This window comes from Castor canadensis, chromosome 15, assembly GCF_047511655.1.
Source record: "Castor canadensis chromosome 15, mCasCan1.hap1v2, whole genome shotgun sequence".
NCBI lineage: Eukaryota > Metazoa > Chordata > Mammalia > Rodentia > Castoridae > Castor > Castor canadensis.
In genome coordinates this window covers 59,225,547-59,349,107 of record NC_133400.1, presented here as the reverse complement: position 1 = coordinate 59,349,107, position 123,561 = coordinate 59,225,547, and the positions used below count along the sequence as shown (strand labels likewise).

At 35.5% G+C, this 123,561-nt stretch overlaps 1 protein-coding gene and 1 long non-coding RNA gene across 3 annotated transcripts; both read right to left on the bottom strand.

The window, feature by feature from the left end:
- Positions 1–14,392: 14,392 nt before the first annotated feature.
- On the bottom strand, positions 14,393–39,776 carry LOC141417292 (uncharacterized). Of its 2 annotated transcripts, XR_012441815.1 has the most exons (5): positions 39,690–39,776; positions 30,377–30,533; positions 28,324–28,886; positions 26,840–26,932; positions 14,393–14,739 (listed from the first exon to the last, which is right to left on the bottom strand). It is a non-coding gene; the product is annotated as an uncharacterized lncRNA (long non-coding RNA). The 2 variants fall into 2 exon arrangements; XR_012441814.1 differs by lacking the exon at positions 39,690–39,776 and having other exon boundaries at positions 30,377–31,603.
- Positions 39,777–53,540: 13,764 nt separating this feature from the next.
- On the bottom strand, positions 53,541–120,637 carry LOC109678222 (ankyrin repeat domain-containing protein 26-like). Its single transcript, XM_074055410.1, has 13 exons — positions 120,425–120,637; positions 102,286–102,444; positions 101,532–101,673; positions 91,288–91,480; positions 89,560–89,743; positions 88,697–88,834; positions 85,425–85,495; positions 84,934–85,027; positions 82,226–82,516; positions 81,341–81,555; positions 77,620–77,857; positions 68,646–68,696; positions 53,541–53,714 (listed from the first exon to the last, which is right to left on the bottom strand). Exons 1-13 carry the CDS (start codon positions 120,635–120,637, stop codon positions 53,541–53,543), a joined length of 2,163 nt encoding a protein of 720 aa, XP_073911511.1.
- Positions 120,638–123,561: the final 2,924 nt, after the last annotated feature.

Here is a 123,561-nt window from a genome sequence, read left to right as displayed (position 1 = left end):
TATAAGGATAGAAAATGGTAGGTAACTGAGGCAAGGGGTTAATGTGGAAAAGCATGATATATACAGACCTGAAGTACGAAGGCAAAACACCTTTGGATTATAAATATATGCTTAATTTTTTTTAAATGAAGGGCAGGAGGGAAAAATAAATCTTTTGTGGTGATGGATACCAGTGGGAGGGTGCTTGGCACCAGTGGGAGAAGAATGAGGGTGTATATGGTGGATCTGTTTTGTATCCATATATTAAAATAGAAGAATGAAACCTGTTGTAATTGTTCTAAGGAGAGGAAGGGGAAAGAAGGAGAATGATGGAGGGGGTAAATCTAAGATATATTTTAACACAAATGCAAATATCATAACATATTCCCCTGTACAACTATTGTATGCTAATAATATAATAAATTAAAAATAAATAAAAAGATTTCAAGACAGGCTGTGTGTGGTGGTACATACTTTTACTCTCAGCTACTTGGGAGGCAGAAACAAGGAGGATCCTGAGTTTTAGGCCAGTCTAGTCCAGGCATAGGAGGTGAGATACTATATCAAAAACAAAGTATGCACAGAAGAGCTAGGGGTGTGTCTCAAGAGGTAGAGTACTTGTCTAGCATGCTGGTGACCAAGGGTCACCCCTCCCCCCCACGCAACACAGCAAGGCTTTCTGGTTTCCCTCTTACCATGATGGTGTCTCATGCTTGTATTTGCTCAATCTGTGTTTCAAATGAGAAGTGAAAACACATCAGCTGAAGATGAAAAAGACAAGAAAGAAATAACAAGAGAATTGTGGAAGCCACGTGATCAATGTCTATATATGTTTACCCTGAGACAGTACACCATACATTAAAGAAACCAAGTGAAACCTCACCAAGACAAAGTGGTAAAGACATGGTGAGGGAAGAGAATAGATCACACCTAATTTGAAGACCATCTTTCCTGGTTTCATGAGATAAGATGGCATGGCAAAGAAGCCCTGCATGGACAAGAACTGTGAACAGCCTCAGGATTGTTAGCAGCCTCTAGGACCTGAAGGTTTCTCCAGCCAACTGTCAGCAAATACTTTGGAACCTCAAACATAGAGTCACAAGGAAATAGTTCTGCCAGCAAACACACAGTTGCAAAGAAACAGTTCTTCAACTAGAACTCAGAATTAGGTTTGTGACATTCCAGCTGAAATGTCTTAACCTGTATTCATTCATGAGCAAACATCACATGAACCAAAACTGAAGAAAAGAATCTACAAATAACTGACATACACTATACAATAATACAAACATCATGTCAATCAAAGACTCTGAAATTATACCAGATTAGAGAAGACCAATACACAGGACAACTGGACACAGTGAATCATGGGTTGAGAAAATTCCTCTTTTTGGATTTTATTTTTGAATATAATGGACATTATTGAGATACTGTCAAAATCTGAGAAAGTCTAGAGATTAGGTATTAATGTGGAAGCAATTTTAATTGCATGCTTTTCATCATTTTACTATAGTTATGTTAGATAATGCCTTACATTCCTAAATGAAATACAAGCATTTAAGAATAAAGATTCCTCATGTCTTCAAGTCACAAATAGTTCAGAAAATAAAATCCTTTGATCTATACTTATATCTTTCTAAAAAGTGATACTGAGAAAAGGTATAAAGCAAATGTAACAAAATGTTGACATGTGGATACATACCAGCATGTCATGAACATATATATTCATGCATCCAAGAATATTTTTAGAAAAGTCTAAAATTTTCAATATAGAACTTTCCCAAAGAAAATAAATTTTAAAAGGGCTGAGGATGTATCTCAGTGATACAATGCTGGCTTACCATATGTAATACCTTGGATTCAATCCCCACCAACATACCCTACTAAATAAAATAGACCATGGATCCAGATAGATAAATTTCCTCCCAACAAAAACCACAAAGTAATTAGAATGTGAAGGAAAAATATTACAAGAGAGAAACCAGCAGACACCACCTGTAGTAATGACTCATAATAGGGAAAATCATGTTACGAGAAAATCATAATAATTTCTGTGATACTTGTACCAAGAAAGTGTGTGGATGCTCTGAGTTCGTCATAATGAAACTGCAGAAAAATCCAATGGAGGAACATGCAACATAAACTCTGTCTTAAAATTTCCTTGACATAAAGCTCAAGGAAAGGCTGAAGGATGTTCCAGACTGAAAGATTCTAACGTACAAATGGCTAAATGCAATCCATGGATCTCAATGGGATTTTCTTGCTATAAGGGACACTACAGACAAGTAGCAAGACACGAAAAGAATGTGAGGTTTGAATGATTTCATGTCTGAATGTCTACTTTCTGATTATGAAGGTTGTACTTTAGTTATGTAAAATGTGATGCCTTGTAGGAAGTACACACTAAAGTAAACAGGGATGGTGCCACAAGTCACCATATTGTTTGCAAATGGTTCCAGGGAAAATGTTCATTGTTCTAGAGGTTGGAACTTTTTTGTAACTTTAAGACTATTTCAAATGTTAACCAAAGATAAATTAACAAACAATTAGAAAAGATCCAAACCCTTGTGCAAATGCTCTTTTCACAAGGGAAGAACTGTAAGTCAATCAGTACTGAAAATTTAAAGTAAAAACTTACAAGTATGTTAGCACCACAATGATTATAATACATTAAAAGACTGACAATAGCTACAGTATGAATACTCAAAATGTTATTTGTCTAAATGGCTATGTCCACAGAGAAAAGAATTCGAAAATACAGTTTACCCTTTAGTTAACTGACATTTAGTTCCATCAACATATTAATGACTGCTTGATTGTTTGGGAGCTGTGTTAACAGATGACATTTGAGCATTTAGAGTGCACAGAAGTCCATAATACCAAATTTCACTTATATCTTACATTTAGTTATTGATGCCCAGAACAGTTCAAAGTATATGATTTTCCTTATATATAAGTGATAGATTTTTTTATATCATATGCTAATGAGAGACTATTGAAATGTTGTACATAAATAGTCCAACAAATAAAATGTTAACTTTTAGAAAGATATTTTTTCTTTAAAATCCCACCATATCTTGTAATTCTTTCTAAGATCTTGGTTGGACTCTTTAGTTGATTCTGAAGGAGACTTTCCAATGGGCCAAGAATCAACTTCAGCATAAACTGGAAAAAGAAACCAACAATTCTAATCTTTATCTCAAAAAATTCTTAGTTATTTTGAAGGGGAAGATAGCCTTGAAACAGGGTTGTAAAACATGGTAAACTGTCAATTAAAAGCTGTAACCTTGGACGGAACTGTGAGGAATTGCCCATTAGAGCCATACAAAAGTTTGGGACCAAGATGAAAGGCACTATGCAGAGATAAGCACCCATTCCTGCCTTCCTTTGTCTCCACTTGTAAATAAACTTTCCAAAGCAGGACTCCCCTGCTGTTTTTATCTAAACTTTAGGTCTCTAACCCACTACTAGCCCTACTTTATGGGAGAGCACATTCCTTGTAACCTGATACCCTGCACTGCCTTTTAAATATCCTGTGAATCCTTTGTTCAGGGCTCAGACACAGGTATACGTCTGGGCCCGCTAGTGTAAAATTAAAATCTGAGTTCTCCACTCCTCTGAGTGTCGCTTGGTTTCTCCTCTGACTATATTGCCACAACATATGGAGGCCCCAGCAAGATTCCAACCGACTGGCCCCTTGTGTCACCAGCTGACAGCTGGGCTGCATCGGAGTAGGGAGGGACACGGGACTGAACGAGGTGATGTGCCACTCGATGGTATTCTGGGTCCTTCTTTGCCCTGGTGCCCCAATTCTCTGAGCAGTCTTGACCCGGCTTGGACTCCATGGAGAAGTGGACCAACTCATCTGGCAGTCTCGTCTGGACTCGGTAAGCACCACCCCTGGGAAATCAGTCCAAGTTAGGTCCTGTCCCACTGGATGGAAGGGGAGCTTGATCCACTCCCAGGAACCTCCAAGAAGAGTTCCACAGGTCTTCAGTCAGGTCCTGTCTCACTGGACGAAGGGGAGCTTAATCCACTCCCAAGAACCTCTGAGAGGAGTTCCACAGGTCAGGCACTTCTCCCACAGGGGGGGAAGGAAGGTGTTATAACTTTGGTGTGAATGTGTATATGTGTGTGTGTGTGTGTGTGTGTGTGTGTGTGTGAATTTGTTTAAAGCATGGGCAAAATTTAATCTGCTCCTGGAATTCCAGCTCATTTTATGCGTGCTTAAATTGACAGTTTTTCTGGCATGCTTAATTTATAAAACTTTTTGTGTGTGCATGTAAACATCTTAAAAATGGTTCTTAAATTGATACTATAAGGTTAATATGATATTCAAGGAAAAAAACAGGGTATTTGTTTTAAAGATCTTTGCTATAAACTGCTTAGACTTTTACATTTAAATATGTAAACACCTTAAAGACGATTCTTATTATAGAGTAAATGTAGAAGTTATTACTCTGTTCTACTGCTACCTTAAACAACAACAACAACAAAAAACAAGTTTTCAAACTTATTTTAGTCAGGTCTCACTGGGATGCAGACACTCAGGGGTTAACACTCTGGCTTAGCCAGGAAGGAAAAAAAAGGAGGCTACAGTCTGCAACAAAGTCTTGGAATTTAGGTAGTTAAAATGACCTTAGCCTGTTTCATTCTGTCATAAATAAAATCTGGGATTTAATTCTCTCTTATAATATATGCGTCTATTAACAAATGCATTTTCTATAAATTGCTTTTATACAAAAAATAATTTCAGGGTTGCTTTCTTTCTTGTTTTTTTTTCATGCAAATGTAAGGCTCTAAGTTAAAAGATTTTATGAGTTATTTTCAACAAGTAACAAAATATATAAAAGGTATTAAGGATATGGTTTTTTCAAAATAAATAAAGGGTTAAAAGAATACTTTTAGATAAAGAAGAGGATAAAGACCAACTCCCCAGAGGATATGAAATAAATTGTCACAAAAGTACAGAGTAAATTGTCATAAAATGATATAGCTTATAGATGGTATATAACTGGTTAAAGTTAACTAAAATCCAGTTACATTAAAGGTTTTATAACTTCAAAATTTAATGTACTGATGTTTAAACTAAAACTTAAGTCTCTAAGCTCATAACAACAAGGCTACCTTAAAAATATTATATTGGTCTAGATAACATTTACAAAAATTGTCTTATAATTGTTTTGTTTTGTCAAGATAACTCAGAGAAATTTTTGATACTACAGGTTAATCCATAAATTTGTCAAGATAACAAGAGTTTATTAAAACACAGAGAGACAAGAGGCAGCTGAACACAGGGAGTACTGCTGCACTGATATGAGGGTTAAGACAGATTTACTCATGTAAAGCCAAAGTGCACCCTCCAGATAGGATAAAAGTAAATAAATACATAAATAAAAACTCCAAAAGGAGCACTACACTGGAAGTCAAGATCTCCAGTTTTTATTAGACATAACAGAGTGGAGGTGTTAGTCCTACTCTTTCCACATGGCAGGTGGAGGGAATTTTTCCCTGAGATGACCAGATTGGGGCTGTTATTTTAGGGGGAGTTCCATTGACTGCAGGTTGATGGGATTCTGCTATATGTCAAGAGCCATCTGTTAATGTCAACAATCTGAGATAGGATTTCTTATCAACATCTGAGCCATGATTCTTGGCCACTATGTTTCCTAACTCCACACTTAGTCTCCATAAATATTTGCCTGTGTTCTTTGGTGATTTTTGTCAGGGTTTTAACTACTAAGGTAAATAAGTCATGTTCATTTAAGAGTTGGTTTATGTTGGGGTTAACAATGAAGACAGCCATGTTAGGACTAGACCCGCCCCCTTGCAGAAGGCTCACCTTTGTCATCCTGGATATATGCAGGGACAGCTGGGCAGACAGTGACTTTCCTGGTACTTTTCCACTAGCCCCCTATGTCTGGCCCAAGCCTGTATATGCTGTCTTGCTGGGGTCTCCCTCCACAGGGCTCCTGCCTAAATAATAAACCCTGTACCAGTGTTTCAGCTGTCTCTGTGCCTATTCCATGCCTCTTATTTTCTAACAGTTATGTAAAACTTTCTAGATGACCTCATGGTTAAACAACTGTTGTCTTGGATGAGTCTAATACAGTTTGTACCCTATGCTAGTTTGTGACTGGGCTGTTTGGGTTTGCTAAAACTGTTCTTTCCCCTACAACTGATAAAAATCTAAAGTTTTACTTCAAGAGCAACAACTAAATTAATATGTGTATTAGCCTCTACAGAGTTGTGATGCTATTGCTGGTTCCTGTGTATTAAATATATTTGTATTTTTTTTTAGTATATCAAGCCTTCTACAATACAAAATTTAGATAAATATGGTAACATGAAGTTAATGGTACTGATGTACTCCTCTGCTAGTTGCTAAATTGTACATCAAAATTTTAACCATGACTCTTTTAAGTTTTGTCATTTCAGTTCTGATCCTCCTGGGACATTTATAATCAAGTCCATAAAAATGACTCCAATAAGTGCTTATGTGTCAACCAAGGTAACTACTTAGACATCTGCTTTTGTTAGATTTTGTTTTGTATTGTCCTTGTCTAAAAGACCACTGCCTAAGAGCCACTCCTTCTATGCCTCTTTGTTGCTTAAATTTGGCCAAAAGGGTCTAGTTGGCACTGACTCCCACCTGATCTGCTTGTTATTCCCTCCCAACGTGGGACCAAAACCAAACAAACAGAATCCAGGAAAAAGTAGCCAATCAAGAAATATCTTCAGTCTACAGCCATACCACCCTGAACACGCCCGATCTCGTCTGATCTTGGAAGCTAAACAGGGTCAGGCCTGGTTAGTACTTGGATGGAAGACAGATCTTCAGAAGAGAGTGTTCAGAGACTAACAATTTGGAGACAAAGGGGGAATGCCATCAAAGTTCCAATGGAGTCATTAGTGCCAGACCTCTCAAAGATAACCAAGGCCAAGAGGATTAAAGAAATGGTTCTTATGCATGTGTGGCTGACATTAAAGCTTTTCCAGACACAAACTCATATTTTTAGACAGGGTCTTCTACTTAAATAGAGACAAAATAACTATTTTTACTGGATCTAAACATGTCCTTTAATACTTAACGATGGTGTTTTTAACTTTTTAAAAAAAAATAAGTTTTCTTAGATATATATACTGACAGTATATTATTGCCAAGGTAATTCTACTCAGTTAAAAAAAGAGAGAGAGAGAGAGAGAGAGATGATACATAAAAGATTAAAAAGAAACTACTGCAACCCAGTTGGACGGGTCCCCATCTAGTAATGTTAGCAGCTCTTAGGGCTGTTAAAGTTACAGGTGTCACTCCCGGGACTCATCACTCCTGGATAAAAGGACAGGTGCCCCTGCAGAGCCCAAAGTCTGACAGGCTGTCCGTGACTCAACTAACACCCCTCAGATTAAGGTTCCAGAGAACTTCAAGACAGCATGCCATCACTGGAGAGATCTTCAGCCCTGCCCCAGCCACATCCCGGAAACTGGTTAGTCAATGCATGGCAGAAGCTTGAGGATTCATTCACCAGAACAAAAATGTATCCTCTTCTCTGTCACCCATACCTTATCCTGCTGATTAGCATTGTGCAATCTGTTTGCCCTAAGACTGGCTGTCACTGCTCCCCAAGATTGGAATGTAAGCCAGAGGTTACTGCTGGCCTTCTGTTATCTCCTCACAGTAGGAAGCCTTACTGCTGTTTGGTGTCATCTGTAGCCCAGACCCCAGTCTCAGGCATGAGGTCTCTGATATGTTATTGCCCTCTGACTCTGCTACATTTTGAGGTTGTCCAATTGGGAGGCTGGGATGACTGCTCGGCCTGCCTAAGGCCGCTTTCCTTCCAGGGAAAGCTGAGGTATGCCTTCACATTTTATCAGTATCTGTCACTCGTGTGCAGCATATCAATCTCTGAATGCACCAGGAGAGGGATGATTTACTATAAAGAAAGCTGATAACCTAACTGGGTTACAAAAACAAAGATGTTATAGGGTGTATGGGTTGTTAGGAGAAAGACAGGGACCCCTTAAAGTCATAAAACAGTGGAGGAAATAAACCTCCTTGTGTCACCCTACCCTTCTACCCCACTCCCATATCAGTTTACTAAAGGGAGAGCCACAGATCTAGAGAGGCCACCCAGAGGTGATTACCTAGGTGGACCTGGGCCAGTAAAAGACATTGATCTGCCACTACCATGACCCCCCATTAAGGCTTCCTTCTAGGACAGGAAAACTTAACTTGGAATCTCAACTGTACAGCTACCGCCATTCGATGTACAGTTGACAGGCTATGGTGCACCAGCCTGGGATTCTTCCTTGTCTGAGGGACCCTTGCTTACCAGTACTTGCATTTGCACATTAGCATTCCTCACCCCCGATAAACATAGTGCCTAACAATCAGACCCCCCCACCTTTAATGGCTCATGTGCAGTCGAAGAGAGCTATCCAATTCATACCTTTATTAATCAGACTGGGTACAATGACTGGGAAAGGAACAGGCATAGGAGGGACTGCCTCATCAGTCGCCTACTATAATCAATTATCTGTGGACCTAACAAATGACATAGAACAAGTGGCTAGGTCTATAGTGACCATGCAGGACCAGCTAAACTCTCTAGCATCAGTGATCCTCCAAAACGAGAGTGGGTTGGATTTACTCATTGCCAAGAAGAAGGGCTTTGACTTTTCTTAAACACAAAGTGTTGTTTTATGTAAAGCAGATAGAAAGTCAGAGACACAGCTGACTCCATTATCTGGCCCTCTCCTTATGCTTCCATTGGCACTTATGTTTGGTATGTGCCTTCTTAACGCCATAACTAACTTCATTAGCTCGCAATTGGAGGTGATAAAGTTACAGCTCCTGGTAACACAATATAGGCCTTTGGGACAACAAGAATCCTATGAAATTTCTAAAGTCTAGTGTTGATGCTTATCCAAAAGTGGAAAAAGCATCAAAAGGGGGGAATGAAAAAGAAGATAGCCTTGAAACAGGGTTGTAAAACATGGTAAACTGTCAATTAAAAGCTGTAACCTCGGACAGAGCTATGAGGAATTGCCCATTAGAGCCATGCAAAAGTTTGGGACCAAGATGAAAGGCACCATGCAGAGATAAGCACCCATTCCTGCCTTCCTTTGTCTCCACTTGTAAATAAACTTTCCAAAGCAGGACTCCCCTGCTGTTCTTATCTAAACCTTAGGTCTCTAACCCACTACTAGCCCTACTTTATGGGAGAGCACATTCCTTGTAACCTGATACCCTGCACTTGGTTTCTCCTCTGACTATATTGCCATAACAATTTAACATAAGTAAGTAAAAATATTGAGTTCTTTATTACTGTTGATAGGAATGAAGAATATTTATGTGCCACTTTTTTACAATATGGGATTAAGTATAGTTTGACTAGAGGACAACACTGAATTCATTATCAGCATGGCCAAGTGCCAAAGCTTCCAGCTTTCCAGAAATTCACTTATTTAACACCCATGTGCTAAGGTGCTACAGCAAGCACTGTAAGGACAAGGTGAAGATGCTACAGCCCATTCCTTAGCAATCATATACTATAACACTCCTCCCCCTCCCCATAATGAGAAATAAGCAATGTCTTGACAGCATCATAAATCCTATGACAGGTCTAATACAGGACACTACTGAACCACATAGTGGGCCCTATGTGTCAATGTTGTGTCAACATTCTAAGCTTTCTGGTGGAGGTGACAAGTAAGATGATACTGAGAAATAAGGATAAAATATACCATAAAATGGAAGCAAACAGCTAGAGGTGAATGAGTACACTTGTGGAATTTTAAGTAGCTCAGGCTGGGTAGAAGCTAGAGGAAAGGGTCAGAGGTTGAACAAAACAACAGCAGTCAAGTTGATTTGGGTATTTTAAATCTATGTTAAGGAATTTGGGAGTTTTCTGAGGGCTATAGGTAAACTGATGACCTAGTAAAAGACACAACATTTCAAGTGGCAGTTAACAAGAGAGTTTATGAAATATAATTGCTTGACTAACAGTTACTAGATGAAACTGTTTCTTTTGTAATAAACCTGACTGAGAAATTTATGATGCTTTTGATTTCTAAGAATAGTTTCAGTGTACAGACTGACAGATTCATAAGGATGGCAGAAATGAAGAAAGTGTTGAGCCAGGAAAAAAGAGACACATAGAGTTTTTGAGATTCTACAACCTACAGAAAAGGAACAAATGAGGAGTTAATATGTTCTTCATTAGGAATGTCTATGTTTACATCTTTCATTTGATCTGTGAATGACAGACATTTAATGTAAAATCTATTTACCAAAGGACAAGGATTTCATTTGCTAATTATACTTATTTCATAATCAATTGATATAAATTTAATTCATAAGTTTGACAACATACCTAGTCCTTAATTTTGCCAACTTCTTCTGCTTCTGAGTTAAGTCAAATAATATTTATAATGTTTACATTAAACAAGATACATTAACAGGAAATGATAGATCACTTAGAAAATGTGGCCTTCAAATAAGATTGAAGAGATTAGATATAACTGGAGGATTGCTTCAAAAAAATCACATAAATGAAATAAAAATCCTACTTATTTTAAGTTTATATCATAGAGAATATATCTTTGCAATTTTGTTTACATTAAAGTGGTATAAAGGTATAATAAATATTTATCAATTAAATGGATAGCATTCAGAAGTACGTTTTGTCTCAGAGCAAAGGTTGAGTAAATCAGCTAGCATACTAGATATATTACTTTGTGATTCTTAACAAAACTCTACGGCTTATAAAAATTTAATCAGTTTTTTCATATTGAGGGTTTTTTCTTTAAAATTAAACTTCTCTTGTCTATGTTTTTAAAGTTTAAAACTGGAGCCGAGTGAGGTGACACACACCAGTAGTCAGTGCTACTTGAGAGGATGAGATACACATATGTGGGTTTGAGTACAGCCTTTACAACATTTCAAAGACCTTATCTCAAGAAAACAAGCTGGGCTTCATGGTCTGTGACTGCAATCCCACTTACTTGGGTGGAAGAGGTGGGAGGAAACTGGTCGAAGTTTAGCCTGGACAAAAACTGCAAAACAAATTTTTAAAAAAGTGGTTGAAACTGTGGGTCAAGTGGTAGGGCACTTGCCTAACAAGCACAAAACATAGAGTTCAATCACCAGTAGAGGAAAAAAAAAAAGAAGTAGAAGGGTGAACATATATTCTATACTACTAATTTCTAGTGTCATAATGACGTGTGAAAACTCTACTGAGAAAAGATTCAAAACATTATGCTATCTATATTACAAGCATCAAAATCATTATTAATATTGACACAAAGATTTCAGAACATATGATTGAATAAAGTAGAAATGTAGGTTTATAGCTGGTTTTTAAACTTAAGATTCTTTTGCACATAACTTTCAAGAACTGGAAATAAGAAAACTATAGAACCATTTGTTTGTAACTCTGATGTCTTTGGAGAAATAAGGACCAACTTGCAAATAATTATACTTATCTGCTGAATTACAAAATGCATGGGAATATTTCATACTATTGCACATGTACCCTCATCCAGCAGGTTGTCACTTAAATCTCTTTCTAATGCCACAAACAAAATTTAGCACAGTATACAGAGCATACTAGTACTTTGTGATGATAATGATAATGTGACTTCAAAGGTCTGCAAATTTTAGCTGGAAAATAAGATTTCTTTCACTGAAAAATTTCTCAAAATTTTGTTTGATTCTTTCCCATAACATTTCTGTGACAATGGTAATGCAGACATGATGAAACTATCACCTATTTGTTTATATTTTATTCAAATAAACATTTTGCAACTTTCATGCAGAATTAGTCCAAAAACATTTAAATATTACTGAAATACCTTGAACTGGACCAAGCATCATTGAACTTTTTTCCCCTTAATTCTACACTGAACAGAGCTTGTCATTGTTGGAACCAGTTCTGCTATGAAAGAAATCACATGTGGGACTAGAATTTTCTGGTTATGTCTAAAGGGAGATGGTGATGTGGGCAGTGTGCAGCTGTACATCAGATTCTGGATAGGAAATATACAATTGATCCTGTCTGATGCTAGCTTCTATTTAGAGTTTCTTGATATTGCTGCAACCTTTGTTAACAATCATTCAAGTGAAGGGATTATAGACAGACAAAAGTGAACTACATTACAAAAATTCAAATATTCGAGCAACAAAACAATGCTGGAGAAATCATGCTAGCTGATTCAAAGTATACTGCAGAGCCATAGTAACAAAAAAGCAAGGCACTGATACAAAAAGAGACTTGCAGACCAACGGAATGTTAGACCCCAAAATAACCACAAGCTACCGCCCAGTTACCTGATTTTCAAGAAATGTGTGTGAAATATGTCTTGGGGCATGACAGCCTCTTTGCTGTTTTTGCTGGGAAAACTAGACAATCCCATGTAGAAGACTGAAACTAGAAACATTGAACAAAAATCAGCTCAAAAGGGATCAAAAGCCTTACTATAAGGCCTGAAACACTGCAACATAAGGTTAATACTTCAGGATATATGCATAATTTCTAAATAGGATTCCAATAACTTAAGAATTAATAGCAAGTATATACTAATGCATTGCATCAGATTGAAGTGCTTCTGCATATCTAAGGAAGCAATTAGCAGAGTGAAGAGAGAGCCTATAAAATGGGAAAACTCTATGCCAGATATTTGTCTAATAGGAGATAAACATCCAGCATATATAAAGAATTCAAAAATTAAATACCAAGTAGCATGTAATTAAATCAATAAATAGACAAATGAACTTTTCTTCAAATGAAGACATAGAAGTTTCAATAAATAAAAGAAAGGGTTTAACATTTATAGCCCTCAGGGAAATGCACATCAGAACTACGTTGACATGCTGTCTCAGCCAACTCATAATGGCTATCATCAAGAATGTGAAGCCAAACAAACCAAGGAAAAAAGTGTTGGCAAGGTTGTGGTGAAAAAGAAATTCTTGTAAAATGTTGGTGGGAAGGTGGATTAGCACAGTTGCTATGCAAATCAGAAATTTGTCAAAACATTAAATAGAACTATCATATAATCCAACTATGCCACTTCTTGGTATATACTCGCCAAATTAAAGTCAAATTACAGTAGTGGTATCCACATAACCATGTTTATTGTGGCACCATTCACAATAGTCAAGATATGGAATCAACCTAGGTGCCCATGAAGGCATGGATAGATTAAGAAAATGTGATGTAAGTATATATATATATACTTATACTTATATACACACACAATATATATATATGTATCTATATGTACCATATATAAAAATATTCTATAGAAAAAATATATATTAAGAAAATGTTATATATATTTATATATACATATATATACATATATACACATATATAGGTATACACATATGTATATATGCAATGGAGTATTAGTCACCTAAAAAGAAGAAGGAAATGTCATTTTCAGAAAAATGCATGAGACTGGAGATTATTCCATTAAGAAAAATAACTCAAACTTCCAAAAACAAGCATCACATGTTTTCACTCATGCGGAATTTAGGAGAAAAAGGACATGAAAGTAAAAGAAAGAGTATTAGGGATGTGGCAGGGGAAAGGGGAAGGTGGCAAGTGTGGTGAATGTTACCAAAATATGTTACATGAATGTATGATGTGTCATGATGATACACATTACTTTGTACAATAAATATGTTAATAAATTCAGATATCTGCTAAATTTTACAGTTCAAAAACTACTTTAAGAAAAACAAATGGTCCACTAATAAATATTTTTACAAAAATTAAGATAAAATTTCTGTAAGTAAACTAGCAATTAAGGATATATTTGTACTTAAGAAAATGGCAAGAGGTCAGATGCAGTTGTCTATGCTTTTACTTCTAGCTATGCATTAGGCATAGGTAGGAGGATTTTGGTTCAAAGCCAGCCCTGAGAAAAATGAGACCCTATATGAAAAAATTAAAGCAAAAAGACATGTGTGAGGCCCTGAGTTCAAAAATCTCACTACTGACAAAACAAAACACAAAGAAAAGAAAATGGCAAAATTTCTAACTTGAAAACTGATAATAACCTAGTGTCACAGTTTTTTTTTAATTCATAAAATAACATTCATCTCAGATTCCTTTAAAATAATGAATATTCTTATGTGGTTAATGTTAGGATGCCATTCATATATTTTTGATTAGTGCTGTCAACTCTGGGATTGTGCAAGAAAATTATAAAAGTGTTATAAATGCAGCCATGCTAAATCAGCTAATAAAAAAGTCAAAGCATCTCTAAGTACACCTGCAGTTTTAGATTGTCATCTTCATTTTCTGAAATTATTTTTAGTATAGCTTTAAGAAAAGTTAAAATGTATCGCTTAGATACATTTATTGAATATATTTCAGAATCAATTAATATTTGAATGAGAGCCCAGTGAATTTTCAAAAACAATAAGCTTTCTGTTTTCTTTTTTTATGAGCACGGATTATTGGACCTTACTTAACATGTACAAGTGCACTAATCAACTTGATATTTCACCAAACTAAAAACTAAAAATATATCAGGAATTGGAAATTCAAAGGAAAAATGATTACACAACTTGCCTTGAACAGATGCTTCTGCAGGCCCTCACACTGCTAAGTTATCCTTTGGAAAAATTCCAGGGTACACTTCCAAACTATCATTATGATTTGAAGTACAAGAGTGCTCTAGGGCTGACTGTACTAAGAAGGTTGTGCAGTTTCATTTCTCTTTTGCTCTAGCAGTAGTGTTTCATCAATCCTGTGAAGAATCAAAAAGGTAAATATTATTTTATGGTTCCCTAAAAACTCCTAAATCACTTGTATTCCTTTTTTTTTTTAAATCTCTGAAGGCAGAGATCAGGAGGATCTTGGTTCCAAGCCAGCCCAAGGCAAACAGTTCATGAGATCTTATCTCAAAAAATCCCAATAAGAAATGACCCAAACACTGCATGCACATATAATAAAAGAAAAAAAATTCAAAAAAAAACCCAAAAAGAAACATGGCTGATTGAGTGGCTCAAGTGGTACAGTGCCTGCCTAGCAAGCCTAGCAAGCCTAGCAAGCATGAGGCCCTAGTTCAATCCCTAGTACTTTCAAAATAATAATAATAATAATAATAATAATAATGAGAAGAAGAAGAAGAAGAAGAAGAAGAAGAAGAAAAAGAAGGAGAAGATTAAAGTGTCTTAAAGGTGAAAATGTGTCAGAACGTTCCTACTGTACCCACTTGTAGGTTAAAAATTGTTGTAAAGAACTGCGGCAGTTTCCAGAAGGATTCAGAATTAATGATATTTAAAGCAGGAGGGCTAAAAATAGCAATCAATGGCACATGGCTTGTCATCAATACTACTCCTTCCAAATATGATTTCTGAGGGTGCAGTAGAAATATTGTATATAAAGGGTAACACTGCATGAGGTGATGAATATACTAATTTCCTTAACCTTAATACCCATTTTCATATGTAAAGATGTTAAATCATCTTGTTGTGTTACTTAAATATTTACAGTTTAAAATAAAACTGGAAATATAAGCTAGAAATGTTTGCATTTAACAAACCAGTTGTAGATTTAAGTAACCATCCCTCGAGCACATTTTCAAGTACTTGCTTTTCCCATAGTCTAGGTTAAATTAATCATAGTGCTCAGGAATAATTCCAACTGCAGTCTCTGAAGGAAAGGAGGTTGCTGATTTGGTGCACAGATAGAACTCATGCAGCTCCCAAGACAATTATCTCATCACCTCCATGACCAAGGCATCAGAGGTGGGCCTTGCCCTTTCTGTCTTCCACACAAGTCTCACAAAATAATTAGGTGTTTTACCACTTTGTACAATAAGCTTCCTTTCACTCTACATTAATCTTTCCCTGGGTTACAGTATGCCTTTATGAAGAACAGAAAATCTTTTTCTCCAGGCACCCTCACATGTAACCCCAAAGATTACAATAAAGGAATATTAATTCTCAATGTGCCCAAAAATCATTGTTAGAAGTACTTGCCTCTTTGCATTGACATTGTAATCTTCCAAACCAAAGCTATGTTTGCTGATATTTCTATTTGAGAAATTGCTAACAACTTTATAATAATATAGCCATCTAAATTAGAAACCTTTGAAAACTTGGATCAGATTAACTATATAAAATTAAAAAAAGAAATACAAACTCTCCTGGACTAACATTTTGAGTACAAGTTCATTCCCAAGCACTATTTTCCAAAATTATATTGTAAACTACCTTTAATATTCTACTAATCTCATTACCTCATTTCAATAAAATTTCTGCTTTAAAGACAAATTAGTTTAACTACTTTCTATGATTCTGTATTGTCTTACTGGCTCAGCTTATTTGACAATGATTTTACAATTTTCACCTTATTCTACATATTGTCACTTATATATTTTCCATTTGTATATTAATATACTATGCTTGAGCTTTTATTTTAGAGTGACAATATTTCCATAAACTCAGTTGCAATAACTTATAACCTAATTATAATTTATATAATTTTATATATATTTTATAATGCAAATTCTTACAATGTAATCTGCTGAATTACTCTGAAACTCATCAAAATTAGAACCAATAGTAATCACAAAATCATACTGTTTGTATTTATCATCCATGTCGCAAAGCATCTGCATTTGACTTTAGGCTTTCCTCTTGCTATGGTTGTTTCATGTTGCTCCTTTATTAAATGGCACTAAACCATTTCTTAGTTGAATGCCTTTTATCCCTTCCCCTCATTTTCAATATCCATAAATATCTCAAATGTTTTAGGGACACAGTTTTGAGTTATTTAGGACTGCATCAACAAATACTTCCCAGAATAGGACTATGAAATTAAAATTCTAATGAATTTTTAAAAAACATTTCATCAAAATATATTAGTTGTATAATGCAGCTTCATTACAATATTTCCATATGCAATTACAATGCATTTATTTAGATTCATCCTCCTCACTTTCTTAAAAAAGTTCAATCAGTTTCATTGTTCTGTTTTCCTACAAGTACATAAAGTACATTGACAAATGGATTCTGAAATCATAAGAGATTTTGTGAACTGCAAATATCTGATATTATGTTGAATTGCCCTCTAAGAAGTAATGATGTTCAGTAAGGTGTAATGAAAGCTCTCACTGTAAGTGCTTAGTGACATGTTCTATTCACTTTTTAAAGCATGACTTTATTCAAGAGCATCATCTTATAATTTTCTAATTGTGTTCACTTTAGAAACTTTCCTTTCTTTGTGAACATACTAAGGAACAGTAACAGCAGTAATTGGGTTGGATTTCTCTGGTACTGAATTAGGATCAATGACTTTCATTTAGACATAATGCCCTCTTAGTGATTTTAACACAGGTCTATACACTCTTTGACATTTCTCCACAAAATTTCCTCTCCAGACTATGAACTGGCCTTAAAAACTGGTTTTTAGTGCACAGAATGTCAGACATGCCGTGTGACTTTTTAAGACAATATTAAAAAATGTGATATAGCTTCCACTTGAATTTCTCTAGGGAAACTCTGTCTTAGAATGCAGCCACAATATTGTGAGGAAATCTAAACCATACAAACTCAAGGGCCTATGGAGCAAATGGAAACTTGCCTGGCACAGAGGCTACAAAAGGCTCCTTGTGAATACTGATTTCTGGTTCACAAAGAAGGTGAACTTCTAAAGTGAATGCAGTCCTAAATCTGACTACAACCCTTAACCAGCTCCACTTTCAACCCACATTAGTACCCTATGTATCTGGGAATACCTTTGGCTACTGACCTACAAACCCAATCTAACGTGAGAAACTGCACTTCAACCTTGTTACCAACCAGTACAGCCAAAACATTGAGTAGAGCTCAACCAAAAGAATACAGGTGAATAAAACCTCCAAATTGCAACTTGATTCCAGATGCATGAATCCCTTCACAGAAACACCAGAAACGTGAGGAATAAAAGCCAACATGACTCCTCTAGAAGGTCATAAGTCCAGGAAAATGGACTCAAATGATAGTGAGGTAGGTGAAATACCAGACAAGGACTTTTTTTGAAAAAGTATCATAATGATAATCAGTGAAATTATAGTGGACATAAATGAACTCTTGAATAAAATCAGTTGGATAAAATAAGAAAAACAATGCAGTACATGAAACAGGAATTTAATAAAGACATATAAGTACTGAAAAGAACAAAACTGAAAAATTTGCAAACTCAAAGTAAAATAAAATGAAACTCAGTCAAAAGCCTCACCACATTATTTGATCAAGTTGGAGACACAATAGCAGGGCCTGAAGACGAGGTGGATAAATTAGAGCATTCAGACAGTGATAAAGAAAACAGTATGAAATGATGAGCTGACCATGGAAGACTTCTCAGGTATCATGAAAACCCATGAGTCATGGGCATAGAAGAAGGAGATGAGTTATAAGCTAAAAGTCTATAAAATACACTCAACAAAAATAATAGCATAACATTTCCCAAATATTGGGAGAAAGACAGTCATCTAGCTAGAATTCTCAACAGGAAAGACCAGAAAAGCACTTCTCCATATCATATTGTACATAAGACATTAAGTGTACATAATGAAGGAAGAATAATAACAGCTTCAAGAAAGTGATACCACATCACATATAATGTCAAACCCCTCAGAATATCAGCATAATTTGCAACAGAAATGGTAAAAACCAGGAGGGAACTGAATGATGTTTCAAGTCCTGAAAGAATACACTGTCAGCCTAGATTATTGTATTCAGGAAACTATCCATTATAATTGAATGAGGAAAAAAAACTTTCTGTGATAAATAAAAGAATTCATTAGCACTAAGCAATGCAGAAGATAATAAAGGAATCCTGTACACAGAAGGGAAGATAAAAAAAACCATGAGAATATAGGAAAGAATAAATTCCACTAGTTGAGTGGACAAGCAAATAAGGATTAGGAAAGAATCAAACATTACAAAACCAACAAAATGACAGGTGTTACTATGTACTTTCATTAATAAATAACTATGAATGATAATGGTCTTAATTCTCCAAATAAAACTGGCAGACTGGATTAAAAAAAAACAAGATAAAACTATTTGTTGTGTATAAGAAACATACCTCAGTGACAAAGACAAACATAGACTTAAAATGAAGGGATGGAAAAATATATTCCAAGCAAATGGTATGCTGTAGCAAGCTTGAGTAGCCATGCTTATTTCTGACAAAGAAGAATTCAAACAAAAATTAGTCATAGAGACAAAGGAGGCCCCTTAATATTGATAAAAGGAATAATCCATGAAAAGGGTACAACAATTTTAAGCATATATACAGAGCAAAGTTTGATATACAATATTTAATATAACAAATACTATTGGACATAGCAGCATAATAATAGCGAATGATTCAATACTCCAGTCTCATAAACAGATAATCTGAACAAAACATCATGAAGACAATTCAGATTTAACAGCACTATAGAGCACATGGACTTAAGATACATCTACTGAATGTTCTACTAAGCTGCCACCAAAAACACATCACATATACTTCAGCGACCCATGGAACTTTCTTCAGGAAAGATATTTAGGTCATAAGGCAAGTCTTAGGAAAGACAAGAAAACTGAAATAACTTGTATTTCACCCACCAATGATGAAATAAAACCAAAAGTCAGCAGGAAGAGAAACTACAGAAAATATACAAACATATACACACTGAGCAATTCACTTTAGAATGATTGATGAGTCATTGAAGAAATAATGGTGGGTATTCAAATTATTCCCAGAAGCAGATGAAAGTGAAACACATCCAAAGAGATTCTGTGGGATACAATGAGAGTGATTATAAGAGGGTCAATTATATCTGTGAGTGCTTAAACAGAGAGGTCTAATGTAAATAACCTAACCTAATGATACATTTCAAGTTCTTAGGAAAACAAGGAAAAGCTAATTCCAAAATTAGTAGAAATAAAGAAATATAAAGATCAGAACTGAAATTAATGAAATGGAAACTAAAAGAACAATACAAAGTATCAATGAAACAAAGAGTTGGTTCTTTAAAGGAGCAAAGACAATTATTAATCCTTAGAAAACCCAAATTAATAAAATTAGACACAAAAAGGTGACAATGTAACTGATACCATTAAAATTATGAAGACCATTAGGAAATGCTTTGAAAATGTATTCTACAATAAATTTCAAAATCTGGAATAAATGGACAAGTTTCTGGACACATATTGCCTACCAAAATAAGATACAAGCAATACAAACAGATTAATAGCAAGCAATGATATTGGAATGGTAATCAAAAACTTCTTAACAAAGAAAAACCTAGGACCAGACAGATTCAGCACTGAATTATATCAGACCTTCTAAAGAAGAACTAATACCAAAGCTTAAACTATTCCACAAAATGCAAAAGGAAACAAACCCAAACTCACTTGATGAAGACAGGGTTAACAAAACTGGATAAGGATACAACAACAACAAAAAAATCCCCTACAGGCTAACATCTTTTATGAAGATAGTTTCAAAAGCCCTTAAGAAAATACTTGCAAATAGTGATTAAAGCACATTAAAAACATCATTCACCTTCAAGTTGACTTTATGCCAGGAAAGGAAAGATAACACCACCCACACAAATCAAATCAATAAACATAATTCAACATACGAATAGAGCCAAGAATAAGAATCACATGATCATCTCAATAGGTGCAGGTAAAGCCCTTGGAAATATCCAACATCACTTCCTGGTAAAAGCCTTGAAAAAACTAGTAGTATATTATTTATATCTTAACATAATAATGGCTATATATGAGAGACCCATAGCCAACAGTATTCTGAATGGGGAAAAACTGAAACATTTCCTATAAAACCAGGAATATATCAATGGTGTCCAGTATCTCCATTTTTATTCAATGTAGTGTTTGATTTCTTAGCCATACCAGTAAGTCAAGAAAAAGAAATAAAAGGGATACAACTAGGAAAGAAAGAAGTCAAACCATTCTGATGGAAGATAAGATTAAAGATTCTAAAGACATTGTTAGATGACACTTATATCTGACTTATATCTTATATCTGACATGACCCTTTCAGCAATGAACATGATATGAAATCAATATACAAGCTCACTGAAAAAGAAGACTGGAAAGTAATCTCATTCACAATTATGTACCCATGTGCATAAATAGAAAATGAGACCTGTTGAAACTATTCCAGAAATGGGGAGAGTGGGGATAAAGGTGAATAATGGAGGTTGTAAGATCAATTGTGACATATTGTAAGAACTTTTGTAAATGTCACAATATAAAACAAGTACAGTGATATGATAATAAAAAACTCAATTGGCATAAAATTAACCAAAAATGTTAAAGACCTCGGTAGTGAAAACTATCAGCACTAAAGAAGAAAATAAAGAAGACATTAGAAAATGGAAATACCTGCCCTGTTCATGGTCGGGGGAATAAACATTGACAAAAAGGTCATGATACCAAAAGTGAAATACAAATCCAGTGCAATGCTTATCACAATTCAATTAACATTTTCACAGATAGAGGAAAAATAATGCTAAAATTCTTATGGAAACACAAAAGATCATAAATATCTAAAGAAATCTTAGGCATAAAGAGCAGTGCTGGACATGATTGTCTATGCCTGCAATCCTAGCTACTCAGAAGACAGAGATAAGCAGGATAATGGTTCCAGGCCACCCTGGGCAAAATGTTAGTGAGACCACATCTTCATCAATAAACAGGGCATGATGGCTCTTGCTTGTGATCCCAACTACATGAGAGGAGTAGTTAGGAAGATTATGGTCTAAGGCCTGCCCTAGACAACCATGTGAGACCCTATCTGACAAATAATTACAGCAAAAAAAAAAAGGCTGGACGCATGCCTCAAGATTGCCTGCCTAGCAAGTGGAAGGTCTTGAGTTCAGTGCCACCAAAAACAGAGCAATGCTAGAGGGATCACAGTCTTAAATTCAAATTATATTACAGAGTTATAATAATAAAACCATCATGGTACTGGCACAAAATCAGATACAAAGACTAATTGTAGTAGAATAGAATTTTAGAAAAAAGCCCAAATCAGATATTTCCATTCTATTCTTTTTTTATTTTTATATGCATTTATTTATTAATTATACATAAGAAATAAGTACAATTTGTGTGAATACCTAACTGAATTCCATTCTATTCTTAAGAAAGTTGCCAAAAACATACATTGGGAAAATGTATTTCGTTGTATCTAGCAAGGAAAGCTAGATATCAACATGCAGATGACTGAAATTAGATTCCTATCTCTCATCCTGAAGAAAAAGCAACCCAAAATATTTAAAAGATCTTAATATAAGAAAATAACTAGAGGAAAACAGAGCCTTTTAAGGTAAAGGCACAAGCAAGGACTTCCTGCATAGTACTTTAACAGCTCAGGAAATAAGAGAAATGGAACAATGTGATTGCATCAAATTAAAAAGCTTCTGCACAGCAGAAGAAACAATCAACAGAGTGAAGATATAGTCATCAGAATGAAGGAAAATCCTTGCCAGATACTTAAGCAATAGGGGATTTAGATCCAGAATATATAAAGAACTCAAATTACACATCAAAAATAGCAAACAATCAAATCAGAAAGTGAGAAAATGAAAGGAATAGCTATTTTTCAAATGAAGAATTAAAATAGACTATAAATATATGAAAAACTATCTATCATGCTTAGCCTCCAGGGAAATGCAAGAAAGCAAATAGAACAAATCCCAGCAGGGATGTGGGGGAAAATGAATTCTTAATCATTGGTGGTGGGAATATAAATTAGTTAAGCCTTATTCTTGGAGCTTTCTTATCACCCTATTTCTCCTCTTTCATTGAACTATAATATTTTTAAATGCATAAATCTACTCAGTACCTATAAATCTACTTAGTACTTTTTTGGCATGAAAATGTGATTTTCAATCCTATAACTCCTATAAAAATCTTTGACTGTAATTAAGGACATTTTTAAAGTCCTTATCTTTCTTTACTTCTTTTTAATTAAGAGAAAATTTATTTCTTAGTGAAGAGGATTCAATTTTTAACGTATTAAATAAAGAAAACTAAATGAACAAGGATCACTGGTGATGATTTCCTTCTGAGTTTGGACAGCTCCTTCACCAGACTTTGGCCATTTTGATCTCCTTGAAGTCATTCTCTTTGATGTTGTGCTTGGTATTCAGGAGCATGTGGAACAACCAGTTTGCCCATGCTGATGGAACTTCAAGGTAGACAACATCTCAGCTACATGCTGCAAGGGCTGAAGGAGTTATAACATCTAATGAATGGACGACCACTTGATGTCTTCCAACGTTAGATGGTGGTTGCTGTTATCTTCCTCCAGAACACTGGCAAGGACAAATTGCTGCTACCAGAGGTACTGAAGCATGACCAAGGACATTTTCCACTGGCTTGCTCATTGTCATGTGATGGGCTACTTGTGGCATTTTTTCTTCTCATAGAGCATGTACATGTGCACAGAAGACTATCAGAAGTATCCACCAGTTTGCAGCAGTGGAAGATCAGGCAGCCAGCCTGAGGAGCTGAAAAGTCTGCTAGATGTCCTTCTTGAAGGTCTCTCCCAGGCAGGGCACCTTCATGGGGATATCCAGCAAGTAGCAAACCTTCACAATATCCTTCTCATAGTCCATGGTGGCATATAAGGCCTTGGTGCTTATGCACTATCATTTCTACTGTGTTCTACTGGAGTCCCTATAACATCTTCAGGCAGCTTGAACTCATGGACAGATAGGGAAGTTGAAACCCAGGAAGTGAGGAACCAACATCACATAGACTGAACTCTCCATATCCCTGGAACTTCTACACCATGAGGTGTTGGTCATTTCCTTCAAGATTACCTCCAAGATCACTCCATACTTCTCAGGCATCTTTAGCAGTGCAATATTTCCTGCTCAAGAGCTCATGCTTAGGGCAGCCCTCTTTAGCAGGACTTTGAAAGTGGGGTCAATCTCAATGGAGACAAGGTACAGCCTTTAGCAGATGAGACTCAAGACCATGACTACGAGTTCCTATTGTGTCTTGCTCTTGTAGCCTTAGAGAGATAGCATGGTGAGTTCCTACTGTATGGGCTGCTGAGATGATGGAGACTCAGGCTTGAACGTGGAGGAAGTTGTGGTCAAGGCTTCTTGTTTCTGCTTCATGTTATACTTGATAAATTCACAGAAGTTCACAGTGTGATTCTTTTCCAATGACAGGAGAGGTTGTTGGTATTTCCAAAAGAGAGAATAGGGACAGCATGTGGCAGCAGATTTGCTTCACTGCAGAATGCGTCCTTAGGCCTTGGTATTGAAGGAAAGTACTTCCACACCTTGCTGTTTGCATGGGGTTAGACACTCCTTTCATGTCTGTTGGGGAGCTATGCAGGCCTTTTTACTCTATTGCTTCTCTTCTTGGACTTGGCTGGTGGATATCCACTTATTTGTGGAGAACTGCCTAGGCTTGGAGACAAAGTCTCTCAGAGGGCACCTTCTTCCCCTCAAGTGTGAAATGGGGCAGAATATTAGGCATGAGGCAAATCAAGACTTCCAGAGGTAAAGATGGGCAGAGCCTGAGGTATGGGGTTCAACACATGCGTCCCCAGAGAGATAGCTACCTCTCCACATGTGGGCTTCTGAAAATCAGACACAGGCCTATTTTGCCCTCTCATGAGAAACTTCTAACAGAGGCCACCTCATCTCCTGTTGTTCTTGTAGCCCTGCTTTATTTCTAAATGCAGAAATCCCTGATGCTTTTAGCCCTCCCCCCTTTCAAATTCCCTTGTAAAATTCCTTCAAAGTTCCTTAAAACTCAAAGTTTCAATTCAGACTGTCTAATTGCATTACCCCAGCCCTGATCTCTTTATTGAGGTCTTTTGTACCTTTCTTTCTTTCTTACAGTTCACTTCTCATAGACGATAACCTAGCATGCATTACTTGGTATGGATACTTCTACAACAGCTGATCTCATACATTTTATGTTGATTCTGATTGACTTCACTTGGAAAATAATATTTTTCTGACATATTTTCTAATATTTGGGAATGGGGATGCCCACTATTACCATGTTAGGAAGCATATTTTGTCTTGTTTTTATTTGATAATGCTAGACTTTCCTATGAGCAAGAGGTAATCCATTGGTTCCTTTTCTTTTCTTTTGAATGATTTCCGTTTCTAAGCAGGCATGATCTTCTGGATTTCTTGTTCTGAAGTTCCTTTCAGATGTACAGTCAGTGATGTGGTTCAGAGGCTTGAGTCATCAAGAGCTATCACTCCTCTACAAATATTTTAACCCAAGTAGTCTGTGCTTTAGGGACCCATAACAGAGAGCTGTCTTGGAACATTACAGGCTTCTGATTGAATTAGTTGAAAGAAATCTGTCTCTTATTAAACTAGAATCACAGCGTAGATTTCATAGTGACCTATGATTCTAGGCCACATTTCTAATTTATTCGCTTGTGAAATCTACAGAAAATTCCTCAATAATAATCTTAATAGGTTTTGGTTATGATTATAAAATTTTCATTTCTGTATAACATTTTGGTAAAAAGATGTCTCCTGGCAGTGCCATTCACAGAAGATCCTTTATTAACATTTTTATATTATGTTTTAAAAGTCTAATAATAAAATGGGACTGATTTACATGTAGAGATCTTATTTTTTTTTAAGGCTTCTTCAGCAGTGAAGAAGACCAGTTAGCATAAATTTTCTAGTTCCCGTTATGTATGCATTATAGTAGAACTGCAAACATATAGGTATTGTGACTTAAAGAAACAAGTTAGTGAGAGGAATTACTTCATTGTTCTAATTTAGGGGTGATAGTACAATCCTGTTATATCAGTTTCTATTAAGAAAAATGTAAGTAACTAGAATTATTTTGTTTGGTAAATGGTAATGTAGATTTTATCTTACATGAATATAGTGGCATCTTTAATTATGCATCAGTCTATTCAGAGATTTAGTTTTATGTCTTTTAAAGGCTAATGAACATAGATAAGAAGAAAAAAACAGTTTCCAAACCTGCAATGCAAAGAGCACTACTAGTTCCCTCTGTAAAGTCCCATTCAAGCAAGTGACCATTTCTATTTACTCAGTGGCATCTCCATTTTTTTTGAAATCCCAAAAGAAAACCATTCATTTGAAAAAAATATTTATGTAATGGCCAAGTAACTATGCTTGATGAGGACTGCAAAATACAATGATTCATTCTCAAAACCTTGCTGAAAAGCTCAAATTACAAGATTGAGAATTCTAGATCAAGTACCTGTTTAAATTTCTTTTTGTATTTTTTTTTGAGTTTGAGAAATTTACTTTTTGCCAGGTTTGTATGTCAATAGAGAAGGCAGCATTACTTATGTGCACTTTTTAAAATTCATTTATTCACATGTGCATACATTGTTTGGGTCATTTCTCCACCCTCCCCCCCTCCCCCACCCTTTCTCCCCCTCAGTTCCAGGTAGGTCCTGTTCTGCCCTTACTGAGACATTGTTAGTCTAATATATAAGAGGAGATTCAAACAGAGAGCTATATAGCATTGTCCAGAGCAGCACTGTTCACAATAGACAAAGGGTGAAAAAAACCTAGATATCTATAAGTGGTAAAAGAAAAAAACAAAATGTTGTCTGTATAAAACATTCAATTTAGACTACTGAAAAGTTCTCTGATAACAATATTACTAACAAAACCAGCACAGGGAAGTTCTTCTATGAAATCAATAGTGCTTGCATTAGTAGTAGCACATATTCTCAATTATGAGTACAACATATATTTTGATCATTGAGATGTATCCCATTGGTCTAATTATTCCTATTATACTAAAGAAAAAGTTCTTTTCAGGATGAAAGTCATGAATTGTACACTGACTTACCAATTTTTTAAGTAACTGATTTTTCTGCAGATGTTGAAGTTTCCATGCTTGATTTTCATTCCAACTTTTAACATGGAATATCCATCTTCAAGTCTGAAATGTATTTTGTTAAATAATTATTACCAAGATAAATACTTAAAATACAACATTTCAGAACAAATATCTGGAAGAATAATTCAATAAATTCTTAAAAATTTGATTATTTGGAATATTTCATTTTTGTAGCTATCTTTTATGGTTAATGTGTAGAATTTAAGGATAATGTGAAATAATTATGTATTTCTAGTCAGAATTCTGTGGATTGGACTCGGTCTTACACACGCAAAGCATGCACTCTACCACAGAGCCACATCCCCAGTCCTAAATTACTCATTTCATATAATATAAGCCTGAAATGTATACCTGGCTTCACATACAAGTACTTATTATCATATCTGATGTAATTTTCACACTACACCGCTTATTTATTCTGTAAATAGTAAGGTTATTTTTAAGCACTTTTCTTTATTGTAGAACTTCTTAGTCTTTTTTTCCTCTTTATTGTTGTGCTATGTTGGGTACTTTGTATCATTATGAAGGTTCTTACAATGTATCAAATATATCATATTTGAATTCACCCCCTTCTCTGGTCTCCATCTCCCTCTCCACAATTCCTGTAACAGTTTCAATAGGTACCATTTTTACATTTACATACATGTGTACACATTATTTGCACCTTATTAATCCTCCTACCCCTTTCCCTGCCACCTCCACCCTCCCAAGAGTGCAAGCCACCCCCCTTTTTCAATTCTGTAGAAGAAAAAACATAAAAGAAAAAAAGAGAAACATGATATTTTTTATAGTTTGAGATAAAGATAGCTACACAGGGAGTTTCCTTGTGTTATTTTCATGCATATATATATTACAACCCCAATTGGTTCATCTCTATTAGTCCTCTTCACTCATACATAGATCCCTTCCTGTGGTGGACTGGCCAGTTTAAGATTTCTATATTCATTCTTGTACAGTGAATACATCAACCACATTCAAGGTTTTAGTTTTCTTCTCTTGCTTTATGGCTCCCATGTGTCCTCTTCTTAGTGTGACTCACATTCCATGATACTGCTGCATTTGTCTTATGTCTATAACCCCATATATGATGGAGGACATGTGCCTTTGGCTATCTGAACCTCACTAATTTCACTTAAGATTATGTTCTCCAGTTCCATCAATTTACCTGCAAATGGCAAAATTTCATTCTTCTTGTGGCTGAATAAAACTCCATTGTGTATAAACACATTTTCTTAATCCATTCATCACTATTAGGGCATATTGGATATTTCCATAGCTTAGCTATATGGGAGTGCAGGTGCTTTTGTTGTAAGCTGACTCACATTCCTTTGGGTATATCTCTAGGAATTAAATTGCTTTATTATATAACTGATCTATTTTTAGTTTTTTAAGGAGCCTCCATACTGTTTTCCATAGTGGTTGTACTAGCTTACCTTCCAACCAGCAGTGTATGAGGGTTCCTTTTTCCCTGTTTCTTCACCAACATTTATTGTTGTTTGTGTTCATGATGGTAGCTATTCTAACAGGACTGAGGTGGAATCTTAAAGTGATTTTGATTTGCATTTTCTTTATAGTCAGGGATGGTGAGCCTTTCTTCATGTGTTTTTTAGCCATTTGGACTTCATCCATTGAAAAGTTTCAGTTCAGTTCATTTGTCCATTTCTTTATTGGGTCATTGATTTTGGGGGAGTTTAGTTTTTTGAGCTCCCTGTACATTCTGAATATCAGTCCCTTGTCTGATGTATAGCTGGCAAAGATTTTCTGCCATTCTGTGCCTGGGATCTTCAGTTTAGAGACCATTTCTTTTGTTGTGCAGAAGTTTTTTTTTCATGTAGTGCCATTTGTTGATCCTTTCTCTTAGTTGTGAGCCACTTGAGTGTTACTGAGGTAGTAATAAGGTTATTTTAGGCTGTTTTAAATTACACCTTTCAAGGTGTTCTTGCATCTTCTCAGAACTCTGTACCCCCTCTGTGTGTTGATTCTGCAGTTCTTGCAACTGAAATAAAGAAAAAGAAACCTTTACTAATTATCTAGTACAAATCTGCTGATCACTGATTTTTATGGCAAACTTTCATTAGAGCACAGTGATATCCCCTTGTCTCTATACTGCTTTTGGGAACTCTTGTGCTCTTCTCTTAGTATTAACACCTGTTGCAACTGGGATTTCACCACCAATAGTCCTAAAATAATAATGCCTGGCCCATTAAAGAAAAGTAGATTGACCTCTGCTCTAAGATGGAAGCACATTATTTTATCAGGTACTCAAATGGAGAAAATTGGGGAAAGTGGAAATTCCCTCATGCTCAGAATTCATATGTTTGTATTCAAAATGCCACATAAATAACTACAATTTGAAAAACTCATACATAGAAATGACTACCATTCATCACACTATTCCAGTGATGGTAAAGTTTAGCATGATCCTATGTATTTCATAAAATACCTTGAGAGGTAGCATCAACATGGATGTCCCAATACCTGGGTCTGAATCCCACTTACACCAGCTAATAGCTGTGTTATCTTTAGCAAATTAATTTTCTGTACTTCTGGTTCTTCTGTAAAATGGAGATAATATCTCACAAAGTAACTGTTGGAAAGATTACCTTAAGAATTATATGTAAAGTACTTAGAAATATATGTGAAACATAGTAAGCTCTGCATGAAATTTGGTACCAGCATTTGAATTTTGATTATATTTTGTGTTCTAATAAAATCTGATATTTTAGACAGGTGGCAGGCCAATGGAAGTGGTCTTCTACACAAGGTGGAAGAAATCATTTTTTATACCATTGAAAGTTGGCAGCCAGTAAGGAGGATGAGACACAGTATATATTAGTATTTCATGAAAATTTTATGATTGCACTAGTCACAGTACATTTTTCCACTTATAATAATTTATAGCTCACTTTCTCACTGTATTTCTCAGTGGACAATGAACATGTAGTATAGTGCAAAACAGCACCTCCAGAATTACATACTCTATAACTGCCATGACTGTCAGAGGGAAGCTAATGCCACTGACCTGAAAATGCTGACTCTATTGTGAAATCAAGGCTCCCTAATCAATTCATGCTTACCAAGTATTCATGGTGTGCTACTTTGGTCAGAACTCTGATGAGATGAAGGTTATTTGGAATAGCATATCAGAAAATCTGTAGTCACTGCTTTTCCACTGGTAAGTTGCATCAAATCTGTAAATAATGAACTCTCACTTTTTTCCATAATCAGGAAAATATGAGCCTTTGATAGAACAATTCTCCCCTATTAGATTAAATGCTTTGAATTTATATTTAATTCCTTTAACAAATATTTCAATTCACAGCCTTATTATATCAGTATCTCACTGAAGAAATTATTGGTGTTATTGTAACAAAGTATTTTCAATTTATTAAAGGGTAGGTGACATGCACATCAAGTATTATTACTCCCTCAGTAAACTTATAGACAAATGAGATTATTTCCATGCAAAAAATTTAAAAATCTTACCTTCTTTATCTCGTTTGATCAATGTAGGTTTGAAGTCTACTTTGTCAGAGATAAGTATTGCTACTCCTGCCTGTTTTCGGGGGCCATTGGCTTGGTAAATCTTCTTCCAGCCTTTCATCCTAAGCCTATGCTTATTTCTGTCAGTGAGATGGGTCTCCTGTAAGCAACAAATTGTTGGATCTTCCTTTTTAATCCATTTTGTCAAACGGTGTCTTTTGATGGGTGAATTAAGTCCGTTAACATTAAGCGTTAGTACTGATAGGTATGTGGTGATTCCTGCCATTTAGTTGTCTTAGTTGTTTGAAGGTTTGATTGTGTGTTCCTAAGTTGATGTTACTCTCTACTGTCTTGCTTTTTCTTCTAAAAATCAGTAAAAAGAATGTAAAACTAAGGGAGCAATTCTCAGCAAAGAATGACAAGAGTAAAACCAATGAGAATCACAGAATTCAGAGAATGTTTCACGAAAAGTAAATTGTGAGTCTGATCGAATGAATGAGGCCAACTGAATAAAAGCTGAAAAGACAGAAAGGTCAGCATGAATAAAGATATATAGGTGAAGAAATCAGCCCAATTAACTCAATGAATAAAATCTCATATTAAGGAAATAAAATCATGTCCACAAAACATAGCAAGTCCCCCTTTCACAGATTTATTACACAGGTTTTGAACAAGTACAGTCCAAAAAATAAATAACAATCAAAAGAAATTTCAATAACAAACACTTTAAATTCTCGCATGTGCATTATGCAACTCAGGTGATGCAGAGAAGCTCTGTCAGCACTGTGTTACTGTCAACTGAGTGTAAATCATTGTGTGATCTACTCAGTGTGTCCCTGCTCTTTGCTGTTTGAAAACATGCCTCCCCAAAAGCAAATGTTGCCCAAAAACAATGTAAGAGTGAATTGCTTAAATTTATTGATAAAGCGAAAATCTTAAATTTGTGGAAAGGCAGCATGTTAACAGTATTACAGGAAAAATGAATCCCTATTACAGTGTTGAACTTTACAGTGTTGAACTAAGTATTCATTGTTGTTCCTTCGGAATTTTGTACTCACAGATACAAAGGGTCAATGCTACATAGTAAATAAATGTTCATAGATGTGGAAGCAACTTAAGTTCCCTCAACTGATGAATGAATATGTGATATAGCCACACAATAGAACATTACTGAGTGGAAAGAAACAAAGTACTGCCACTTGCTGCAATACGGATGAACTCCCAAAAATATTATGCTAAGCAAAAGGAGGAAGTCATGAAAAATTAAATGTAGTATGATTCCTTTTATATAAATTGTCCAAATCAGGGAAATTACATATAGAAAACTATTTTCTATAAGTAGAAGAGGGTTTCTACGCCTGTGGGAGATGAATATCTTGCAGGATGACAGTTAAGGGATTTGGGATTTCTCTTCAGGGTGATGAAAGTTTCTGAAATTGACAATGTGATAGTTATACAGTCTGAGCATATACTAAAAATCAGAAAATTCTGTTCTTTAAATGCATGGACTTGATAGTATCTCTGTTATAGCCCAATAAATTAGCTTTTTAAAAATACAATGGCAAAATATAAATATTTCTCATTTCTCTATTTTGGACATACATATTATAAAACTGTGACCATTTCTGTGCTTGTGTAATATATCTAAAATGAAAATAAATGGTCTAACTTTTCAAATATTTATAAAATATCATAAAACAATTGCATTTTTAAGAAAACTATAATAACTTTTCTGTTTATATTATCTTAAAATCTATACAGTGAGTATGAACGATCTAAGGCTGGGATGTGGCTCAGTTGTAGAGCACTTGCCTAAATATTATGGCTTGTCATTGTTTTCAAAATGTCTTTGTACTGAAATGTGGGATAAGTCTTCTCAAAAGGAAGGAATGGCATTAAAAATTGGTCTCTTCTGGTTATACTCTTCCTCCTTGCTTGATAGTGGAAGTAGTAACATAGAACATAAATCTCCATATAAACATATAGAGGAGGTGACATCACTTCCCCAAAATGGAAAATTTATTGTAATAAGGGTTTTGATCTTTGAAAAGTCAATGACTGTTACAGAAAATAGGAAAAGACTTTTCTCTGGAGGAGGTTATTGTGACTATCACTACTTCATTTCAACACACAAATGGAGTTGAATTAGGAATATTAATTAATTCAATTGGTCAACATACCAGTAACAGCTCCCCAATGTATGTGTATCATGTATATATAAAAATGGTTTTAAAATTTTCCATGTATTTTATGATGCATATAGTTAGTATTAAAAATATCGACATGATCAAATACACACATAAACATATTTGAAAATGACTAAATATTTGAGAACTCATTTTACTTGTGAAACTAGTATCTCCTTTTGTTTGCAAAGCTGCCTTGCCAAAATTTCATTTTTAAGAATCTATCATTCTGTCCTTGAGAAAGTTGTTCTTCAGAAACCTAGATATGCATTTCATTAAGGTTTTTGTCACATATTTTTGGTGGGTAGAACACTAACAACGTAATTAAGAATAAAATTTTCAGTATCACTTTTAAAAGAAAATAGCCTAAGGACCATTTATTCTACATGAATTACTCAAAATTTAATTGCATATAAAAGACAACTAAGTTTGGTAATGGCAAAAGCAGTTCTTAACTGCAGACTGAGATTGTATTATGAAGTAAAATTTCTTTACAAAACATTTATAAGTTTCATTCTAGCTGTAAAGCTGGGTAGCCTATATTTTACCATAGAAATGCCTAAGTTGATACTTACATTAGTGAATAAACTCTGTCTACCTTCATTCCTAGACTCAGCAAACATACACTGAGCACCTAGTAGATGCCAACATTTACAGTAACTAATTCTATCTACAAATGTCATAACTTAATTTTAGGGTAGCATAACATTTTGTCGAAGACCTAAGTAAAATACTTATGCAATGCATCACAAAAGTTTTGGTCAACAATGCCCTGTATATACAACTGTGGTCCCCCCTAGTGATGAGGTAAATGTCGTATGTTTGTGTAGGTACACATGGATGATGTTTTCACAGTGATCAAATGACCAAGCACATATTTTCTCGGAATGTATCTCCACTGCCAAGGGATATGGACTAAATATACATATTAAAATAAAGGGATGTTATAAATAATGTTGATGAAATAAAGTTATTTTCACCAATATTTACTTTACCTATTTCACAGTATTTGCATGGAGCTTGCTAAGATAGGCTTTGCATTGTTGAAATCTCAGTTCTGAATGGAATGTTCTAAGAGAGCTTTCTAGTTGTCCATTCATTCCAACTGCTTCATTATATTGCTTTTCTTTTTCTACTAACTTTACCTTAAATTTTCAATAACACATTCACCCTTTCCTTACTTTTTAAGTGAAAATCTGCTGTTTTAAGTGAAATCTGCTGTCAAACATGTATAATTTATAATTCATATTTTAGAAAAGAAAAAGTTTATTTTGTGATCTGGATTTTCACTATATTAATAAATCAACATTCAAATTTATTATCCTAATAAAATTCCTCTGTTCTCAATATTTCTCCTTTGCAGTTCCCATGTGTTTAATTTCTTACTTCAATCTCTTCCAGAGGTCATATTTGTTTTAAACATACTAATAGAAGAACATTTTGTTGATTGGCAAGTTTCTGTGCAGAGTAACACTGGTAAGTATTATTGAAAAGGCATTTTTAATTTTCCAGCAATGTTACAAGTTGAAAATTGTATTTATGTGATGTATGAGAGGTAATAACCCAAGACTGGACTAAGGAGTCTCTTGTCTCTTTTCCTACTTCCCAGATTTCCTTTTTCCTAAAATTTCACTTATCTTGTTTATTATTCTGTATTACATGAGAATTGTGAAAATCTATCTTTGGAACAATGCAGAATCTTATAATTACTTCAATAATAAGAAATACTATGCTCTTTTGACAGAGAAATTTGAATTAATTTTATCAATGTATGAGAGGCATTGAGTAAGCTAGTCAGTATTCTTTTTTGCCTTCACTTTTGATTTCATGGATGTTTAAGGATGAAATTTTATCTCTGGGTCTAGCTCTGCAGAAGCAAGCATACCTAGCAAAAGCAATGTCATTCGTTGGACCCACAACAATGAAAACAAATGAATAAATAAAAATGCACAACTGCATATATTCTTCAATTTAAGGGCATGATAAAATGATACTATCATACTCTTGTTTTAAAACTGTAAATTAGTGAAAGATTTCTTGAAAATAATGTACATATATTGATGAAAGTTCTTTGTAAAACTTCCTATACTTTAAGCAAATAATTCTATATTGAAAAACTTATTCAAAATAATTAGAAATATAGAAGTTTTATATAAATTTTGTCCTTTGCAGCATTAATTATAACACAAATATATGAAAAATAATCCCAAATTCTCATTGTTAGTAAACAGAAGGACTCCTATATATTGTGCCTCAGCATAGCCAGTGAAATCATAATTTTGAGGAATATGCATTGAGTTACAACAGGTACTCATGGGTTAAAACCTGAGATATTATTGCCAGTTTCCAAGAATGTCACACTTCACAGGCTTAAGAAGTTTTCTACCCTGTAAGACCCCAAAAGGCAAATCAGCAATTTCAACCCCCACATCATATTTATAGTATTAAGTATTAGTTCAAAAACTTCTTTAAAATATCTCCAACTGCAGATTTCCTACAAATCCATTTTTTCATTCTCCAGCTGTTCCTGTGCTTTATTAAAACAAAAATTTCTGAGAGCTTTTATTTTGTGGGCTTGTGGTCTTATTTTCCATTTTTAAAATTTTTTCATCTAAATAGCTCACATTGACTTTTTAAAAAATCTATTAGTCTCTCACATGAACAAACTGAATCTTTGAGATTCGCTGGGCCACCAGAACCTGTATCAGGGAGAAGACAAACCGGAACTAAAAAATGAGCAGATTTTGTATGCATAGTAGTGTGTATTTTCAGATTCACTCATTTATCACTGGACAAATATAGAGTGAGTGCCTACAACAGAACACACTGTAGTAAACTCTGCAGATAAAACAGATGGGACCCTGTTCTTCTTTAACTTAAAGTGTAGTAGAGAAGACAAAGACCAATATAAATTCAGATATTTATTTAAGCAAATGATGTTCTATGATCACTAAATGAATTTGAACTACAATGAACCCATAAGGATTGCTTTGAGGAAAACACAGCCACTCTGAGAAATGAAGGGTGAACAGGAATTAACAAGGCAGAGGTTGAAGAGCATTCTATTAATATACAGAATTTTGAGGTTCTTTTGCTTGTGATTCGATCCAAGTTGTAGTAACAGTGCATTCCTACCTAAAAAATCCAAAACCAAAACCTACAAAAATATATGAAACAAAAAATTTTAAGATAATGGACTTCAGGCAATGGAGACAATGATCCCTGCTTTATGGGAAATTAGTGAAGTATGAAACCCCAAATATTGAGAGTGTCCATACTGTGACACAGGAGAAGGAAGTGAGTCAAAGTCTGCTAGACTCACAGAGATGAGAGCATGAACAGTCTGGTAAAACCATGGGAGGTAGAGGTCACAGGACAGAGAAGTGGAGAGAGGACAGCAGTGTAGAAAAAGAACCCTGGAGGTAAGCAGACGGCCCCTTTTGAATATTTAGCAGTGTAACAATCAACATGTGTTTACAAGAAAAGCATCTGAAGCTAAGGTAAAATAATATTCAAAAAGTTGAGAGGAAACTTAGAGTAGTGCTCACACAGTGTCATCATTCAGGCTGGACCAACTCATAATGCAAAGTAAAATGGATAGAGAAACAGAAAGTTCTCATCTCAGTAGTAGGTAAGGAGCCCAAAGCTGAGCACTGTCCTTAATCACCTATCGAATCATAAGAAAAAGTCCAGGAAAAACTGAGCTGCTTATAAGTAACTTAAATGTATCCTAAAATATAATTCCACAGAAAAATGGAAGCACGGAAGATATTTCTTAAAAACCAAATTGCACTTCTGGGGATGCAAACTGGCAGAAATCAAGCAACACAGTGAAGAAGAACATAGGTTTGAGATGAGTCATAAATTTGATGAAGATTTTGAAAAATTTTTGGAATTTTGAAATAAACCAAAATTTTACAGAAAAGCTATATAGCATAGGAATATTTTTAAAAGGTTAAGAAAAGTGTGTCATGAGTATGTACAGCATATGAAAAAAATAGTCTGTAATTTGTTAACATAAAATAAACACTAATCTGTTATAAAAGGTTAAAATGGAGGACACACACACACACACACACACACACACAATGTTCGTGTGTCATTTGAAGATAAGAAAAATATAAACAAACCTGAAGATTTCAAATTATGTCACTGCAATACCGGAACAATGTAATTACCTCCTTCTGTTTCTACTAAGGTGAGCTCAAGCTTTATAATCACCCACTCAAGGCCATATAATGCAAACCATATCCATGGGAGCAGTTCATCACACCAGTATTGTCTATTTTGATTAAAGGCGTTTTCATGGTTCAAGTGCATTTTCACCATATATTGCACATTTAGCATGCTAGGGGTTTTGTAACACTTAACCCCTCACACTGTACCCACAAATATGTACAATTACTATATGTCAACTAAAAGAAAATGTGTAAAACCAGAAACACAAACACTATTTACAACAGTATAAAGGTATTTGAACTACAAACAAGCCTTATAAGATATGGAAGGATTTATAATATACTTATTTTTGGTGGTAAAGGGGTGAGAACTCAGGGATTCACTCTTGCTGAGTAGGTTCTCTACTACTTGAGCCATGTCTCCAGCCTGCAAAGATTTATCCACTAAAACTACAAAATATTACTGAGAAAATTAAATGCAACTCTATAACTGCAGATAAACTTTGTTTAGGACCAAAAAGATTTATTATTTAGATGTTAATTCTCCACAGTCTAATATCTAATTCTCTGAAAAAAAAAAGGCTAGAAGGCTTGTTTTTAATTTAAAATCAGGTTCTAAAATTGATATGGAAGCCTGGAGTTGTAGCTCAGTTTTACAGTACTTGCCTAGCATGCACAGGCCATGTATTTAATTTCCAGCACTATTAAAAATAACTAAAGTGAAAAGTAAAATATCTGTAATCGCCAAAATAACAGTGAAAAACCAACAATAAGGTGTGATGAGAAGATATATTTTACACATTACAAATATGTAAATAAAACCATGTGATGATGGTGTTAAGAAAGCCATATAAATAAGAGAAATACAATTGAAAGTACAGAAAAAGATCTACAGATCTACATTGCTATCTTATTTTTGAGATACACACAATTACAGTGGGGAAAATGTCACCTTTTCAACAGATAACCATATCCACAAAATGAACTTGGATCCATACCTCAGGGTATATGCAAAAATTAACTCAAAGTGGATCATAGATCAGAATGTAAGACTGGAAAATGTAAAATGTCAAGAGGAAATTTTAGATATTATCTTTGTGTAGTCTCTGGGTGTACTTATTATTGCAATACACAATAAAAGGCCTTATGTTTATCTAATGTCCTAACTTTACACTCCACTCTAAGTTACTCAGTGAGCAGAAAAATGTATTCATAATTCAGGTGCATCAACTTACCATCTTCTGAATCTGAGTTATCAAGGCCTTCCATGTTTTTTATATGCTTTCTGACTTGTAAAATAAACGATGCTATTTCAAAGTGTTCACAAAATATTCATACCATATACTAAAGATCCAACAGTGATAGGTCCATATTTTATTTAAAAAAAAACAAATAAACTAAAGCAGATACCTTAAAGCAACTGAGGCCAATAGGAAAAGGGGACCAGGAACTAGAGAAAAGGTTAGATTAAAAAGAATTAACCTAGAAGGTAACACCCATGCACAGGAAATCAATGTGAGTCAATGCCCTGTATAGCTATCCTTATCTCAACCAGCAAAACCCCTTGTTCCTTCCTATTATTGCTTATACTCTCTCTACAACAAAATTAGAGATAAGGGCAAAATAGTTTCTGCTGGGTATTGAGGGGGGGAGCGGGAGGGGGTGGAGTGGGTGGTAAGGGAGGGGGTGGGGGCAGGGGGGAGAAATAAACCAAGCCTTGTATGCACATATGAATAAAAAAAGAAAAATGAAAAAAAAAAATAAAAAATAAAAAAAACAAATAAGCAGGAGCCCAAATACTTCAGAAAAGAACAGGTTTTCATCAAAAGAATACCTTTATCAATGGCTAAGTAAATATCTTTACATAACAAATGATTGCATTTTTTACTTTACCTTCTCTAATGTATTTTAACTTATATTTTATAATGAATCACATCAGTTTTTAAACTGTATTTTTCCAGTAAAAGAGTATTTTGTTATTGCTTACACTTAAAGTCCTATAATTACAGTTTCTTGCAGTATGTTTCATTTTTGAAAAAAAATCAAGCTGTAAAATTTTTTAAATTAAAACTTGAAGTTCTTAAAAATCCCCACTTGCAGATGTTGTGTGGTGGCTCACACATGTAATCCCAATTATTTGAGTGGTAGAAGTCTTGAGACCTCTACAGTTTGAGACCAAATTAGGCAAAGTGTTAGGGAGACCTAATCTAAACAAACAAGCTGAGTGTGGTGGTCCTTATCTGTAACACCATCTCTTTGGCAGGTGTAGGCGGGAGTATAGCAGACCTAGGTCATCCAGAGAAAAAACAAAAGACACTTTCTAAAATTTAACTAAAGCAGAAAGGAATGGAGGTGCAGCTCAAGTGATAGATCACCTACCTAACAAACTTGTGGCTGAGTTCAAAAACCCTAGTACTGTCAAAAAAGATCTCGACTAGATTGAAGCTTTTTAAAAACTTTAAAGTTGCACTGAAGAAAAACAAGGTTAAACACTTTTAATTGCAAATATAGGTGTATTAGGGAAAAAGAAAAAAAGAATCTCTGGTTAGTGGGGGAAAAAGCCACCACCTAAGGTCTTAAAGCACAATATTTGTTTCATTTGTTACTGCTGAGATTTCATATTACCTACTTCTGTTGGCTGAATAGGAAGGATGATGACAGGGATGGTGGCCTGCATATACTCATACTCCTCCCCGACATGAGCTTGGGATTCTGAGTAATTATCAGCTGGTGAAACTGCTGCTTTAGTCCCTTGCCCTCTCCACCAGGATCTGTACAATTTGCTGCCTCCACACCCTTTTCTCCTTGAACAACATCAGCCCCACAGTCTCTGCATCTCCTACAGGATGCACTGATATCCTGAAGTTTATTCTTATTGGCAGCTCTATATCTTCCTTGGCATCATTTCTTTTGAGGAATCCATATTCATTTTTTTGCATTAAATAGTATTACCATTTCCCAAACCTTCCTTGCTATGACCTCCTTGTCCCTCCGTCAGTCACAAATCTCCACTCCAGGAAGGATGACCGTGGTGCTGGGCTTCCACTGGTCAGCACAGAGGATGAGGCAGTGGGTGGCTGGGTCTCAGCCTCAGTGCTCAGGGCTGTGGTGCTGATGTCAGCTGCTGCAGCTGAGGTTCTTCCCAGTGTGTGATGGTCAATAGGCCTGCAGTGCAGTGCAGCTGCTCAGGGCTCTAGGGTTCACTCTGCTTCTGCTAACAATCTAACTACGGTTTTTATTTAGAATTTTAAAAAACAATGTCTTGCACTTTTCTTTAGATTTTTTTTCTTGGTCTAAAAAAACCATAAAGTCTTTTCAGGCAAGAATTAAATATATAAATCACAAATAATATTTTCTTTTTATGCAAAATGTCTGAAGTTGAAATTTACTTCTATTCACAAGGTTTACAGGCTACATAAAGTACAATAAATTTTCACAAAATAGGTTCAAATATAAGCAAAAATTAAAGTTAAGAGACAAAGGGTAACATTCCTAACTATATCCAAGAATGAATTTTTAACTTATCTTTCCATAGTCAAAGCAAAGGAAAACACATGATGATATTTGCATTATTTGACAGAAAGAAATATGCCAGTGTTTTTGTTATTGTCACATAAACAACAAAAACCCCACAATCATTTAAGGACAGCAAATTCCATTTGGAAAATATTACATAATCCCTCATATGAGGGAGACCCACTTTTAATTTTGTTAGCAGTTAGCATTCTCAGAACCTTTTGTGCAATTATTATGTTCAATCTAAACAGGTGTTCAGATTCATTTTAATCCTCACAACAATTATGTGAGGTATATAACATATTAACTATAGGTAGGATCTAGGCAAAGAAAGAACAAGTAACTTGTCCAAGTCATAGAGTAGGTCAGTGGCAGAAACACATTTCAAACCGAAGTGTTCTGTTTCCACAACCTATGTTTTAAAATGTCCTGCAAAACAATATTTATCTTCAAATAGTTTCAAGTGAAAAACAAATGAACCTTCATATTATTCAAATTCTGGTTATATTTATAAATAGCAATTTGTGATTCTTATAAATATATTTCAAAAATAAAAAGAATTTTCTTAAGACTTTTTGGAACCCTACTTTCAATAAACTAAAATTCAATTTTTAAGGAAATTTATCAATAGGCAGTATTCCTCCTTTCAATTGTCTGCTGAAACATTCAACAAGTAATTACTCAGCACACAATGCATGCTAATGACACCATTGCTAAAGTGAAACAAGATTTCTAAACATTAGAATATTTTGTCCAAATGTAATAATTTCTCCTAGATAGCAACAGGTTACTTCTCTATCGTAGGTAAACAAAGTCTCCCCACTTTTCCCCAGTAACTATATAACTATTAAATTGACACAATGGATAATTTAGAGCACCTTACAAAATCACAAGTGCTAGTGATGCTCCTGGAAAGGCACAAAGAAACTAAATTCTCTGCAGTATGGTCATGGCATTTGAATGTAATTTTCACAAAATTAAAAAAATTCTGTGCCTAATAATTCAGTTTTAGATCAGCATTGAAATGTTCAGTTACATTATGATATTCCACTTCTAATCCAATTCAGAAGTAACAACTTGCTTTATATTTGTACATTCTGTATATACATACACATAAGGAAATATTCCAAGCACAATTAGTGTAGTATAAATCCTTAAAGAGGATGTAGCAGACCTCCTAGCACTTGAACATAAGTAAATTTGAAAAGAATATACATGTCTTTCTCTACTGGATCACTCCCTCAGCATGCAAACATATACTAAAAGCTTCATTTTAAAAGGAAAACTCTTTCTTAGCTCTTACATTCTTCCTCAGTAATTACCCACTGTTAGGAAAACGCAGCACATCACACACAAAGGAGGCTCATGAGAGGTATCTCATGTCCAAAAGTTTAATAAGCAGGCTGGCTGGCTGAGAAAAAATGGCGCAGCAGCTTCTCTTGGTGAGTCTGGCCTTAAGTAGCATTTGGGAGAAAACAAGGGCTAGGGACAGGCAAAGAGAGGTGGCAGGAGATAAGGGAGAGTGGGGCTTTGTTCTGCAAGGGATGAGACCAGCTCCTGAAGCAAGGGCTAGGGGCGGGCAAAGGGAGGTGGTGGGAGTTAAGGGACAGTGGGCTTTGTTCTTCAAGGGATGAGACCAGGTGCAGCTCAGGCTGCAGAATGGTGGCAAGGACCAGTTCTTATCATTCCCCCATTTTTTGTTTCTTAAAGAGAGAGGGAGATGAAAAGGGTTGGTTATTGGGGCACAGTTTGATCCTCTGGCTGCTTCTGGCTGGTGGGGGGCGATGTATGTTCTCAGGTGGGGTCATTAGGGTTTGGTGTCCTCATAGGGGTTAGCATGGGGGGTCCCTTTGGTGGTCCCAGAGAGTTTGATATCCTTGGAGAAGGAGTTGATTGAATCTTTGGTTGGTGGCTGCAGATATGTGATCTAGTAAAAAATTTTGTAAAGTTTTCATAATGCATGAGAGAAAGCTCAGGAGGATAAAGACAACAATAAGGAGTGCAAGGAAAGGCAGTAGCCAAGAGAGCAGAAGGAATTGAATCCAGTCTAGGACAGGGGAGTTTTTAGTCCTGCGAAGTTAGATTTCTTTGCTTAAGTGAGACAGGGTATCAATATTTTTTTCCACTAGGCCTGAGTCATTAATGTAGTAACAACATTCATCTTAGAGGAAAAGGCAAGTGCCTCCTTTCTCAGTGGTTAAAAGATCTAGGGCCCTGTGGTTTTGTAAGGCAACCTGAGCTAATGATGTAAGTTGTCATTGATGGGAGGCTAGAGAAAGTGAGGTTGATTCAAGAGTGACTTGTAGGCAATTCTCAAAGTCACTGGCTGAGATTAGGCTGTGGCCCAAAGCTCTTCCTGCTAGCCCTGATGCAGCAATAGCAGAGGCTAGGCTAATCCTGACCATGACAGGCAAGAAAGCAGTCCTTCTTTGTCTTAGTGAAAGGAGCCAGGTGAGCATAGCCTTTCTGTAAAGGGTGAGCTGAGGGACAATTACCACCAAAAGGCAGGAACCTGGGGTGGTGGTATTCACACAGGCATATATAGTATCATTGTACCAGAAGGATATTCCAGAGGTAGGTAAAATCTGTGATGTCACAGATATTAAAGTGGCAGAGGCCATGTAGTGCCGCCTTGAGGGTGGAATGTTGAGTGAAGTAACAAGTATGAAGGAAGTGGGTGTTGGTCTGGCTCAGGTTCCCAGAGAGGTATAGAGGGCAGTGGGGTATAGCATGTTGGGGTATCTGGTATAGAGGTGAGAGTAGGTTTGAAGAAGTTGATGGGGACTGGTGCTAGTAAGGGGCATTGGAGGGAGGCACATAGAAAGCAGTGGGTATCATTGATAGGGCTGGTGGAGTTAAGAACCTGTATCGAGGCTTGTATGATTTGGATCCAGGATGAGAGGGTAGTGGTCTTGGAGCCTTCTGGAAGTTGATTTTGGAGGGTCTGCTCTGCCTCTAAGATGTTTAAGGAAATTTGTACTTGTGAGTGGGGGGGGCATGACTAACTCCCTAAATATCCAGATATGTCCAACTGGAGACTTACTGTACCCATGGAGGTAGGCTGTTCCCTTTATCACTGTAACCCATCTCAAGTCCTAAGGGTCACTTATTTTGATATAGAACTTGTTGTCTTAGGCATAAAATGTGCTCCTGCCATTGTGGGCTAAATGAATGTGGCAATACCAAAAGGGACACCCACCATAGAAGGGGTCACCATTTTTACAATAGTCTCTACTTGGTCATATTGAAAACAAAGGAGTTGTAAGTGTGGGATATAGACTGCAGGTCAACAGAAATAGTGATCATAGAGGAACATTCCCATATGGGGCAATCAGTGGTTCCTGCAATGTCAGAGACTGAGGCCTGGTTGTGTGTGTAGGTTTCTCAGACCTTGAATCTCCAGAGATATAATGGAGACAGGGAACCAACTGGAAGGATAGTAAAGATCCAGGTCATCACAATGAGGAGAGTATAGGGAGTAAGGCGCATAGGGCAAGGTACCTGAGGCAGAGAGCTCTGTGATGGGGCCATCTCCATTCAGGGGGAGAAGTTGCTCATAGGCCAGCACTCAGGAGAATGGGGACGAAGATAAGAATTACCCACAGGAAGGGATGGAGTGAAAGCATAGGTGGCGTGATTTACTTTAAGGTGAAGAGTATGTTGGAAAATGAGTAGATTTCTTCAGGAGTAAAGTCTGAGAGTGTACCCTAAAGATGGAGATCAGATATCCAATTTATAAAACAAGGGTAGAGAAGGTATGAGAAGGGAGGAAGACTAATCTGTTAGGAGGTGGGAAATCTAAAGTCTCAGAGTAGAGAGTATATAGGAAGGAGTAAAAGTGTGGGCAGGCGCTGACAAGAAAGAATGGGAGAAGAGAAATATAGAGAGTAAGTAGGCGGGATGTTAGATCCCTGGACATATGGTTTTACTTTATTTTCCAGGACTCTCAGTGGGTGTGTCTACATCTTCTGAGACGTTGGGGAGGCAGGAGATCTTCACTTTTGTTTGTCCTGTAAGGAGAGATTGGTAGATCTTTTGTGGGGTTGTCAATTTTAGATTTTGGATGTGTACCCAGGAAGGGAATACTGCTAATTTAGCAGCCGTGGGTGTTGTGTGGATGACCTTAAATGGGCCTCTCCACTTCCCTGCAGGTGGCCAGGTGTGGTTGTACTTTTTAAATAAACCAGATCTCCCATTTGGAGGGAGGGAGTTATTTTGGTGGTGTCAGAGGGCTGTGGCAATTGATCATGAGCATGAGACCAAAGGAGAGAGTGAAGAAAGGTAAGGAGAGGATTGAGGAGAGTGGGGGAAATGTTAGGGATATTTGGCTGAACCATAATAGGGAAGAGTGGATGGCCATAGAGGAGCTTGAAGGGGCTGAGCATGAGTGGTCTTTTTGGAAGGGCCTGGAGATAGAAAAGGGCTAGAGGCAAGAGTTTTGTCCAATCTAGATGGAGTTCAAAAGAGAGTTTGGTGAGTGTATTTTTTAATGTGTGATTGACACACTCAACTTTACCTGAAGTTTGGGATGGTAGGGGATGTGGAATTCTCAGTGGATGTTTAAGGATTGTGCCAATTTTTGGGCACTAGAGGAAACAAAATCAAGCCCATCGTCTAATTGCAGGGAAGCCAGGAGGACAAACCATGGGATAATAGTTGTGACCAGAATTGTTTCTGTGGAGGCCTTTTTGTTAGTTGTAGGGAAGGCTTCCACCCATCCTGTGAAGGTGTCTACCAGTACCAAGAGGTATTTAATTTTCCTTAGTGGGGGCATGTGGGTAAAGTCCACCTGCCAGGCCTTGGCAGGGAGGCATCCTCTGGCTTGGTGGGTAGGAAAGGAAGGGGGTCTAACATTGGAGTTAGTGTTTTTACACTGACAGATCGAGCAAGACTGGGTGATCTGCTTAAGGTATTGTATGTCTTCTGGAGATAGGGAAAGGGATTGGCAGAGAAAGGTGTAAAGAGCATGAAGGTTAGGATGAAAAAGTGTATGTAAATAAGAGAGAAGAGTTTTAACTTCAGAAGGGGGGAGAGAGAGTTTAGTGAGGTGGGAGGAAGTTGGGGTAAGGGGGTACATGGTTAGTTGAGGTGTAGATTGGAGGGCTGCTTATTTTGCCTCTGTATCTGCTCAGTTGTTTCCTGTGGTAATGATAGAGGAGTCAGTCAGTTTGGTGAGCTTTACAATGAGTAATGCCTATCTGGGAAGGGAGGTGCAAGGCTTCTAGGACCTGGGTTATTAAGGCAGCATTAATTATGGGGGCTCCTTTTGTAGTTAAGAGTCCTCTTTCCTTCCAGATTGTAGAGTGGAACAACAAAGTCTGAAAGGCATATTTAGAGTTGGTGTAAATGTTAATGGTTTTGTTTTTTGCCAGGGTTAGAGCTTTGGCCAGGGGGATTAGTTTGGCCTTTTGGGAAGTTGTGCCTAAAGGGAGAGGGTGTGCCTTAGTGACAGTGGAATTACAGACAATACCATATCCTGCCTTTCATTGTCCATCACGAATGAAGGAGCTGCCATCAATAAACCAAGTATAGTCAGCCTGGGGAAAAGCATCCTCTTGTATATGATCTGGGCAAGGGAGGAACTTTTCCAGGGTTTTGGGGCAGGAGTCAATCAGGGGTGTTGAAGAGAGAGGAAGAAGAACAGCTGGGTTAAGCAGAGAATATGAAATGAAAGATAGTGTGGAGTCCTCAACCAAGGCTACCTGGAGGGACAGGATATGAGAAGGGGGCATGGAATAAAGTCCCTTATATGTAAGGAGCTCCAAGAGGCTATGAGGAGAATAAACAGTAATGGGGGACCCAAAGGTGAGCTTTTTACTTTCTTGAATTAGGACAGAGGCAGCTGCCAGGGCCCTAAGGCATGGAGTCCACCCCCTGGTTGTGGAGTCTAATTGTTTAGAGAGGTATGGTACTGGAGCAAAGGAGGGCCCTATGTTGTGTCCTAAAACTTCTAGGGCAAACCCTTGCCTCTCAGAGACATAAAGGAAAAAAGGACGAATGAGATTTGGCAGGCAAAGTGCCAGGGTTTATAACAGGGCTTGTAAGAGAGACTTGAAATGGCCTGACACAGACCGAGAGGGGTCCAGGGGCTCTTGGATGGGGCTGCTGGATGTCTCATATAGAGGTTTGGCCATTAAACTGAAGTTAGGTACCTAGGCTCTGATGTAGCCTGCCAGGCCAAGAAAGGAAAGAATTTCAGCCATTGTGGTGGGGACAGGGAGAGAGACTAACAAGGCCTTACAATTTGTGGTGATGGTCCTATGTCACCTGGGTGAAAGAGAGTTGAGCCTTGCTAGGGGACATATGGTATCCCTTTTGTCTCAGAAAATTAAGCAGGAGGGCTGTATGTTGTTGCTATCCTTGATTGATTGAGGGGCTGCAGAGCAGGAGATCATCAACATATTGTAGGAGTTTACTTGGGGAGAGATGGAAGGTAAGGAGGTCCTTAGCCAGGGCTTGGCCAAAGAGGTGGGGACTGTCCCGGAACCCCTGAGGCAGAACATTCCAGGTCAATTGTTGGGAAGTATGAGAGTCTGGTCAGTTCAGGTAAAGGCAAAGAGATCTTGGGACCATGGGTGGACTGGGATAGTGAAGAAAACATGCTTTAGGTCTAGGACTGTGAAATGGGTGGTGGTACCAGGGATGAGAGACAGGAGAGTGTAGGGTTTGGGCACCACCAGGTGTATAGGCATCACCGCTGCATTGATCAAGTGGAGGTCCTGCACCAGCCAGTAAGACCCGTTGGGCTTTTTTACAGGTAGAATAGGAATGTTGCAGGGAGAGTGAGTTGGGCAAAGCAGGTCTTTAGCGAGAAGCTCTGAGATAATAGGCTTTAGACCCTGTAGGAGGGTTAGAGAGATGTGATACTGAGATTGGTTTGGGGCAGTAGAAGGATCTTTGACAGTAATGACAATTGGCTCATGATGTGAGGCAACAGAGGGGTTTTTGAGATCCCATACAATGGGGTCTGCCAATGTTGCCGGTAAGAGCAAGGAGATGGGAGAAGCTTGTGGAAGCAAGTCACCTATGAAAGTGAGGAGGGACCGTGAGGATGGAGATGAGGGACTGGTAGGTCATGGCTTTTGTGGGGATGGATGTAAGGTGAGGGTGGCCTGAAACTTTGTTAAAATGTCTCTATCTAAGAGTGGAGTGGGACAATTAGGTAGCAATAAGAAGGAATGGGTAAAGAGGGTATCTCCCAGTATGTAAGTTAAGGGAAAGGTAACTAAGGGCTGGATAGGTGTTCCCTCCACAGTGACTATGGAGGTTGAAGAAGGCTTATAGATCCTCAGAACTCCAGCAAGGCTGAAAAAATGGCACTGGTGTCTATGAGGAGAAAGATAGGCCTACCGTCAATGATGGCCATTACCCTGGGCTCCTCTGAAGTTATGTTCTTTGGGCCTGGGAGTCCTGGGCTCCATCAGTCTTCTGCCATAGTTGCTAGTCCTAGAAAATCAGTTAGGAATGAGGAATGTTGAGGGGGTCTAGACCCCTCGCCTTGAGAGGTGGAGGGGCAGTCCCTCGCCCAGTGGCCCTCTTGTTTGCACTTAGGACATGGTCCTGGTGGGCAGCATATCTTAGGACAGGCATGGGCCCAGTGTCCCTCAAGGCCACACTGAAAACATGGGCTGGGAGGTGTTCGGGATTTTCCCTGGCCTTGTGAGTTGGAAGCTGAGGGGTTTTGTCAAAGGACTTGGGCCAACATCTGGAATTTGGTATTATCTCTCCTCTCCTTATTAGCCTTCTGCTGTTTCTCATGGTAATTATAAACCTTAAAAGCCATTGGGGAGAAAGCAAGTGTAGGGACAGGCAAAGGGAGGTCGCAGAAGATAAAGGACAGTGGGGCTTTGTTCTGCAAGGGATGAGACCAGCTGCAGCTCAGGCTGCAAAATGGTGGCAAGGGGCAATTGCTATCACCCACTATTATTGTTTTCCCCATTCAAAATTCTCTAAGGTGTTGTCTCAACTTGTCCACTACAAACAGGCTTCCGTGACGATTGGTTATTTAAACTGCTCCTTGTCCAATTCCCTTGTCCCCATCTTCTTCAACATTTTAGCAACATTGATATAACTGAGTATTCTCTGCTTCAAACTGCACTATTCTGTTTTATTTCCAAAAATGAGTTACTCTTAGCTTTCCTTCACATAGAAATATAGAATTTATAGTTTTTCCCTTTTTTCCTCTTGGTCTACTTCACTTGAACTCTGTACATCCATCACTTGCAGTAGACATCAATTTACTGAAGTGCACTTCTTAATCATTGGTGTAATCACAGATTCTGTGGAGGTACATTTCTCACTTTCACTTTCCTTTACTTCAACCATATGCAAGGCAGGACCACTCCTTTAAAAAATTAATAAAATCAGTGTTTTCCAATAATTCCACCAACCAAGGTTAAAAAACAGTTTGGTAAAATTCTAACTCTTTTCCAGCTGAATTCACTTATTAATTCAACAAACCAGTTATACATTACCAGATAAATGGAACCCTTTGCAGAAGAAGAAAACATAAAACAAAAAGAGTTCACCAGGCAAAGAAAAGGTGGGAGGGAACTACTCTACTTAGAGAACAGAATGTAAGCACACAGCCATGGTCCAGGAACTTAAAAGGAAATGCTGAAAATGCATGAAAGGAGGTGAGCAGAGGTAAACACCACAGTAATCATGAATTCTGCACTACAAGGCTGGAGCTCACTGCATGCAGGCAAGTACTCAGAAGACTTGGGAATAATAATTAGATTTGTGCTGCATTTTGGATTTTTTTGAAATATAATAATGCCTAAATGAAGTTTACACATAACATGATGCATAAAATATCAAAGAACAAAGTGAGGTTATATATTTTGGGTTAAGCTGTATCTTTCAAATACCCAGATGTTAAGATATATAGTTCAAAAATCTATATAACATGTAGCAATTGTATTATAAAAAGCTGAATTATCAACAGGCCACTGTAATTATAATTCCTTTTTATGAAATATATACATGGAATAGTCATATGATGTGAAAAGGTGAAAGATTTGTATGATCTGAAGAGAAACAGAGTATATAGTCATATGATGTGACTATCACATACATACAATATTTACAAAGACCCTGGAATATGCTATGTTGTGAACCCCTAAAAGTACCAAAAACAAAAATGAAACTAAAATCATTTACAAAAATGTAGATATATCTTTTATCTATGTGGGCATATAAAAGTGGAAGACATTACTGAAAGCAATTATTAAACAATTCCTCTAAAGCCAAATTAAAAAATAACTATAATTCTGTAAGATGAAATATTTTCAAATTGAACAATTGATTGAAAGTAACATAAACAGAAAGCATGTGGTTAAAACTCCCTCAAACATAGGAAAAGGCTGTCTTGTAACCCTGGTAGCACTTAGCCATCCAAGTAAGTTTAAAACCTATTTAACCAATCAATGACGACTAGCCTCACTCACCAATCAATAAATGCCAGCCATTTGCCTCCTGAAAGATAGCTAATCAGAGACAAAGTCACTGCAATAAACATGACTTACATGGCAAATTATGAACAATGTGATCACTTGGATTTCCAAACTGTTAAAGATGTTAACCCTCCTACCTTCTTAAAGTTGGTGTTTCGGAGGTCTGAGATCATCTTTAATTTTTACTCCACCAAGATGTCCACCCACTTACCTTCTGGAAGTTGGCTGATCTTTTTACACCACTTTCCCTGAAACTCTGTACAAGATAAGCAGGATGCAGTATGAGAGTACACCATGCCTGAGCAGTATAGCTCTCTCTAACCATACAAAGCAGTAAATTAAAACTTGGTCTTTTACTTTCAGATGTTGAAGGCTTCAATCTTTTAACAATATTGTAAGTCTCTTAAATTTCCTATACTTACATACTGTTTTCTTCGTAAACTACAAATGAAAGTTCCAATTCCTTTGATCCATGTTACTGCAATTAAAACTATCATATGTAACAGTAAAAGAAGAAATAACAGATAACCACAGTAATTGACTTTTCTGCCTCAGTGGGAAAACATCAATCTAGTGAATGCAGGTAATAAAGAGCCAAAAAATCTGACCTATATATTTGCAAATTTAAACTCAAAATGGACCCATGTCTCTAATTTAAAGTGACAATTTATGTGTTAATCTAATTTTAAGTGATGATTCATGTGCTATTTAAAACTATACCATGGGTAAACTCCTTTCACTTATTTAATAAGTACTTATTGAGTAGCCACTTAATTTTTGCTATTCCATTTTCTACGTATTGATTATATGGTAGTCACTAGGCAAAATGCTAATGAATGTAAAGTATACACATAGGAACAATAAAGACAGACAGGCAAAATGTGTATTATCTAAGAGGAGGAAAACTGAAATATGAAAATGAATTTTATGTATTTGGAGGGGTGGTAGCAATATTAGGATGGCCTGGAAGTGGCTTGTGAGAATATGGTCTTCAAATAATAAACTAAAGGAATAGAAAGAATAAGTCAAGAAGCTATCAGGTAGAAAATTCATGCTGCTGTAGAGTGAAAAGGACAGAAAACTACATGTTCCAGTCAGAGAAAATGTGTCAAATCACATATTGCCTCTAGGCATTAGGACCACTGAGGCAAGTCAGAAGGTTCTAAGAAGAGGGTTGACACAATCTGGTTTATGTTTCAATAATCTGTTATGTTAAAAAGCTAAGTGAAAGAGAATTGAAAGAAGAAAAACAATGATCAACTAGTGGAATTAACTAAATTAAACAGCAGATGGTAGATTGAATAAGGAAGCTATGGTTTGCTTCTGCAAATATTTTAAAGGAAGACTTGACAAGATTTTCTGACATATTATTATGAGGTATGAGAGAGACAGCTGAATCATTAATAATACCAAGGTGTTCTGGGAGAGGAACTGGTGGAATTGCCATGGACTCAAGTAGGAATGAGGATCAGGTAAGAAGAAATATACCAGGAGTTCAAGTTTACAAAATTCTTGAGTTTTAGAAACCCAATACTTAACCAAAGGTAGATTTGGAGTAGGCAATTTGATATATAGGTCTGGGATTATACTTGTACATAATAAGCATATACAAGTAGCAAAAGTCCTGAGAAAATAGATCAAAGACTGAGCCCTGGGAGGCAGAGAACTAAGCAAAACAGTCTAAGATGGGTGGACTCAAAGGATGGGAAAACAACCAGGTGAGTTATGTCCTGAATCCAAGGGAAGAAAGTGTTTCGAGAAGTAAAACACTGCTGTTAGTTCAAGTAAAATGAGGTCTAGATTATTAAAGTGAAAATCAGTGGTAAACTTTTTGAGGGTTGGTGGCAGTGATAATTACTGGAGTGAGTTCAAGAATGAATGGAGACTGGGGTCTAGTTCAATGTGCAAGCACCTGCATTGCACGTGACACAGCACTACACACACACACACACACTCACACACGAATGAATTGGATAGGAATTTTAATTACTGAGTCCAGATTCCAAACCCTTTTTCCAAATGCATCATAGTTTAGTGGAATAATTGAGGATGATCTGATTCTTATCTTGTTTATCTCTGCCTTTCAACTTTCATGTAATGAGTATATAACATATTTGTAACACTTTAAACTTTTTACTTTGACAATACAGAAATACTGGACCATGGTAATTAAAATAAATTCATAAAATTAGACTCTAGTTGAAAAGGCTACTTAAAATTTTCTCAGTTGTATTTATATAAGCTGATTATCATTTTTTGCAAACTTGTAAAAATTACAGGAAAACTAAAAGTTTCAAGGGCAGTATTTGTGTCCTGGTAAAAATCATCTAATTCTATGATATTCTGTGCTGAACAAACATAAAAATTAATTAGTCATAGTAAGATATTGAATTCTGTAATAAGAGTAAAAGTGTAGAAATGCAGAACATATGCTTATTTTATAGCCTGAATTTTTGTAAATTGTATATTAAGTCACTGTGTAATATCATGGTGTAGTCAATATTGAAACATATATTTAAAAAGTAAAGATACGCCACATGGTACCTTTAGAAGGAAGATCTACTGTGTTGACAGCACTTTGATTTATCAAAATAGTCAGCAAATTACTGCTGTGGACCAAATCCAGTCCATTGTTTGTTTAAATAATTTAGTCTTGTTTTGTTTTTAGAGTTTTTCTATTTATTTATTTATTTATTTAGCAATGCTGGGAGTCACACTCAGGGTCTCAATCCTGTTAGGAAAGCACTCCACCTCTGACTTGTTCTCCCCTCCCCCATAAATAAAGGTTTTATTGGACCATAATCACACAATTGATTTATTGTCTAGAGTAGTTTGCAGCTTACAACAACAGAGACCTTATGTCTGAAATACTAACAATAAATATTTCCTATATGGCTATTTGCAAAACATTTTGCCAATTCCTGGTTTCATGTATGAAATATCTTTTATGCAGATTTTAATAAGTTTTACCCAACATACTAAATATTGATAGCACAAGGATCTCCAGTTGCAATGCCTTAGTGATACTCAGATTAATATGAGAGTATAATATTAAAATACCCATCCAATGTGGAAAACAAAAAGAAAATTCATTACTAGCAAGTTTATTGGTAACAAAGTAGAGTGACAGTGAAGCAGTTTGCTTCCTTTTGCAACTCAGCAGATGTTGTAAGTATTAATACAAAAAGTACTAATGTAATTTTTAAATGGTTACACATTATACTATTTTAGAGTATGATAATTTATTTCCTTACTGATGAGTATATAGACTATGTTCAGCCTTATATAGGAGTAATTCTATAAGTATATTTAACATACATATGTATATATTAAAATGTCTATAAATGTCATTAAGCATATATCCTTAATGTATACATTATATACAATAGTTATATATTACGGCCTATTTTATATTATGCATGCATAATACATGCATTTATCAAATGTGTGCATGTAAGTCTTTCCAAGTCATGATTTCCTATCTGAGAAAGATACAATTCTAGAAGTGAAGATGTTTAGCTTAAAAGAATAATATATGGGAAATTTAGTCACACACTACTAAGTTACATACCAAACATTATTTATCCATTTAATTTAACAATAGTGCATAAGAAAAATCTTTTCCTCATATTTGTCAGCTTTTGTTATTATTTTTAAATGAAACATTTGTCAATGCAAATGAAAAATGGCATCTCATTGTAGGTTTCTTTGAGAATGCCACAAGGCCCTAGCAGAAGCATAAGATGGGTTCATCATTACCATTTGCCCAAATATAAATTTGCTGTCTATGACAGTAACAATTATCTATTTTGAAATATTTCCCATTTTCTTACTAATCATCTTTTTCATTCTTCTTACCAGTTTTTCTACTCTCTCTCTGTAGAAGTAATCCATCATCACTGAAGTCAGCAGCAGATGCAGTGGCGGTGGCAGCAGCACCACAATTCAGCTTCTCAGATACTTTCATTTTATTCCTTTTATGCTTCTTCTTTTGCTGTTCTCCCACCTTTAATGAAAGTTTGAGACTAAGGATAATTGTCACTTCTCAATAAAAAGAACTATCCTTGTTTTCATTGACTATCACTTCACTCTTAATTTGTCATGGTCTTTGTCCCTAAAATAATTTTGTACTTGGTGTAATTTTACTATTACAGGTCATTGACCTTTTTTGAAGATTCTGCTTCATTTCTGTTTGAGTAAGGGAATTCATTACAAAATGGGCCCTTTATTTTTTGTCTTCTTCATCAACTCATTGCTATCCAACACTTTAACTTCCTGCTTGACTGGCAGGAAGCCTTCTTCTGTCTTTGCTGTTTGAATTTTTCATTAAGCAGCCAGTTTTAGAGAAAGTACAGTATATGGTTTCAGAAACAAGAGGAAGATTTCCCCTTCTTCCACTAAGCTATTCTTCCCCTTCTTCCACTGCCTTTCATAAGTCTATTTTTTTCCCTTTGGATCCTGGGATATGGAAAAAATGAGGGTACTAAATTAAATGTATGGACCAAATGGGCTTGAAGACAAGTAACAAGAGTGAGACTGCTGAGCTGCTAGTATGGAATTCTGGAAAAAGAGATGCCCTTCAGTTATCACCATCACTCCCCGTAACATTTTAGACCTGAAGGACATGTAAGGAATTACCTGTTAAGACCATATCTACATACAACAGGAGTGAAACCAAGAAAGATTCAAAGCTTCATTCAAAGCTCTAGAGAGGATTGACTACCATTTTATGGCACTGAAACTTTGAAACAACTCCAAAAAGCAGTAGACACTGGAACAGATAGGTATAGGGAATGACTTCATAAACAGAACTCAAAAGGCTCAGCATCTAAGAGAAACAATGAACAAATGGGACTGCAATAAACTAAAGAGCTTCAGTACAGCAAAGGAAAGAGTTACCAGACATGAGAGACAACCAACAGAATGGGAGAAAATATTTGCCAGCTACTCATCCAATAAGGGACTAATACCCGGAATCTACAGGGAATTAAAAAAACTCAGCCCCCCAAAGAATCAACACCACAATGGGCACATGAATTAAACAGGGAGTTCTCAAAGGAAGAAGTAAAAATGGCCAGTAAATACATGAAGAAGTATTCAATTTCCCTGGTTATAAAAGAGATGCAAAGCAAAACAACACTTAGATTGCATCTCACCCCAGATAGAATGGCTTAATCAAGGGTAATGACAACAACAAATGCAGGCGAGGATGAGGTGAAACAGGATCCCTTATATCCTGCTGGTGGGAATGCAAATTAGTACAACTACTATAGAAAGCAATATGGATATTCCTCAAAAAAACTAGAGATAGAACTGCCATATGATCCGTTGATACTGGTCCTGGGCATCTATCCAAAAGTACATAAAACAGAATATAGTAGAGACACCTGTACACTGATGTTTATTGCAGCACTATTCACAATAGCCAAGGTCTGGAAACAACTCAGATGCCCTACAATAGAATAATAGATCATGAAATCATAGTATTACTCAATGTAGTAATAGACTGAAATAATACAATGGAGTATTACTCAACCACAAGGAATAATGATATAAAAAATTAAATAGCAAATACAATTTTTTTAAAAGTCCAAATTGCTGTAATGTGACTCTAAAGTCAGAATACATAGGAAACATAGAGCGTACTAACTTTAAAAATTTATACTTACTTATGCAAAGACATTTTGTTTGTAGGCCAAAATTTTAAAACCATTTTCATTAGACAATATACTTAAGATTATAAATTTCTAATAAATAATGTCTTAATTAATGCTAAACTCCTAGAATATTAGTAAAGAAATTCACAGAAGATGTATATATACAATATATACTTAAATTCTTTACTCTTTTTAAATCAAAAAAAATTTTAGTCTTACTTTCTTATCTAGGAAAGAACAATGTAAGATAATTCAGTATCAGAAATCTTAGCTGAATTGCCATGTGACAGATTTTTAAGTATCTTTCCTTTATAGTTCAAAAGTATTTTCCTAATGCTACGGATTTAGAATGTGATAAAATACTCTTTTAATATTGATAAGAAAAACATTTATGAAATGATGAATTCTTAAGAGTATTTCAGACAATATCAGTGTTCCTATCAGATCTTCTCCCATATTCTTCAAAATTGTGGGCACTACAAATTTTTGTTGAACTTGTAATTAAAGGAGAAAAAAGAAGGTGAAAATTTCCTGCATAGACAGGCATAGCTCAGCTGGTTAACTAGATTGGTATGACACAGTGGAAAGTCTCCTGAACTCAAAGTAAGTCTTGTCTCTAACAATGAACAAGCATTTGCTCTTGCACAAGTCATTTTTCTTAGCCTGATAATCTTCTAAAAGTAAGGATTTTACAACTTTATTTTGCCATATTGTTATGAAGGGTTAACGAGATATGAAAACATGCACAAAAGAAAATAAAAGGAAAGGAAAATGTTTTGTAAGATGATCTATATTGGAATCCTAATTAGCTTTTTTTTGGAGGGTGTAAGAATGAAATACAGCTTTTTTTAGTAAATGCTGAATTCTTACTTTGGTTATTCTCTGTTCTTTCCTTTATGTATTGTCATCAGAGCAGATCAGCTATTTAATAATTTGTAACTAAATTTTTATCAGTATATTGTACCATTAAATTAGGTAATAAAATTTATTGAGCTTATAAGTCATTTCCAAGCCAGAAAATGAGCAATTATCGAAATGTCAAGGCCTGGTTTGCACTATTACTGTTCCTACATGACCTAATCAAACACAGATCAGTGATAGAATGGTTCTTTTCTGTGTTTATCTCCAGCTGACGTGGAAGACAAACCCTCTTTTATACATAGATACTGGGGTGTTATTGTTAGAGTAAACAGATAGATAGCCTTACATGAGCAGAAAAGAGGATGGGCCCTTTCAAATATAAAAAACACCCTACACTTGTAATTAATGAACATCTCTTAAAGGGGCACATCTCTTTATTTCAGGGATGAGCATGTGTATATTTAAAATAAAAGCCACAGTTGTCCACTAGGACCTTCCAGAAGTGGCACTAGATGAATGTAAAAAAGGATTCACCATGCATATGCCTCGCCTCATTCTCCCCACTGCCCAGGTACTGGCCTTTGCACAACCTGTTTACTTATACCTGATCTGGCCACTTTAAGTGGAGGTAAGAGTGGACCTAAATTCCTACAAATTTCCCCTCTTTGTTATCTAGCTCTTAACAAAAGATACCTAGTGCAATAGCTTCAGGGCATTTGGATTCCCTGTCTTATCTACCCCCACCTGATTTCTACTCACCTTTAAATAAAAGCATCTTTCTCTACTGCTCACCTCTTTGCCTGTTTAGTTTACTTTCTGCCATCCCTACTCCCTCCCCTTCATAATCTAATTTTAGACACTATGCCCAGTGGGCCACTACAATGCCATCACTCCCACCTTATCACTGTCCACTAGTAGCATCAGGCTAGGGCTTAACTTTCTTAAATCCAACCAATCTACTTAGATTCAGAGAATTATGCACAGTGGTTCCTTTTGGAAGCAAAATATGGAAATATTTTGAAAACTTAAGCCAGAAACTCAAGTAGCTGAGGAAAACAGATCATGTAAGGGGAAAAAATTAAGTTGACATCCATATGAGGGAAGGATAATATGGGATTCCCATAACCTCAGAAAAGGTGCTACAGAGGATATAAAGGGAACTTTAGTACAGATCTGGTAGTAAAAAGAAGGGTAACTCTGATCTCCTCCTGCAGCATTATTTGAACATGTTTGAGAGCATATATGAGGGCTGATCTAAAATAACAGAGGCATAACTTCACCTTAGGTACTTCAATACACCTGTTTTTACACATAATTGGCCACATTTTATGAATTTGAAATTGTGCCTTTGTGAGTAAAATATTTGTGAGCTGAGTGACTGCTACCCACTCTAGAACACACTAGGATATTAAAAAGAATAAACAAATATAACTATCCAGCTTATCATCTGCATGTATATTTGCTTGCTTCTTTACTAAAAATTTTACCATACACTGTTTGTTTTTCACCAGACCAAGTAAAACTATTGTGAAGCCATCCTGTGGGGGAAGAAGAAAACAAAAGCAATTTATAGTGCACAAAATGATGCATTTCTCAATTGATTTGAACAATCTTATAAACATAAGCATACAGAGAGTAAATAAACAGTAGTCTCTCTGTCCTCTCACTTTGCTTTACTTTTACATGTGCTGCTTCTTTCCTTTGAAATGCCCCTCCCTTGTCTAGACTTGCCACATGGCCTGCAGTCCTGCCCAAAACTCACATCGAACATTGAAAGAAGCCTTTCTTCTATCACAACATTTATCATGGTATTTGGAGTTTTGTAATTGCTACCACCTGAACCAAAAGCTTATTCAGGGAAAAGCTCTGTATTTAATCTTTGTGGCCACAAACCCCAACATACAGAAGATAAAGATTTTGAGTATTTTATTGAATTGCTTTGTGAAATTTTCATCTCCAGAGCAGGATTTCTCAATCTGTATTCTAAAAAATAGGTACTTTCCTGAATTACCATGACACAAGGAAAGTTCCTATGAACAGCTGTTTAAGAAATTTTACAACAGTATGCATTACAGGTCCAGTATTTAAAAAATTATTCACAGCTTCTTAATCACTATTTGGCAATGTTTTTGTAGCATCACATACATTCAAGGAAGTAAGGTTCAATGTGTACAGTCTTGAGAGCTTTCCAGATGTTTGGACTCTTCTACCAGGTCATGGAAAAAACTCATACTATTCCATTCTATCTATGGTGTTAGAAGCTCATATTCAAATGTCGGGTGTTCCTATGCCAATGTGTTGCTATGGAAGTGGGCTTGGAGTTTAAAGACCTAGGATTCAAATGAGCTTTGATTTCTTTTATAGCATAGAATATTTTTGTCATAGTTGTTAGAAAGCTCAACAAAAATTTTTCTCACTTTTAATGATAATTCAATGAACCTGATGTATATCTACTATTAAAATTGCTTTTCCTTTTAGTTCAATTTTAGCTAGTACTTAAAAATTATTTTTATTTTTAGAGAGATATACATCAGAAATAAAAATAAAGTGGTTTATCAAGAAAAGTTCTAATATTGATGTATGTGAATTTTTTTAATATAATAAGTGAAACTAAGTTAAAGTATAATGCAATTATTATAACTGATTGAACTAATAAGGCATCAGACATTTTAAGAATAATATGACTCTTTATACTTTATTTATTTATTTATTTATTTTTATTTAGGCCAGACAATTACATATTTATTTGAGTATAGATCTTAAGCTAAGTTTTGAATTTTTTTTTTGTTGGTATTGGGTTTGAGCTCAGGGTTTCATGATTGCTGCACAAGCACTTTACAACTTGAACCACTTCACCAGCCCTAAAATCTCAATTTCTAACTTCTCAAATTTGAGTCTATTTCTAAGGTATCAATGTAAAACATGTACCATATTTTTATGTTAATGTAATTTTGAGAACATAGAAATCTTTTTTCACAATGTACTTATTAATGTAGGAATTATAAACTCAAATCCACACAGAGGGAAAATAGGTGACATGAGGAAACACCTAGGTGTGGGGCTTGGGTATACTTAGTATCCTCTGCACAGGCACCAAAAATCATGTGAGCTTCCAGATGACCATATTTACTTGTTGAAGAGTGATTTGGAGTCCAGTTTTCTGCAGGAGTCTCCAGAAGCTTTAAAGTGGACTCAGTTTAAGGATACAAACTTAGTATCTCATCTATGGGCCACATTAAATCCACAGGCCTTGTGATTTTTATCCTTGCCATGGGAGTTTTGAAATGATTGGGTACAAAGCAAGTATTTGCATGTGAAATCTTTTCTTTCTTCAATATCATATTTGATAAAAAAATCAGGTCACAAAATCTATAAATGATGCAGGGGTCTCTGACCTTAACAGACCCTGAGATCTGCTATCACACAACTTCACATGAAAAGAGTTCATGATTTGCTATTGTTCTCAACAAAAGCCTGCTGGTTCTTGACATTTGTTGACTTGATGACCTGAATGATAAAAAGGAGACATGAAATCCTTAAAATGCTAGGGTCTATTCATTAACTACTATCCACAATCAAACTTTCAAAGCAGTTCTGAAAGGCAGTGAATGACTGATTATTGGATGGAAAAGGCTGTTATTCTGTTAGCCAATAGTTATGGCCAATAATACACCTAGTTACTTTCCAACCATGGCAGTAGAGAAAGACAGATGAAAAACATACTAATGTTATTGGAAAGGAGAGATTGGAAGAAAGTAGTACCTAATCAAACTCTAACTTTTCTAGAGATGTTTAAGTTTTTAATTCACATATTACACTTTTCTAATTAGTGGTTCTTGTCTAGGAATTCTGTCACAATATTGAGGAAATATTTTGAAATATCCTTGTTTAGCCTTATTTGATTTCTGAATCAGTCTCTTCAGGGAAAATTTGTGAAATCTTTCATTTGCACAAAATTTGTGCAATCTAGTTGAGACCAGAGAAGCAATTGTTTGTTCTTATATCTCAGCCATATGACCAATTACCTTTGTTATTTGTGGATTTGGCCAAAAGCAGGAAATAGGCAGTCAATACTGACAACTATATTCAATTTAATTTCTGTGGGCAGGAGCAGAAAGGGGATCAGAAACTTCAAAACAACTCTATTTACGTATACAAAAATACAAACAAAAATATCTCCCACTTCTCAGCAAAAGATAATACATTTCACTAAAATTGATCTCTATAAACATGTTTGAAACATGATGACTTTTTATTCCCCAAATTGGAGAGCATCTTTTCTAGGCACATAAACTTTAAAAAGAAGTTTAAAGAAACAAATTTTCTTGGTATTTTTCCTCTATCACTTAAATTCCAAACTGGGTAGCATAGTTGTAATTACTTTCCCTTTCTTATTTTGCTTACTCAGTCTCATGTCTGAGAAGAAATTCTTTGGATATAATTACTTAACAGCAACAAGATTACCATTTGTTGTAAATGGCTGTTTTTTTTTTTTTGAGTTTTATGATAATGCCCACTTCCAAAGCGAATTTTGCTTTCCTATGTTTTCCAACATGAGAAAAAAAATGGTGCAAAACATGTTTGAAGAACAGAAAGTCTTTACCTTTAAGAGCACCAGTGTGTTTTTTTGTATTTGCTATGATTGGGTAAAAGAAATCTTGTACAATTTGAAGCTTCTTTAAAAGTATCAATATTTAAAGTAAAATCATTGAGAAGTTATTCAGAAAGATTTTCATTCAGGGAATGCTTGGCTTTTCTCTGGGGCAGAATCTGAATATATCTGTAGATTATATATTAATATTGAATGAATTTTAATTTCCTGATTTTGATCACTATACTGTAGTCATATAAGATAATTTATTGGTTTTAGGAAATATAAGTTTTTAGTGAAAAAAAAGCAAAATGTCTGCAACTCACAAATTGTTCAAAGAAAAAAATCATTGTTATAAACCTACATTTAGGTTTATCCAGCAATAAGAGGGAAAAGGGAGGGAAAGAGCAGAACTTATATAGTATAATGTCAACATTAGGGAATGTTATTTATACTATTCTTACAAATTTTATATAAGCCTGAAATTGTCAAACTAGAAAATTTCTAAAAGAAAAAGAAATTTTAAAATGATATTAACAAATTATAGCTCATTGCATAAATTTAACTGGATACATATAAATGCAGAAATTAAAAGTTTGATGAGGTACAGATATTTATATTGTCTCAAATTACTTCCTCCAAGACATCAAATACTTATGAAATGAAAAAATAATATCAGAGAGAGGTAACCCAGCAAATACCACTGATGACATCATTAATAATAGGAAAATAAAAATTACAGGTCACATGACAGGATGTCATGAAAAAAATCACAGAATCATTTTTCTGATCCTCTTGTCAAAAATACATGACCTGAGCAAAATTATAATTATGCATCAGAAAAATCCAACAGAGGGACGTTCTACCTCAAAATATTTAAGATCATTAGGGTCGAGGAAAGACGATGGGATGTTCCAGACTGAAGGAGTATGAGGAATACAACTGAGTGAAATCCATGGATCAGCATGGGATCCTCTTGCTATAAAGGACACTGTAGACAAGTGGGGAAACCTGAAAACAGCATGGGGATTAAATGATGCCATGTATCTAGGTAAACTTTCTGATTATGAAGGTTGTATTTTAGTTATGTAGAATGTTCTGACTAGTACAGAATGTGCACTAAATTAGAGATAATTGCATCTGTTAGCAGTTTACTCACAAGTGGTTCATGGGGAAAAATCTTGGTATTAGATCTGAAACTTTTCTCTCATTTTAAGACAGATTTTAAAAATTTAATCAAAGATGAATAGACAAATAAACAGAAAAAAGAAAATCCATGGAGAAATGTTTCCCCATGAGGAAAGAACTATAAATCAGTGCTTAAAGTGGAAATTATTTTAAAAATTAAAAAGTTTGATGACATTATGACAATTATAATACATTAAAACATTGACAATGGCTATAGAACAAATATCCCAAAGTGTGTCTAACTGTTCATATCATTTTAAAGTGATAAAACTAAAAAATACAAATAAATATACCTAAAGTGATAAAGTGATAGTAACTCCATCAAAGTATTAATGGCAGCTTGTTTTTTTGGGCTTTGTAAATTGTTAGCATTTAGTCAGTTTGCACACATAAAGCTGCAATACTGACTTTCATTTGTAGACTCCAGATAAGAGATAACTAAAGATGCCAAGAAACAATTTAAAATATTGCATGAATTTTCCTCATTCATCTACAACACAAAAATATTCTCCTTCAAGAAAGTTTTTCAGAGAACAGGAAGACAAAGAGGTCCTGTTTGAGGATTGGGTACCAGTGGGAAGGGGAAGATATGAGGAAAGGGGGACAGAGGGTGAATATGGTGGAGATATTCTACACATGTGTATGTAAATGGAAAAAATGAGATCTGCTGAAACTATTCCAAAAGTGGGGAAGGGAAGTTAAAGGCAAATGATGGAGGAGGCAAATTCAATTATAATAAATTGTGAAGAAGTTTTCCAAATGACACAATATACCCCTGGTACAAAAATAGTAAAAAAATTTTTAAAAATTTAAAGTTTATTCACTTATAAATGAAAAAAGAAAGTTTTTACATTATATAAATACTAGGAAATAATTAAAATGTTATATGAACAGTCCAAGAACATAAAATATTTTTTTCTTTGAAGTCTCTATGCTCTTTGGAAAGCTTTGACGTCACATATAAAGAAATTGTAGGGGAGATGTTCTAAAGGACCCAGATTCAAATTCAGTGGGACCTGTAAAGAAAAAGATGTCAGAGTTAACTAAGATGAGTTAATTTTAAAATGTGAGGACCATAGCTGTGTTAGTAAGTAGGAAAATTTATGTATGACTATAATAAAAATTACCATTGCACTTAAGTTGCCAGTAGTTGCACACTAAATTCATCATCATGACCAAATATTACGATGGAAGGCTGGTTTTCTGGCCTTCCGTTCATTTGTCTACAGCCATGTGCTAAGTTACCATGATAAGCACTGGCATTAGAAGGTGAAGGTGATATAGTCTACTCTTTAACAATCATACATAATAAAATGAAAAATCAGACACAATTTCCACACTGAGTTTGTATTGACACTATGCCAGGTATAAAACAGGGCTTTACTAGAACATCCAGAAAGGAATTATATCTCAGTTTTATGTCAATACTGTAAGCTTTTGATAGAGATTATTTGAGTCAATATTTGAACAATAAGGAAAAAGCACACCAGAAAGAGGAAAGCAACTCTGAAAATAGCTAAGGGTGAGGCAGGACATTATGAATGGTAGGTAGTTCCAGTGGCCAGATGCTGGTGCAAAGGGGCAGAGAAGGGTGAGTGAAAAGAGATAAAGCTGAATAACTTGATCATAACAGAACTGATTTGGATAATTTTAGGCCATACTTAGGAAAATTAACCTTTTCCTGGGGACAACAAGCAAACCAATGAGAATAAATGACAGGATAATTTAAAAGTCATTTTTCAAGTGACAGTTAATGAACTGTAGTTGCTTGACTAATTATTACCAGAGAAATTTGGAATTGTCTCCAGTAGAATGGCTTAATATGGTGCCTGGAACACTGGTTAGAGTTTGGGTTTTTGGTCAAAAACCAGAGGAGGTCATAATGCCTTTGTTTTCCAAGAACAGTATTGGTGTCTAGGCTGTCAGTTTATAGGGAGACAGAAGTGAAGAAAGTATTGAGTGAGAAAAAGAAACACAGATTTTTTTTTAAAGCTATGGACTGTGAAAAAATGAGGAAGCATGTAATTCTTTAGAAATTGTTATGTTTTCACATCTTTCATTGGAATAGTATATGCAAATAGATTTAATGTAGAAATTATTGAGTAAACAAAGGGAAAGGATGACATTTGCTATGTAAGGCTTATTTCAAGAATCAGTTAATCTAAATTTATTCCATAAATGCTGGTAACATACCTTCATTCAAATCTCTGGTTACTCTTTCATTCAATTCTTGCTGCTCCTGAAACAAATCAAATATTTTTCATTATGTTCAACATCAATAAGAGATCCCATCATAAAATGAAATATCACATATTAAATGTGGCTTTTAAATAAGATTTGAGAGAGTAGGCCTAGATTAAGGATTCCCATAAAAAATTACACAAAATAAAATCTGTACTTATTGCAAGTTTAGATCATGTACATAATCTCATAAAAAGCATCATTAATATTGGTCTATTGAAGATACTCCATTTCAGAAGAGTGATAGTTTGTTTTATTTATAAGAGGTTAAATAATCAATTATTATTTTAGACTGAATGCATCACTTTGCAATTCTTAATGAAATTCTGCCTTCCATAAAACTTAATCCATTTTTCACTTTAAGTATATGTTCTGTAAAATGAAATTTGCAATCTCTATGTTTGGAAAATTAGAAAATAAACATGTTTATTTTTAGCAGAGAATCAACAATACAGAAAAAGGGAAGTAATAATATTATAATGTCATGTAAAAATTATACCAGCAAAAGATTAAAAATATTATGCTAGCTTGATTATAACTAAACATTTCTTTATCAGATCCGAAGATTTCAAAAAGTTTGCTTGATAAAATACATTAGAGCCACTTTTAAAACATTAGTTTCTTTGATCCATGACTTTTCAGAATTGGAATAAAGGAAAACAGTACATTGCCTAATTATGATTTAGATTTCTATTAGAAATTAAGACCAATTATCTGTGAGTGTGTGTGTGTGTGTGTGTGTGTGTGTGTGTGTGTGCGTGTGTGGTTTTTGAGACAGGGTCTTGCTAATTAGCCCAGACTGGCCTTGAACTCCTGAGCACCTGGCCTAAGCTGCCCAAGTTCTGGGAATTATAGGTAAGAACTAACAACATCCAGCATGGAACAATTTTTTAAAAGACTTGACTGTCATTATCCACTTTATTATGAAATATGTGGGAAAGCTTCAAAGTACATTAGAGACTTCCAGGAGACATCCATGATATTATTCTTTCTCCATTAATATGAAAGAAAACCTCAGGTATATGGCTACAAGTGAGGGCAATTTAGAAAGACTGGAGAGGGCACCAGTAAGTAGAAATTACAGACCAGGATAAATTCAGCACAATTGAATTTCAGAGCTACGAAAGAGACAGAGGGAAAGTTTTTCTCCAGTGGATCACAGAACAGTCTTACCCTCTAAGACCCTTTGCCCAGTACTAGCTGCAGGAACAGGCAAATTGTGCAGTGTGTCCTGGCCCACTCCATTCCTAGGCACACCGCAACTTGCTAATTTTCAAATGGAGTTTCAGTCCAGCAGTCTAAACCTTACTGAAGATGAACCACAGCTACCTGGTTCCCCAAGTCTCCTTCTTATGGCAAGATACCAGCCCAGAGTAAGACATGGGAGCAAACAAACTTAGTGGAGTCAAAACCACTCACTAGTTGCACATAGCCGCCTATCCCCTACCCAATACTGCCACACATGGCAGGAGCTGCCATGTAATGGGTTGGAGATGGCCCACTCTCTGAGCTACACTACTGCCTGAATTACTTGATAGGACCTAACTCTTCCCTCTAGCAATTACTTCTCTCCCAGTGCCTCAGCCAACCACCAACAACTGCTTCCCACAGAGGGGAATCACAGGTAATTATCCTTTTCCATTCCCTGACTATATTTTCTTCTCTGCAAAGATTATACTGTATTCTTACACACTATTAATTCTTATGCCTTCATCCCATATACTTCACCCTCTCCCAACACTTCTTCCCTTTTCCTTCCCTGAGAGTGACCTCATTTTACCACTTAATTATTAATTCATATACCTTTATTAATTTTTAAACTCTTAGTGGGTACTGCATAACAACCCTAATTCCTGTCATATATAAAATTATTGGTTTTTGTAGATGATGTCTGCAATTTTTTACTTAATTTAAGTATGTAGTTTGGTTTGAATTGTTGACTTTGTCATTGTCAAGCTATCTTCTAGCCCAGTAGTGAGAAAATAGAATACAGCTCTACTGTATTCAGTCCTGGCTGATCACTAAGAATACTTCAACTGAAAAATTTCAGGTTATTAAAACTTCCAACCAAAGAGTTGACCTCAGATGCATAAATCCCAATCCAGAAATATAAGTAATATAAGAAAAAACAGCAACATGATTCCTCCAAAAGGGAAAAATTCCACAACAATGGACTCTAAAGATAGTAATGTGCATAGACTTTCAGACAAAGAACTCAAAAGAAAAATTAGAAGAATAAACAACAAAATTGTAGAAGACATGAATAAATGCCTGAATTAATTCTGAAAAAACAGACATGAATAGGCAAGTGAAATAGAGAAGAAAATGAAAAGTTTTAAAAAGGAATTCAATATAGGTATAGAAACCTTTTTTAAAAAAAGCCAAATCAATATCCTAGAAATATAATTCTCAAACATCAAGAAGTTCAGGTGAAAGCATCATCAATAGACTAGATCTACTTTAAGATAGAATGTGAGAGCTGGAAGTCAAAGTAGATGAATTAAAACACTCAGATAATGATAATGAAAAAATAAGAAGTACAACTGGAACATGAGAGAACTCTGGAGCACAAATAAAAGACCAAATCTATGAGTTATGGGCAGAAAAGGAGAGGAGGTACAAGTGATATGATAGGAAACATATTCAATAAAAGAATAGCAGAAACTTTCCCAAATCTTGAGAAAGAAATGTTCATCTAATAGAGAGAATTTTGGGAACACAAAACAGAGAAGACTGTAAAAGAACCTCCATACCACATGATATTATAGGTAAACACTAAATACATAGGACAAGGAAAAATTTTTGACAGCTGCAAAAGAGTAACACCAAGTGACAAACTCATCAGAATAACAGCAGTTTTCTCAAAAGGTACTCTAAAAGCAAGGAGAGTATGGAATTATATATTCTAAAACTTAAAGGAAAATAACTAGCAATCAAGATTACCGAATCCATAAAAGTTATCTTTCATAATTGAAACAGAAATAAAAACCTTCCACAACAAAACTAAAGACTGCACACAGCCTTGCACACAGATAAAGACAACTGTGAAAATACACGAAAAAAAAACTTCACAAGATGAGTAGATAAGAAAATGAAATAAGAAATAATTAAACACAACAAAATAATAGGAATTACTATACACCTTTTGATGATAATTGTGAATGCTAATGGTTTCAATTTTCAAATCAAAAGACACCCATGGAGTGCATTAAAAAACAAGACTCAATCATTAGCTTCTTACAAGAAACTCATTGGTAAAGAAAAATTTAGGCTTAACCAGAAAATATAGAGAAAGGTATTCTAAGAATAGAGTCCAAAAGCAAGCAATAGTTACTATACTCATACTTGACTTCCAAACTAAATTAGTCAGAAGCAATAAAGAAGGTCACGTTATATTGATAAAGGGAACAATCCATCAAGAGCATGTAACAATTGCAAGCATATATGAACCAAACATTGATACACCTGGTCTCATCAAACAAACACTATTGGACATAAAATCAAAGGGAGATACCAAAACAATGATAGTGTGTGACTTCAATAGATAGGCAATCTGAGAAAAATATTGACAAAGAAACATAAGAATCAAATTATACCATAGATCACATGGACTTAACAAATCTATAGAATTTTGGACTAAGCAGCCACAGAATAAACTTTTTCAAGAAATTTACTTTAAGATATCACACATTTTGTCACATAAAATATGATATAAAGAATACTAAAATTTGAAAAAAACTTCCTGTATTATATCAGACCAGAGTGGAATGCAGCAAATTGAATGGCAATAGAATCTATGTGAAATATACAAACACATGAAGACTAAATGATTGCTTTTGAATGTCTAGTGTCTCACTAAAAAAATAAGGAGTGAAATAAGTGAGGAAATCCTTAAAAAATGAAAATTCAACTTACCAGCACTCTTGGAGACACATCAAAGTCAGTGCTAAGAGGGAGGGGTGAGGATAGGTAAGACACCTAAAAAATTGGCTAGCATTTGTTGCCCTTAATGCAGAGAAACTAAAGCAGATACCTTGGAAGCAACTGAGGCCAATAGAAAAAGGGGACCAGGAACTAGAGAAAAGTTTAGATCAAAAAGAATTAACCTAGAAGGTAACACACACGCACAGGAAATTAATGTGAGTCAACTCCCTGTGTAGCTATCCTTGTCTCAACCAGCAAAAACCCTTGTTCCTTCCTATTATTGCTTATACTCTCTCTACAACAAAATTAGAAATAAGGGCAAAATAGTTTCTGCTGGGTATTGAGGAGGTGGGGGAAGAGGGAGAGGGCAAAGTGGGTGGTAAGGGAGGGGGTGGGGAAGGGGGGAGAAATGAACCAAGCCTTGTATGCACATATGAATAATAAAATAATTTAAAAAAATGAAAATTCAACTTACCAGCACTCTTGGGGACACATCAAAGTCATTTTTCAGAGTAAACTGGAAAACCTAGAAGTGGATAAATTTCTGGATTCATATGATGTACCAAATTGAAAGAAGAAGATATAAACAACTTAAATAGACACAAACAGGTGATGGGATTGATGTAGTAATAGAGTCTCACAAGAAAGAATATCCCAGAACCAGAAAGATTCCCTGCTGAATTCTGCCAGACCTATAAAGAAGTAACACCAGAGTTTCTGAAACTCATTCTACAAAGCCAGTATAACTCTGCTGCCAAAACTCAAAAAGGACACAACAGAAAAGTCAATTACAGACTAATTTTATTTTTTAAATACATACAAAAATTCTCGAGAAGATAATTGCAATCTAAATTCATAACACATCAAAAAGATCATACACCATGTCCACTTGGGTTTCATTCAAGTGATGCAAGTACAGTTTGACATATGTACATAAACAGTAGCAAGGAAAACAAATCACATAATCATTTAAATAGATGCAAAACAAGCACTTAACAAAATTCAACATACCTTCATGATACAATCCCTGAAGAAATGAGGAATAGATCTAAACAAAGGCTATGTATGACAAACTTATTGCCAACATCATACTAATAGAGGAAAAGCTAAAACCATTTTCTATGAAGTTGGGAATGAGACAAGGTTATTCTCTCTCTCTCTCTCTCTCTCTCTCTCTCTCTCTCTCTCTCTCTCTCTTTCTGTCTTTCTCTGTCTCTTTTCCCACCCACCTCTTTCTCTGTGCTAGTACTAGGGATTATACATAGGGACTGGTGCTTTTTAAGCAAGCACTATGCCAGAGAGCTACACTTTTTTTTTTTCAAGTTAGTTTTTAGTAGTTTTGATCTCAGAATTTATGTCCAGGCTAGCCTTGAATTGCAAACCTCCTACCTGTGCCTCTGGTATAGCTGATAGTGGACATGAACCACCATGCTCATCTTGTGCTTTGAAATATGATTTTACTAACTTCCTCCCCTCCCAAGGTTGGCCTCATACCATGATATACCTCATTCTGCCTTCCTCCTCATGCCATGATATACCTCCTTCTCCTTCTGAGATTATGGGTTTAAGCCACCATACTCAGTCCTCTCCAATCTGACTTAGCATAATACTTGATTCTTAGCTGTAGCAATAAGACAAGAGAAATAAAGGGATACAAATTGGGAAGGAAGGAGTAAAATTATCCCTATTTTCAGGAGACAAGATCCTATACTGAAAAGATCCTAGGGACTCCACCAAAAGTCTCTTAAATCTGACAAACACTTTCAACAATGTAGAAGGAGATAAAATCAAAATATAAAAATCACTTCATTTTCCATACACCAGTATTGAATAGGCTAAGAAAGAAATTAGTAAAAACAATTCCATTCATAATAGCATCAAAGAAACAAAATATCTAAGAATAAACTAAGGAGGTGATAGATGTCTACAATGAGAGCTATAAAATATCAAAGAAAGATATTGAAGACATTAGCAGATGTCAAGTTCATGGATTTACAGAAATAATATTGTGAACATGCTTGTACAATCAAAAGCAATCTACTATGCTGTGCCTACCAAAATTCCAGTGACATTATTCACAGAAATAGACAAATCATTCCTAAAATTCATATGGATTCATAAAAGATTCCAAATAACTAAAAATCCTGAACAAAAAAAGCAATGCTTGGTTCTGTTTATACATCACTTTAAAGTTTACTACAACGCCATACTAACAAAAACTGCATGGTACTGTCACAAAACATACACATAAACCAGTGGAATAGAAGACCCTGAAATAAACACACACAGTGTCAACCACCTGCCCTTCAAGAAAGGTGCCATAACTATATTGGAATAAACACAGCCTCTTCAACAAGTGGTGGTAGGAAAACTGGATACCCACATGGAGAAAACTTAAACTATTTCTCACTTTAAAATAATTTTTAAAACAATTCAAAATGGATCATAAATCTTAATTTAAGACTTAAAACTTTGAAACTACTATAGGAAAGCATAGATTAAACACTTCATGATGTAGGCAACAACTTTTTAAATAGGACTCCAATTGCTCAGGAAATAAGAGTAAGAATTGCCAAATGGTAGTACATCCTGTTAGAGAGTACATCAATAGATACAATTATCAGAATGAAGAGAAAATCTACAGAATGAGGGAAAAATCTTTGCAGCTATTTACCAGACAAGGAATTAATATCTAGAATACAGAAAGAGCTAAAAAATAAGTAATCAAATTAATAAACCATCAAATGAATTGAACAGACATTTCTCAAAAGAAGTACTAATGACATCTAAATGCATAAATACTCAACATCCTTAGTCATAAAAGAAATTCAAATCATAACATTGAGATTCCATCTCACTCCAGTTAGAATGGCTATCATAAAGAAAACAAGCAAATGATGGCAAAGAGGTAAAACAAAAGGAACTCTTACACTGTTGATGGGAATGTAAACCTGTGCAGCACTATCGAAATCAGTAGGCACATTACTAAAAATAAAAACAGAATGACCATATGATATTCCTGTACCACTCCTGGGCATTTATATGAAGAAAAATAAATCAGCATGCAGTAGAGATACCTGTACACCCACATTTATATGAACACTTTTCATAATAACCAACCTATGGAGTCAGCCTGAACATAACACATACTTTGTGGTGAAAATGATAATGAGACCTCCAGTGCCTTTAAAGATTTTAGGTGTGGAGACAAATTTCTTTGACTGACATCTTTTTCTTGACTGACATTTTGAGAGACTGTTTTCCATAATATTTCTGTGACAACAGCATTCAGACAAATCTTTTAATGTAGCAACTCAATACTAGTGAAGAGATAACTCTTTAATGAAAACATTTTCATTGCCATTAATAAATACTATAAAATGTGACTTGAATGTGCATGAGATTCAAATTAAGGAACTATCAATGTAATATTATGTTTTCCCCAAGACTTTAATCAATTACCACAAGCAAAAGATGCCATTATGTCTTTATACCCTATCCACAAATACTTTCATAGGACATAAATTTTATTCAGATAAAAATGAAGTGCCTGTCTCAAAATATTGCATATTTTTATACTCCAGAAATCCATTTTAGTTACTTTTTTTTTCTTCTTCCTTTTTCTTTCTTTCTTTTTTGTCCTAGGGATTGAATTCAAGGCCTCTTGTCACTGAAATATACCATGAATAGTGTACTGAAGAAATCTTAACTCTCTAGATAGAGAATCCTTATAGCATAACAAATTAAACTCAGGGTAATTTCTCTTCTCCTAAGTCTTAAAGAGCACCTGGTAGAAGTAGTTGCCTTTATTACAACTGTGGTGTGGCCTTCTCTCCCCATAAGTTCTGGTCCAATTGATGTTTGAATATTTTATGGCATAAATGATAGCTGAGGTCAACTGTTTTGGAAATAGATAGCAAAACAGGCACGAAAGCTCAATGGGGAAAAAGGACACTCATAAAACTTGCAGGGTGCTATGGAAAAGGACACCTAAAAATTCTTTGGAGATGTTGAATCATGAAGCCTCCAGTTTTGTCCCAACTGGTGGGAAGCTGGAAAACATGAAATGACTTTCTACAAGTTGCTTTTGCTGAATTCTTACTTTCCCACTCAGTCACGTAATTTCCACATAGTTCTCTTAATAGAAATTCAGAATTGTTTTCCTCATTAAATGGGTTAATACAGTGTTTGGCAGAGATTATGGAGAAAAAATGAGAACAAATGTGTTGGTGACATTCATCACTGTCCTATTTATTAGATAAGGGAGACATCAAAGGAATTTGAAATGTATAAAGCTATAGCTAATGAAAACTGAATTTTGCCAGAAGAAATCAAAATGCCTAGTAAGCTTTTAATATTCAACTTATGGCTGGTACTAAATAAAAAACTAGTTTAGTTCCTTATAGAGTAAAATACATAGTTTTAACAAAGCTTCCCTTTCTTTTCCTGGAGCCATTATGTGTTTTTCTAGTTGGAAATTGCATTTGAGATGGTGGAGGAAGATGACAGTCACACTAAATAAGGGAAGGACATTCAATAATTCAATTGTACTTTCCCATTTCTCAAAAAATATATGAAGGGGAGAAAATTGTCCACAATATAAGAACACACCATGAATTTTATCATATTGGGTGAATTTTCTTGTAGCTGGTAGTTTTAAAGCCATGTTACATAGAAATCTAAGATTCCCCAGAGGACAAAGAAAGCTGCCACAAGAGGCAAGTCACAGATGTAGAGCCACTTCTCTCTTTAGACAAAAAGCTCTACATCTACCTGGTATAAAACAGTTCATCCCTAAAATGGTTTTTATTTTTAAAAAGAAAGGTTCTATTCTTTGGAACACAGTTTAGATTGGCGTGAAATTTACTACTTTTGTGAAAGGGTGAAGAGAGCCTCTGAGAGATTATAACAACATAGCTGAGGTCACACAGCCACATGGTGGCAGACATATGACTTTTGGTCTAAGAACTGAGCCTGCAGTTCTACAAACTACTACTTTCATATTCAGGGAAGGTATACATTTAAATATAGATCATAGAAAATACCTATGAAAGTCTTTGTCAGGGAGCTTAATTATATCTAAGCATGAGACATAAATAATTTGTAAGATCTAAAGCTATGAATAACAATAAAGAAATGAAACTAATGTTATGCCTCCTGTGAGTGGCAGTTAAATGTACTCAATGGCTAATGCAAAGAAGTTTTAAGTCACAGAGGGGGAACTTGAGGAAATTATATTTAATTATATTGAGCAAGCTGAATTTAAGAAAATTCTTCTGTTGGTAATATTTTCTTATGTAGCCAAGACTGGCCTCAATCACACGATCTTTCTGTTTCAGCTTCCCAAGTGCTGGGATTACAAGTGTGTACCACCATATCCACCTTGAAAACAACCAAATTTGAATAAAGGTAGCTGACCTAACTGGACATTTGAGAAGTAGAAAAATGACTTAAATAAGTAATTGGAAGATTTCATGGCAAATCAAAATAAAAATTAATCTTGAGGTGGGGAATGTGGCTCAGATGTAGAGTGCTTGCCTAGTATGTAGAATGCCCAGGGTTCTAGTCCTAACACCATGAACAAGCACAGCCTCATGTTGTAAAATTACTTAGTGACTACTGTGTGTCATTTATTATGTTAGCCACACAACACTCAGACATAGAAAATGTTTGAATGAGATCAGTTCTGTTTTTAATAAAATTCAAGTACACTTTTAAGTTTTGATTTGTCAAGATATTGCATATAGCTTAACATGTACAGTGTGTGCTTCTCATAAACAAGAACTTCATTTCAGTTCAGGTCCCAGCACCAAGAACGTCTTTAGAATATCCCAGTTATCAGAAAGGAATTCTATGTGTAAACCATCTAGCTATCAATGTATCTATTCAGGATATTTTTAATTTTTGCATTTTAAAATAATAAAGGTAAAGAAATGATAACATTATATAATTAGTTCTGATATGTAAAACAAAGCATCCCAGTGTTCAAGGTGTGACTCAAGCAGTGAAGTGCCTGCTTTGTAAGACTGAATCCCTGATATCAAACCCCACACCACCAAAGAACTAAAAAATGACAAGTAACCCCATAATTTAGAATGCAATAACTGAAAGTAAAAGTCTAAATTTCATGGAATGGGAGGAGATGCAATAAGTGCTAAATATTATGAACATGAAGAAAACTCACTTCACTGACAAGTATAATTGAAATCCCAGACTAGAGCAATGGTTTATTATAATAATTTCCCTTAACATTAACAAACATAAACTATAATGCTAGTAGGTTAGAAACTCACAAGAGAAACAGTAAAAAATGATTCAAAACCTTGCAAATAAGGAGATGGATAAACAAATTCAATATTAATGTTTTTTGTTTTTTGGTTTGAACTCAGGTCTTCCTACTTGATGGGTTCTACTGCTTGAGACACCTCCAGCCTTAATGTTAGTTTAAAAATTTTTGCTTTCTGAAATAATAGCTAAAAATAATCAAAAATCTGTCATTTTATAATGCCTCAACCAAAAATGTGTCCTTTTCTGTCATTTTAGAGAGCATATTGTCACCTGTATTAGTGTAATTTGCTTTCCCATTAGAAACAATCAAATATTTACTAACTGCAGATGATACTTTCTTTCTTAAATTTAAGAATTTTATAAATGAAGGGCTACAATAAATCACTGAAGGCATTCTGAAATAACTTTGCAGAAACATCTCTGCATCTTCATAGAAGAGTGATTCTCAGTCTGTCTTAGTAAGTTTACTGGACTTTGAAAATGCATACTCCATCAGAAAACCATTGTATGCCTAGGAACTATTAGAATAAGTTTAAAAATGATTATACTTTCACGTGTCAACTTCTCTAAAAATAACTTTATTCCCCCCAAAAATTTAGCAGTGTTGCTTTGCCCTAAAAAATCTTCCTTTGCATCTTATATAGATTTCCACACTTGTTTATCATTCTCTTGTAAAATGATACATTATTTGGTTATTACCAGTAGGAAATATGAGAACATTTTATATATTCATCATGCTTAACAATTTACAATATTTAAGGTTAATTCTCTCTTTCTACAGAGATTATGACACAGACCATGACCCTCTCATTTTTTCAGAAAAATATGAAAGTAAACTATCATGAAATTTCAGCTATGGTTTTATGATTTATGTATTAAATAGTCATTCAGTTTGCTGACTTTAAAGCTGTTTGACCGCAATGTGGCCTAAGAAATCTTATCTTGCAAGGCTCTTCTATTATTAGGAGAAAAACAAGTAAGAAGATAAGGTTGGAGCTTCATTTAATAGAGGCCTGAATACATTTCTGTGCATTAAAAAGTTCATGAAGCAAGGCATGATGGATCATATCTGTAATTCAGCTATTCTGGAGGAGGAGAAATAAAGATCATGGATCCAAGACAGCCTGGGCAAAGTAAACATGAGAATCTAGCTGAAAAACAAACTAAATGAAAATGGACTAGGGGTATGACTCAAGTGATAGAGTGCTTGCCTAGCATGTGACAGGCCCTGGGTTCAATCCCCAGTACCACAAAAATAAGAAAAAATAAAGATTATGAAAACACCCAATAAGCAAGTGTGCACAGATTGAAATGGTATTTTAGTAACAATGAAAACTAGGTACAATTTATTTATTTGCATTTTGTTAAAACAAATATGTTGTTTTAGTATTTTCTCTGGTACAAAGGCCAAATATTAGACAAATATCATAATGTTAGTAAAGCATAGTTGAAACTTTCTGACCAACTCTACAATGGATAAAAGTTATCATTGTTGGAGCAATTTTTAGATCTCCGGAAATGAGCTCCTGCAATGATCGAAATTGTATGGTTGAATGGGAGTTTTCCTGTTCCATTTTTAGGGGAGTATGGACAGTGCACAGATTTACATAATATTCTGGAAAGGGAGGTTAAAGTTGATTCTGTTTGATGGCAGTTGCTATTTAAAGCCTCTTTTATCACTGCTGCATTACTCACCATTAAGGATAACAGGGCAGAGACATCATTGAAATTCAGATCCAAATATTTGCTTATTTTCATTATTTAAAAAATTACAACAACTATGAAAAGTAATATGGAGATTACTCAAAAAATTAGGACTACCATATGACCCAGCAATTCCACCACAGGGTATTTCTGCAAAGGAGATGAAATATATACCCAAAAGGTAGTGGTACCTCCATGTTTATTACTGCCCTATTCACAGTAGACAAAATATGTAATCAATCCAGATGCCCTTCAGGGGATAAGGTGATAAAGAAAATGCAGCAAATTTGTAAAATGGAATACTGCTCAGCCATAAAAAGAATGAAATCCTGTCACTTTCAGAAGCATGGATGCAAGTGGAGAACACAATGTTGAGTGAAACAAGCTAGACATGGAAAGACAAAGTGCACATGATCTCACTCATTTAACTTTGCAGAAGTGTAGACTAGAGCAGTGGACACTAGAGGTGGGAATAGCATGGAGGAAGGGGACATAAAATAATTAAGGCAGTCAACTGTGGACTGAGAAGCATGTAGGGGGAGTTGTATGTATGGAAATATCACAATGAATCCCACAATTTGTACAACTAATTTTTTAGGTGGTACTGGGGCTTAAATTTAGGGACCCTACACTTGCTAGGCAAGTGCTCTACCACTTGAGTCATTCTGGGAGCCCTGTTTTGTGTTGAGGCTTTTTGAGATAAACTTTCACACATTATTTCTCTAGGAGGCCTGATCTCTGCCTCCTGAGTAGCTGGAATACAGGTGTGAGCCATTGGCGCCCAGATGAGTTAATAATTATAATTAATAACTATTGTTATAACAATAAATACTATGCCACAATAAACATGCTTTAAAAACTGAGATAACAATGATGTGAGTAAAGTGGCATGCATATTCTTATTGAAGAAAAATGGCAAATTTTAACCTTTAAAACAGAAATTAATCTCTTTTAGTATTTCAGGTTTATTTAATTCATAAAGTGTATTCATCTCAGATTATTTAAATTATAAACCTGTAAAGGTGGTTAAGCATTGGATGTCAATCATTCACTTATGTAAGGGATGGAAATCTTGGAATTGTGCAGGAAAGCTCTAAAGGTGTTATGAAACACAGCCAAACTAAAATCACTTAGAAGCTAAGCCAAAGTATGGTAAAGTATACCATTAGTTAGAGCAGTCGTACTCATTTTGTAAAATATAATACTAATGCAGCTTTTAAAGAAAGTGTAAAGTATGTTATCTTAGTTATATTTGCTGAATCAAGTAAAGAAAATGAGTATTCCTTAAAAACAACAGTTTTAGGGACTTTAAAAAAGTTATAAACTTCTATTTTTTCTTTTTATTAACACAGATATTTGTGATTTTACTTAATATGCACAAGTCAACCAGACATCTTAATATTTCACCAAGAACTGCATCAGAAATCTGAAACTCAAATGAAAAAAATATAACTAACCCACTTCTCATAGTTCTGCATGGTCTCAGCTGAAGGCCGTGGGGATGAGGTAGAATCCACTAAGTTTTCTGTTGGAAACTGTCCGGAAGAACTCTTTGGAATAAAAAGTCTGGTGTTAGGACTTCCAACACAACTGCACTCTAGGACAGATCTTGTATTAGGAGAGCTATGTTGTAAAGATGTCTTCTGTTCTTCCAGAAGAATCTTGGTCTTGGCTTCATCTAGTCTCTTATTAGTTCTGTGAAGATTTCAGAAGGCAAATAATTAGTATCTCATCACTCCTATTTTTTTTATAACGTTATTGTTGTGCTATGGATACATTGTGACACATACGAAGGTGCTTACAATATATCTTAGTTAAATTCACTCCCTCCTTCATTCTCCTTTACTCCCCCCATTCTTACAATAGGTTAAACAGGTCTCATTTTTAAATTTTCATGCATGGGTACATAATATTTCTACCATATTCACCCATATACACCCTTTCCTTACATTCTACTTCTTCCAACTGGTACCAAACTCCATGACAGAACCTATATTACCTTACTGTCTTCCATTTTTGGAAAAATACACTTTTGTTTGTTAAAGATAGCAATACAGAGGGTTTCATTATGACATTACCATGTATATATGTATTGTATAATAAGTTGGTTCATCCTCTCCATTTTTCTCTTTTCTACCTTAGTTCTTTCTTTATGGTGATGACAACAGCTTTATAAATTCTATATTCATTCTTATATAGAAAGTATGTCAAAGAAGGTGTTCTTTACTTCCTATTTTTACCCTCCCTGTCCTGTTAGTGCCCTCTCCTTTGCTTAGTATAAACTGTTTTATGATTCTGTCTTTTGTTGTTCAGATGTCTGTTCATTGTTCAGTGGGAATTTTTTGCCTTGGTATTATACATATACATGCATTGTACATAAGTCATATAACCACCTCCACTGTGCTTTCTTGCCCTTTTTCCCTATCCTGTGCTGTTTAACAGTTTCAGCATATTCTTTGTGTCTTGTTCCTACACAGATGTAATGAATTTCATTATTATTTGCTATTTATTTTTCTCCTCCCTTGCTTTCTACTATCACTCCCACTTTTTGATATAAGGTCTGTATATATTTCTACATATATGTAATATTGCTTGTATTTGTATTGGGTATATATTCCACATATGAGAGAAAAAAATGTTGTCTTTGGCTTTCTGAACCTGGTCAACTTCACTTAAGATAATGTTATTCAGTTCCACTCATTTACCTGCAAATGACAAAATTTTATTGTTCTTCTTGGTAAACAAAATGCCAGGGTATATGAATACCACATTTTCTTAATCCATTCATCAGTTGTGCAGGATGTTGGCTGTTTCTATAGCTTGGCTATTGTGAATAATGCTGCAATAAACTTGGGTGTGCAGGTGTCTTTACTGTAACATGACTTACATTCCTTTGGGCATATCCATAGGAGTAGTACTGGTGGGTCACATAGCAGCTCTATTTTTAGTTTTTGGAAGAGCCTCCATTCTGTTTTTCTTAGAGGTTGCACTAATTTGAATTCTCACAAATTAAAATTTCCCCACATCCTTGCCAACATTTGTTGTTTGTGTTCTTGATGATCGCCATTCTAACAGGAGTGAGGGACATCTTAACATTGTTTTGATTTCCATTTCTTTTATGGCCAGGGATGTTGAACATTTCTTTATGTGTTTTTTGACTAGTCAGACTTCTTCAACAAAGCTCTATTCACTTCATTTGTCCAAATCTTCATTGGGTCATTGTGTTTTGGGGAGTTTAGTTTTATGAGCTCCCTGTATATTCTCATGATTAATTAATTCCTCGCCAGATGTACAGCTGCCAAGATTTTCTCCCACTCTGTAGGGTGCCTCTTCAATCTGGTGACAATTTCTTTTGTTGTGCAAAGCTTTTTAGTTTCATGTAGTTCCATTTGTCAATCCTTTCTCGTAGTTGATGAGCCATTGAAGTTCTATTTAGGAAATTAATGCCTATTTGTTCCAGTATATTCCTTATTCTTTCCTGCACTAGCTTCAAAGTACAAGGTGGTAGAAACTAACCAATGTGGGTTGCAATACAGAAGTGCATGGAAGCAATGCTAGGAATCTCTCTATATAGCTATCTTTATCTCAAATTAGCAAAAACGATATGTCTTTCTTACTATCTGTTATGTTTTTCTCTTCAATAAAATCGGAGAAGAAGAGGGCAGAACAGGTTCTGCCTGGAAGTGGGGGAGGGGGACGGTGGCAGAAACAATTTGTACACATGTAAGTAAATGTAAAAACGATAAAATAAAAGGAGGAGAAAAAAGTAAAATCTTTTCTTTCAGTGGCAAAATAAATGATTAAACAATAATAGTGGCTGATATATGGAATAAAAAATGAATATATATTTTCAATTCTGTCGTGGAATGTAATTTCTGGGTCATATGTAATACAATATGCAACGTTATGAGGAGTTACCTGTCGCTTTGCACAGTGGCTGAACCATTTGCCTTCTCACTAGTCACATACGAGGGACCTCTACAGTATCTCATGTTGAAGAGCACCTGCCTACCAAGTGTGAGGCCCTGAATTCAACTCAAATGCTTGCCATGTAGCCTTTACAATGTTGAGGTACATTCCTTCTATTACTAAGTTTTCTTAGTTTTTATCATGAATGGTGTTGAATCTTATCGAAGTTCTGTACCATGCTGTTTTTATTGCTATGTCTCTGTAGTATAGTTTGAAGTCAGTAATTGAAAACTCCTGAGCTGATCTCTTTGCTCAGTATTGCCTTGGTTTGGAGGCTTGCATTTTAAAAAGAAATTGTCATAGCATTAAATGGAACTCTCCTGACACGGTGTCTTAAAATTCAAAATATGTCAGAATATGCCATCTATCCAATTCCTGAGTGTGCCTTAGACATGGTTGTATTTATAGAGTAACTGTGAGATGATGGATTTGCTAATTTGTTTGACTATAGTAGTCATTTCACTATGAAAAACACATTAAAAATCATGTTGTACTCCTGAAGTACATACAATTAAAAATAAGGCATTAAAAAGCTAGTAATATTTTAGTAAGCTAGTTTAGGAATTTAAAAATAATACCACTCAGACAAGTGTTTTCATGATTGTTATATTTTCCTCAGTACGTGGAAGAAATTAAGTATTTGGAACTGAGGAGTAATTCAGAGCAGCAACCTGTAGAGCAAAATGAGATAGCTGAATTTTTGATCAAAATCAGCTAAAACAGCTCCACAGGCAATGATCTCATCACACAGTCACCAGGTATCCAAGGTGGAATAAGCCCTTTCTATCTGTCACATCTCCCCACAATGAACAAAGAATTATTTTTTTTACCACTTTGCAAATTATCCTTTCCTTCATCACTATGGCAGTCTTTTTAGCACAAGCCTGCCTTTATGTAGAAAAACTGAAGGACAGTTTCTGTCCAGGAACCTTCTAGTGGTAACACCAAAGATCATAATCATTGAAAGTAAATTTACCAAATGCTATAGTGTGCCTGAAGGAGGAGGAGAAGTAGCACATGACCCTTTGGGTTTAGGTTGTAATCTTCCAGGCATAGTTAAACTTGTTAATGTTTCTATTTTGGAGAATACTGACCAGTAAGTTAATATCAATATAATTGTCTTGATGATAAAGTTCTAATCATACTTAGCTTAAAAAACTAATAGAAATTAATGATCACAATTTAAGTTCTATGATTGTTTAGACTTACTTGTGTAGTTTGTTTGACAGTGATTTTCTAATTTTGACTTCTTCTAGGTAGAGTTGCTTATAGTTTTCAACCTCCATTTTACTAAAGTCCAGTTGACTTTTCATTGTAGACAGTTCAGATTCTAAATTGCTAATTCTGAGTTCCATGTGACTTCTTGTTGAAGCATTTTGTGTCTCTCTGAATTGCTCTAACTTTTCTTGACATGCTGCCTGTGTCTAAACAAAATAAAAAAGATATATACTTAGAATAATTATAACCCAAATAATTATTGTGTCACACTAAGTCAGTGATTCAGAGAGCAATCTTAAATATGTGAAAATAGATGCTGTCATTTAAAGTATTTATGATGAATGTTAACTGCATTAAATGTGAATTATAAAAAAAATGAATTATTTTACGTTTGTAGTTCTGGGGATCAAACCCAGGCCTCCCACATGCTTAGTGCCTGGTCTCATACTTTGCTGCATCTCCAGTCCCAAGTCATCCTTATGTTAGTACTCATGTCATGTCATAATTAATAAAACAAAAAATCAATTCAAGTTTTTAAAAGCTGAACAATCCATCTAAAGAACAACATTTTAATCTCTGGTATTATTTTAACATCACTATTTTTTATTTTCCTCCTAGTAGTCTCATTTTATCCTAATTAGTCTTAAAAATAATTTTTTTCTCTACTGAAAAGCATCACTCTGAAAGTTCAATTTAAATATAATTATGGAAACTGAAAGACTTAAGAGGAGAATCAGATGTCATCTTCCTTCCAGAAATCTATAAAACAAGGTGCAATAAGGGAAGTAGAGGAGTAGAGGAAACATAAAATCTATACATCCAAATTGTAATTTGCTTTTGGAAGAATTAAAGTATATTATAGGCAAATAAATTAACCTGCAAAAATAGATTGACTTGTCTCAATTTTTTTACTAAATCCCATTTTGCTCCTTCTTCAATATTCTGCTTATATTGTTCTACTTGACCACGTTCTAACATATTGTTTTTCATATAAGTTTTGAGGTTTACCACTTCTTGTTTCAATGTCATTATATTCTTCTCTAGTGTTTCACAATCCTTTTTAGCAGTTGTTTCAGACAGTAACTCCTGATGAAGACGTTGATTTTCTTTTTCTAGATGTAGACATTTTAAAGATGTAATTTCCAGTTTTTCTACAAGTTCATCATCCTGTATGAATAAGTAATATACTTTATAATGAAGAAAGTAGACTAAGAAAAGTCTAATAGAAGACCAGTAACAAATTTTTACATAAATTCCATTGCAATAATATATAACCTATATTAACTTTTAGAATGTGGTCCAATAAACTACTCAGTTAACAAATTAAAATTCATCAAGAGTCTCAAGAAGATGATTAGTCTTGATCTGTCACAAAATATTTGAGCTTAGACTTTCACTTTTTTCTTCTTGTGTTTTAAAATGACACTACATTACCTCTTAGTAGAAAGAACCTTGCCACATTCCCCAAGTGTACCTCCCATGATTCTGAATTAATTTTAGGGACATTATGTGGAGTTACATAGACCTGTATCAATAAATGTCTCTCAAAATAAGACTTTGAAAATAAAACTCTAATTAGTGAATCATATAAATACTGATTCAAAGGTCAATTTCTTTTCCTGGATTTCGAGTTTTTAATATTTGAATTGCATGCTAAGAAGTAATGCTTTCCAGTAAAGATCAATGATATATCCCATTAGACAAATTTAATGATCTGATCCATTATAATCATCTGATTCTTTTCATAAAATAAAGAATAAGAAAATTTGATTTTGGTAGTATAGCCATTTTCACAACGATTAATTTTTCCAATCCACAAACATGGGTGGTCTTTCCACTTTTTAGTGCCTTCTTCAGCTTCTTTCTTTGATGTTTTATAGTTTCAATTATAGAGGTCTTTCGCCTCCTTAGTTAGGTTTATTCCTAGATATTTAACTTTTTGAGGCTCTTGAGAATGGGATTATTTTCTAGGATTTCTTTCTCAGACAGCTCATTATTGTTACATAGAAAATTTGCTGATTTTTAAATGTTGATTCTGCATACTGCTACTTTGCTGGAAGTATTTATCAAATCTAAGGGTTTTTTCATGGTGTCTTTAGTGAACGTTACCATGTCATCTGGCAATGGGGATAATTTGACTCATTTGTGTTCCGTTTGTTTCTTTTCTCTTGCTTTATTGATCTGAATAAGAATTCCTGCACTATATCCAATGAGAGTGGGGAGAGTGGAAACATTTGTCTTGCTCCTGACTTCAGAAAAAGCTGTTTCATTTTCCCCACTTAAGACAATGATGGCTATAGGTTTGTCATGTTTCGTCTTTGCTATGTTGACATATACTCCTTCTATTACAAGTTTCTTCAAGGCTTTTATCATACATGGATGTAGAATTTTTTGAAAGGTTTTTATCTGTATCTACTAATATGATCATGTGATATTTGTCCTTTATTCTGTTTATATTCTATACTATGTCAATTGATTTGCATATATTGAACAATTCTTGCCTCCCTGGAATGAAACCAGTTTGATCATTTTTTTAATGTATTGTTGAATTAATATTGTGAAATGGCTTCTGAATACTATCTACAGAGTTAGTACAATCCCCATTGATATCCAAAGTCATTCCTCAAAGTAAAAAACAATCAGTCTTAAAAGTATTTTTTGTGGTACTGACTGCAACATAGCTAATGCTTGTAATCCTAACCACTCAGAAGGCAGAGGTCAGGAGGATCACATTTTGAGGTCATCCTGAGATAATAGTTCACAAGACTCTATCTCGAAGAAATCTTATTCAAAAAAGGATTGGTGGTGTTCAAACCCCACATCACCCACCAGAAATGTGAATGAGCAAGGCTTAAATGCATCTAGTCCCTTGCTTCAAGTAACCTCTGCTGAGGCCAAGAGGGGATGTAAAGAATCAGCCTCACTGATTCTTGCTAAAGTTGCAGATTGGAAACAAAATAATAAACGTTACTTTGAGACGCTGACTTTTGAGGTGCTTTATGTCAATAACTGGCAGATATTACCACTAACTGTCAGTTTCTGTCATTTAAGAAAAAATAAAACAATTAAAACATTAGGGATGGCTTAGGCAAGAAGGTAGATGGAAGCAGAAATGACTTATAAAAAGAGAAAGTCAAAAGGGATTCAAAGGGAGTGCACATGGAGGCCCAATGTGTCATCTTCACTCTTTGAAAATAGTTTTAAATCAAAATTATTTTTTAACTGTTCTGTTAGCAGAGACTCAAACACATAGTTCTACACTAATGTCCATAGCAGCGTTATTCACAGTAGTTGAAAGAACCTACTTGTACTTCAATGGATGAATGTATAAAAATATTGTACAATGGCTTTTAGACTATCAGAACCTTTTAATTAATATATCAGTACCTATTTCATTAATTTTATGAGTCACCTAAACTTTTATAAAGAGGAAATGCTCTACTAGTAGCAAGTAGAGTCAGCCTGAAAACAACAAATATTTTATCAATGAGATTTTTATGCTGCCTGAAATATTCCTATGTTCTAATTCTAGAACAAGAAAATTTCCACATCACTATGATAGAAATTAATGTGGAAGGACTTACCACACTTTTACTTAACAAATTTTTCTTCAGTTCTTCAATTTTTGTTTTTCCCTTTTGTTTTGTAATATTTAACTTGTAATTTTCAAGTTGAAGCCTAAAATGTATAGTTTAATATAATTATTCTCACATGTCAATTTTAAAATCACCACATAATTTCTGAAAAACATCTGAAACTACTTCAATTCATAACAATTTGAAAAGTAGATGATTTGGTAAATGTATCGTTTCTGTGTTTTGTGCATGCATTTCTTCCTGTCATTTGCTTATTTGTTTGCTTATCTATTATGTGGGGCTGGGATTGAACCTTGGACTTACATATACAAATAACACACTATACCACTGAGGTCCACCCTCAGGCCTAAGGTATGCATTTCAAGTAACATAAAGGTAAATTTTTTCCCAGCCTTCACATAAATGTACATGTTACCATGGATGATATAATTCTCAATCTATATTGACTATATGCTTCGTGAACACTTAAGTATTCATACTTTTTCACACGTTCTTGCATCTGCACAGCATGTTGTCCAGTCTTTGTCTGTAGATCCCATAATTCTTGCAGCTAAAACAAAGAAAAAAACTTTACAAATAGTGGCATAAAATGTGTGCATCCCATCCTGAATTTTGAAGGTAAGATTCAGTGGAACAGAGCCACATCCCTTCTTCTGCAGAATGAAACTGAGAACCATTGTGTTGAAACTGCAGAGTTCACTGATTTGTTGCAACAGGAATCCAACGTTCCACACAGCCTAAAGTAACACTAGCCTAAGGTAACACTTGCAGAAAAGCTTAGTTATCCATGTTCTAAAACTAAAACATATTATTTTTTATTTTTAAATTATATTTTAGCAAATACTCAAATTTATAAAATTGGTAAAATGTGGGCAGAGAGCAAATTCCCTATGGTAAGAATTTTTATTTTGTATTCCAAGCACCATCTTGCCAAATATGATTTGAAAAATTCATATGTATCAATGACCGTAAGTATGATAAGAATGATAATAATTAGCACAGATCTTAAAGCGACAACTGTATGCCTCATTGAACATTGTGACAGTTGGTATTTGCACAAAAGCCAGAATGCTGAATCTGAATCCCAACTCCAACAGTCACCAGCTATGTGATCTTGAGCAAGTAAACATTTCTGTGTCTCAGCTTCTTCACTGGTAAAATGGAGATAGTAATACCATCTACCTCTACTGGATGGTTGGTGAGATAAGATTAGGGAGTATAACCTTATATGAGTATAGGGCACATAGAGACCTATGTATAAAATTGCTACTAGTATTAGTATCATTATTGAATTTTGTATTCTAATACAATTTGATCTTTTAGATATGTGGCATGATAAAGGAAATAATGGGAGCAAATGGAACTGTGTATCCAAGGCTACATATTCAGAACTTCATGGAACTATCATCAATTCCACTAATTAACATTTTTTTGTCAACTCACTATAAGTTATAGCTTACTAGCTCCCAGTACTACTTGTAAACAATCATCATAGAGCTCAGTGCACATGTCACCTCCTGTATTAAGTAGTATGTAACTGACATGACCATCAGTGATAGGCTAAGCCACTGTCCTAAATAGTAGATTACCAAATTCCTTCATTTACAATAAGAGTTCACGTTAAACTGCTTTGTCCAGGCCCTCATGGAGAGATGGAGGTGATTTGGAATGGCACATCAGAAAAGATAGAGCCTGAACTTTTTACTTGGTAAGTTATTAGAAAGATGTAAATCCCTGTTCTGAATACACAATAATGGTATGAAAGACTTTATTTTATTCTAACAAATGTTAAGCAAAAATATTTCCAATTTGTTCAAAAATAGAAGCCATGCATATTAGTATATATTATAGCACTTTAGGTAAATTTATACATAAAAAAACAGAAACAGTAATGTAAGAGCAAAGACAAGGCAACAACCGACAAGAGTAAGGTCAAGAATGATCAGAAGAGTCAGTCAATGCCTTGTGAAAAAGTAAATTGTGAGCCAGTTCTGAATAAATGAGGCCAAAAATAAAAACTGACAATACAGAAAGGACATCATAGTCAAATGCAGAGAGATGGAGAAATCAGCCCAATTAGACAGGAAATCAAAATCCAGTAGATAGGAAATCAAAACATGTTCACAAAATACCTGACAAATTACTAATTATAGCCAGGAAGGAGTATTAATCCAAGACCCAATCCACTGGTGATGGATAAGTGGAATACCCACACAATTGAATACTACTAAACAATAGAAAGAAATAAAGTACTGGTACTTGCTACAACACATGTGATCCCCAAAATATCATGCTGAGTGAAAGTTCCAGTCTAAAATGACTACATATTGTACATTACATTTATATGAAATATCCAGGCTAGGGAAATTATATAGACAAAGAAACAGATGGGTGAGTTTCTAGGACTGGGGAAGATTGAAGGATTTGAGAATTTGTCTTCAAATGATGAATATGTTCCAAAATTGACTGTGGTAATGGTGACATAACTCTGTGAACACATTAAGAAACACTGAGCTATAGGTTTGTCTATTACAGCTCAATAAAGTAGCTTTTTAAAAATCCAATGGCAGAATCTGGAAACTTTTCCTATTTCTTCATTTTGGATATAAATACTATACTTGCTCTACTTCTCTGCTTCTATATTATGTCTAAAATGAAATGGGTCCTGGACCCCATGGCTCATACCTGTATTCTAGCTACTTGGGAAGATGGCAGTCCCAGACCAGACCAGGCAAAATAGTTTGCAAGACCCCATTTCAATGGATAAAAAGACGGGCATGATGGTGCACACCTGTCATTACAAAGTCAGTGGGAAGCATAAAATGAAAGGATCACAGTCTAGGCCAGTCTGGGCAAAATATGAGAGCCTGTCTCCAAAAAAACAAGAGCAAATTCCAGTACTGCTAAAATAATAATAATTAATAATATAATAGTAACAATAATAAAATTGAAAAGGAATTGACTTAAGTTTTCACATACTTTTTAAGATAATCTAAAACATTTGCTCTTATAAGAAGGAATGAGGATCTTTGTTTACAAGCTGTCTGGAAATTTTGAACTCTGTATACATGGATCCTAGGTTATGGACATGTCTCAATGGTAGAGCACTTGCATAGCATCCATAAAGGCATGGGTTCCATCCCCAGTATAGAAAAAGCAAAACATAAAAACAAAGTCTTTGGTCCTGGGATGAAGAATGGTGGTAGCCCATTCTTATACTTATTATCTAAGTATATGTTAGGGAATATCATTATTTTCAGGGGCTCTTTGTACTAAAATAGGAGATAACTAGGAGCAAAATGTAACTCTTCTCAAAAGGAAGGAGATGACAGTCAAATTATTATCTCTGCTATCTACACTTTTGTTTCTTACCTTGAAGGGAAAGTAAGCAAACCTCCACATTAACATATGAAGGATGTGGAGTGATTGTGTCAAACTTGAACATTGATTGTTATTAGCAAGGGTTTTGAGATCCTCAAAAAATCAATTCCTATGGAAAATGTTAAAAGTGTTCTCCTTGGATGAGGCCATTGAGAATGTCCCTAAGTAACTGGTGAAGGCAAGTTGACATGAGTTAAAAGCAGTACGTTCTCCAGTGGGGAAAAACTGTTACCAACCTGAAAGTATGTATAGTATGTATAAGCACACAGGGTTGTAATTCCACAATAACCTCCTTGGAATTTTAATACAAATTGAAAACATGTACACAGAAATGCATATACACATATTTGAAAATGACTAAAGAAAATACCTCAGCACTCATTTTCTCTGTCTCCATTTCTATCTCCTTTTCCTTGCAGAGGTGATTTGCCAGAATCTCATCTTGTAATATTCTGGCATTCTGTTCTTGGGAAAGCTTTCTCTGGGTATCATTTCGTTCCTCTAAAGCCTAGAGATACACTGAATTAAGTTTTTAGACTCACACCATTAGGGGTCCTAGAACTTTATTAAGAGAAGAAAATTTAAAAACAAAAACTGAAATAGAGCACCTTTTAGAAACACAAGAAACTTTTGGTCATAGGTATTAGTCAAACTTTCATCACATAAATGATGACTAAATTTCTCAAAACCAAAAACTGTCCTTGAATACAGAGTATTGTGAATTAAAAGTTCTTTACAAAGCATTTAGCCTGTTTCATTAAAGTTTCAAAGCTAATTAATCTGCATTTTGATATAAAATGCCTAAATTAATAATTGTGCTAGTGATTCAAACCCACTTACTTTCGATTTCTTCATCTATCTGTTACCAAGATTTACAACAAATAATTTTAGCTATAAATGTGCTAATTCATTTTTATAGAGGGTAAATATTTTGATTTAAACCTAATAATACAATGATACACAACATAACAAGGTTCAGTCGACAACAGCCTGCATAAACAGTAGTGGTCTTGTAAGACTGTATTGCCTCCTGTTGAGGGAGATGTCTTAAGTCTGTGTAAGCACACAATTGTGATGTTTGCTCAGTCACAAAATTTTAATACACTTCTCACAATGTATACCCATTATTAACAATGCATTACTATATCTACCTATCTATCTATCTATATGGGATAAGTAATATTGATGAAGTAAGTTGACATAAATTCTGAAATTGTAGAAATATTAATTTACCTTAGTTAAATTATTTCTCACAGTCTTCAGCTCCATATCCAGTGTTCTAACACACATGTCAAGTTGTTGTTTCATTTCAACTTCTTTATTATAGTCCTCTTCTTTTTCTATTAACTGTTCCTTAATTTTTTCACAAAGCCAAACAGCATTTCTTCTTTTCTCCTCTTCGTGTTTTAAGGCAAATCTACAGTTAAATATGCTTGCAATGAAATTCGTTTTATAATAAAATGAAAGGCTCTTTTTGTAATCTAATTTCATATGTTGAATTATTATCCTAATTGAATTTCTATGTTACTTAATATTTACTATTTTTTCTTCCTATTTCTCATGTTTTTAATTTCTCACTCCACTCTCTTCCAAATGACACATATACTTGAAAGGCAATAATGAAAATTAAGTTAATTAGTAAATTTCTGTCATTAGTAACCCAGATACATAGCACAGAAAAGAACTTCAAACTTATGCAGTGAAGTGGCACGTGTAAAATGCATTCCTTATATAATTACATCTCAATGAAAACACATAGTTTAAATTTAACTCATATTTTTAAATTATTTCTTACAAAAAAGTTATAGATTCCATAAGTATAGTGTTATCTTGATGAAATGACAGAAATCCCTGAAAGGAATTTAAAATATGAGATCTCAACCTCAGATATTTTCCATCCAACAAATATCAGTGCATTCCTGTAGTCCAAGCTTAGGCTAAGTGTGCTATCCCACTTTTATAATTCTTTACTTTTACATTGTCAGCACATACTGCATGTTGTTATGCATTTTATAAGCAATAATAATATTTCTTTGGAACAGGACAAGATCCAATAAGTAATTAAATAATAGAGAATTATGGTCCTTTCACCATAGAAATTTGAATTAATTTTATGTATTGCTGAAAAACTAATCGGTAAACTCTTTCTACTCTACTTTTTATCTCATGAATATTAGTATTAAAGATGATAACTATCACTCTTGCTCAGCCCTGGATTTGATCCTTACACACCAAAGAACTGTAAATGTTCTTAAAGTTTTATAGGATGATATAAATGGCCATTTCATACTCTTCTAGTGGAAATGGACATTAATACAAACTTTCCTGACAACAATTTAGAAAAAAGAATTGACAAAAAGATATTTAAAATATTCCTATATTTTAGCCAAACATTTCTATCTGGAAGAATTTATTCAAAGTAAATATAGAAAATAATTATATAACAATGTTCCTTGCACAAAACGTAACAAAAAAAAACTAATACCAGATTGTATTTGGTAAATAAATTACCAGATTTCTATACCATTAAAATTTTGCTTTGGAATGGTATAGTCTGAATTATTGGAAGAATTCACAGTTAACAACTTGTTTAATTAGTCTCAAGATTTCATATTCCATAAGAATAAGAACTTTTCTCCCTGGCTAAACCCCCAAAGCGCAAGTCAGCAATCACAGAAATTCCCCTATGTATTTGTAGTATAAAACATATTCTTTGAATCTTACCTTTTTGTTGTTTTTTGAGACAATGTCTGCTAGGTTGGCCTCAAACTCCTGGTGCTCTCACCTCAGCCTCCTAAGTGCTGGGATTACAGGTGAGCACCACTGTGCCTGATTCAAAACTTAAACTTTGACTTCCACAGCTGGGGAGCAATCCCAGGACGTTACACAGGATAAGCAAGCACCCTACCACTGACTTAAACCCCAGCCCTCACACATTTATTTAAAACTAGGATATCATACCTCAAATTGCAGACTTCTTTTTCTTGTTCTAGTTTTTCTTGCTCAGTTTCTGATAGCTCCTTTTGTAATGCACTAATCATTTTTTCCATTTTTTTAATTTTTCTGTTAAGTACTTCACAGTGACTACTTTTAAGATGTATTAATTTTTTATATGAATGGACTGTATCCTGGATTTTCAATAAACTACCAGAATCTATATCAGGTAGAAAAGAAATAACACATATGAGCACTTTCTTATATGGAGTGCTATACATTTTCACATTCACTCTTTCATATCCCAAACAAATGTACACAAACCTACAATGTGGAACACATCACACTAAGCTCTGCAGACAAAACAGATGTTTAACCTCTAGTGGGGAAGGAAGTGAAATAAAATTTCCATTACAAAGGCAGATAAGTTCAGACAATAGATCTCTGTGATCATCTAAGAGAAAATGACCTAAACTAAGATCAGGAAGGTACCCAGAGGAAGAGAAGGGAACATTAGTAAATGAAGGATTAATTGGAAGCAGTTAGGCAGAGGGTGACAAGGAGCAATCTAGCCAATTTGTAGAATGTGCTGAGGCTCTATTGAAATCTGCTTCTAGCCAAGATCATGTACCTGATTTACCTTCCTACCAGAAACGGACTGAAGAAAACAGACAAAATATATTAAATGACAATTTTCAAGACAATGAATAATCCTTGAAAGACATGGAATCACCCTTCCTATCTCCCAGCTTCCTAATATGTGGCAGGTTCCATGCCACTGACACAAGGAGAGGGAACTGAAGTAGAGCTGATCAGACACCCAGAGCTGAGGTGATAAAACACCACAACATGGCCACTACACAGTCTTAAAAAGTCTTTGAGAATTCCTAAATAAAAGGACACAAAAGACTGAAAATTCCAACCAAAAACTCATCCCCAGATACATAAATCTCAGTTTAGAAACACAAGTTTCATGATAAAACAAGTCAATATGTCTCCTTCAAGCTCAAAAACTATACAGTACTGAAATGATGATAGTGATGAGGAAGAAATTTCAAACAATGAATTAAAACAACAAAACAATAACAAGAATGGTCAATGATATTAAAGAGGATATGTGTATGCAGCTGAATGAATTCAGAGGGGATATATATAAATGACTAACAGAACAGTTGAATGAAATAAAGAAGAAAATGCAGGATATTAAAAAAAGGAATTCAATAAAGATACAGAAATTCTGAAAAAAAAGCAAAACAAATTAAAATCTCAGAAGTGAAAAATTTTATAGCCCAAATAAAGCCCAAAACTATCAGAAGGAAAGAAATAATAAAAATAAGGGCCAAAATCAATGAAAGAGTATCAAAAAAACCAATACAAATAATCAATGAAACAAAAAGCTGGTTCTTCAAAAAAATAGATAAGATTGATAAACTTCTAGCAAATCTGCATAAGATGGTGGAGAAAGACACATATTTATAAAATTAAATTAAAAAGTGGACATTACAACACCACCAAGGAAATTCAGGCCATCATTAAGGATTACTTTGCAAAACTATATTAAATAATTTGAAAATCTAGAAAAAATGGAAAAAATTATAGAAACAAATGACCCTCCAGAATTGAACCTAGAGAATACAAATTAGCTAAATAGATCCATATCAAGGAATGAAATTGAAGCAGCAATGGAGTCTCCCAAAAAAGAAAAGTCAGTACCCTACAGATTCACTACTGAAATTTACCAGATCTTTAAAGAAGAGCTAACATCAATACTTCTCAAATTTTTCCATGAAATAGGAAAGGAAACAGCACAACATTCTATGAAGCCAGGATTACACTCATCTCCAAGCAGGACAAGGGCATTAAAAAAAAAAAGAACTACAGTCCAATCTCTTTAATGAACATAGATGCAAAAATCCTCAATAAAAGAATGCAAGCCAAATCCAACAACATATCAGAAAGATCAAACACCATGACCAAGTTGGCTTCATACCAAGGACACAGGGATGGCTCAACACATGCAAAACATTAAGTGTAATACAGCATATTAACATAAGCAAAGACAAAAACACATGATAAGCCTATGACGAAATTCAACATTCTTTCATGATAAAAGCTCTGATGAAACTTGGAATAAAAGGAATGTACTTCAACATAATAAAAATATGACAAGCCTGTAGCCAGCAATCTTACTAAATGGGAAAAAAATTGAAATCATTAACCCTAAAGTCCAAAACTATTCAACATAGTCTTGGAAATCCTAGCTATAACAAGACAGGAAAGAGAAATAAAAGGAATTCAAATAGGAAAATAAGAAATAATGCTATCCCTATTTGCAGATGATATGATCTTATGCCTATAATACCTGGAAACCCCACCAAAAAACTCCTAGACATCATAAACAGCTTCAGCAAGAAGCAGGATAAAAATGAATTTACAAGAATTAGTTGCCTTTCTATATACCAACAATCAACAGTCTAAAACAGAATATATGAAAATAATTCCATTTATAGTGGCCTCAAAAAATAAAATACCTAGGAATAATCTTAACAAAGGAAGCAAGAAACCTCTACAATTAATACTATAAACCATTAAAGAATAAACTGAAGAAGACTACAGAAGATGGAAAAATCTCCCATGCTCGTGAATTGGCAGAATCAATATTGTGAAAAGGGGTGCACTACCAAAAGCAATCTACATGTTCAATACAATCCCCACCAAAATTCCCTTGACATTCATCACAGAGAATGAAAACTCAACCCTAAATTTCATTTGGAAGCACAAAAGACTGCAGATAGCCAAGACAATACTGAGCAAAAATAACAATACTAGAGGTATCACAATATCCAACTCCAAGCTATATTACAGAGTCATAGAAATAAAAACATCATTGTATTGGTAAGAATAAGAAAAAAAGACATGAAGATCAGTGGAACAGAATGGAAGACCCAGATGTGAATCCACACAGCCACATCCACATGCCCAAAATATACAGTGGGAAAAACAATCTCTTCAGCAAATGCTGCTGGGAAAACTAGATATCTGCATGCAAAAACTGAAACTAGATCCATATCATTTACCCTGTACAAGTATGAACTCAAAGTGGATTAAGGATCTTAATTTAAGACCTGAAACATGGAAGTTAGTGTAGGAGAGAGCAGGGAATGCAGTGGAATTAATAGGCACAGGCAATGACTTCCTCAGTACAACACAAATGGCTCAGCAACTAAGAGAAAGGATTGACAAATAAATGGAACTACATGAAATTAAAAAGCTTCTGCACAGCAATAGAAATGGTTTCTAATTGAAAAGGTTCTCCACAGAATGGGAGAAAATCTCTGATAGCTATATATCTGACAAGAGAATTATAACAAGAATTTACAGGGAGCTCAAAATCTAAACTCTCCTAAAATCAATGACCCAATGAAGGAATGGGCAAATGAACGCCTACTATCAAGAACATAAACAACAACAATAAAAGTTGGCAAAGAAGTGGAGAAAATAGAACCATCATACAGTGCTGATGGGATTGTTAATTAGTACATCCATTATGGAAAAAAGTGGAAAGCTTTTGCCATATGACCCAGCAATTCCTCTTCTAGGGATAGTCAGGAAAGAATATAAGTCAGGTGTGAGCCACCTGCACACCCATGTTTATGATATCATTATTCACAACAGCTAAGCTAGGTAAACAGCCAAGATGACCCAGTACTTATGTATGGATTAAGAAAATGTAATATTTACATACAGTAGTTTTATTAATTCATAAGGCAGAATGAAACCATGTGGTTTTTTGGAAAAATAAATGCAGTTATAGGACATCATGTTAAGTGAAGGAAGCCAGGCTCAAAAAGACAAAGGCCACGTATTTTCTTTCATATGTGGGATATAGACACAACACAAATATAAGCAGCATTATGAAAAGTGATTATGCTAAGGGGAGGTGACTACTGGGAGAAAGAGGGTAAAGAAGGAAGTTAAGAAGGTGAATATGGGTGATATACGTTCTAAATAAGAACCAATATAGAAAATGAAACCTGTTGAAATCACCATAAGAAGGGGACTAAGTATAAAAGAGAAAAATAGAGGCCATGAACCAATTTGAGCTATAATATATATATAGGTGGAAATGTCACAAGAAAGTCCCTGTACAGCTATCTTAAACAAATCAAAATATCTTTTTTTCAGAAATGGAAAACTGGAAGGCAAATCAGGTCCTGACTGGGGGTTGATACGTTGATACCAGTGGAAGGGGGGAAGACATAGAGGGGAGGGGACATAAGGAAAATGTAAGAGGCTGAAGGTAGTGGAAATATAATGTACTCAAGTATGAAAATGGAATAAAAAGAACAGTTAAAACTATTACAGGAATTGGTAGTGGGCGGATAAAAGAAAATGATGGACAGAGTGAATTCAAAAACTTTTGTACGCACTATAATACACCCCCAGTTATAATAATATAACAAATTAAAAATAAAATTAAAAAGAGACTAAATTTTGTTAAATGCAAGAAAGAGAGTGTGTGACTGATTAGAACGAATAGTGTTGTAAATACAATATTAGGGATTAAGGATAAATTAGAGGAATTAGATCCATCAGTGGAACACAATGAAATGTAGTAAGAATATTTAAACGAAGCATGTAAGACCGCTGTGCCAACATCAAAAGACCAAGCTTATGAATTATAGGTATAGAAGAAGACCTAGTAACCAAACAGTTAACTTCTTCAATAATAATAGCAGAAAATTTCCCCAATCTCAGAAAAGAGAGAGTCATCCAGGAACAGGAGGCTTTCAGAACACCAAACAAGTAAGATCAGAAAAAAAATCCACATTCTGACATTATATAATTAAAACAATAAACATGCAAGAAAATAATATTGAAAGCTGCAAAAAGAGATGTGATAAGTCACATGTAAAGGCAAATCTATTTGTAAAACAAATTTCTAATTACAAATTCTAAATGCAAGGAAAGCATGGAATGATATATGTTGAGCCCTGAAAGAAAACAGCTATCAACTGAGATTACTGTATCCAATAAAACTATCCTTCCTAATTGAAGGAGAAAGAAAACCTTCCACCATAAACAAAAACTAAAGCAGTTCATGACAACCAAATCAGCATTTCAGAAGATACTTAAGGGAATCCTATAGAGAGAAGAGGAAGATTAGAAGAACAAGGAAAACACAAGAAAGAATAAACCCCACTAGGCAAGTAGCTTAGCAAACATGGAAAAGGGGAAAAGTAAATATGAGAAAAACAACAAAATGACAGAAAATGCTACATAGCCTTCAATATAACACTGAATGTTAGTGATCTCAATTCTCCAATCAAAAGACACAGAATAACAAATTGCATTAAAAAGCAAGACTCACCTACAAGAAATGCATCTCATTGACAAACAATGGAAAGGTGGAACATGGTGAAAGGGTAGAAAAAGATCTTCCAAACAATGGATCCAAAAAACAGGAAGAAATGACTATTCTTATACCTGGTAAAGCAGACTTCAAAACAAAATTAACCAGAAGATACAGGTCACTATTAGTAAAAAACAGAGATATCACAAATAACGTAATCATGCACTTTAAACAAGAATAATCCAATACCAAAACAAGTGGAATGAAAGAAATAATACAGATTTGGGCATAAATTGATGAAATAGAAACTAAAAATATACAAAGAATCATTGAAAAAAGTTGGTTTTTTGAAACAATAAATAAGATTAATAAGACCTTAGCCAATATGACTAAAAGAAGGTGTGAAAGATGCAAATTCATAAAATTACAGACAAAGAAGTGATATTATAAAAAATACCAATGAAATGACAGAATTGTTTGGGAATACTTTGAAAACCTATATTAAAATAAACTAGAAAATGAAAAAGAAAAGAATAAATTTCTAAATGCATTTGACCTACCAAAACTGAGCCAAGAGGATACAAACCATTTAAATAGATGTATAACAAACAATAAGATTGAAACCACAATAGGCTGCCAACATAGAAAAGCCCATGCTCTGGTTGTTTTGTTGGGGAATCCTACCAGAACTTTGAAGAAAAAATAATTCCAATATTTCTCAAATTTTCCCATGAAATAACGTGAAGGAATGCTATCAAACTCATTTTATGAAGCAAATATTATACTGACTCCAAAACAGGAAAAGAACACAACAATAAAAGATAATTATAGATCAATCTCTTTGACAAACATAGATGTAAAAATTCTCAATAAAATACTTGCAAACCAAACTGAACAGTAAGATCATAAAACAACATAATCATTAGGTTAAAAGACAAGATCATAAAAGATCACACACCATGATTAGTGTTATTCCATGGAATTGAGGATGGTTTAACACTCATAAACTTTAAAAAATATAATACACCACATAAACAGAATCAAGAACCTACTATTCTAGGGCATATATCCAAAGAAGTATAAATACAGGACAGATACTTTCATGCTCTTGGTATTGTAGCTATGTTCACAAAATCCAACTGGGCAATCAGTTGAGGTCCCCAAAAACCAATGGATGGCTAAGAAAAGTATGCAGAAAATGGATGGAAGTGGAGATAATCATATTAAGTGAGATAAGCCAAGTTCAAAAAGCCAAATGCCACACACTTCTGCTCATTTAAGTAGTCTAGACCCAAAATGATAATGGTGATTACAATGATAAGATTAATGTGACATGAATAGAAAAGAGGGACTATCTGTGGAGGAATCAGTAGGAAGACAGAGAGGGAAAGAACAGAATAGTGAGTGGTGAAGAAGATTGAACTGCATTACATATAGACTTATGAAGACAGCATAATCAAACCCACCACACACTATTTTGAAAGGGTGGGAGGAGAGAACCGGGTATAGAAATATAATGGTTAGAGTGAACTTGTTCAAAGTACACTTTACACATATATGGAATTACCACAATGAAACTTCCTTGTGTTCTTATTGTATGCTAATTAAAAAATCGAATGAAAAACAAAATAGAAAAGACCAAGTTAAACCCAAACATAACAGATCAAGGATGTAATAAACATTTTTATAATCCAAATGTTTGTGTTCCTGAAAAATTCATATGCTGAAATCTAATCACAGAACCGATGGTATTAAAAGGTGGGGCCTTTAGAAAGTGATTAGGTAAAGAGATTAGATCCATACCAGTGCTCTTAAAATGGACCCATTTGTTAAACATGGTATTGGAAATTATTTGAAAACATATAAATGTAGTATTGGAAATTATTTGAAAATATTTACAATGTGACAATTAATAAATATGATTAATGACTGAAAGAAAACAAAGACCCTACAGAACTCATTAACTATTTCTGTCATGTGAGGCAACAAGAAATTGACCAGGAAGCAGACCCTAACCAGACATTACATCTTCATTTGGACTTCCTGGTCTCTAGGCTTTGGAGGAAAAATTATGCTATTTATGAGCTAGATTATGGTATTTGTTAGCATGTATCCAAACATACTACCAAAGGTAGAATCAATTAAGTAGAAAACAGAGAAAGATACTGAAATCAAACACTTAGAGAACCTCCACAGAAATGATAAACCTCTATCCAGCTTTCATGCAAAAAAAACCTCATGCAAGTAAAGAACATAACAGTGGTTCCAAGAGAGGTGTGGAAGAGGGGGATGGAGAGAGGATGACTAAATGATACAGGGTGGCAGTTGGATCAGAAGGATAATGTCTAATATTCCATAGATACTTACTTCCAAAGATAGTAAGTGATAATAATTAATTCAATATTTCAAAATAGCTAGTGGAATTGGAAGTTTCCCAAAACAAATTATTGATTAATGTCTGAAGTGACAGACATACAGTAACTCTGACCTAAACTTTGCATATTGTATATATGTGATGAAGCATAACAGTGTACTCCATAAATATGTTCAATTACTGTGTGTCAATTAAAAATAAAACATATTTTTAAAAAGAAAAACCTACTACTTTATCAAAATATCTTTAAAATAAATTTAATAAAATAGGGAAAGTTTAAAACAATAAAAACTAGGACTCAGGATGCTGCTCCATGGTTGAGTGCTTGCCTTGCATGAGCAGCACCCTGGGTTCAATCCCCAGAACTACAAAAAACACTATAAACTATGAAATATTCTTGACAAAATTAAATGCAACATATGTAAACACAGGTATACACATTGTTCAGGAGCTCCAAAAGTTATTATTAAGATGTTAATTCTTCTCAATGTAATTCTCTAGGGGACAGCAGGTTTTCCATTTTTAATTGACAAGGTGATTCTAAAATTCATATGATGGTTTGGGAATTGCCCTCAGTGAAAGAGCACTTGAGGAGCATGAAAAAGGCCTGAGTTCAATCCTCAGCACCACAGAAAAAAACAAAAACAATCAAACGAACAAAAAACTATGGAAATAAAGGATCTAGAACCCTTAAATAACCACTGGAAAAGAACAAAATGGTATGGATAATGGGTTTATTTGAAGCATTATAAACCTATGCTACTTAAAACATCATGGTATTGGTAAAATGAAAGATAAATCAGTCAATAGAATACAACAGAAAATGCAGAAATACACCCAATACATGAATAGTCAAAATATTTTTGATGAAGTCATGAGGTCAGTGCAGTGAAAAATGGATAGCCTTTTCATTTTATTGTGCTGCCACAGCTGGATCATATCTACAAAATGAACTTGGATCCATATATCATCCCAACACAAAAATGAACTCAAAATAGATCCTATATCCAAACTTATAGTCTGAATCTATAAAACTTCTTGGAGAAAGCATAGGAAAAAATCTTCTAAACTTGTGTTAGGTGAAGATTTCATACATATGATACAAAAATCAAAAATTATAATTGAACAAATATATAAATTGGACTTCATTAAAATCTGAAACTCTTTTTCATAAGATATAATGAAAGCTATAGATGTAGCTCAATGGAAGCATGCTTGCCTAGCATGCATAATACCCTGAGTTCAATCCCTGACACAGGGAACAAAAATTGATGAAAGAAAGATAAAGATAATCAAGGGCCAGGGTGTGGCTCAAGTGGTAGAATGCATGCCATCAAGCATTGAAGCTGTAAGTTCATATTCCATACTGCCAAAAATAATCAATTCACAAACTGGGGGAAAATGTCTGCAAGAATATAGCTGATAAAGAAATGGTATCCAGGTTATATAACAAAGTCTTAAAGCCCAACAAATCATAAACAATCTAATTCTTAAATGCCAGAGGATTTGCAAAAACAGTTCACCAAAGAAGATATACAATGGAAAATAAGCACATAGAAATATGCTCAATAATACTAGGGATCAATATATTGCATATTAAAACCATATTTATGTGCACAATGCACACCCATTAGAAAGACTATTTAAAAAGCTGAGGATACTATGTGTTTGTAAAGATAGTGGGGAATTGGAACTCCTGTATACTGCTGATGGGAATGTAAAATTTTACACATTGTTTGGAAAAGTTCTCAGTCCATTCACAAGGGAATACATCCACAAAGGCTGGTGGATTTGTTAACCATTTTCATTATGGTGATTAAATATATGTTTGACCCATGTTGAAGGTTATCAAATTGCTCACTTAATACAGTTGCAGTTTATTATATATCACTTATACCTCAGTAAAGCTACTGAAAACAAAAAGCTAGGTTGCAAGAACACACATAAGACAGAGGCTGGGACACAGAGATGGAGGATAAAGCTGGAGGAGTGACATCTTTAAACTTATAGCGATGAGAAAGGATAGCTGGTTTTTAATCAATGGGTTAGCATGATCATATATGAAATTTAAAAAATTTATAATTATAGTTGCAGGGTAGATCATGATTTCAGGAGGAGAGGTAGAAGGGGAAAGAGTTTTAAGGTTACTACAGGATTCTAGGTAAAAATGATAGAAACTGACCTGATCATGGTAAAGAAGAGTGCGAGAAGCAGAGTCAACAAAAATCCTGGGAGTTTCACTCACACTGAGAAAAGTGCAATGGGAATTAAAATTTCTCTTTGGCTGGAAACAATAGGTGTTTTTTTAGCATTCTTTGTTTTTGTAATGCTGGGGACAAACCTAGGGCTTTCTAGCAGATGCTAGGCAAGCACTTCACCACTGAACTACATCCCCAGGTCTCCCTTGTATTCTACTTTAATATAAAGCACATACCTGTGTGAACAGTACTATAACACATCAATATTATATGGTGCATTGAGGAAATATGTGCACACATTTCTATAATATATCTAAAAAGCCTTATATGTATGCAACAGTCTTACCTTTACACTCCATCCCAAGTTTCTCTAATAGAACCAAAATAGTCTCATAGTCAGCATCAGTCACCTCACAGTTCTCTGAGCTTATTTCAGATGACAGCATTAAGTCATCATGGTCCTCCATAGCAATTATTTCTTTTTTGACCTATAAAATAAATAATGTTGTTTCAAAGTGTTCCCTATAATATTTATATCACATGCTAAATGTATAGAGTGTCAATTATCCATATTTTTATACAAGCAAAGGCACAGGCATTCTGAAAAGAGCTGATTTGGGTCAAAAGGATACCTTTACCCATGGCTACTATTTCTTAATCCCTTTTTCAAAGGGATCATAGATTCTATAGCTTTAATTTTACTTTTTATAATATCCTCAATACACACCATTCATATATTTAGCTGTTTATTCATCCATCAGCTAATACTCAGCTCACAATTCATGCTAGTGACACTGTTGGTTCGTTAGACTTTATAACCTAAAAGTATTAATGTGAGTTGGATTGTCAATACTTTACTTTCTGTTACACATACACAAAATCCTTCCTTTGTCCCCAAAATCCACTCCACCGCTAAGTTGATACATCTGATAGTTTGGAACATCTTGCGAAGTCATAATCATGACTTTGCAGTCATAATATTGTAAGACTGCTTCAGGGCACAGCTCTCCTTTGGCGTCCTCTCAGCCATTTTACGTTGTCTTTCTCTCGGAGACCCCACATCTGTTGCCGCCTTACCTCTTCCATTGTGGGACACCTACTGGTCTTGGTGGACTTGACCTGCACCTCCAGTGCCGCCCGGTTGGCGGTTTCGGCGGTTTCAGCAGTTTCTCTGTTTTTGCGGTTTTGCCATCTGCAGCCTGGGCGCCCTGAGTCTCTGACTCCCTAGGCATTCTGAGGTTGTGGCTACCGTCCCTGGGCTAAAGTGGATGAAAGCAGCAAATCCGTAAAATCCTTCAGCATTTTCTTATTATCAAGAAATATCATAGTACCTCTCCCATGAGTCCATTATTTGTGTGCTTTTGTGGGCATTTGGGTACATTTGTTAGGGTATTTGTGGGGAGTGCGTGGCACGTGAGTGTTGTATTCTTTTCCTACTGGTTTCTTGATGTACAATCTCGGCTCCCCTTTCTGTCAAGTCCCCATAAGTAAACGTTTTGTATCTATTTGAAGCAAGTTGCTGCATTTGTTTTAAAAATCCTTTCTTGCTTACTCAAGGCTATTATCCCAGTAATTTAATCTCTGACAGTGAAACGTTTTGTTCTCCATTGGATTATTTCCATCCACATGCGTATGTGTTTCATAGTTTACAGAAACAAAAGTAGGGCAAACTTGGTGGCTTGAAAGAGAAATTTATTTCACAGCTCTGGGTTGGGGCCTCCTGGAGGCTCTAGGGAGAATGTGGACTCTTCTCCCAGCTCCTGGTGGATGCTGGCAGCCTTAGTGTCCTTGGCTTGCACACTCATCACTCCAACATCTCCTGTATCACATGACATAGTCTTATATGTGTGTTCTGTCTTCTAACTAGATGCTTCAATGCAATATTTATAGTTCCCTGGATCTGCTTTTGATGCATTTCAACTTTGTAAGTTTCATTGTAGTTTTGCCATCATTTTTATTTTTCTTTTTTAAAGTTTTAGCAAGGATTTATTTTGGTGTAACAGGATAAAGTATAGATAAGGTGGGGGCAGAGACAAAAGAGAGAAAAATTTCCTGCTCCCCATGCAGGAAACAGGAGCAAAGACTCTGGCATCATTTTTCTTAACATTGATTTTACTTAAAATAATAAGTCATGATTAAACAATGAGGCATTTGGTTTAAGTAATTTCTGTGGGGATTCATAAATAACACAGGGTCTAGCTATGTAGACCAAGCTAGCCTCAAACTCCCAATCTTTCTGCCTCTACCTCCCCAGTGCTGGGATTACAGCTGTGCACCTCGTGGTAACATCTAATTTTCATAATGTACATATTTACTATTTCACCAACAGTTCCCAAAGGAGTATCATGTTTTTCCTTAAAATAAATTTCAGTGACATTAGAATCAAATGATCTTTTCAAACTCATTTGACTATGATTTAAAATGTGTTTTCAACTAACTGTAGTCTTTCATTGAAACAAAAAATTATGTACAGTCCTTAGTTGAAGGAAAACTTTCCAGTGCCACCAAAAGATATTTTTGCTGTATTGGTCACAAAATTTGAAGAATGTATATGCATAAAAAGTCTTAAAATTTTCATTTTTGAGAATGATATGTTTTCTGATGCATTATTTGATTTGTGTACAATTGGCTCTGTGTGTGTATGTTTAAATTGTTTTGTGAATAGTCTCTTAAGTGTATGATCTTTTACCTGCAGAGTCCTCTACTGGCAAACTTCCTAAAAAATGTTCACATGTAGAAATATTTGCATTATGGGAATACATAATAACACCAGTAATTGTTATCTGCTTGCACTAGGGATTGTTTTCAAAATAATTAAGAAATAATTAGCTTTTATAAACCTTGTGCAAAATGATTTAATTTTAATAAAACATCATTTTTAATTTTTTGTTTTAGTACATGATAGATTATGTCATTTGATTTAGTGTATATTTTACATAAATATGGTAGCAGGATACCATGAACTTTTTCTATGATTTCTTCCAAATTAAAAAATTCATTATCAGGCTCTTAAAATTTTTCGATGGTCCTCTGAACACTAGATACTATATTTCAAAGCTTGGATTGTGATTATGTCATGAGCAACTGCAGACCTACATTTCCTCATTTTCTGTAAACTTGCTAATTAATTACATTTGTAAATCTGGTGTTAACTTTCAGTGCTCAGCAATATTGATATGCTTCTCACTTAACTCATGTTCAAGAGTATGTGTGGAATGTTGCTAGCTTTTGCATGCATTTTTATCCCTTCACCTTCACTGGACTGTTTTCATTCTTTCCGACATGTTGTTCTTCAGACCCCGACGAGTTTGAAATTTAGACAAAATATACAATTCTTTTCGGATAAAAGCTATCAAAAGCTGAAAGCAAATCAATTCTTCCTCCTTTCTATGTTACATGCTCTTTTTTGAAAACTTTTAGATGTTTCGGAGGTTATCATTTTTCACTATAATGCACGTAACTGATTTTTATCCTTTTTGGTCTTTTGTGAACACTTTTCATCTATTTGTTCTATTACACTTTAATTCTGAGAAATGGTTCTCCTTTTTTCCAGTATTTCCTGCTGCCCATTTTATTTTTTCTCTCCCTCTGGACTTCTTGTTACTTCACTGTTGGTATTTACGTGATTTTTCTACATATCATTTAACTTTTATTTTTCATTCTCTGTCATTTTTTCCTCTATCACTTCTCCTTCATCTCTTCTGCTGTTTTCTAGAGAATATCTCAGTCTTGTATGTCATATATTAAGGGCATATATTGGCTTAATATGGTGGAAGGCGAGAGTAGAATTTAAATTTTTTTCTAAATATGTTGTCTCACTGTTTCCTGTGCCTTTCCTCTTCTCAGTCCCCAGCATGAAGGCCCACTCATGTGCACCTGTCTAAAATCCTTTCTTGCTATGTGAACTTCCTACAGCAGCACCAGTGAATAGATTTAGGACCCACCAGAGTCCATCATGAACTCAGCTTAACTTGATTGTCTCTGAAAAGACATATTTTGAAATGATGTCACATTTACAGGTACAACGGGTTAGCACTTATATATTTTTGGGGGAAGATACAGTTTAACCCACAATGACAGAACTAGGCAACAGGAAACCCACGTTATTCCTCTTTATTTTTGCCCCTCCATCCATATCCCATGGTCAGCCATATATTTTTAAATTCTTTAGGACAAAACATGTTCTGGATCTTAATCAGCTTTGGAGAGAGAGGGAAACAGAGGAACAAAAGCTTACGCTAGTCTTATTCTGGCATGGCTTTGGGAATAATAATATATATTAAGGACATATATTATTTTAATATGAGGGAAAGTGAGACCAGGCTTTCAATTTTTTAATGTATCGTCTCACTGCTGTTTCTGTCTTTTTCCCCCAGTTTTCCCATTATAAATGTCCCATACATAATTCAGCCTCCAGTTAGGGATTTCTCACCTTATTAAATGTCATTTGTTGTAAAGTATGTTTCCTTCTATATTTTTAAGACTCCCAGAGGTGATGTTGGGATTCACCATCTTCATAGTAATTGATAATGCATCCATATAAATTTGAAATCTTTTCATTTATTGCCAACCTCACTTGCACAAAATGCTATAAATTCCATTGATAAAAATGCCAAACTTGGAGGGCAAATAATATAGAAAGAAAGCAAGATTTCTACCAAAATTGATCTATGTTGAAATTCTAACCTTAATACTAACTACCTTTTTTTATTCATTTATTCATATGTGCATACAGCTGGGCCATTTCTCCCCCTTGCTGCCCACCCTCTCCCTCTTCTCCCCACCCACATGTTCTGCTCTCTTCTTCAATTTTGTCGAAGAGAAAACATAAGCAATAATAAGAAAGACATAGGGTTTTTGCTAGTTTGAGGTAAGGATAGCTATTTAGAGAGATTCCTAGCATTGCTTCCATGCACATGTGTATTAAGACTCAAATAGGTCCATCTCTACCAGACCTCTTCCCGGTCGCCTTCCCATAGTGGCCCCTGTTAGTTTAAGATTACTACATTAGCTACTCTACAGTGGGCACATCAAACACTTTCAAGTTTTGGGTTTCCCACCTTTTCCGATTCCTCACGTATGCGTTCTACCCTTAGCATGTGACCCACGTCCAATAATATTCCTGCATTTGTTTTAGGTCTAAAGTCCGCATATGAGGGAGAACATACAATTTTTGGCCTTCTGATCCTGGCTAACTTCGCTTAAGATGATGTTCTCCAGTTCCATCCATTTACGTGCAAATGACAAGATTTCACTCCTTTTAGTAGCTGAGTAAAATTCCATTAACACTCACTACCTTTATGAGTTGTTTTGTGACTAACTACTCTGAGCCCAGTTTAATCATGTGTAATATGGGAATAATGATATGTGTAAATGACATACTTTAACTTAGAAACAATGGATCCTTTACTATTATGATTATCTTTCTTGGATTTAAATAACTTGGTGCAATTTTCATTATTTTAAGTAATTTAACTCAAATGAGAGAAAAGTGCAATTGGACCTTCTGTAAGTTTCTTAATGTACCCTGAGATAATTGCTAAAGTATCAGAATAAAACAGGTAGAGTCTATGAATTTAATTGAATAGCTTAATTTTTTGTTAACTAAATAGTGTGGGTTTTTCTCTGTCTCTTGACATTTTATTTACTGGGAAAAACTAAAATTTTCAAGTATAATTTGGAAGCTAGGCTTATAACAAAACAAACCCAGTACAGCACCTGTTAGCCACTAGTGACAAATTGGCAAGTGTTCCTGAAATCTCATAAAAAGTGACTGCTCCATTCACTATTGTCACATAAACCAAAAGGAAAACTTAGTGGCAAAATAGCATGTGATAAAATTGAAAGAATGGTACTAAAATTTCTACCAACAGGAGAATCTGTTGTATGGTATGCTTTGCCTATTCCATCAAGTAAGACAAAGTAGTAATTAATGGCAGAGATGAAATGATCAGAAGGATTACCAAATTTCTAAAGGTGGTAAGAAATTTACGGTCCCCATAGTGAGGGAGTCCCGATGATGGTACCCATGCTTGGTAATTTGGTAGCAGGATGTACAAGACTCAGCACATACTTATACTGATGGCATGATTGATTACAGCAGACTCTTGGAGGGAAATCTGCAGGAATCCAGGTCCATGCTTACATGAGTCTTCTCCATTTCGAGTCACGTGGGGCATTCCTAATTCCTCTGGCAATGAATTGTGACAACATGAGTAAAATATCTACCAGGACCAGACACCAGGGGCTCAAGCCTGTAGTCAGCTCCTCAGGAGGCAGAGATCAGGAGGATGGTTGTTTGAAGCTAGCCCAGGCAAACAGTTCTTCTAGATCGTATCTTGAAAAACTCTTCACAAAAAATAGGGCTGGTGAAGTGGCTCAAGTTGAAGGCCTTGTATTCGAGCCCCAGTGCTACAAAAAAAAAAATGTCTGCCAGGAAAAACCAGCAGAAACTTGGTACCCAGAGTTTTACTGAAGACTGATTACTAGGTGCCCTCTGCATGACATGTACCAAAATTCCAGACTCTTACAAGACAAGCAGATATTCAGCTTGAAACATTTTTTATAAACAGTATATAAACACTTTGCATCATAGGTGAATGGTAGGAAATTTCCTAAAGGCTAACTTCTAAGATGCCAGGCTAGGGCCAACTTTGCAGCAGGACTTACTGAGAACAGGTTTTCTAAGTCTCATGCCTGCTGTTAGTAAATCTCTGAACCTCAGAGAATTTAGCACATGGTGTTAGAAACCAAAATTCTCTTTTATCTGAATTTCTCTTTGCATAATTATTCAGAATTGAATTACAAATGTACCAAATATTAAATGATAATAATGATGAAGGGCACAGATATAAAAAGAATATAATTCATCAATCTGCTAAAATACAAGCTTGTTCAAAGTTTGAGGGATTACTTCATAAAATTAAAAAAAAATTTCTACTCAACATTTCTACTTTCCCTTTTCAAGTTCAAGGCAGAGTTGAAGAAGACTCTACATTCTGCATCAAACATTTGTGGACTCACCATTCCTCTGTTAAATGCCTATCACCACAGAAATGGTAAGAGTCATGAGCATCCATTACTGGCCGGTAAGGTCAAATACCCCAAAATGTGGAGGGTAAGGATGGAATTATCAGGGTAAGGGAATGTTTGAAGAGGAACAGCACTGTGTTAACTAGGAGTAAGTATTTTAGAAAGATGAAAATATTGGGTATTGTGACAAGTTCCATAAAGCTAATACTGGAATTAAGGACACAGGGTGATGGGAGCTAACTAGAAATGTGTATTAAAAGAGGGGGTTGAAAGGAGTCCTGACTTTAGATCTAGGGCAAATGCAGCAATGTGGTTGGAATGGGACCACATGACAAGGGGAGAATACATACGGGAGATATAGAAATAGGTAGAAAACCCAAAACATGAAAGCGTTGGATGTCCCCACTCCAGAGGAACTAATACAGAAACCTTAAAGCAACAGAGGTTAACATGAGAAGGGGATCAGTAACCAGGGTAAAAATCAGTTAGAGATGAATCAACATGGGTCGTAACACATGTACACGAAAGCAATGTTAGGAATCTCTCTGTGTAGGTGTCCTTAATTCAACTAGCAAAAATGCTTTGTCTTTCTTATTATGCTTGTCTCTTTTCTTCAACAAAATTAGTGATAAGGGCAGAATAGGACCTGCCTGGAACTGAGGGGGAAAGGAGGGAGAGGGTGGGGGAGGGGGCAGTGGGGAGAAATGACCCAATGTATGCACATGTGAATAAATGAATTTAAAAAAAAAGAACTGTAATTGAGAGCAAAATTTGCCTGAAAACTACAAAAGGAGTAAAAACGGTCTCACTTAAAAATTTTTAAAGAAAAAAAAAGAAAGGAGTCCTGAACTAGTTGCTGCTTTTTGTTTGTTTTTTTAATTGTAGGAACTGGCAAACTTCAAAGTTTTTGTTGAAAAATACTAAAATAATTTCATGCCCTGGGATGATCTCTATAGAGTCTTTATCATCTCTTTGGCATATAGGATGGTTGAGTCACCTACCTGCACCTCAATTAACAGAGGGTGGATAAGAGTCCCTCGTGTGCTAGGGAACCAAAAGTTGTTGACTGATGTGGAGGTATGGCCCAGGGAAGCAGTCCTCTCACCACCATCTCTTTTTCCAACTCACTGCTGTTCTTCCTATGTACATACAGGTTAGGGCAGTGTTAGGAGTGACTATTAAAGCAGCCATGGAGGTTCAGTAGAATAGTTGGAAACAAGCCTAAGCTGAAGGGAAGTGATCGAGACTCCATTTAGCTTGCTTTCTATGAGCACAGACATAGTGCCAGCTCTTGGTCATTTAAGCCCATATTTATTTCAGAAATTTTTGCCTTTATAGGCTGAAATTTTAAAGGTTGGAGATTGCCATTGGACAGTGCAGAACAGGAAGCTTGAAAGAAGAACAAGATGGCAAAAAGTTATTTAAATAGTACTTAGGGAAACAGAGGTAAAACTACTAGGAATGCTTTTCTAGCCATCTTTCCCACTGAGTATCTGAGAGCCTAGGAATGGTTATCAGTTTTAGTTTTTAGTGGTACTGAGAGTTTGAACTCAGGGCATTGTGTTTATAAGGCAGATCCTCTACCTGCATGAGCCATGCTTCCATCTCTTTTTTGTTTCAGTTCTTTTTCACACTTTTTGCTTGGGATTGGTCTTGACCTGTAATCCTTCTATGCTTCCCACAGAGCTGGGATTACAGGCATGACCCAGCATAGTTGGCCTTCCTATGGAAGGTTTTAAGTGCTTACTAGTTTATGTGGATATGTAAAGGCAGGACCTATATAAGAAAAGTAATTGGATTTAAAAATGTTAATGTTTTGATCTCTCTTATAAGAGTGTTCCCAATAATATATACATTTGTTCTTTTATTCTGTACATTTAGCTTTCAATCATTTTAAGAATTTCAAAGGACTTCCTGTAGTGTTTTAGGTGAAGGAAAACAATTATTTTTGGTAATATAAATTCTTTATAAGAATTTCTGTTCAGATGTTTTAAAAATATTTAGCCAACACATTCAAGTTATTTGCACCAAAGATTAGTCTAGTTCAGAAATAAAATTCTTATTGACTTTTTTTCCAAATCAGAACTATGATGCTTTTATTCTTAAGAGATAAATTCAAATTACTGAAGATACTGGATAGGTCAATGAGATTTGTCACAAAGAAAAATAACCCTCATTTGTACTATCCATGTCGTGAAAATACTGTTACCATTTTCATTACAAAAAAAGCCTCAGCCTCACTTGATCATTTTTCCCCCTTGATGATTTACTTGTTTCACTGTAGTTTCCAGGTCTGAACTTGGTGTTCTTTTCTTCCACTAGTTTCTAGAAAGAAGTATATTGTGATGATTTGACTTGATCAAATTTATAATTTTCACAGTTTTCTTCCATAGCAAACTGATTGCCAGGCACATAGCTGCTTGTTTTTCTGATTCTGTGAACAAAGAGCAGTATGTGAATTGGCATTTAGGAAGCACTGTGTTTATATTACTATATTAAATCACTGTGCTGGCCCTTCTCTGAACTAATTCTAAGTCTTTGATCTATTTTTGTCAATCGGATATGTGGACGTACATAATTGTAATTGTGTAAATTTTCTGAGCTTAAATGGTAACAAGCAAACATCAATGGAAGTTATTAGAAGACCACTGACAAGACTCAACTCTGCAGTGTTTTTATGATCTTGACAGTTGATTTGACCCTTCTTGCATGAAGTGCAATGTCTCCTACACCCTTGACCAAAGAACCTGTCTCGTCTGCCTGGGAAGGTTGTCTTCTTTGAGCTCACAACTTCTAGTAGCAGTGCAAATGGAGCAGTGAGGGCAGAAGTTACACCTACCTTGTTATCCACATAAGCTAAGTCAACCCTGGTGACCAATGTCATAACATAGATTGCAGCCAGATCATCCTCACATCCTTATACAACCTTATGTAGCAGTGAGTGGACTTGATTTCTCCTACAGTCATATTCTTGCTGCAAACTTTTTGTTGTTAACCCCAGTTTTTTACTATAATTTAAAATACATTACTTTGTACACATTAATGGGATTCACTGTGCTATTTCCACACATGCATACGTCATGCACTGGTTATGCCCATCCACCTTTCTTGAACTTCTGACAATTTTGACAATAGGTGAACAAAATCTTATTGTCTTTGACTTTGACAGTGCTAAATCTCTGATGGAAACAGACTGCAGATAGTACTTTAAGGCTTGATCTCCATTTCTAATGGAGACACTTACCATGCATCCCTAAAGTTCATAAATGACGTTTGAATTGAAAGTGTACCAATTAAATTAAATCTAAAAATGTTTGGGGGTCTTATGAAATAAATAAGAATAGTTCTACTGGGAGATTATTTTTATAGGCTGTATTCTCATATATGCTTAGGCATATCTGATACTGATTAAAATAAGTCAAATCACTAGGTTTTGTATTGTAATAGCCTTCACTGTTACAAAATACATTTTTGTTTTTTTTGCCTTTCTTATAATCTTAGTACAACCCTGGAGGGTCAGTCTTCACAGGAATTTGTTCTGATGGTTTAAGTGACTAAACATATTAAGGGCTATCTTGGTAGATTTCAGATTCCTGTTGGTGTAGATTTGTTCAATATTAAAGGATTCTTTTCCCTTTGTGGATATGAACATTTTTATCAGGAATATATCTGTCATTCAAAAGACGTAATTGCTTTTTCCTGTAAAGAGGACTTTAGGCACACAAAATAAGTCATTCTACTAAAAACGGAGATCAAACTTAAAAGATGATTTCATTCAGTAAAGATGTAATTAAACAGGTATTTTAAAGCTATTTAAAATCTTGATAAAAATTAAAACATATAAAGCTGGAGTGTAGTTCAAATACCTTTGAGCTAGTATATGGCACCAATAAAAACAAGATCAAACACTTTTAAAATAATTTGTCTACCCTCACATTAAATGTTAAGTATTTCTGATAGAGTGAACTTGGATCTTCTAGATTTTTGAGTTTCAGTGAACATGTTTTAAGATAAGAAACAGTAAACATAAAGTCTATATATATTATTTTGACAAGTTAAAGATTTTCAAAAGATCACCTTCATAAATATCTGGAGAGAATTTTTGCTCTAGCAAATGCCTCTTCAGCTGAATTTTCATAATGGGGGTCACATGTAATAAGATAATTAGGGATTGGTTACATTTTGTAGACATACACTGTGTTGGGTTTTACTTTTATTGAAGTAATATTCCTTAAGGTCAATACTCTTCATGGAATAATTCCTCACTACTTAACTAATTTGGGATACCGCCCTTATTTTATTTTGGTCCTTTATGTGTTTCAGTCTGTATCTGGTTATTCTATTTCACTTCAATAGGTTTTCCAGGTTATCTTTTTGATCTGTCCAGCATGGTGAATTTACTCCTAATGCCTATGAATTCTCTTGCAAGCAAAATTTCCTCTGTTTATGGAATACTTGGTTGTGGGCTGAAAGGTTGGGAATCAGTTAGTGTGGTGGTTATCAAGTGTAAAGCACCAATTTTTTATTTTTAACTAAAATAAAGTATTTTATAACTTATATTGTACATTAAAATCCATGTGTGGAGCTGCTGATTATTAGTTGAGAAATTTGTAACCTACATCTTTTCCCCCATTGAAAGTGGGCTTTTACATCTTTTGAATAACATCAGGGTTTTTTTAAAGGAGTTCAGCTCTTGCACTTTGTAGAGCATGTTGTTCTGGAGATATCATAAAGGATACTAGAGAAGAATGTTCGAAGAGAACTAGCCATTGAAGATTTTTGTGTTCCTTGAGCTCAGCTAGGAACTTTTCTTCACTTTAATGCTGTTCAAGAAGCCACTGAGAAAATGTGATAAAGATGTTGACAGCAGCTCCTGTTTATTAATGATGAGCCTTAATATTTTATCCACTTAATATTTTTAACATGTTCATTTCATTGCAAAACAGAGAGGCATATATTAGGTGCTGCATACCCATTCTTTAGCTCTTGGTAAATATAACCATCTTAGGATAAAAGCCTGCCTCCATTTCTACTACATCATTCTGTACATTCAAGAGACTGCTTTTTTTTTTTTTTTTTTTTGCTGTCCTTGTTTTTATTTTATTTTTTATTTTTTTTTTCATTTTTCTTTTATTATTCATATGTGCATACAAGGCTTGGTTTATTTCTCCCCCCTGCCCCCACCCCCTCCCTTACCACCCACTCCACCCCCTCCCGCTCCCCCCCTCAATACCCAGCAGAAACTATTTTGCCCTTATCTCTAATTTTGTTGTAGAGAGAGTATAAGCAATAATAGGAAGGAACAAGGGGTTTTGCTGGTTGAGATAAAGATAGCTATACAGGGCATTGACTCACATTGATTTCCTGTGCGTGGGTGTTACCTTCTAGGTTAATTCTTTTTGATCTAACCTTTTCTCTAGTACCTGGTCCCCTTTTCCTATTGGCCTCAGTTCTGAGTGAGGTTAGCCTGGCTCAAAAAACCAAAAATCGTATGTTCTCCCTCATATGTGGACATTAGATCAAGGGCAAACACAACAAGGGGATTGGACTATGAGCACATGATAAAAGCGAGAGCACACAAGGGAGGGGTGAGGATAGGTAAGACACCTAAAAAACTAGCTAGCATTTGTTGCCCTTAATGCAGAGAAACTAAAGCAGATACCTTAATGCAAAGAGACTGCTTTTTGCCTCCACAGTTTCTCTTGCCATTGCTTACCTTCCTGATTAAGGTTAGTAGCTATTGCTCTGTCTCTTACTTACAACTTACTGCACTTAATGGTAGCTACAGTAGCATGCTGAAAGGTAGGATTTAGATGGCTCCCCTGCAGTGTGAGGTGCAGTTCAGATTTACATTGTATTTGGTTGAACTACATATTACTCTATATTTTAAATAAAGTACAAATTTCAAAATAAGTGGAAATAAGCTCTCTCAGACAATTAACTGCTAAATATTAAAGCAAATAAAGGGTTTTAGTCTTTATAGCTGACTTTGAATCCTAATTGGCCCTATAATTGGTTTAATGTCATATAAATACAATCACTTTTTTAAAGAACAGGAATGGGACATATCTGTAAGAGTATTCGGAGTTATCATTTTACTATGCCTTTATCTTTTGGTTGCATCATGGTAAAGAGAAATCAGATTGCTTATGAATCAATCATACATTGATACTGGAGAGTACTTTATGCAAATCTAGGGACTACTGACATGAAGTTAATTATAATCTGACACATAGATAGCTTCTAAAGATGAAAGTTTTGCACAGGTATATGCACTTGCCTTCTGTTAACTCAACCCTGTCTTATAGATGTTAAGATAATCATGTAGATGATCTTCTAATGTTATTAAATAAACTACAGTATTATAATTACTTAATTTCTTTTGTATATTTATTTTAGAGTTCTTTAATAATTTGTTGTTATTAAGAAAGTGTAAGAAAGAAAATTATTTCTGTTGAGTTAAAGTACTTTAGTCATATGGGCACTTTTGGAAATAAAGCATACTTTAATTAAGAAAAAATTGAAGCATGTTATGAATGGCACTAAATAGTGCTGGTTATTTTACATTTAACGAAGCATAAAATTTGAAACTTCCTTATCTCATTTTATTAATACCATAAAATTAAATAGTGCTGTTCTGGGTGTTGATATATATGGTCTTTAGTGTTTATTTATCCTATGTTATAGTAAAATGTTTTTGTCCATTGTCTATATTTAGAGCATACAAATATCAAAACTAAGAAAAAATGCATAATTGCTTCTGCTTCGCAAATGTTTTCCTGAGTGATTTGTAAATACTATGGTTGCTTACAATATTAAATATGATTGAACATGTAGGTCATCTTTTTTCATTTAATGTGGAGTTACAGGTTCTCTAGACTTCTTTTAATAATGAAGTTATGGGGAATATGACATGAATGATGATATATATGAATACATGAATAAAAAAAGATAGAGATAATACCAGCACCAATCTTAGAGGGCTATAAAGCATTAAATGGGGTAATATTAGAAACTGTGCTTGGTAAATAAGTTATAAATGTTTATTAAACAAAAAATTCTATTATGATTAAGATAATAAAGATATTTTTGTTAAACTAAGTGCTTTGTATTCAAGAGGTAAATTCTGAAAGTATAGCTCTTTCAGAAATATTACCTATGGTCAATAAAGATATAAAATGGAAAAAAATTTCTATAGACTCCCAGTAAATTTTTCCATTGTGATGTCAGAAATTTGAATATCTGGAATCTGCCAGAATAGTGAATGTTCTCACTGGGAACACTTTCATCAAATTATGAGCCTTTTATTCTAGGAACTACTACTGTCTTGTACATACTATTGAATTTTCACAGAAGCAGGTTTCTGGAACTGAAAAACATTCCTCACTTGTTTCTTCTGTATTTTTTTGGTGCTTTCTCATTTTAGGTGTCATTAAGAATTAATACTGCTACATTTTAACAATGAATTCACTTTCTTAAGATGGAACAATTCCTGTTATAATACAAATATATATAGAAATGTCACAAGTATATTCTCTATATAGCTCTCTTCAACAATCAAAAGTGACTTTTTTTTTTCTTTATGAAAATCAGAGAATAGGAATCAGAGGGTTTGGAGTCTGGAAAGAGTGGCATGTGTGAGATGTGGGGAAAATGTGGAGGAGGGTGAATACAGTGCAAATACTGTGCACACATGTGTGTAAATGGAAAAATGAGACCTGTAGAAAATATTCCAGGAATGGAGGACAGAGGATAAAGGAACATGATGTTGGGGGTAAATTTAAGTATGATATATTTGATACATTGTAAGAACTTTTGTAAATGTCACAATGTACCCCCACAGAACAATAAAAAAAGGAAAAAAACACAAAAAATAAGTCAATTTGTCACATTTGTTAAAAAATTCATTCCTTTGGTTTAATAGCACTAACATAATTTTACCAAATACAGTGAAACAGCAATAGAAAATGAATTATTCTAAACAAGCTTTCTTTATAATTCATGTATATGAATCTTTATACTTTTGTCTTCTTTTTCCTTGAAGCTTCTGAGTATCAACAACTTGTGTCTTAAAACTTATGTGCTGATCATGACATAGATTTATTCCTTTAACAAGTTCTGTGGTGGTGGAGGGAATGATCGTCTTACATTCTCTGCTGTCCATTAGTTATTAGATTATCTTGAACTCAGTACTTGAGATGAAATAAGTACATATTGATACATGTTCCCTGTTTTTCTTTTAAAATTTTTCCTTTGTTTAAGTAAATTTTTACTCTGCCTTATGCTATGATTGGGCCTTGTTTTTGTTTTCGTTCCTTGTGCTGGGCCATACCATTGCTATGTGAGGTTATGATTATATGCCCCTAGGTAGCACTGCCAAAACTATGGACCCGATTCTCCTTTCTTATCGGAGAATCCTTATTGAGGATTCCTCATGAGTAAAACCTTCTCATGGTTTTACTAGAGACCATGGGGTGCCAGCAGGTAGCAGTGCCGGGGGCCCCTGGGCCACCATGGCCAATTCCTCTCTAGAACACTACTCAATGTAGGCCCCAGGCCTCCCTCCCAAAGCCTCTGCTAGCAGCTGCAGGAGCCCAAGGTACAGGGGTGACTTTCTGGAACCACGTGTCACAAGGCAGGCCTCAGAGCACTCAGTCCAATGGCCTGACTCAGCCCAGCCCAGCCCCTGCTGGAGTCTTTGCAAACAGCAGCCCAGGACTGGGGTGTCAGGGAGGCCTGGCCTCTGCAGGCACAGTTTCCCCTTCCCTTCTTCACTTCTGTCTCCACCTTCTCCTATCCAGGAAGCACAAAATTGATCCCAGGGCTTTCTCCTCCTTCTCCTACCTCCTGAATTCTCAGATTCCATGTCCCCACTCACCCCAAGTGGCCCAGCCCACTCAGTTTGGTGAGGGTCCTCCTGTAGCGGTCCAATGTTTTCTGGATGAAAGTGGAAAGTTACTTGTGACCATCTCCTCAGGACATGACCAGCCTGGGCCGCCTGCACATCTCACTGACCAAGGTACCAGCAGACCCTGGATAGGCACCAGGATACTGAGAGAACAGGGACCACTGGACAGGTGAGTGGGGGGCCAGAGGCACATGCATGCAGCAGCACCTGGTGGCCTCTGAACTACCATGGCCTGCATGGTGGCTCTCTTTCACCCAGCTTCTCTTGGTTCAAGGTATCCACAGTCTCCTGCCACCTGCTGGGCATCTCCTTGCATGCATTAGTGTTGACTGCAGTCTGTGGCTGTGTGACATCAGTGCTCACTAGAGACTCCACAGGCTCCTAGCTGTAGCTGAACACACTGTCTGCCCATATGCCTCCCTCCCCCGAACCCCAGTAGCAGCTGTAACATTTCTGCCCTTCTCAGCCACCAAGAAGGGAGACTAGGACACTGCTTCCCATGTTGTCTGGCAACCTAACACTAGTACCCAGCTACCCAATTCCTCACATAGTATCTAGCTTGTTCTACTCTGCAGAAAAGATAGAGAATAAAGTCTAATACTGTTTTTGTATGTGTATGCTTCATAATCACCTTAGGTAGGATGGGGGAAGTGTGTAGAAAGACTAAAGACTAATCTTAAACATTGCCTAAGTATTTAAGAGGAAAAAATGTGGACTGGCAGTGTGGCTCAAGCCATAAGAACACCTGCATAGAGAACATGAGGTCCTGAGTTCAAATCCCAATACCACCAAAACAATAAGCAAGAGAAAATAATACAAATATTCCTAGAAGATACTTGGGACCTTGCAATAGTTGGAGTCAAAATTTATGTAATCCTATGCTGGAAATTTGTACACTACAAAGCCCATTTTAAAATTCACTTACTAAGCTGTGTTGTTATTTGAATAATTTTGAGTTGAATTTTTTTTTTTTTGGAACACTGGGGTTTGAACTCAAGACCTCACATTTGCTAGGCAGGCTCTATACTACTTGACCTACATTTAAGAGCCCTGCATTTAAGTAATTTTGGAAACCTGGAATCATGGCTGACTCTCCTTCTTCCTAACCCCACCTTAAGTGGGATCCTCATCCTTTCTATGCACCTATTTCAATCTCACTCACCCTTTCCTCACTTGACTTTCTCTCCTAGTAACCCATTCCCACACTCCTTTTTCTGTACCTACAGGTCACTGGAAGACACCCACTGCTATTTGTTTACAACAAAGGCAGGGGATCACCATGGCCTCTAATGGGTATCTTTTCCCAACAGCCTGGCAACTCAGGAGGCCTCTCTCAGAGGGGTGGCCATGGAGTCTCTTATGCTAAACTGAAGTCCATCTTCCACAAACAGCCAGTGGAATCCCTAAATGTCCAGCACCCTCAACACGACCTTGAGCATAGGAAGTATTCAGTCTCTATGTAACAAATTGATGCCACCAATCCAACAATTGCATCTCTAGTTACAAACTGAAGCCCACTATGTGTGTGATGAAACACAACTTATTTTAAGCAGATAAAATTAGAAAAGTGAAAAGAAATGTCCACCATTTTCTCTCTACTCAGACACAAATCATGCTATAGAATAGGCATTTTCAGCTTTCTCTTTCCTTTTAGAACTTATTATGTTGGTTTAAAGAGCATATAGACAATCTGGTTTTGCATGTACAACATTCAGAATGTAAACATTTATTCATCAATGATCCTTAAAAACACAAAAGGTAAAGCTAGCAGATTTTCTCCCTTGTCAGCTTGACAAAGTACACAAGAGCCTAATTCTCTTTCACTATTCCTAAGCATCATCACCCCAGAGTATCCATAAAAGATCCATGTATGCCATTTTCCCAATATATAATAAAAACACAATTTGTTAATATTCTTTATCTCAGAGCAAATCGGAGGATGTCCCCATGAACACCCAGCATACACTGAGTTAGGAAAACCAAGTCATCTTCCCCACTTGCATTCCTGAAGCACTCAGGACACAAATCATTGCACTTTGGCCAACAGATGGCAAATACCAAAGTCAACATGCTTTGTGCCAAACAGTTCTCTCTTACAAACAACATATCCACTGGTAGTCCAGATCAATTCTGGCGTGGGCTGTTGTCAAACACAGAGAGTAGATAAAATTATTTCACCAAATGCCTTTTCATTTCTGACACATTGCAGAGGAATGTACTTGACTGAAGTTCAGTTAAGCTATCACTCCACCGAGGAAAAAGGTACATCAACTCAACCCCCAAGATCAAACTGGGGCTCTGAAGTTCTGACACCATACAGAAGTCCAGAGAGAGAAAAGCAAGGTCCTGACATAAAAAGCTTTAATTCAGTGACTGACAGCAAGCTCTGTTTCAGTGTTTGATGGAGCCCTGCATGGAGCCTCTTCAATGCCAGAATTCTCAGCTCCTGAGTGGCTCAGAAATTGTGGGAGAAGTGTGTGCCTCTTCTAGCCACTTCCTTCTGGAGCCAAAGTCACTCTCCATCCTTGTACTGTGCCATTGATTGGGAAGAAGATGTTCCCCATGGCACAGGCTCGCCAAAGCCTCAGGAAAAATGGAGTGGGGAGAGGACTAATGCAGCTCTGCTCAGTTGTGTTCTGTTGGGGGGAACCTTAAACTCATCTAACCATACAAAACTTCCTTTTCCCCACCCTCTGGTTCAGAGGCCTGGAGCAGGCTGGGACTATATTTTCAAGGCCCCTGGGACCTGGGATTCCAGTTGCATCAGGACAGGCTTCATCCTGGTCTCCCAGTCCCTATGTGTAACTTGGACATCACCATCCTACTTCAACCCACACAGGCTCCAGATACTGGAGGCTAGGCCCCAGTGGTGCTTCCCTCTTGCCCTGCAGTTCCTTGGCCTGAACCCTAGGAACAGGAGTGACATTTGGGAGCCATATGTCACAAGGCAGAGCTCCTGCACTCACCCCTCTATTCTGACACATCCCAGCTTATGCTGACAGCTTTGAAACCAGCAGTTCTGGGCTTGGCACACAAGGGAGTCTCAGCCCACAGCCTCACTTATCCTTCCCTGCCTCAACTCTGTCTCCGTCATCCCCTATCCAGAAAGCTCCAAATTGACCAGCACCTATACCCTTTCTCCTCCTCCTCCCTGACCCCCAATCACCCCATGTGACCCCTGCCATTCATCTTGCTGATGGTCCTCCGGAAGCTGATCAGGGCTTGCTAGATGAGTCTGAAAAGTTTCCTGTGGACATCTCTTCAGTGCACAACCAACCAAGGCTACCCCCAACTCTCACTGTCCTAGGCTTCAGCCACTCAGGCAGCAGTGCAAAGACCCTGGGAGTGGTGGAACCACTGGACAGGTGCACAGGCATCCAGGGGTGCAGGCAGGCAGTGACAGCAGGTGGATGCTGGGCTACAATGACTGCCTGGCTGCCCTCTCTCACCCCCAGTTTTGCTGGAAGCTTCAGGTTCCAGGCAACCACAAAATCCTGCCACTTGTTGGGCATCTCCTTGCACACAGGGGTGGCAGTGGCCAGGGCTATGTGGAGCCAATGTTAACTTACAGGCTGAAGTGGCTCCTAGCTGGAGCAGAATAGGCTGTCCAGCCCTTGGCCTCCCTTCCCAGGCCTCAGCTAACAGCAATTGGCTCTTCTCCCCAGGGCAGCCTCAGAGAACAGAGACTGGGGCACACCCTCTCTGCCACCTAGACACTTAACACTACAGGCATCCAGATACCCAATTCCTCAAAAAGCATCTAACTTTTTCTACTCTGCAGAAGAGATAAGAGAATAAAAGCTAAAACCATTTTTAGATGTATGTGCTTCATAACCACCTTACATAGGATGGGTAAAGTGTGAAGAAAGACTAAGACTAATCTTAATCATTACCTAACTATTTAAGAGGAAAAAACACGGGCTGTTATAGTGACATCAAACATTAATAGCACCCGACATAGCAGGATGAAGCACTGAGTGCAAACCTTAGTGCCACCAAGAAAACAACAAAAAAAGCAAGAGAAAATAATTTTAATAGACTTAGAAGATATGTCAGCCTTGAATATTTAGACTCAGAGTTCATGGGATCCCACTGCAAAATCCATCTTAAAATTTTACTACTGACTAAGCTAACTCTCCCTCTCCCTCACCCCAACTTAAGTGTGACCCATTTAAATCTCCTCACATGCCCTTCTCTTTTAGGAGTCCTGCACTGAGCCTCTTCTTAGATGTTGTTCTCAGCTCTTTGATGATTGTTCAGAAGTTTGTGAGTGTGGGTCCTCCTCTTTGCTGAGAGGCTAGTTAGGAGGGTGAAGGAGAATGATCATGGTCTGAGGCTTGCAGAGGAAAAGGCATGTGACACTCTGTAAAAAAACTTGCTAAAGTAAAAAGGGATGGGACTGTGTCTTAAGTGGCAGAGTGCTTGTGTAGACAGTCTGAACACTTGAGTTCACTCCCCAGTATGACCAAAAATAAATAAATAACAATGCACAAACACAATAATTTGTGTTCCAAGCCTGAATCTGATAAAGTTACTCTAACTACTGATTTGCAGAAAATGAATGAACTAAAATTATTTTATTGAGCTGGACAAAGGTGGCTCACTTCTTTAATCTTAGCTACTTGGGAGTTTCAGATTGGGAGATCATGATTTGAAGCCAGCTCTAGTAAATAGTTCCCAAGACCCCATCTTCAAAACAACCAGAGAAAAACGGACTAGAGTTGTGACTCAAATGGTACACCACCTGCTTTGCAATTGGAAACTCTGAGTTCAACCCCAATCCCACCAAAAAAACCGTAACAACACAGGAAGGTACGATTATCAAAATGTAGAGGGAACAAACACTACTTGATTTCTTCAAAGCATGAAATTCAAGGTAGGTACAAATAAGAAAGTGAGAGAAACGTGGTATGCAACCCATAGATTAATTAAGACTTAAAGAGACTTAATCATTTGCAAAGTGACAGTTTTTTTTTTAGTTTTACTTTCAATAGCAATCTACATGCTCAACACAATTCCCACAAAAATCCCAATGACATTCATCACAGAGATTGAAAAATCTACCCTAAAACTCTTCTTGAAGCACAAAAGAGTGCAAATAGCCAAGGCAATACTGAGCAAAAAGAGCAACACTGGAGGTATTACATTACCCGATTTCAAACTATACCACAGAGCCACAGCAATAACAACAACATGGTACTAGATCAAAAAACACATGGAGACCAGTGGAACAGAATAGGGGACCCAGTTAAAAATCCAAGCAGCTATGCTCACTAAATTTCAAGAAAGGTGCCAAACATTCCAATAGAGAAAAGATAGCCTCTTCAATGAAAGTTGTTACGAAAAGTGGTTATCTTCCTGCAGAAAACTGAAACTAGATCCATGCCTATCACCCTGTATTATTATCATCTCAATGTTGATTAAGGACCTTAATATCAAATCTGAAACCTTGTGGTTATTACAAGGAAAGAATAGGGAATTCTCTAGAAACAATAGGTATAGGCAAAGATTTCCTCAGTAGAACTCAATCGGCCCAGGAACTAAGAGAAAGGATGGTCAAATGAGACTACATGAATTAAAATTCTGCTGCACATCAAAAGAAATGGTGTCTAAATTGAAGAGACTATGCACAGAGTGGGAGAGAATATTTGCTAGCTATACATCTGACAAAGCACTGATAACCAGAATATACAGGGAGTTCAAAAACTAAACTTTCCTAAAATCAATGAATCAATAAAGAAGTGAACAGAACTGTTTTTTAGGAAGAAGTCCAACGGCCAAAAAACACATAAAAAAATGCTCACCATCCCTGGCCATAAAGGATATGCAAATCAAAATCACACTAAGATTCCACCTCCCCCCTGTTAGAATAGCTACATCAACAATAACAAATATTGGTGAGGACACGGGGAAAAGGGAACCCTCATACATTGGTGGTGGGAATGTAAGCTCATACAACCACTTTAGAAAACAATATGTAGACTTCTTAAAAAACTAACGTACATCTGACATATGATCTAGCAATACTACTTCTAGGGATAAACCTGAAGGAATGCAACTCAGGTTACTACAGAGGCACCTGCAAACACATGTTTATTGCAGTACTATTCACAATAGCCAAACTATTTGAAACAGACAAGATGCCCCACTACCAAAAATGGATTAAGAAAATGTGGTATTTATACACAAGGAATTTTATTCAGCCACAAAGAAGAATGAAAATTTGTCATTCACAAGTAAATGGATGGAGCTATAGAACATCACCTTAAGCAAAGTTAGCCAGGGTCAGAAGGCCAAAAATGACATGGCCTCCCTCATATCAACATTATAGACCTAAAGAAAATGCAGCAATATTATTGGACATGCATCACAAAATAAGGAGAGAATGCACATGGAAGGCATAAGGAAAGAGAAGGAAATATAAAACTTGAATGTA

Bases quoted from the DNA above. Each gene is read 5' to 3' on its own strand.
- LOC109678222 (XM_074055410.1), bottom strand. From the start codon at position 120,637: ATGCCCAACAAGTGGCAGGATTTTGTGGTTGCCTGGAACCTGAAGCTT. The intron at 82,517-84,933 runs GTAAGTCCTTCC...TTATTCATACAG, and splicing joins ATTTGTTAAGTAAAAGTGTG to GATGATGAACTTGTAGAAAA. The intron at 53,715-68,645 runs GTAAGTTGAATT...CTTTCATTAAAG, and splicing joins ATGTGTCCCCAAGAGTGCTG to GTGGGAGAACAGCAAAAGAA.